The sequence below is a fragment of the Pelecanus crispus genome, chromosome 1 (genome assembly GCF_030463565.1).
Source record: "Pelecanus crispus isolate bPelCri1 chromosome 1, bPelCri1.pri, whole genome shotgun sequence".
Lineage (NCBI taxonomy): Eukaryota > Metazoa > Chordata > Aves > Pelecaniformes > Pelecanidae > Pelecanus > Pelecanus crispus.
The window spans coordinates 74,823,541-74,967,719 of NC_134643.1; the positions used below are offsets into that span (position 1 = coordinate 74,823,541).

General features: G+C 39.1%; 4 protein-coding genes across 4 annotated transcripts; 2 read left to right on the forward strand and 2 right to left on the reverse strand.

Annotated features, from left to right (window-relative positions):
- The first annotated feature begins 14,035 nt into the window (after positions 1–14,035).
- Positions 14,036–32,511, forward strand: LOC104030748 (solute carrier organic anion transporter family member 1C1). Its single transcript, XM_075704797.1, has 14 exons — positions 14,036–14,167; positions 16,468–16,609; positions 16,698–16,830; positions 18,560–18,675; positions 19,513–19,659; positions 19,773–19,871; positions 21,232–21,477; positions 22,348–22,512; positions 23,018–23,213; positions 24,671–24,833; positions 27,175–27,359; positions 29,206–29,270; positions 31,275–31,392; positions 32,295–32,511. Exons 1-14 carry the CDS (start codon positions 14,036–14,038, stop codon positions 32,509–32,511), a joined length of 2,124 nt encoding a protein of 707 aa, XP_075560912.1.
- An 11,578-nt stretch (positions 32,512–44,089) lies between these two features.
- On the reverse strand, positions 44,090–63,797 carry LOC104030747 (solute carrier organic anion transporter family member 1C1). Its single transcript, XM_009482543.2, has 14 exons — positions 63,687–63,797; positions 62,918–63,059; positions 62,677–62,809; positions 61,092–61,222; positions 60,726–60,872; positions 56,072–56,170; positions 55,035–55,271; positions 53,714–53,878; positions 52,155–52,350; positions 49,658–49,823; positions 47,897–48,078; positions 46,372–46,436; positions 45,078–45,195; positions 44,090–44,312 (listed from the first exon to the last, which is right to left on the reverse strand). The coding sequence occupies exons 1-14, from the start codon at positions 63,795–63,797 to the stop codon at positions 44,090–44,092; spliced, it is 2,115 nt and encodes a 704-aa protein (XP_009480818.2).
- Positions 63,798–79,381: 15,584 nt separating this feature from the next.
- SLCO1A2 (solute carrier organic anion transporter family member 1A2) lies at positions 79,382–98,664 on the reverse strand. Its single transcript, XM_075705540.1, has 15 exons — positions 98,569–98,664; positions 97,287–97,428; positions 95,222–95,354; positions 94,052–94,158; positions 89,496–89,642; positions 89,094–89,194; positions 88,377–88,608; positions 85,829–85,993; positions 84,066–84,261; positions 83,118–83,282; position 82,993; positions 81,728–81,912; positions 81,105–81,169; positions 80,427–80,542; positions 79,382–79,558 (listed from the first exon to the last, which is right to left on the reverse strand). Exons 1-15 carry the CDS (start codon positions 98,626–98,628, stop codon positions 79,382–79,384), a joined length of 1,992 nt encoding a protein of 663 aa, XP_075561655.1. The 5' UTR covers positions 98,629–98,664.
- A 19,565-nt stretch (positions 98,665–118,229) lies between these two features.
- On the forward strand, positions 118,230–121,321 carry IAPP (islet amyloid polypeptide). The gene is made up of 3 exons (XM_009486555.2): positions 118,230–118,309; positions 118,457–118,591; positions 121,129–121,321. Exons 1-3 carry the CDS (start codon positions 118,230–118,232, stop codon positions 121,319–121,321), a joined length of 408 nt encoding a protein of 135 aa, XP_009484830.1.
- Positions 121,322–144,179: the final 22,858 nt, after the last annotated feature.

The following is a 144,179-nucleotide window of genomic DNA, read 5'->3' on the forward strand; positions in this document are numbered from 1 at the left end:
TTTGGTATTAAATAAATTTGGGGTGGGGAGTACAATGGAGAGCTGTTTAATATGGAACAAAATCTCAAGAATGCTTGCACTGAAAAAGATAGTGACAGCACCACTACAAATGATGTCCTTTAAAGCAACTAGAATTTTAGAGGGCATGATGAAAGGTAGGCTTCACCCTTCATCATAATATTGGCAAAACAATCTCATATCATATCACTTGCATCTCAGCAGTGACTGTAGGTACCCTGCTGCCCAGTTGAGCTTGCAGGTCAGAGGCAGATGTGGAGCACCTCCTGTGGGATGCATGAGGAGGGGCAGACATATAAGAATGGGATTTACTGAGCTTTATCAATGATAAATGTTTACAGTGTGCCATTAGGGAACTACCTAATCTATTCAATAGGAATACCAAGAAGAAGGATGTTGCTTAAGCACCACATATCTGCAGAAGGTAAGGACTTAAAGCCATCACTTGAGAAAAAGCAGTTGTCAGAGGAAGGACCAGTGCCACCCACCATTTGCCACGTGGGTGAGTGTTTAGACAGTGGCCTGGAATATGGGACACCCAGTCCCCTGTCCCAGCTCTTTGTCCTCCCAGGTGAGTGTCAGAGGCTCCAGGCAATGGGCTACCAGAGAGCTGTGGCTGTTCACTTTGCCTTGTGTAACTGGATATTGAACTAAACAAACAAAATTAAAATAATTAGGTTTGTGAATATGGGACTAACTGAAGCATTATGGCTAGGGTGAATCACAAAGATTTGCATTCCAGTCTCAGGTCTCATTCATACTACATCATCATAAAAAGAGCAAAAAATGCCAAACCGCATCAGCATCCAGGAGCAAGAGAGATGCTTGGGAGCCTCCTTGGGATGGCACTTTTCATAGCAATGAGCTGTCAGATCCAGTGAGAGAAAGGGAAAACCCAACTTAAGTACACACTGGAATAAAAAAGGAGGGATATCTGCATTTCACTCCATGCTTGATGTTGCATGTGTGTCAAATAAATGGGGATGATTCCTAATTAGCGAATCAGTCCCGGCAGGGTTTATGGCAGGAACGCTGCTGCCCAGCAATTCTGATGCTGTCACAGAGGCAGTTCTCCATGTGCCCGGCAGCAAGATGGCCAGGAAAATTCACTGGCTTACAGGACAAAGAAAGAAATTAAGAGAAATAAACATGTCCTACTCTAACTCAGAAAGAAACAGGAAAAAAAAAGATCAACTTACTGGGTTATCACCTAAGCTTATGTATGTAAATCTGTACTTAGTGAATAATTCTTTTAAAGCATGGGCTTTCCTTGCATACCCCATTTTCTTTACACATGGAAGGAAGGGAAATACTACGAAATTATTTGTTTCAGTAAGTCTTATTTTCATTATGGTTTAAAAATGAGCACACTTTTCCACTCACCCTTCAGCAATAATACTGTAAATTACCAAGCAGATATATTCCATTCCCACTTTGAAATATTTTCAAGTCTTCTACTTTATTTTAATACTTCAAGTAGTAACGTGGATGCACGGATGAGTGTCTGACTAGAGATGCATATTCTGGATTTGTTATAATAGATGAACAAGTGGTCTCAGCACTAAAGGATTTGGACCTGTCAGGTTCTTTCTACCAGAATTCTTCATCTCAAACTAAATCTGCAACTGATAATGTCTCACAAAGGTCAACAAATTTGGATTTTTTTCTTTTCTTTTTAGAATTAGAGATATTAAACCACAATTGAGAGACTGTAAAGAAACAAATGCCTTTCATTTTCAAAGGTGAGACTGTTAAAAGAATTGGCTGAGGATATTTCCCAACCATTGATGTCAACCTTTGAGGCCAGAGTGGGACTCTCAACCTTGTTAAGAATAACCCACAGGCTGTATGCCATGTAAAAACGGTATTCATACATTTTCATCTTATAGCAAGGACCCTAACTGGCACATACAGGAGAAGGCAAGGGTACCAGGCCATGTCACAATGGATGTGCAACCAGGCCTAGGGCATGTGAGCCAGCACACATTTTCTCTTCTGCCTCCCAGCAAAAAATGCAACTTTCGAATGACGTAATATGTCTTACTTATAGGCACATCATTTCTAATCATGTCAGGAGGGAAACACTGAGGAATTCTAACAAATAAAGGAAGCAAAAAGATGAGGTCAGTAGACTGTGGGAGCAATGTACTTGATTTATAGCTCATGCCCTCCCAGCATTTGAGAAGAAAGAAGCATCAGTATAGGATGAAGTATCTTCAGGTCACAGATACTATAACAGCTACCCCACCATTGCCACTATTAAATTGCTATATATGATCCTGTACTCTGAGGGAATTGCCAAAAGACAGAGAGCAAATGGTGTGAATGTATCAAAAAGAATACATAGGCTGAATAATGACAGGTTGCCTCTTTGATGTGCTCAAAATAATGAGTAAAAGTGATGTATGAAACAACTATTGTAAAATTTTTAAATAGCAGCATGAATATTATCATCTGAGAGAAAGCATTGGCATTACCACTTGGGCTGGTTTGACTGTTGATGACACTACACAGTTTAACTGCTTAAAACATGAAACTTAATTCTGCATAACACTGAGAGAAAAAAAGTTACTCCTCTCTAGAAGGTATGAAGTGCCTAGTACACAGACTCACAGGTAGCTAAGTCACAAGGGTATTTAAAAAGTATTTTTAAATAGAGAGCCATTATTGATAATTGTGAGAAATATGAAGAAAGTGAGCGCACTTGTTTAACAGAAGAAGAGCACAGGAGAATATTGAAAACTAGAAAGTACAGCATAAATGAACAGAGGTAATGTTTCGTCTCAACAATAGTAGAATTATGGGGATAGAAGTTTACACAGATGTAAATAGTGACTAGATGAAGAGGAAAAATGTCTTGAAGGCTCTTTAAATTGTAAAGACCACCTCAGAAAGTCCCAGGCCAAAAAAAAGAAATAAAAAATCCCTGGAACGTGAAAAAGCATATGAGAAAGCATGGTTATATATAAGACTACAAGAATGGCCGAAAGCAAGAGAGGTTAGGGCTGGTTAGTGTGGAAAAAGATAAAAAGGAGAACTCTAAGTGGCATGGGAAGTGTTGCTAGGGATCAGCTGCTCACCGTCTCTTCCATTACAAGTACTGGGGAGCACCAAACCAAGATAGGAGACATTCAAAGCAAAGGAGTTGGCTTTTCACACAACAGATGTGAGACTTGAGAAATCCTCACAAAGAAATTTTGTATACATAGGTTCAAAGGGAGACAGGGTAGTTATAGAAAAGAAAATGCCATGTGGGTCATTAGGTACCTGCCTTTGCCTCCTAGTTCTGCTCAAGACTTCTCTTGTGGTTTGAAACTAATTGGCTACTGGGAGAGTAGTGGACATATCATACATACTGCTGACTCTCACTTTCCCTAAGCAGCCTCCTTTGGCTACTGCCTGCCAGGGCTTTGAGGGCGCCGATGGCCCTGACCTGCATCCCCTGGGACCCACCTCCTCCTCTGCCCATGGGCCCCAACGCCCCATTTCATCTCCAGCCTGCACAAATAGCCCTGATCTGAGCTATTTTGGAGGTTTGCATGTGCTGAGCCCTCTCCCTCGCTCTTTCTGAATTATTGTCTGTGTTTCTGGGATTGTCCTAAGGCCTGACTTCTTAACTTGCCTTTGGCTGATGGTCACTGGCCTGAGGCTGGGACCAGTGGCTGTTGCTGCTTTGGCTCTGCTGACCCTGATCACCAGCTTACACTGGGCTGGCCCTCAGCTACCACCTTGTCCCCCCTCATAGAGCAGCCCCTGTAAGCAAGAGCGTTTGGGCTAGAAGGATCATAGGTCTGACTCAGGCTGGTTGTCTCTGCTTGTACCCTGGAGCATCACTGAGCAAGTGCTGCATGAGGCAGTTCTTCATCCAGTGCTAATCAATCTCTGGAAGAAAGAAAGTCCATAGTTACCGTAAAAATTATGAGAGCAATTTAAAGGTGGGACCCTTTAATGCTCGTTAAAATGACCTTACTTAAGCAACATGTGGTTATTATCATCAGGAGGCTGGTTAACCAACAGCTCGTCACAGATTAATACAGTTCATTGAATTTTGTAGAGAGAAAATAAGGAAAGGCTTTAGTGGAGGGCAAGCAAAGCACATTCTCACAGCTTGATGGTGACCAGGTCAGGAAATTTTCTCTCATGGCTGTTGAGCAAGGTAACTTCGAAAGGTTGTTGTACACAGTGGTAACCAGAACCCTCTGCTTGATCCTATGATGTTGGCACTTCTAAAAGAAGATGCTGAGAAATGGAGACTGGTTTAGAAAAAAAACCCTGTGAAAGTGAGACGCAGTCAGCAAAAATCTGTTTGTTTAATTCTGCAGACAAAGGTAGACTATGTTCCAGTGCCTGGAAATCAAACAGGACAAAACTGCATTAAAAATAAGATACATTCTTTTCACTAGAACAACTGTCTTGGGGATCTTATAGATTTTTCTGTCACATGTAGTCTTTAAATCAAGACTTGACCATTCTTGTAAAACATCTGCTTTAGTGTAACATGAACAGCTCAGTGAAGTTGTGTTGTATATAATGCCAGCTATTCAATTACTTGAACCATAGTATTTTTTTCAGTCCTTATATGTCAGGTGATACCCCAGACCATGCAAAGATGATGGGGGTTTTGCACTGGGGATTTCACCTGAAGTATGCATTTTTTTCACTCTGTTATCTATGATGCAGCACACATTTTGACTAGCTCCTACAAAGGTCTAAGTACTTGCACCTGCCAATGACTTGCACACCTTCAGTTCTGTATCTATAATTACAACTCCAAACCAAGCTGCGGATTAAGACTGAATGCAAAGAGAAGTTGTACAATCAGCATTAAAGACTACACTTTGTATTTTAAATAGATAATAAATATCATTAAAACAGCACATCCTGGTCTACTGTTCCCCAGATAGACACACAATGGAAATAAATCAAAATTATCAATGAGTTCTTATGAAAGATAAAAGCTCCACTGAGTCCCAGACACTAGCTAAGATGGCAACACCAAATCAGTTTGTCAGCATGCTCTTCTTTCTTGTTAGTTCTACAGCAACAAGCTGAAACTAGATGCACTGAAACAAGGAGCACCAAGGAACCTTTTCTGCTGTTGTAAAGGTTTATCACATTCTCAGGATTCCTGTAGTAGCCTAACATTTGCTTAGTTGTGCACCATCCCTTTTACTTAGTTAACTAAGAGTTAAATTTTAAAATACATTGATTTTCTTTATTTAGGGATTAGTGTCCCAAGAATAAAAAGGGCTCTAATCAAAGCTGCCTACTGCAGTTGGCCTCTGCCTGGCCGTCTGCTCCCTGCTACTGCTGGCTCACCCCTAGCAAATTGGTGCCTTGGCAGCCACTTCTTCTGGTGGGAGTCTGCTGCCACCCTCTGCCTGGAGGAGTCTGCTACCAGCTCCTGCGGTAAAGGTGATTCTTAGTGTGGCTTTTGTAAGGATTGTTTTTATTCTCAGGAGTAATCAGCAATTACTGATATCTCAGCATGCTTATTAAGGGGATTTTCACTACCATAAACCAATTTTTTCCCATAAGCGTAGGTTACAGTCATATGGGAGGGCTTGGATGAAAAAAAGGATGAGATATGTCTTTTTTCAGGTGTGAGACCATAGTCTTTGATTTGAATTCAGTAGTTTCCCATTTCCCATTCTGGTACTTTTGGTCAACAGTTCTTGGTTCAAGAAGTTGACTTTGGATGTGAATGCTTCCACAGACAGTTTGGACAACAGCAGTCTGAATATAGAAAAATTCTTCTCAACCATACAGAAAGCAAAGTATAAAAGTTATTTTAATTCCTGAAAAGTTATGAATTAATGCTGTGTACAGGACTAGAATAAAAGGGGAGAAACTGCTGTGTATTCATATGTTAGAATGAGGAAAAAAAGGAATACTGTTTCTCCTTTTACTATATGAAAAAGGAAGTGGCACTTTTTCTACAGGTTCTACTACTTCCAAATTACAGAGTACATTTAGCTCCATGCCTTTTCATATTTTTAGGATCAAAAGGCAAAAAAACCCTTGGGTATGTCTGCTAATGCACCTGAAGACAACCTGAAAACGAAACCTTGGGAATGCAAGACTCCATCAAAAAACATTGTAAAACAAGAGGGAATACTTATCTTGACATAGTCAGGGCATAATAGTGGAGCTTGTGACATGCCTTTGAAGAAAGAAGAGGACACAGGTGTTTGTGTGTATGTGCCCTTGGTGGAACATCAATAACCACGCAGATTAACAGAAGTACAGTATGTCATCCTGTAATAAAGAGCAATAGGCAAAGGCCAAGATGCCTATCTTGTGACTAGAAAATGTCAATCATGGTGTAAGAAACCTGCTGGAAGTTGATGGTTGGTGCTTTATGCCACAATAGGAAATGAAGAATCCCCACCTCTGAGAGAAAGAGGCCCACATCTGTTGTAGGACCATAAATTTCAACCTCTTGCATGTAGTTAAAGCTAAGTACATGATTGTCTGACTGTGAGGATATGCTTCATTCTTTTAGAGAAATTGCGGGGGGCGACAGTGTTGGGTGTCTTTTTTAATTCAGACCTAAATCTGATGGATGCAGTCATAATGTAACACGATGTTTTTTCTCTGCAACAGTGAAAGAAGTCCCCCTTGACCATGTCATTTACCACTTAGTCATGGAAAACTGAAAGTAGCTCTGCACAAAAAGTTACAAATAAAAGGAATCAATAAAATGCCAAGAAAGGCTTATGGAAAATTATGGAACAAGTTGTCCTTGAAGCCATTATTATGCACACAAATGGACTGGTGACTGGGAACAGTCAGCATGGATTTATCAAGGGCAAATCAAGGCCTTCTACGATGGGACGACTGGTCTGGTGGATAAGGGCAGAGCAGTACATGTTGTTTACTGGGACTTTAGCAAGATTTTTGGCCCAGTCTCCCTTATTATGCTGGTAGCCAAACAGGTCAGATATAGTCTACCCACTACGGTGGGTAGAAAACTAGAAGATCTGAAATTTTGATCAGCAGTTCAAAGCCCAGCAGCTGGTGACCAGTTGCTAGTGATGTTCCTCAGCAGTCAGTACTGGGGCTGATAATGGTCAACAACTTCATTAATGGTTTGGAGAATAGGACTGGAAGTGCTCTCAACAAGTTTACGTATGACACCAAACTGAGGAAAGGAGCAGTTCACGTGCTGGAGGGCAGAATGGCAGAGGAGGTTTGATGAGGATGGAGAAACAGGCTGACAGGAACTCATAAAGTTCAGCAAAGGAAAATGCAAACTGAACCTGTCATAGAAAGAATCTATCCACAGAATATATCAAGGGAGTCAGCTAGACAGAAAACAGCTTTGCACAAAAGGACCTTTGGGTCCTTGGTGGATGGTGACTTAAACATGAGACAGTAGCGCACGTTTGAGCCTACAAGGTTAACTGCATATTAGGCTACAGTTATTAAAGACCAGAAGATCTGGAAAAGTTGTTCTTTCCCTCTGTTCAGTACTTGTCAGGTTGCATTTGGAATGTTGTGTCTGGTATGAGGCTCTGCACAACAAGACAGACATTGGTAAACTGAATCAAGTTGAGCAAATGATGGATCTTACTGCTTTCTTCAGCTATCTAATGGGTGCTTATACAGAAGACAGCACCAGACTCTCCCCTGTGCACAGGTGATGCTCAGCAAAAAGGTGAGGGGCAATAGGCACAGGTTGCAGCAAAGGAGATTCTAATTATGCATACATATACATCTACGTATACAAGTTATTTACTGTCACAGCAGTCAGACACTGGACCAGGTGGCAGGGGAGGCTGTGGAACTTCTTTCCTTGGAGATTTCCATCCAAAACTCAACTTGATGAGACCTAAGCAATGGCAACAAACTTTGAAGTTAGTCCTGCTTTTAGTGCAGAGGATTGGACCAGATGAGCTCCTGAGTTTCCTTCCAGTCTAAATTATGCTGTGATTCTAAGACTTTCTCAAAGTTTTTCTCTAAGATTATTTTCCTTTGGAAGGCATCCCAAACTTTGATGAAGCCAACAGTTAAGACCCATCTATTTTAGGTTTCTCAGCTAGGCACCAGTCTGTATCTTTAGTTTTCATTAAGGTTATTAGATCTCTAAATATATTATGCGTGGCATTCCAGCTTCACTTTTTGAAATAACAGTAAAGGCACAAAGTTGGATGGAATGGTTAAACAGAGGAGAGTCTGGATATCATAGAGGGGAAAAAGAAGAATTAACATGAGAATGGCCAAATAGGAGTGGAATACAAAGTTAAATAGGAAGTTGCACAGCTGATGGCAAATAACAGGAATTTCTGCTCCACGGTAGGAGGTCCCTAGCTGAAAATTTTTGAGAAGACCTAGAGTGTACCTGTTAATTGTAGATAACTAGGAATGACCCTTAAAAAGGTGCTTTTCTGAAAACGCTGTATGTAATCTTAGAACATATAAGACACGGCTAGAGATAAGGAACAGTTAATATTTCAAGATGTGGCACTGGTGAGATTGCTCCTGGAATGTTGTATACATTTTTAGCTATGTGCATTGATGAAATATGGATCCAGATAGAAAGTACTGTTGCCAAGGGCTCCAAGGATGTGCTGCAGAATCAAAAGAACCTGTTTTTCAAGAAATGATTAAGCACGATTAGTTTGTTTACCTAGTAAAACAGGTTGAAAAACTGTGATCTCTCCATTTATGATCAAGGTTGAGTCCTAAGTATCAGATTGAGAGGAAGAGCTTTTAAAACTAAATGACCCTGTCAGTTCAAAATCAGAATATAATTTGATCATGACTGGAAACTAAAAGAAGGTTCCTATGCATCAGAAGCCAATCCCTTGCAGTAGCCTTCGAAGTTGGGGGGAATGCAATTCTTATTGTTCTCAAGGCAGGGCTTGGCCTTTTCACAAAAGGTGCTTTTAAGTTTGCAGACTGGATTTGTGATCTGGATTCCTACTGCATTCTTATGTTATAATTTTACTAATACTTGCAGTTGAATTGCCCTGACATATAGCTTTGGAGTGACTACCATTTTCTTGATGATGATATCTATTGTTCTAGGAAGCTAAAGGGAACTGTCTGGTTGAGAGTCGGAAAAGTCATGAGTAGTGCAAGGTTTTACCAGTAACCATATGGAAGGCAAAATTTAATTAAGATTATCCAAAGGTCAGTGTTATTAAGTAGGCTGTAATTGTTCATAGCAAGTAAAAGAATGGACATGGTGGCAGTGGTGGCAGGGAAGGGCGCACAAATTACAAGGAATGGCACATTTTGGTGTAACGTACAGGCAGACAGTAGTCATAGTTCACATGCTTTAAGAATGACTTCTCTTTTAACTACAATCACTGTCAGGAATCAGACATAAGGCACAACAAGGGCACAATCAAATAAAATACTTCTCAGGAAACCAATTCGGGTTTCCTTGAACTAAGTAGGTAAAGGGCTGCTCCAAAGTACACATAGCCCCAATATACTTCCACATTGGGTTTGCCTGTGCTGTTAATAGCACTGAACTATAAATCTGAAATCTTTTAAGCACGAGTATTTATTGAACACCTAGTTTGTTCAATATATCCAAGGCATTATATTTTTTCTTCCTGCGAGTCCTTGGCTGGCTCTAGCAGGTCTTAGCTGAATGGACTTTAACCATAGACTATGAAAATAAAACTTCTTACCAAAATACATTTTAGCTATCAGTAACCAGGAACACTTCTAAAGTTGGAACACCCTATTTTTAAATGCCAGAAAGGTATGAACTATTATAATCTTGACAAGCTCAGGAGAAAAGGTGTTTCACAAGAGTGTACAAAAGGAATACACTTGCACATTTTCTACCTAATTAATTTTTGACCACTGTAGATAAACATGTATTTTGGGACCTTTAACAGAGGGCAGAACTGGGAGGAGACAAGACTAAAACTGCCTAAACCATAGTTTGTGTTAGAAGTTAATGATTCTTCTACCAAGTACCAGCACAACCTTGCTTAAGGAGAAAATACTCTGACTTTTGAGCATTTGCGTGGTGGTATAACTGCTGTTATTGTGGATACAGAACCTAGGTAGGAACCTTTTTAATACTCTTTTTGTTTGTCTTAACCTTAAAATGTTGTCATTTAGTGTTTGCAGCTAATGAACGTTACCTGTATAGTACTAGTTCAATTTCCTGTGACCAGTAACACCAGTAACATTCCTGTTCTAAATGTCAGTGCTCTCATGATGAGATCATACATTTGTATGTGTGTCTCTGAAAAGTAAGCATCATATGTCTTGAACAATGCAAGCAGCACTGAGGCCTGCACAGCACTGTGCTATTCATTTTTCATATTAGGTTAACTTAAAATGTCTTATTATAATTCCTTACTGTACTTAAAAATCAGTAAGATGATTGGATTAGCACTGCAGTTAGTGTAAATCAATACAGTTCCATAAACTACTGGATGAAATGTGGCTCTTGATTTGTGATTTGTTAGTAGGTAGGTATAGCTCCTGAGAGTGCAACTGCAGTGAGAAACAGCCCAAGGACTTCCAGTGTCTTTGCTGGATTCCGAAAATTCCTTAAACATCACTGTATTTTTCTTTCTTAAGAATCTACAAAACCTGTAGCAAACTGTTGTCTTGACCTTTGTAAACTAATTACCTGTTATTCCTACTAAGGTGTTTAAATTGGTGCTCTTATTCATTATAATTTGCATATAATTAGGGGCTAGAAAACCAAGCTTGATATTTTTTTTTTTAATGTTCACTAAGGAATAGGTCTACCTAACAAGCACCTAGTTAGGCGATGGTCTGTATAACATCATATACCCTGAAGCACTGAAGGAGTCTGCAACTGTCTTTTGCAAGGCTGGCTGTTGTACTCTGGAACGATCTCGCAAGGTGCCACATGCTTTCCATGGCGCTGTGATGGGAAGCTCTCTCAGCTCCCACCAATACAAATGATCCACACTGATTATTAGTTAAGGGCCTTGATCTTCCTCCACCCAAAGTGTTGCTCAGAAGAGACTTTACTGAGCAGAAGCCCAAATGAGTTTGTCAAATGTTCCCTGGAGGGAACTGGAAGAGTGTTAACTTTCTTTCTCACAGTATGGTTTGAGGTTTTCTGGTGTTTTTTTTTTTTTATTTCCTTATGCTTGCTTTTAAGGAGAAGATTGTTTTCTTCCCTTGGGAAGGAAGTCAGGGTGATTTTTGTTTACGTTGATTGACTACCTAAACAATGCCAATATGCTATTTGACTGATCTTGTCTTTCTGCACATGCAACTATCTCAGGTCATTACTACAGCTGAATGGCTTGTGCATTTCCCCAGACTTCATCTCTTCTATCTCCAGCAGATTTCCGTGTAGGTCAGTGTCAGCTGAGGATGGGAGGAGATGCTGCCAGCAGCTCCAAGAGTTGATCCTTGCACATAGCTTGCTCTAACATCTCTCCAGCACAGCTGCATCATCTTTTTTCTTCCTTCCCACCCCGTCCTAGTCTTCCCAAGCAAAAGTAAAGCCATCTCCAGCAGTGTCTTTGCAAAGCAAAGATAAGGCATGTGTCATTCACCACTGATAGGAGCTGGTCACCCCTGTTCTTGCCTGAGACTCCTTCCCCTGGATCACTGGAGGAGCTGAGCACTGACAGTACTGAGCCAACTAACTTCCACCTTCTAGCTGGCTTCACACTTTTCTATGTGCATCAAGCAGGTTTTTTTCCCCACAAAGATGTATTTTACTTTATTTTAATTCTCTTTTTTATCCTTTATTTTGCCAGGTACCCTAACCTCTGCCTCTGGATGCCTTTTTCACTATTCGCCTCTAACTGCTTAACCTGCTCTTTGATATTTACTGCTCGCACTTTCAATCTTACTGTCCTCCCTTCTTGTGCCTTCACAGTCTTTCTCTGAAACATTTACTGGGGTAGCCTGTTAATATCTAAACTTCTTCAGTTACATGTATGGATGCCTGACTGCCTTTCTCTTTTCTCTACTTTGCATCTTATTTTTACTTTTAAGTTTCTCTGCTTTCACTCTTTCTCTCCTTATATTGAGATTCTGAGTCAAGTTGTACCTTAAAACTCTCAAAAAAGCCACTTCTTTAGTCCTGTTGCCTGCAATGACATGCTACCCCAGCATCTTATTGTAGTCCTTAATGTATCATGATAACAGGGAGAAGCTAGTATCTTCAGATTACACAGGGACAAATAAATTTCAGAGGACCAGGTGCTCAAAAGTATTTGTGTACTAACTTTCCCTGAGCACTAAGAATCTCATTTCACAAGCATTTCTGTTGGTAGTTGTGCAGACTTGAGGAAATCCTTTCCTCTACTTCTTGTTCCTATCTGTCTGAGGAGCTAAGAGGAAGGAAAAGCTATTTTTTTGTCCAGATATGTGTTCTGACCCAGACTTACAACACAGCCACAGAAGCAGTGGTACACACATGAGTCAGGAGCAGATAGGAGCAGTGGGAAAGGAAAGTTGTTCTTGCCAGTATTAGTACCCAAGGACATGCTCATGAACTTAAGCCCAAGAGATTCCTAAATCGTTTAAATCTCTATGTGTGTATCTGTCTTGAACATCCTTAGGTAATAACCCTCTTAAACCTGAGTGAAGAAAGATGTTCTTCACCATTGTGCATTAGAGCAAAGCCTACACTTTAAATGCTCTGAAAAGTGTTACTCTGCCATATGGCCTGTAGGAGAGCAATTTGCAATTGCAGATGGACTTTTTCCAGCATTGGAAAAGTTCATTCAACTTTTTTCAGCTCCATTCAAGCATGGAAAACCTCTCTTTGTGTGATTTTTCCTCCCCCTCTCTCTCTTCTTCACCCTTTTCTCAAATGAGGAGACTGCTGTGAAAGGTGAAATAAATCAGTTCCTGTGAACTATGATTTCTGAGTTCTGACTTGGGGTCATTAGTTTCAATACTCCTCTCTCCCCTGTGTGTCAGGATCTGCAGATCTGAAGAGGGTTTGTTTCAAGTGACCCATTTTTTCCGAGGGGCTCTGCAGTGGCATCTGGATCTTCCTTCAGAAATCTGTTTTGTTTGTAGTTGGAGTTGCACAAACGGGCAAGTGTTTTCATTCTTTAAATAAGCTTTGCAGATAGATACATAGACTTCCCTTACAGCTCTTCACTGAAGTATTCTTTTTAATTGCTTACCCATCTCTCAGATATAGAGTTTTAAAAAACTGAGGAAAGAAAAAGGTGAAGTATTGTACTATTCATTGCAATAAAACCAAATTTAGTTTAATCATGAAACAAGGCTTTCAAAAATAATTAAAAAAAAAGTTATATCAAAGGAGGGGAAAGATTTGTCATCTATGGCTACAGGGTATGCTCTTCCCAGGGGAACTGGAGTCATTTTGCTGAATTTCTGAGTTGCAGATGATTTCATGCATCAGAGAATATAGACAGCGCTCTGCAAAGAGAAGGGGATTAGGGATACCCTGTATACCATCGCACAAAGAAAAAACACATAATCTCCTTATAGTAGGTTAGGTAGCTAAAATAATAAATTCTTTTGTCATTAAGAATTGTTTCCAACAGGCCAGTGTGAAGGAGTAAGTCGGATGGCTTGGTGTTACTACAGAGATCTTACCAAAATAATGACTGAGTCCTAAGCTGTGTGGCCTGCAAATTCAGAGCTTCACTAGGATTCCTTGTGCTTCAGCACTGATGCTTTGTTGACCCTTGTAGTTTGTTTTATGACAGAGACTTTGTCTCTTACTCTTTTGTGGAAACTGTCTTTTTAGCATTAAAAGTCATTCTAGACCGAAAAAAGGAGGGGGGGAAGGAGGGGGCAGTGGGGAGAGTGAAGACCATTTCAGTTGAAAAGAAAGATGTCAAAACAAGATACTTCAGCATTTAAACAAATATACACTTTGAAACACCCAAGTCATTGAGCCAAATCCTTTCCAATGAAAAGGTTCTGTTTCAACATCTCAGCATTTTCCTGTAACTCCTGTTTTATCAGAATGGTCCTTAAGCAACTCTAGTTTGGCATATGTGCTTTTGTATTTATTATTGTTTTTCTCTTGGGTTCAGATCACTCAGTAAAGAAATCAACCATGACAGTGGAAACCGAATCCAGCAATGTTGATGACTCAAATCAGGAAGCAGAACCTGCCCAGCTTTTGGATGATGAAGCAAACAAAAATCTAGCAGTCAAAAAGAAAACTTCCTGTTGCACTGGCTTGAAGGTTTGGTGCCTTATCAATATCACCACAAGTTACTGTTGTCATAAGTTAAGAAAAGTTGTTCAAGATATGACATGACAGGTTACTTCATTCCTGTTGCCCCTATCTTTTCTGGAACTGGATACACACTTGGAGGTACAGGGAATGGTTGGATCTTGTCTTTGTCCTAAAGAAAATAAAAATTCCTGATTTAACATATTTACTCTCAAGTTACTCATAGGTAGATTCCCTTTTTGGTCATTGGAGAGAGGTAGCAACCTCCAGTGTAAGACTTGAAGCATCCTAAAATAGGTGGCTACAATACACCATTGTCTGGAGGTTGCTATCACCGCCCATTCTTGTAGGTCCAAAATAGGGTGAGGAAAATCGTATTCCAGGACTTTTGTCTAATCCAGGGCTGCAGGTCAAACAGCCCACTGATTCCCACAAGCATCCAAGCTTTCAGGAATGCACAAGAAGAATTGACGGAATAAAGCAAGTAAACTAATGAGAATTTTGCTTTCATGTTAAAGCCTTAGTGTTTATTGCTTCTGGCTGAGCTGCAAATACTACAAGGGCAAGATTTCTTTTGACAGTGATGTGTTTGGGTTTATGTTTTGACTACTTCAGCCAGCTTCATCTCAGGTGAAATTCCATAGGCCCAGTGGAATTGCAATCAGGGACACATTTCTCTCTATAAAAAGGAAAGATCTGCAAAATGAAAGATTAATGGAAAAAAATAGGTAATTGCAAGCTTCTCAACCATCCAAAATAGTTTGGCTCAAGTATCAGGCAGAGGTTGTTATATCTTTTATTTTATCTGACTCACATTTGCCACCCATATACACCTGCAAAAATAGAATCTGATCTCTGGGAGACTCACAGGACTAACTTTGCTATCATGTATGTGGGCAATGCCGCACAACTGTGGGTCTATGTCTAACTTTATGGTAATTAGAGTTTAATAGGCATGATACCTTGGAGGTAATAAAAGACAAACTGTTATTCTCCCTCACCTTCCCACCAAACGTTTTGTGGTTTACCTGGGCATTGCATTTTCAAACCCAAAATACCCAAGTCATTTTAACTCATGTTTTCATGCTTATCAGCAGTTTGTGATTTCAGCCAAAACCCCTGAGAGCACTGTTGGCATAAGGCAAGAATGGTGCTTCTCACAGACTTTTCTCCAGTCGAGCTCAGGAAAAATAAAACGTCAGGACAAAGCCCACACTTGTGAGATTTTTCTCTTCATTCCTGACAAAAAGAGTGTAAACATACCTATTGTAAAGATTTACGTCCAGGATTGGCTTAATTTCTTACAGTAGATAGTATTGCAAAGTCTAAATCTATATTTACTTTTGTTTACTTACCCAATATTGTGTTGTATTGGAACTTTTACCCAGTGAGCAATAAGTCTATTTGTTTTTTAGACTATGTTGAAATAGTTGGGTAATATTTAAACAAACTTAGTTTAACTTTTTATCAAATACATCTTTATTTGCAAAAGCCACAATGTGTGTTGGTGGAAGCAACTATGAAATTATAAAGAATATTAAGCCTTCCCTTATGAGGTATATGGTATACAGGCGACATAGCCATAATCCACACATTTCAAAATATATCATTTGAGACAGAGATGAACTCAGTCAGTCTGTACCACCTTCCACATACTGGGATATCATAAAAACTTGCATAAAGCCTTTATTTTGATGCCATGGCTATCTGTATGTCTGAGTTAGAACCAGTTATGAACTGGCCTAAAATAAGTGACATGTGGCCCAAGCAGAAGATAATTGGGTGTAAGATTAATTTTAGGTCGAACTAGTGTCAGTAAATCTATCTTGATGAGGTATTTTACCTCTGGCAAATTTTACATTTCTGCAAAATCTAGAAATTTAGAAATCCCTCCATTTTGGCTGCCCAACACTAGGCCTCAGTTTTTGATAAATTTAACCTCAGGATATCAGTAAGGTAAGTCATCCCCAGTGAATTGTTTGCCAAATTTAAGTTCCACAGTCCATAGGATTTCTGCTTTGGAAAACCTCTGGCCAGCAATGCAGGGAAGATCAGGCTTTCTGGTCATTAAGATGGCTATTGCAAACCTGAACCCTAAAGCAAGCAGGAGCACTCATTGCTGAGAGATTGCCCTGGCCCTCCAGAGCATTAGGGTATGTGAAAATTCACACACAACGTTGTGACTGCAATTTGAGTGGCAAACTTATACGGTGATGATGATTGCTCCACACAGTTTTAAACATATTTGATCCCTCTGTGACCAGTTTCCTTGCCTCTACCTGCCATTTTCTGTCTTAATCTTTCCTCAGGCATTTCTTGCTGCTTTATCATTCAGCTACTTGAGTAAAGCGTTGTCTGGTACGATTATGAAAAGCTCCATCACTCAGATTGAACGAAGGTTTGACCTGACATCCTCTACTGTTGGTTTCATCGATGGGAGCTTTGAGATGGGTAATTGATATTCCATAACATGCAGAAAACTCTTCAGAGAAATGTGAGGCACAGCATCTGGCATTAATTTTGGTTCATTACCTTCCAGGTAACTTGTTGGTGATTGCATTTGTAAGCTACTTTGGAGCTAAACTTCACAGGCCCAAAGTAATAGCTGCTGGATGCTTTACTATGGCTTTGGGAAGTCTTTTAACAGCAATGCCTCATTTCTTCATGGGCTAGTAAGTACCAAGATTAATCTGGGTAACCTAACATTGGAATTGGATACTGCTTTCTGGTTTTTGAATGAAACTTGATGTATTTTAAGTCTTAGATTTCCAAAGGCCTGTAGAGCCTCAACTTGATGTGCAATGAATCATGTTTGACACACATACATCATTGTTCATTTTATCTGGTTGAAAAAAATATGGTTCTTCTGAAGTAAAAGTTTAACTTCTCAAAAAAAATAGGAAAAGCAAAATTCTTTAGATTTCAGTCAGACTTGTTCAGAAGAGAGGCAGAGAAGGAAATGACTTTACAAAAACATTAGATTTTTTTTTTAGGAGGAAACACCCATGAAAATCTTATGAAAATTCAAGTTTCAAACAAAATATATTGTTCTTTGAAAATCTTCAACCATGCTATGCTGGTGCTGTTGCTTTAATTATTTATATACTCCTCCTGAATAGCTAACGGTAAGAACACTTTATTGGAAAAATCAGTGTTAACCTAAGAATGTGGCATCATTTGTTGCTAATACATCATCTGCAGACCCTGCAGATGGATCAGTGCTGGTAGAACTGGTACCAGGGTTTTTCCTGTTTCAAATGCCCATGGCTGGTTAAACTGCTTTTCCATGGCTGGATAAGCTAATTTTTATTCATCTTCTCAAGGCTCAGAGATTTACTGCATGTTGCTTATATGCGATAATGTTTCTAGCCATAGCTTTGACGCAGTGATAGCATAGACTAAGACATATTTCTGTTGCTCTCTTAAATGTATTAGAATAATTTTAGGTATACTACTGCAAGAAGAAAACTAAGGAATACTTTTTTTATCATGACAGTGGATCTCGCACTAGCATCAGACTTGTATTTTCCACTGCTTAAGCCAAAATATGTATCTTGCTCGTCGACGCTGGGAAACTCATACAGTTTCTCATGTACCTGTGCCTGAATTTTTATGGTGAAACTGTTCTGCACTGCCTCTTCTGATGAATGTTCTTTGTTTCAACCTGAAAAATAAGCCTGCCTGGTCTGACAGAGCCACCCCAGTTCCTAGAAGCAGAATGTGTGCTTTACCATGTTGTTCTGCTTAAGCTAATTGTACTTTGCACCTCAGCAGGGCTCATATCTAGGAAAAGGATCCTGCTAAAGCAGATGCAGCATTGCTGTGCTCCCTGTAAATACAGCTAAAGAGTGTCTTTTAGGCACTAACTTTATTCACCCGCTGCTATACAACAGCTCTTTCTAAAGCCAATGCCAATTATCAGGCAAAAGGTACCTCCTGAGGCTGACTTCTCCCTTCCTCAGTCCCCTCCTCCCTCCAACCCCAAAATATGTATCTGCAATGAAAAGGGAGACTCACACTCAAGACATTCTTCTTTTTGTCCTTGACTGTGGGGTCAGCATAGGGAGCACGCTTGAACCTGACCCTAAATTTTGATACCAACAGTTCAATCCTACCTGAATTACTTTCACATGCCCTTTTAAATTTTACAGCCTAAAATGTTATGTCTTCTAAACAGACGATTCTAACTTTTATTTGTTCTTCATTTTAGTGTTCTTGTTTTCCAAAATGTGCTTAAATAATCTTCTTTTTTTCTCCTTTAGTAGGATTTGATTTTTTGATTGATATTTAAACAAAGATACCTTTCTCTTTAGGGAAACAGCAGTAAAGTGATTCCTGCCCTACTACGCTAGTATTTCCCTAGTGAACACTGCTTCTAAACCTACTATTGTGTGTTTTCAGTTATAAGTATGAGACAGCATCACGTACAGCTTCTTCAGTCAACTTAACTTCAAGCATAAATCCCTGTTCTATGCATCAAGATGTGAACGAAACCTTGTTGGAAGTCTCCCAATCAGGTAAGGAACCGTAAGTGTAAGTATAAACAGAGGAGCTAGTTTTATCCCTGGTTGCAAGTAGAGTAAATCATTGCCCCATGCAAGATGCTCAGTTAGATTTCGAACTTCAGTCTCTACCTGTCTGGGAATATTACCAACACTTAAATGCACTTTGTGCATTTCATTTGGAGAAGAAACATCCAGCAAACACAAATTATTAGGATCCAGATCCCCAGTTTCCTATGTTCGCACTTCCAAATTACAGTAAAATCACCCTAACACTGAAGGAGATGCTGAGACAGTGTGCAAAGACATTTCTGAAGGGATTCAATTACCCAGGTCCTGGATTGGGAAGGTGCAAGAGACAGCATGAAAGGACATGAAACTGCACAGAGTTAAGTGGAAATAAATGGAGATTTCTATGATTTTGCTTACTGTATGAAATACAGCTTTTACATGTTGCTTTACATGTGACATAGGTAGAGAAAGAGCCAAGCTGTGCTGCAGAAACCATCTCAAACTTCTCAAGTTAACGATATAAGTTGTATGCCAGATAGTTAATGATATATTTATAGCAATATCAATCTGGCAAATTTTTTTACACAGGCATTTTTTCTGATGTGTGATACTTATCTGTATTTCTAGAAACCAAATACAATGGAGGTGGAGGAAAGTGTTTTAAAAGATTATTAAAAAGTATAATGAGGTTGATGGCCTTTCATAATCTTCCATAAGGATAATGCTCTTAATACCTAAAATACTAAACTATAATCATTTCATGTGCTGAATTTCCTGTGATTTGTCACTGTTTCCATTCGCCTGTTCTATTACAAAGATGTAAACTCTCATTATCTGCAGGATGTGAGAAGGAACCATCATCATATATGTGGATATACATCTTCCTGGGAAACATGTTACGTGGAATTGGTGAGACACCAATAACACCATTGGGCATCTCTTATCTTGATGATTTTGCTAAAGAAGAGGATGTTCCTGTGTATGTAGGTAATCTCAACATGAAGTAAACTGAGACATTTGTAGTGTAAGAGGCCCATGTTCTGCAGAAGAAAACATTCAGCCACTAAAATTTACTAGTATCTTCTTCACTATATTTTCAGCATGTTTGCACACAATAGCCATGTTGGGCCCAATGTTTGGTTTCCTGTTGGGATCTTTATGTGCAAAACTGTACGTGGATATTGGATTTGTGGATTTAGGTAAGCAAAATGGAGGTAAAGAGAAAGTAAACTAATACCTGTTGGTAACAGGTTCCTCTACACATTTCCATAAGTTTTTATTATATTAATTATATTTATACAGTTATCTATAACTTTTATTTATTTCATTTATTTTATTAAATACTTAATTACAATTTTATTAAATTACTGGAAGCTTTTAGGGTAAAGGCAGAAGTAGACAGGGAACATATTTTAGAATCGTGTTTTGGGATTAAAGGATTAAAATACATGTTTAGCTTTAAAAATTAGTACCAAGAACCCTTACAGACCCCAGATGTTTTACTGAACTGGGATCTTAATGAAAGGATTCTGCTAGCATAGCACTTTTACAGTTTTGGTGGATTATCTGCCTTTTCAGCTGAGCATTTTATGTTATTTACAATTTGTGTAATGTTTGCAATACATTATACACTTTTGCCAGCCCTTGCTTATTCAGATGAAAACGCATGTATATAATCACATTTGCAAAATGCCAGAGGGAGCAGAGCAATCCCCGTAAGTGGTGGCCATGGCCCTGCATCTTGTTCCCTTTCACTGGAAGAGTCAGGCACCATCTCTCAGGTGTTTTTTCCTGGCCAGCCCACCTCCCCACCCACCGCACCAGCCTGATGGGAAGTCAGGCAGTGCGGACTGGGACAGCTTTCTCAGGAAATGGCCCAGTGCAGCAGCAGCAGTGGGTGATCCTGTTTTACTAGCAGGTCAGAGAAGTTTTCAGACCTTCAGGAACCTGTAGTTAGATAGATGAACTATTTTGTCTTTGCTCTTTGTCAAGCCGATGTTTGATTTTTCTTAAGCATAAGGGCAGTGAGCCAATTCTGGTCTTGCAGTGAAAAGTCTTATAGTGTTGGTCCACCACCAAACATGCCAGCATGTAACAATCATAAAAATACAACTAACTACTCCCGTCCTCCTTGCAATACAAATTTTAAAGTCATAGCTAATCTCACTGATGCCACAGAGAATGCCCATATGTTTAATAGTAACCAACATGATTCAGTTTTGCAGAGGATCGTCTAGGTAAAGTATCAGGTCTCAAAGGACGCCAAGCCTGAGGCCTGTCTACCACCCATTTTGGTTTCCTATGTGTTGGATAAGGACCTCTGTGTTGCCATGTATGCCACAAAATGGCAGTCAGCATATCATGGAGAAAGGCAGATGAACCATAACACCATTCAGGGTATGATTACTGATGCCCTCACTGTGTGAACAGTCTCTCATTAGGTGATTATCGTTACTGCAGAAAGTCAGACATTGTAAAATGTAGCTGGTTTAGCAGGTAAGGGTGGGAAGGTTCAACTTCTTCATTTAGGTAACTTCTATCTGTTTTCCTCAATTCTAGGAAGCATCACTATCACCCCACAGGATTCCCGCTGGGTGGGTGCATGGTGGCTTGGATTTTTAATAAGTGGAGTAACCAGTTTTCTAGCTGCTATTCCATTTTGCTTCCTGCCAAAGAGTCTGAAAAAGCCGGAGGAAGCTAATAATGACAAAGCTTCATATGGCCTCTTGGAAAACATGGGCGCCCCAAGGAAGACAGTTCCTTCTGCAAAACCTAAGCGAAGGAAGTGGTCAGTAATGCTGAAAGGCAAGTGTTTCACAAGTTGTGTAAATGTGAAAAGCAATAGGCACAATGTACAGCGGGAATGTAATAGTTCTGCAGAATATCTTGCCTCCCCTGCACTTCAGTCTAAACCATTTACCTATCCCCAGGAAAGGAGGGGTCTGCTAAAGATTATTAGAAGTTAAAGAGCTTCTTCAAGACTGTGAGGTTCTGCATGCATCACCTGCAATGCATCATTGCCTGAGTGGCACCTACCTCTAAAATTTTGTGCTAGAAGAAATTTGAACAGTGGAAAAACTGTTTCTGTATCAGGACCTAAAGAAAATATTAGAAGGTTCCATTCTCAATATGGAAAGCAAAATTATTTATCTGATGATCACAGAGCTCATGGAGACTCTGAAGCATATTGCTGTCTGCCTGAATATCAGCTCTGGTTGTGCTGTTGTTAGGCTAAGAAAGGAGTGGAAAGGTTGGGAAGAGATGGCTTTGCATCATTAGTCACATTCTCCTGTCTTTGTTCAGATCCCAATAGAAGACATTGGGCATCTCCACAAAGGCACCTCTCACTTAGCCTTGAACCTGTGGTGATAGTCATGTAAGCTGAAAGAAGACTTTGCTGTGTGGAGCCCTTCAGTCTCCATGTGCAGATCTCACTAGAGCACCCAGGCCTTAACCCATACTTCTGTCTTCTTTTAGGATTCTCTTCCTGTATCTCAACCTCTGGTGTTTTTCAAGAACCTGATTTTGCTTTCAGATACTCGCATGCAAATGAAGATCAGTACGACTTGCACTTGGACAGCTGAAAGAAGGATTTTGCCCCAAGTTTCGTAGATTACTCACCAGTAATTATGCCATGCATCTTTCAAAGCCAACTCATATATCCCTTTCTTTCAGATTTCTATACCTCCCTGAAAAAAGTATTGAGTAATCGAATGTACTTTACATTTTTGTGTTGCTCACTGTTACAGTTCAGTAGCTTTATTGGTTTCTTGACTTACAAACCAAAGTACATGGAACAGCAGTATGGACAATCTGCATCTAAATCTAACTTTCTAATAGGTGAGTTACACTGTGCAATGACTGCTTATGCTATAAGCTGTGCATGGGGAGAAGTTCTGGCATGCTTTTTTCTGGGACTGAATTCCTTGCAGAACAGTAAATGGTGATCTCTCCTGAACTTGAATTATATAAAGGCAGCATACAAACTAGAGTTTTGATGCCTATGAGACCAGAATAAATAATTATGTTATGTTATGTTATGTTATGTTATGTTATGTTATGTTATGTTAATTATATTACAGCAAGGGCACCCCAAATATGCAATGAATATGGTGTGGGAGTTTTAAATGCTGCAACATCTGACTAATGCCTTGCAATGGAAGTGGGTTTTGAGGGTCAGGCACTTCAAAAATAGCATATGCAACTCAGGGATTAGGCTGAGCACAAAGTCGCCTAAAGTCATCATAATACAACATAAAGCTGCAAGGGATATTAAGCTGAGGACACTGAGTCTTAAACCAGTGTGACTCTTATTTTAACATTCTCCTTCTATAATCTCTTTCAGGACTAACAACCTTACCTCCTGTAGGTATTGGGATTTTCCTAGGAGGGCTCATAATGAAAAAGTACAAAATGAGCATCATTGGAGCAACCAAGTTTGCATTTACCATGTCATTTTTGGCCTATGTCATCACTCTCTTGCACTTTTTTGTTGGCTGTGAGAACCATGTGGTAGCAGGAATGACAGTGTCCTATGAAGGGTGAGTATGAAATGAAGATGAGTATGGTTTTCTCCATTGCAGCAGTAGTTCAAAAAATGTACCATGACATCAAGTCTAAAAGAGAAACATGCTTTTGCAATGCTTAAGAGAAAGTGAACACTACATACCACTTGTCATTGTGATAGTTTTGTTGGTCAGCAGAGTGTCAGCCTGGCAAAGCACAACACTAGTTAAAGATTAATTAGAAATATATTAGCAAAACTGTATCATTACCTGATGTAGGTTGTTTGGCTGTGTGGGGTGGTATTGCTGTTTCACACAATGCTATCTCTACACCAGAAGCAATTTTCTAGTGAAGTATATTCAGTAAAAGGGTGAAGCATACGTAACAGGGAGCACTGGTAGCATATCCTGCACAGAGATGGAAAGACTGCAACATGCTAGACTCTCAAGACTACTGTAAACCAAAATGAAGCTTTTATGCGTACTGAAGATGCTCTCTCCTCTCAAGAGAGAACCAGGGTTTAAAAGTTACAGGCTATTATTTTTTCTTGGAGTAAGTAAAGCTACCAGTACAGGGGATTTGTGCTAGGATATAGCTGTCCAAGGGGCCCAGTGACACTGGCATATGGGTTGTCGCTGCCTCATGTCCAGCCTGCTCAGTGTACCTCATGGCTAGTGTGAACCTGTTTGCATCTCCCTGAAGGCAGTTCCATAATTTTTCACTACAGTCCATTTATCAAGCCATACTGGTTCACAGCTGAAAAGGTGGAAATGGACAGGCAGGGTGCCAAGGTTTGGAACCTGAGGACTAATGGTATTTTGCTTATCCTGTACCCTGCAACGTTTTCACTAACAATGCAAATGGTGGACCAGGGAATGCACTTAGTAAGCACTGAGATGAAAGAGATGGCAAGCATGTAAGCTTAATTAACCCAGAAAGGAGAACATGAGGGAAGACATCCCTCTTTGTTACAGATCTCAATACCCAAGGGTATATCTGAAAGTAAAAGGCAATACTGCATTCTCCATATCCTCTAGGAAGAGTTAGGCTAGGCTTTAAGAGAGGAGTATTTTTAATTATGGAGACCAGGAAATCCAGTTTCCATAATTAGTGCATTTTTACCAACAGGTAAAGATGTACATGATAAGGCTGTGTTAACTGATGCTAGCTCTATGTAAAATTTGGGGATAGCCTAGCTGACCTCCTTCAGCTTTTCCTTTTTCTTTTCCGTCTACACCTGCCAGGTAAAATCAGTAGCAACATTTTTATTTGTTTTAAAATTCTTTATAATCTAGTAATCACTTTAATATCAGTGCAAGTAAGATGGAATCTCAAGCAAGGAGATCAATACTGTAGAGACTCAGCTATGAAAATGTTTGTTCAGGGCTTATGAGGTGGGTTTCAGGACAGCAACACTGTCACACAGAAGGGACTACATTGCCATCAGCACTGAATTAAAAGTTCTTACACCTGTCTGAACTTAACTTCCAAGCAAACCCATTCCGTACCACGAAAATGCCATATTTTCTGAGTGCAACTCTGACTGCAAATGTGCCTCCAACGTGTGGGATCCTGTGTGTGGAGACAACGGACTCACATATGTTTCGGCATGTCTAGCTGGGTGTACAACTTCGGTGGGACATGGAAAGAACACAGTAAGACCCTGCTTCAGTTTCTAAGGTTTTTTACTAGCTTATTTTCCATGTAACATCAGGGATTTAGTAGTATAATGCATTTAGGGAAATCAAAGTTACTGGGGACCAGTCAATAAAGTATTCATGATTTCTGGCTACAAACAGCACAGAACACATAGAGATTTCTGCACATTAAGCAGAAAGGCCTAGCTCCTTGTTGTAAATCCTAGATTTCATGTTTTGTAGATTGAACAAGAGAGGGAAACAAACAGTTCAAAGTGGTTACATGTTGTCTGAAGGTTGTCCATGGCTTGGCTTCCATAAACCTCATTCCATCTGCCCTGAGGTTTTCAGCCAACAGCTGAAATACACTAAGATAGTGTAGTATCTTTCCTGATATTAATCATTAATGTGTAAGTATGAAGAATGATTTGAGGGGAGGTAGCTTGTTTCCTCTGTGTGAGACTCTGGGGTGGTAGGACACTGCTTGTTTTCCTGGCTGACTGATTTTTGCTCAGCACAGTGTGCTGGGGATAATGCACCAAGTCCCAGAGCGGAAACTCCAGTCCATGGATATAAGCCTTCATTGGACTGTGTCATTCCCCTGTTTTCTGATGCCAGATGATCACTCCAGAAGATACATGATCTGGAGATGTCTCTTGCACTCAGAATTTTCTCTCCAACAGATTTTTCTTTGTGGCTGGTTTCTCTCTGATGTCTACAGTCATCTTCTTCACAACACATTCTTTGCTACAATCTTAAGGTGGGAGGCAGGGGAGAAGGGCTCAACAGCACCCCTGACAGTGGGACTACTACCACCCACACAAGTCTGTCTCTGTAGAGGTTAGGGTTTGTGGCTCACAGTTCCCTTTACCTCAGTACATCCTCAAGACCTGGTTAAAAGCTATTGCTCCTAAGCTATCAGTACACCTACTGCTGATCTCAGGGCTCTGCATGAGCTTTGTCTTGACAGGTAGCTGCTGTTTACAGCTGTGAGGTACATATGGTGGATCAGCATTAGCAGAGAGGGACCTGTGGTCCAGGTGCTTTTCACAGAGACAAGTCAGCTAACAGGTAGTGTCACCTAGCAGCAAAAGGCACAGCTCCTTGAGCCTCGCTTTTCCCCTTCCACTGCCCTCCAGGGACACAAAGCTGAGGCCAGCCTCAGAGATCCTGCAGGTACTCCAAATATCTTCCAAAAAGGTGTACTGTGTCCATTGATAAAAACATGCTGGCATAGAATATCCCTTCCGACTCTGAGCACTGTTTCTAGGAAAGGAAAGAAAAGAAGATGATGCTGCCCATTGCCTCAAGAAAGGCAAATAAGATAGGAACAGGATGCTTAGTAAGGCTTCAGGCTCTGCTGGTGTCTGAAGGCAGGATTCCCCATTGCATGAGCAATGTCCTAGCAAGCATGGCCAACAGGTCAAGGGAGGTGATTCTGCCCCTCTACTCTGCTCTGGTGAGACCCCACCTGGAGTACTGCGTCCAGCTCTGGAGTCCTCAGTACAAGAAAGACATGGACCTGTTGGAGTGGGTCCAGAGGAGGGCCACCAAAAACAAGGCCAAGTGCAAGGTCCTGCACCTGGGACGGGGCAACCCCCGGTATCAGTACAGGCTGGGGGATGAAGGGATTGAGAGCAGCCCTGCAGAGAAGGACTTGGGGGTACTGGTGGATGAAAAGCTGGACATGAGCCGGCAATGTGTGCTTGCAGCCCAGAAAGCCAACCATATCCTGGGCTGCATCAAAAGAAGCATGGCCAGCAGGTCGAGGGAGGTGATTCTGCCCCTCTGCTCTGCTCTGGTGAGACCTCACCTGGAGTATTGCGTCCAGCTCTGGGGCCCTCAGCACAAGAAGGACATGGACCTGCTGGAGCGGGTCCAGAAGAGGGCCACCAAAATGATCCCAGGGCTGGAGCACCTCTCCTATGAGGACAGGCTGAGAGAGTTGGGGTTGTTCAGCCTGGAGAAGAGAAGGCTGCGGGGAGACCTTATTGCAGCCTTTCAGTACTTAAAGGGGGCCTATAGGAAGGATGGGGAGAATCTTTTTAATAAGGCCTGTTGTGACAGGACAAGGAGTAATGGTTTTAAACTAAAGGAGGATAGATTTAGACTGGATATAAGGAAGAAATTTTTTACAATGTGGTTGGTGAAGCAGTGGAACCGGTTGCCCAGAGAGGTAGTGGAGGCCCCATCCCTAGAAACATTGAAGATCAGGTTGGATGGGGCTCTGAGCAACCTGATGTGGTTAAAGCTGTCCCTGCTCACTGCAGGGGGGTTGGGCTAGATGACCTTTAAAGGTCCCTTCCAACCCAAACTATTCTATGATTCTATAATTCTAAAATGGCTTTGTGTCTTCCAGGTCTTCCATAACTGCAGCTGTCTTGAAACCAGCAGTTCATGGACAGGAAATAACTCTGCCACTTTGGGACAATGTCCAAAAAGTGAGGATTGTTCAATGAAGTTTATTTATTATACAGTAATACAAGTCATAGGTGGCTTTTGTTATGCATTGGGAGGCACCCCGTCATACATGATCATGTTCAGGTAAGTAAAACTAACCGTGTACCAATGGTTGAGGCTTTCCAATGAGGGGATCAAAGTTGTGTTTAGGTGTCTCAGTTTCCTTTAGGACAGGCTCTCTTTCAGTATGTCATGGTTTAACCCCAACCAGCAACTAAGCACCACACAGCTCCTTGCGCACTCTCCCTCCAGTGGGATGGGTGAGAGAATCAGAAGAGTAAAAGCGAGAAAACTCGCGGGTTGAGATAAAGACAGTTTAATATGTAAAGCAAAAGCATGCAAGCAAAACAAAATCAGGAATTGATTCACCACTTCCCATTGGCAGGCAGGTGTTCAGCCATCTCCAGGAAAGCAGGGCTCCATCACATGTTACTTGGGAAGACAAATGCCATCACTCTAAACATCCCCCACTTTCTTCTTCCCCCAGCTTTATGTGTTGAGGCTGACATCATATGGTGTGGGATATCCCTTTGGTCAGCTGGGGTCAGCTGTCCTGGGCTGTGTCCCTCCCAACTTCTTGTGCACCCCCAGCCTGCTTGCTGGTGGGGTGGGGTGGTGTGAGAGGCAGAAAAGGCCTTGACTCTGTGTAAGCACTGCTCAGCAATAACAAAAACATCCTTGTATTATCAACACTGCTTTCAGCACAAATCCAAAACATAGCCGCATACTAGCTACTATGAAGAAAATTAACTCTACCCCAGCCAAAACCACCACGCAGTATAACATGCTTCCTTTAATGAGTTTTGTCATTTCCTGTTTGTTTGTAGCTGTCAGCATCAAACCTTACTTTGTTGCTGTCTGAAAGTTGGTTCTAGTGTGTTGCTTCCAACTACTGCATAATGGTTTCTCTTATGCCTGCTATATGCCCAGGTTTTCCAGAACATGACCTCTTTCTCTGCTTGGATATTTTGGCTGTATAGATTTTGAAAATGCCATGCATTTCTCAGGATTTCCGGATGTGGGGTGCCCTAACAGATTGTGCTTATCAGATATCTGGAAATTCAGGACATCTGAGGGCTTAGTTTGAGGCCTCCTATGCTCAAGTCTGTTGAGGTATGCAGGTGCAAGTGTTCCAGGATGTGATTTGGAACCATGTATGCAAACTAGCGTATACTTTTCATTAACCTGAAGAGAAGGCTCAATCTGTAGAAAAACTCATTAGTGACAAATTTAATGGTAGTCCTAAGAGCATTAAGTCATCCTAAATGAGCACGGAAAACAGAATGCAAACTTCCCTCCCTTCATCGTCTCTGTGACACATTTCTCTGAGTGTAGACCATGTTAATATTTTTAAGGAGATGGCAGAGGCTGGATGTATAACAGATTCAAGATGAGAGCCTGTTTCTGATGCTTAGAGTGTGGTTCCCCGTGAAACAGATGGGCATATTGCCAGATGGCTTTGTGTAGTTCAAGATGGGGAGTTGTACAGACAAATATCATCGAGAATAAAAAGATGCCACACTGATGCAGCTACTTGCAACATTTTTGTCTTAGGGGACTGTGATATTTCCTATCAAGAGAGTAAGGTATTTCCCATCGAGTGAGGAAAATGTATGCCAGGGAGTTAAAGCAGTTGGAGAGCCCATTTCAATAAGACTAGGATAGACTGTTATTATGGCTTTAAAATTTCACTTCTTTAATTATGCTTAGTGAATGGACTTCCCAGGAGCTATGTGATGGAAAACAATAGATTAATTCACCTTTTTCATACCACTTAACATATTTTCAGCAGACGTAGGAAGCACTCTCCTTCCAAAGCTTGGCTTTCTGTCATTAAGAACATTAAATGCAGGGTAATTAATGGCAGTGTAATAGGCATGTCTAAGCACTAGATAGACAAATACTTCATACTTATCCCTCTTTCTTTCAGATGTGTTCAGCCAGAGGTGAAATCTCTCGCGGTTGGTCTATACACACTCATTATGAGAACGCTAGGTAAGAGAAATCATTCTGAATAACTAACATGTATGTTCGTATGGCTTTAAATGACCCCAATGCAACCACCATTTGTAAACCAGATGTATCCTTAAAATAGCTCTTAGACCCTGGGCTGCTCCTGAAGATCCTATTTTTTTCCTGAAGACCCAATATTCAGTCAAGAGTTCACTGGGAAACCAGCTAACACAATTTTGAAAATCTTTGACCTGCTGATTAAATGGTGTTGCAGTTTGGGAGCCTAGTGTTCCAAAATGGGAAGAGTTTCTAAGCAAAATCAAAGTGTTATCTTGAATTTCCGAATAACACTATAAGGTTTCAAACTTGTGATTCAGCCAACGTCTCAGTGAGACACAATGCTGCAAGTAAGATGGAAAAGACGTGTTCTAGTAGGACTTCATTCAACACTAACACAACTCTGTTCATAGAGAAAACACTCTGCTGTGAGCAGAGTGTTGTTTTCCATGTTGAAACTTCACTTTCCTGGTAGACGACAGCTTAGATTTCAATTCCCTTTAAGCATGCTGCAATGCTTTTTTTTTTTTCCTTTTTTATTTGAGAGTTGCTAATGAGAAGGTTGATTAAGACGCCTAGGTAGGCAAGAAAACCTGTCTATTTCCTTTTGTTCTCTTTGTCAATGAAATAGGAATACCTGCATTTCAGAAATGTAGAGAAATGTGTGTGAAGAGTCAGGCCACACAGGTTTGCTATGTAGCCTAAAAAATCAACACTAGCTTACAAATGTCTACAGTCAGAGCTAGGTTAGGGCTGTCGTCTCTACTTAGGATTCTGATGGGACACTTTGAGATAGGAAGGTGTATCCACACTTTGTCCTCTTCTACTTTTCTCATCACACAAATGGAGGGGCAGAATTTCTTATCCAGCTCTCAGGACAAGCAATGCCAATGGGATTCTTGGAGTTCTTTCAGCCATGGGAAATAAAAAAAAGCATTAAGAAAGAAGAACTGCCCCCTTTCTATAGGCTTCTGCTTCAGCACATTGAGCCATCATTGTGAGCTCCTTCCATTGCAAGAAAGGGTAAAGCCACTGTCATTGATTCACAAAAGCTGGCATTTCTCTTCAGTGACTCAGAGATCAAATCCGATGTACTCCTGTCCTCCTAAGTAACCTCCAAAATGAGCATGTCCCATCATACCCTGACTATAGCACTGATGATCATAATACACAGGCCTTTATAGATAGATTACTGAGTCCAGACTCTCACAAGAGGCCTAGAGTAGAACAGGCTGAGAGTATACCTGGTTTTACAAAATAAATTATTTCCTATATAAGAATGCAAGATGCTCCTGTAGGAACAAAGCTAATGTGAAACATTGCCCTGTACACGCTGAAACCTGGATTCCTCTGAAGTTAATACTTGCCTTTACTTCAGAAAGGCTAGGATCTTGTCCCACGTCTGCCATGTTTTGCAGTAAAGCATAAGCTCATAAGTCACACTAAGGATGCAACTGAAGTTGCTCTATTCTCATAGACATTTTTGAAAAGCATATTCAGTTTCTCTAACCATGTGTACTTGGTGCTGTGCCTTCAGGCAGAAGGGACTCTCAGTTGCTATCATATAGATATGAAGTCAGGCTATCTATATAGATATGAATTTAGGCTATGCATAGAAGAAGGAACTATGCATCAGTTCAGTGCTCCAAATACACAACCAGTCCAGCTCGCCCTTGCAGAATATTAGCATGCACTGGAAGCCAGCAGTGGCTTTCAGAGCCATGCTCGAGAAACAAACATTTATGACTACAAGCCTGGCCAAACCCATCAGACCACATTTCCTGGGGACTGATGATGCCCACAGCACAGAGAGGGGTGTCCCAGCTTACAGTTACTCTGATAAAGGAAAGGAAAAACTCCCCACAGTCCAACCCACCTATTGCCACTATTGCAGCCATGTAACTTGCCACTAAGAAAAGATAAAGCTGATTTCCAACAAGATGTCTTTTCTTGTGATATCTTGTGACATTTTTGCTTGCTTCTTTGCAGCTGGGATTCCAGCACCAGTTTATTTTGGTGCACTGATCGACAAGACATGCTTGAAATGGGGAAGCACAAGCTGTGGGCAGCGAGGGGCTTGCAGGCTATATGACTCCAATGCATACAGGTAAGGCAAATTAAGGCACAAAAAGCCTCGTGTACTTCCTCTCTACAGATAGATATGCTTTGTTCTGTTATACTGTAGTGTGTGAGGCCACTGATTGAAAATTATTGTCAGATACTAACTCTGGACTCAGATTTACTTCAGTCCAGAAATCCTGAAATTGAGAAATCTTAAGATCGTATCTTAAAATCTTAGTTTTTAAGACAGTTTTTATGTTGTGCAAAAATCATTTAATATCAATGACAGATACTTTCTGGAATGAAATACATATTTGTAATATCCTTTGAGTCAATTTAAAAGACCTAGGATTGTATGATTTACCATCAAGAGGAAAGGTACCCAAATTTACCTTATTGGTGGGTAGTTTGTTCATACTGGCAAGACTGTTAACTTTGTGCATTAGCCACATTTGAAAGAAAAACAAATGAAAGAAAATCATACTGAGCAGCTGGTAAGTTATTAGTTAAACACAAACAATATCAGTTTCCAGGAGGAATATTCCAGAGATTTTTCTGTTTCAGCCAAACCTTGGGCACTTCTGATGTGTTTTTTTATTTTCACATAAAATAGCCTACTCTGGTGATCTCAATATATTTCTAGCCCTAAAAAGTCTAAGGCCTTAAAGTGATCCAAAAATCTTTAGAAACAAAGTGAAGATGATGGAAGTTTCACTTTGGAACTATCTTCATAAGTAAAAAGAATATTATCAATTCTTTAACAGATGTTTTTGCAAGAAAAAATATCTAGTTTGTGATACCATTCACAAAGAATGAGTTTTAATGTTTTCTCCTAAGGTACTATGCAGTTTGGGTATATATGTGATCTTAAAAGCCTTTACAGCGACTTACTTCATTGTCTTTGTAAAAAACAATGTCTGGCACTATCTTCTATGCTCTATCCCACAGGTATGTCTACCTTGGTTTATCAGTGGTGTTAAGAGGTCCTTCCTACTTGATTGCAATCATTCTTTTTATATTAATAAAGAAACACTTTCAAAATAAGAACTCCAGGCCTATAGAGAATGTAGGAAAAGAAGATGCTCCTATGAATACAGAAGATAATTGCAAGATCAAAGAGCATTTGCCAGGTTCTTCTGATGCAGAGAATGAATCAAGTATTTAGAAAGCCATTTAGACCAGTGTCACATGAATCAGGACAGCTTCTTTTAGAAACAACCTTCACAATGTTATGAATAACTAAATAATAAATAATAATACCATTCAGAAATTAAAACTAATAGCAAACCTGTGATCAACAACAAGAAAAACTAACATGCAAGTATGAAAGTGCCTTACGTGTACCTGGTTACCGATAACAGACAGAACAAGTTACAGGAACTGAATCAAATTCTCAACAGATAAAGGAAAACCTCCACTGGCGTTTCTGATAGAGCCAGTCTGCAATTTTTAATGGGGTCAAAGACGACTGTTGACAGAACAGCCATATGCCAAAGGCTCACAAAATGTGACACTGATCCTGTATGCAGATCCATGCGGTAGACTGCCACAGGAATGACAAGCTCAAGGCTAACAGCAGTATTCTGATTTCATCAAATTCAGTCAGAATTCGCAGTAAAAGCAAAGCCTTTAAGCAAAACGTTTCCACTTTATCTAAACAAATGATTGCAAAAATTTTCCATTGCAAAATTGACAAAAGCAGCTTTTTTCCAAGAAGCATTTTATCTTAGCTCAGCTGAAAATTTTATGCCTACTTGAAACTACAAATACATTGCCATAAAGGAAGTAATTGTTTTTAAAAGTCTCAGATTCGTAGCATTTATTAAAACATAAATTTTTTTAGGTAAGTGACTATGAAATGTAAGAAATAACCTGAATTTTGTCACGATGTTGTTTTCTAAGCAAAATCCATCCAACATACGCTGGTGGCTTTATTGCTATGCCATGTGCTGTCCAGCAGAGGACACTCAAACAATAACGTTACCCCTATGACTACTGCAAATACTCCAAGCATTTATCATGTTCAGTCTTTATTGTTCTGGGAGAAGTTCATCATCAGGCAGGCAAAACACTCACCTGTGTTTTCATGCACCTTCAAATTTTCTCAGCTCAAGCCTTTAGCTCATATATGCAAAGTTGCTTTTGTGTATTTGTTGGTTTGTGTTCATCATATTTGCGTCACTCAGAGCTTGACAACTGTTGTTACTTTAAATAAAAATATGTGTACTTGCATACCATTTCACAAGAGTGATTGAATTCTCCCGTTGGTGCTTTCAAATAGATGCTCAAGGCTCAGTGGGATGTGGTTAATAGACATGTTAGATAAAAAAAGTACATGGAACAAAATGCTGAGTTGTTCTGAAATAAGTGTTGTCTGTCATGACGGTCACTTAGTTATTGCAGCAGCTGAAGTAAAAGAATGGGACTTTTTGTTTCAAAAAAAAAAAATTCCAGTGATATCTACTGGAAGCAGAGTTTCTCCATCTAGCAAAACTGATATGACTCTGCTTGGTCTTGTCTTACAACTGCATCTGCAAATGTTTTGATATATCCAGATGTAGCCATAGGAACATGTGGCACCTAAAGAAATGAACCACCTTACCTAACTATTGAACTTGGGAGTGAGTTTTGGCAGGAAAACTAATTACTACTCTCTAGTTCTGCTTGTTTTTCAGCTGCTTTGTCCAGATGATATTTTTCTAACATGTCTCAGTGCAACCATAATTTCCTAAGGTGTCTTTAAAGCCAGGGGTTTGGGGGAGATATTTTTAATCAAAAATCTGTAACCTTTAGAAAACATATTTTATGTGACCAAATATACCAGTTTTAACTGAAAACAAGAGCTAATTCCAGATGCCAGATTATGAGAGTTATGCATGAGGAATCAATGATGTCAAAAGAAATTGTTACAGCCTCCAGCAGATTTAGGAAGCTATTACTCCGGCCTCACGAGGTCAAGGAGGTGTCTAAACTGGCCTGTTTGGATACAGAAAGGAAGGCTGGCACAAGAAGGTCATAACTTGCTTATTGAGGGGTTTTTTTTTCCCGCTTTCTTGTGGAAAAAATGGTTCCAGCCAGAGTCATGGGGCAAAGCCCAGCTGCCTTTGGGTGCCACAGCAGCTCAGCACCAGGGCGGGGGGGCGAGCGCAACATTTTGATTTGTTGCCAGCCTTGAAAAAATTGTGGCTTTCCCTCCATCATTAAAAAGCTGCAACTGTAGGTCATGGATCTATGGTGGAAGCAGAGCAAACAGGACAAATTATTTTATCTTGCAGTGCAATTCTGCAATTAATGTTTGTGCTACTGTTGTGTCCCAAGAGCCCTTGCTGCCTAAGAAGCACTCTGCACACATATGTGCACACACATGCGCATGCACATGCACAAAATGGCAATCTCTGCTGCAAGATGTATGCATTTAAGGTAGGGCAAGGTGTGTATTGCCAAGCAGCAAATCAGCAAGAAACAATGATGACTGCTGCTAAGCATGGTCAGGAGAGATTTGAAGAAAACTAGAGAGCTAAATTTGAGCATCTTTACAGTTCTGGAAGGAAAGCCTAGACACTTTTTTAATTGTTTTTTTTTTTTGAGGGGAGAAAACTACTCAGTGGAAAGATGTACATCAATGTGTTTCAGCAATAATCTCTCACTGCAGCCACAATTTTTACACAGCGAGTTAAGTAAAATTCAACACCTACATCTACTCTTTTATCCACTGCTGTAAATATACCCATAGCTCCCTTTGCTCAGGTCTTTGGAAAGGCAGGCCAGTTTTATTCCAGTGCCTCCCTTTCAGTACTGAGGTTTTGAACATTAGGAGTAATGCCTCTAAACTGACAAAGCTGGAAGTTATTGCAGCAGTTGGGGGCGGCGGGGGGGAAGTTGGTTTCCTTTGTGGGTTGTTTTTTTTTTCCCCCGGGTAGCTGGGGTTTCTTGGTAAACAGTGTGAGAAAAAAGGTTTTATCTTTCACGCCTAAAATGCCTAAGCCTGACCCCTCTTTGTATTGCTGATTTGGCCCAAGCTGAATGTTTACATCTCAAGACAAAGCTGAAACACATAAAAGAAGTGGTTTTCCAAGGCCATGTGTGGTGCTGTGAGCTTTATGTCTGAATCAATGCAAAGCATGAGAAAGGCTCATTGAGCTTTTATGTTGTATATACTACCCCATGGATGTTACCCTAGTTTTATTCTGAAGCAGCATCTCTATGCAATAAAATACATCACAGACATATGGCACAATACAAAGACAACAAATCTGTCAGTTTTATTTTGGTGACAGGTTATCTACTGGTGCAAATCCATCCACTGTGAATAACTTCACCTACCTGCCCAAGCTAGCAAGTGGGCTCATTAATGCCAAGCTGAACCAGTGTTAAAGATTAGCTCTTTTCTTTTATTTTAGAATTTATAATACTGATTTCTTGGCAAAATGGCTATCTGTCATACATTTTATCCATAGTAGCATAACATCAGGTGGTGCCTTTAGTTTTAAACATATGAATTTTCTTTTCTAATAAAATTCTTGGAATTTAGAAAATACTATTAATTTAATGTACCAGTGTGAAATATTCTGGAGTAATGTCAAAACACAAGGGACACTCTACAGGACTGTGCAAACCCACAGTGTGTGCCCTGTTGGATTATGGTCACAGACCTGATCAGGGATGGACCACTGATGTGTTCTACTCATTTCAAGGGTAAATGTTTCATATAGTCAGATCTCTCCAGTCTTTCAAAAAATTAATCTGGAATCTTAGCAGTTACTCATTATTTTTAAAAGATATTGGCCAGTGGTCAGTAATAGAACTAGTTAGCTTTCTTAGTGCACCTTCTCGTGCATGCCTTCTGGAATTCTTTACTTACACACACACTAAGTACCTGCAAGTATTTACTTGCAAAAGCTCCTTAGTTTCCAATTATTCATAATATTCTTTTTTTTCTTCTTCAAAACAGATTTTGAGAGTTCAATAGCTGACTCATTTCTGAATCATCATTAATTTCAGCCCACTAGTCTTTTTTTAATCCTCATTTTAATACATGGGATTTAAAGTTGTTTGTTGCTTTCATTGACTTTAGGAATGCATTGAGTTGGTTGAAAAGAAGCATTATGGAGGGTAAGAAATGCTTTTGCCATCCAGGTCTCATAACTGCCCTTATTCCAGCCCTGTTAGACAAATCCTTCTGAGCTATAAGAGATTCAATAGCTAGTTCTTAAGGTCATCCAAACATTAGCAGATCTAGAAGACCTGCCATTGGGTGAGCTGTCATTATCTCTACATTGATGACACTACTCAACACAGGATGCACTTTGCTAGCCTGGAGTCAACTTTGACTTGCAATAAATGCCAACTTTGGCATTTATAGGCATTCATTGGAAAGCAACAGCAGACAATGCACTGAAAACACAGTTTCCTGTTGTTCCTAAAAAGCTTCAAGAGGACTGAAGTTTTCAAAAAATGTAAAATTGCAGAACAGAACTGCCTTAGCAGCAGGTACTTATGGATGGATGGATGGGCAACCATTAACATTCAGAGTAAAAATATATCAAATCAATGTACTACTTAAATTATTTTATCTCCTAAATAAGCTGATTTGGTGAAATAGTTATCATACATGGGAATAAGACATGGGAATAAATGGAACAGGATTTATTACAGTAACCAGACTACATTTTGTGGTCCAACTTCTGGCATTAACAAAAAAAGTCTGTGAATAATCCAACCCAGTTGATCCAAAAAGGCAACCTCTGGGTTGGGACTGCATGCACGGCTAGGATTGTTTGTGTTGATGCAGGAGTGAATCCCTGCACTGTGCAATTTCAAGCTGAAGAAAGAGAAAATCATGTGTTAAGGAGTTACTCCTCTACTTGAAATCATCTCTTTCCAAGTTGCTGTAACATGTCTTCTACAGTGAGAGCTCAATGACCAGTATTAGCTATTTTTGTTCCTTTCCTGCTCTTCAGTTTTTCTCTCAGATTATGTCTTCTGGGATCTACAGAAACAAATGGAAATCATGGTATTTCTGCTACAGTTTTCATCAGTATTTTCAGATCTTAGATCAGTCTCCATCAACACTTTGTAGTCAGAGAAGAATGGAGGAAAACTGAGCTGGAAATAACTATTATATTACACATAAAGATTTGAATGGTCTGATATGAGAAGGAGTGTTCTTTATCTTCCAAAACTTTAGTAGAGCATCTGTTACCCTCACACATGAACTCAAGGTAGACATTTTTTGACACATTGAAGTTGAACAGACTATCTTGAGGTTTGGGATGTCTGCATTCGGTTCTTTGCTCTGTTACAGTCTTATTTCCTTGGTCAAGAAATGCAAGCTTAGGAATCATAGATAAAATAACATTTTCCAAAGCACTTAGAAGCCAAATCTCCAAGTCAAACTTTTGTCTTTCAGATTACTTTATAATGGCATTCCAGTGGATGCAAGCTCCAAAACACTTAACTCACATTCAGTAGTGAAACTGAGGACGGTATAGGTGCTTTGAAAAATTCCATTTGAATTACTTTTATCACAGTAAACATAAAAGAAAGGCAGTGCTTCAGGAGATATTTCCTATTCTAAAAAGATACAGCCCCAAAAACTAGAATGTTATGGGGTTTGTTAATAGTTATTGAGTTGCTTCCTCATTCTGCATGAGTTTTTGAAGTCTGGAAAATATATTGTAGCTTATAAGTGTTTTGTAAACATGATTTTATCTGAAGTCCCCAACCTTTCCTTTCTTGACCCAAGAGTAATTTTTGTCTGGAGATAACAGCTCCGCCACTGGAAGTTTAACTTTAATTATTTTAAGCTTGAATGACAGTAGTTATGAACACATCTTAGCCTTCTAGCTTTCAGCACAGGTTTTTGGCTTTCAGTCCAAACACTTTCCCAGAAACCGTAGTGCATTTGTAAAGCCCATGCAAAGTTGTCCTCTTCACCACTGTAACAGGTGGCAGCTGGATTCAGCAGGTTAAGTTCATTCAGCTGTGATCATACCTTTGACTGTAGTGTAAATCTACTTCTTTTTTCTATATTGCTTGTTTTTAACTTTATGACCTAGCTATTTTACTTATCAAAATAAGGTCATGTATTTGTGGGCTAAAGACAGTCAGGGATTGGTAAATACCCATTATCTTCAGAGGGGTTTAACCTGTTTGTGTGCTGCCTCTGAAATGACATTTAAAATATTCCTAAAAACTGTAAGTTGAAATGTTTTGGAGATGTCCTGATTTAATTTTTTTAAGAAATGCATTATTCAGCATGCCCAGTACTAGATTTTTGGAGAATGCTGAGTACTAACGCTTTTAAACTCAAAATCGTTACCTAAATTACCTAAAATATGGCACCCAAAAATGGAACTCTTCTTCTAAATTCATTATCATTTTTTGAATACACAGATCGATACTTTTAAGCATTGGTAGGACACTTCTGCACAGTCTCCTAAAACCATATTTAATCAATTCTTCTCTGTAATTGCAATTTTATTCATGTGCTGATGTGTTCCTCTTTCCAAACCAGGTATCGCAATGAGCCATTCTCCAACTGATATAATATCATAATTGGCCATGAGAATCTTGTATGATTCATACCTTCTGCTGGTTATGAAGAATAAAATTCTATATAGAAATCTATGTATCTGTTATGTTTAGGAGATGAGTTTCCCACCCATGCACCTGCAGCTTTAAAAAAGGTTGCAGCAATCAATACATAAAACCCAGCAGGTCCTTTTAGGTATTTCAGGTCACATCATCATTGTTATTACTATAACCTGTTCTTAGTACTAGAGTAATATTTCAGGTTTCCTTGGTCTTGTCAGGTTAATTCAGGACTCAAGCACAAACTCTACAGTTATATATATTGCTAACATATATTGGCCCTTGCTCTAGTCTAAGAAAAGACCAAGAGTGTCTGGCTTTCTGGGGAAGGAAACTCCAGCAGAGATGGAGCCAGGTCACCCTGAAGCTATGCTCTGAAATGCCATGCAGATACAACCAACTCAAGACATGACTCACAGCTGTGGCAAGGAGGCTGCTGTGCTGGCAGGAGCAGCCCATGGGATGCAAAGAAGGCGACCAGCTTGTTCAGGCAGAGCTATGCTCTCCCACTGTTCATTATGAATCAGCACCCCATGTAGGGCCACCTCACAGTGGGATATCAGGCTCCAATAACCCCATGTAAGTGAGCCAGACTAGCAACCCACTTTTGTTATCAGGAAGACACATCCTGAGGGATGCAGTTAGTAGGGCCACCAGCAGCTGCAGGGGACAAGCCACAGCTCTCTCCCACAGGGCTGCATATGGACCCTCTGTAGGGAAGCTAAACAGCCACGGCTGAAGGTATATTGAGCCACCTAAAAGCAGGGTATTCTTGGAGGATGCCTTCTGGCCTCGTCTGAAACTGCATTAATACCTTTACTGTGAAAATGCCATCTGAGCTATGTGAGTGGCAGAACTCAGTAGATGTATAAGAAATCCAAGTCTGAGATCTAGTATAATACTAATTTTAGAGATATGAGCTAATACATGGCATCAGTGTTCCATCAATGAGATGATAATAAACTAAATATATGTTCAAATGAGATTAAGTCATTTATTATTTTTGCAGATAACAGGAAGAGCACTGATTCATTTATACATCTATATGTCTTACTGAGAAACATGAAACTTTTCGGATGATTTCTTACCTGGTGATTTTAGAGGAGAAGAAAGTGCTGCATTTTTATATAAATGCCTCATAGTGTAACATGGTTGAGGAGATTAATTATTTAGGTATGACAGTCACTGACTCAGAATATCTCGTTTAAGATGCAGATCTGTTATAATAATTTTAGAAATACTTCTCAGATTTTTTTTTCCCTGCATCATGTAAGTCTTATTCTGACCAAATGTCGAGGATTCCATAAGAATACTTTGTCTCCACCTGTATTTCCCTTATACCAATTTCTGTATAGCCTCTCTTGTAAGTTTATTTCACTAACCTACCAAAATCTGCTGGCTTGTTGCTTCCTGGTAGTCTTGATCACTCAGGACTTATTACTTTTTTTTTTTTTTCCCCCACTAAATGTGGTAATCACTTTGCAGCACCTCAAAATTCAAGTAGCAGGATTTTTTTTGTTTTTTCTTCTTGGCTGACTTGAACTGTGATTAAGTTATGCTTTAGTAGCTTAGAATAAAAATATGAATTAATTAGAAAGTAAGATATATAAGTAACAGTGGAGAAAATAACATGTGATTCAGACCTGTATTAACAGTTTCAGCTAGAAAGAACTTTGACCATATTCCAAACTAGAGGTAGGCAAAATGGCAGTATATTCCACAGTGAAAAATTGGTAGACTAAATCTAATGTTACCTTTCTGCTATATTGTTAAAATATTTGAAATGCTTTAAATTTAATTTGACAGCCTGAAGCATTTTCTGTTTATTCTGCAACAGTAGTACTCTATTCCCAATTTATTTTTCTGTCAGGATAGACAGGACTTGTTGCTAATGGGGACACAAAACCCACAGGAGGGCTTGGTCTTTGTAGGGTACATGATCCTAATGCATACAGAAAACTGTGGATTTAGGGCTGCTGGTTTTTTTTTTCTCTTTGATAAACAACTAGAAAATATAAAAACAGGTAGTCATAGGTCATTATGTCTGCTTGATTATATATCTAAAAGTAAAGAAATGCCAAATAAGTGCACTGTCTTCTGGGATAAGGCTCCATCTTCCATAGTTATTCTGACAGAAGGACTTTGATAATGCCATTAAAGGGCTTTTTGACAGCCTCAAACAAAAGTTGGGTAAACACAAGGCTCATGCCCTTAGAACACCCACAGTCTGATAAAACTTCACTGGTTTGGCTATCTATTCATTGGTATCAGTGAAATTACCATGATTTATGGCCCACCAAGTTGTCTGTAATGATCCCTGAACTACCTGGTTTGTCATCTTTCTTCAAAAGCATGACTGACTTGGTGTAGTTGCAAATTTGCCTCAAAAATAGCTTTCCTGGTTAACAATTTCTCTCACCACCTTAGAATACAACAGGTTTCTCTTCCTTCCTGGAGGATCTTCCCAGTGATGGAGCTCAGAGGTGTCAGAACTAGCTCCAAGCATACTGACACAGCTATCACACGGGACAAAGATACCAGTTTTGATCCCAGAATTAGTAATGTGGCTTTGCAATCAAACCAGAGTCCCAGGGTCCTCTCTGCCTCTCTGTTTGGTGAAACCTTGCCTTTGAAGTAGCAGGAACTAAAAGGGAGAATGTCCTTATTTCTTCTCTATTGTGAGAGGCAAGGGGATTAAAACACTTACAGAAGATGTCACTCAGTTGACCACCTACATAATTTTTTGTATATTCTGTGCTAGTTGCATGTTGAAGAACAAATTATTCCCATGAAGAAACTTCTACCTGCTGTTCACAGGAGAGTGCTTAGACTTATGCACAAGAAATGGTACATGTTGAAAACGTAGGCCTTGGAGTTGGGAGTATACTGAGCCAGAGGCTCATTTAATACCACCTGTGGCAGCAATTATGCTATTATTGATTTGGGACTATTATGAATAATGATGTTAAGTCTTATTTTTTTGCAAAAGCTTCATAGAATCACAGAATCATAGAATGTTTTGGGTTGAAAGGGACCTTTAGAGGTCATCTAGCCCAACCCCCCTGCAGTGAGCAGGGACAGTTTAACCAGATCAGGTTGCTCAGAGCCCCATCCAACCTGACCTTCAGTGTTTCTAGGGATGGGGCCTCCACTACCTCGCTGGGCAACCTGTTCCAAAAGCTTGCTTTACCAAGTTGCATTTGGGGTAAATATCTGGACATGAATCATCAGATCTGACCAGAATCTCATTTCTAGTCTGACATCAATTATCAATGCACCTTTGATAATACATTACCTCCCGTGAAAAATCAAGCAATAGGTGCAAAAGATGCTCTCATCAAAAAATCTGTAATATATTTTTTTTTATAAAACAATGTACAGAAATAAATACCCAAACAACTGAAGTAAAAGGGAAATGATGTTAGCATGAGTCATCTGACTGAGTCTATATCACTATCACCAATCAGGTGTGTTTCTAGAACTGCCAATATATTTATTCGGTCTTAAAACGTTGTTTGCAAAAGGAGAAAGGCACACCATGATTTTCTCTGTGTAAAATTCCTGGGGTTTCTGGAACTTGGATTTTTCTTTAATTATTTCCAGACCTAGATGCAATATTGATATCATCTGTACTAGAGAAGCTTTCATTCCTGTTCCCTTATAACACACACCACTTCCCCATATCTGCTGGGAGTTTATAATAAAGACAATGTCTAAATGTGCTGGTCATTGTCTTTAAGCAATGAAATGCAAACAACTCCATCCCCAAGGCCAGGATATGAAGAACTTGCTTTCAGTGAGTACCACATCAACCCTTTTCCCATTCCTGTTCTTGCACTTACACAGGGCAGATGGTAGAAGAAAGGTCAGAAGATCATTTAATACGGAGAGTCTCTCTTTTTAGCCCTCTGCTCTGCTGCGTTCTCGGATAAAAGGTTGTAGATTTTCTTTATATTAGTACAGTGCTGTCTTCCATATCCTGAGGAAGTTTAAGATTTGGAAAGAAAGCTTGTTTCTTAGGTTTAGGCTTGTGCACAGGACCACAGGGAGCAGAGATACCCTTCAGAAAAGAAAGCAAAATGGCTGTGATGATGGAGACAAAACCTACAGTGATCTTACTAGGGATGTTTGCTCCCATTGTGAAGGTACATCATGAGAGCTGCCAATGAAATATCACACTTCAACTATTTTTAGAGACTTTTTTTCCCAGTAATGACTGTTGGAAACATCCTTTAATAAAAAGTTTCTCTCTGAACTAGGCTGTCTGTGAAAAGCTGTAAATTTGCAAGTTTTCAGTACTGTATTTCAAGGCTTACCAGAGGTTCCTTAAACAAGGAAGGAAATCTATATACATGTGGTATAAATGCAGTGCTCATTGGGATAAAAATGCCTACTCACACACCAAAAAAACCCAACCAAACAAACAACAAAAAAACACCTGAAGAAACTTCAATACCTATCACTTTATTGCATCAGTTCAGAGTAATTTCACTCAAACTCAATACTGAGATGTGCTGTAAAATTAATACACCACTTTCTTTTGTTTGCAAACCCTTTTGATTGTTTATTGTGTTCAAGCCAAACCCCAAAGTCGTTGTGCAGTTCTTGTTCAGGGAGTGCTCACTGACAGCCCTGGGGCTCTCACCTGAGCATGAGCTGTGGGACCCAGTCTGGAACGAAGAGCTCTGGTCATGAACCACACAGCAAAGGCCGTCAGAGCAACTGGGCAATTGTAAGTCAATTAGTCATTTAGAGCTATAGGACTAAATACAGAGCAAAAGGACTTGAAATATAGTAGGTGAAAAATGGAAAAGCAGCTTATTGTGGATTTCTTCTCTTTCATTTTTCAATCGTAATCAAATGTATGGCACTTGAAAAATTTTGGCTAATCTTACTGTCAGTCTAGAAAGGGACTTAGAGAAAGAGGATGGGAGAGTTCCCCTAAATTTTGAAAACCTTTTCCCCCTATTGTTTCAGATGAGGAGAGAAAGAGGACAAGGTAAAGAAAATTAAAAGTCAATGCTTCAAAGATTTTTTTTTTGAACCCTCAAAATGTAAACTAGTTGTTGGTCAGTAATTAGACCCCTGTTGTGCTTAGAAAAACTGAAGCATAGGCAGAGTTAAGAAAAGGCTGTTTCATTTTTTTTTTTTTACATACAAGTTTCCTCACTCTCCTCTGAGGTTCTTGCACCAGGAAGAATGTCTTTTTTGTTGGCAGTAGCTGGTTCTTTGCTGGTTGATCTTTCTGTATTTTTAATATTTGACATCTCTTTGCCATCCGGTTTAAAGCGTTTCATTATTAAAACAAAGAGCACTATGTATAAGAGACAGCATCCTGCCCGTAGTCCTGCAATGAGGCCAAGATAGACATTTCTAGAAAAAAAGGTGACAAAATATGTTTATATTAATAAAGCTTGTCACTTCTGAGCAGAAGCAGGTAAGATGTCAAACACACTTTGGCAAAACCATCTATTCTCAGCCAGGTATTGCTCCACGTCTCAAAATCACAAACAGAAAGCAAACAATCTCATGGGTTTTAGTCCCAGGCAGGTTCTAATCAGGTCCTATACTCGTAGCAGAAATACCTCCTGTCTGAAGAGTTCTCCCATTCAGCAGATGATATTTTAGGGATGGGACAGGAGGAGCTGCACCAGCTGGGGCTTTGCCTGTTGTCCCAGCCTTCCCTCAGCCCCTCACTGGCTCCTCACCACAGTTCTCCATGCACCAGCAGTTATTTGGGTCCCCTCTCCAAGTGGATTTTGTGAGCTGTCTTATACATTAAGAAGCAGAGAAATGAGGGATGAGGAAGAGTGTCTTCAGTACTACACCTACTCCATGGTTTTTCAGTCTCCCACAAAGACAAAGCATCGCAGAGTTATTCAGTGCACTAAGGCTTCAATAAAGGAACTACTTCTGGTGATGTAAGACAGTGTACTGCAATGTCACATGTCAGATTGAATCAAAATTATTTGGCCTATTTGATCTATTAAGGCCTAGTCAAATTAAGGAGTTTTGGTGGTTTTAGTACCCTAATCAGTCTATTGACAATTGTCATGGGCAAAGCATACCTTGGTCTTTGGTGCCCAAAGCTGCCTCGGAAGCCAAATTCCCAACCCCTTCCCAAAGATTTCCGCTTACCTGAATGCTTTGGTGTCGTATACCCGACAAGATCCAGATCCCCCGCAGTTTTTTGTCCCCCATTTCAAGCAGGTCTCATCTATCAAAGCACCAAAATAAATAGGGGCTGGGAGTCCTCCTGCAAAGAAAATTCTTATTACATGATCTCTCAGACATGAAGATCTCACCGTTTAATGTCATGGTAAATAAATGAGGAAATTAATGTCAGGGTTTCTGAATCATGGCTGCATAAAATGGGACTAAATATCCAGCTCCAGCTTTGAGATTCCAAGATTTGTGAAAATATTTAAGCAAGTACCTAAAGGGGTTGAAAGGATGGAAGATTATAGCATCATTATTATAGTCAGCAAGGGAAATGTTAGTAATTCTACTTTAATGGCATTTTTATTAGAATTATAACTTCTGTTGTTTAAAGAAATAGTACAACTAACATTTCTTTTTCAGTCCCTGGTGTGGAATTACGTGCCATGACATGTTAATATTTATGTATACTAATGGATCTATTCAGGTATCACACAACAGTTTCATTAAAAATGGTTAGCTGAGTGTAAAAGGCTGAAATTAAGCATTTGCTCAAAACCAACCAGGTAATAAGTGTATTACTTATGTAGTACTAAAAGAATTCCTTTTAGACAGTCGTAATGCTTTAATATAATCAGTAAGCTGTTTCAGGGATAATGTGCAGTTTTGTGAAGAAAACTGTTTCATAAAGGCACAAGATTGACTTTCTGCAACATTCAGCTAAAATATGGAGATTAGGAGAGAGATCCAAATGACTACTTGGGCTTGTCTGCATGGAGGAGATCTCAAAAATCAGCAAGAAAGTGAAGATAAGGCAAGGTTTGTCAGAGGCATGGCAGAGTACATGCCTGAAGACTGTAACGATCATTTCCTGCAGATAAACACAAGAAAGAAAATAATAGGCAGGGTACATGGTAGCTCTAAGTGAAAAATGGTCAGCAACAGGGAGCACTGGTGTTAAGGATATCCATCTCAGGTAGTTGTGTCCACAAATAAAAAATAATTAAAAAAAAAGAGTACAATGCAGTTTCCCTCCTTTGCCTGATTCCTTTCCTGCATAGAAAAATTCTGAAGAGATAATCATAATATGTAATTACATACCAGGAAACATGTAGCAAGCTCCTCCGAAACTTTTGAAATGCATAGTCTGCTTACAAATTAAAATTTTGGAAAATTTCTTCTGTTCTCATCTGGAGCAAGGACATTGCACTGGCTACCTTTGGTCTGTCTCTTTGACTACCTACTTGAATCCCACAAAGAAATGAAGTATTACCTAGTACTCTACCACCTAAAGTTTCAATCCCAACAGCAAAGGATTTCAGGTCTGGTGAAACAGATCTAAAAAGGAAACAAAAATAGTACATTGTATTGGGGCACAAAAGATTTATGTACCTATAGCCATTCTGTGAACATCTGCAAGAGTACTGTGGTTTACCGAGCATAGTCCACTCAAACCCTAATTGAAAACATTCACCAAAGTTAAAGTTCAGATGTAGAGCCTCCTTCTGTTGACTTAAGTGGATGAACTCTCGTTGAAATCAATGGGAAAATCTACCAAAATTGATCTTGAACCCAAGGAGAACAGATTGTAAAGACTTTTGGGAGAGCGTGCATGGGAAAATTAAAGTGAACCAACTAAAAGTAGGCACTCCGTGTCCATAAGTTAATCTCCAGGAAGCTTCCTTGCTTTAGAAGGAACTGTACTGTGCAATGGTGAACAGAAGGAACAAGGGTGTGCAGTCCTTGCTAGCTACGTGCAGGTAAAACCCACCTCTGCCTCTCGCATTTTAGAGAGAGACAGCAAACATGAGTTAACTGGCTACAAAAGTACCTCATTCCTACCAGTGGAGAAACAGCCCATGTCCATCAGATGAACTGGAAGAATTCACAAAACCAGAGGGGAGTACTGAGCTGGCACAGGGGCAGGAGGGAGACTTGCTATGGCCAGCCTGTTCCCTGAACTGGAGCTTATACGTCAGTATATTGTCTTTTCAGCATTAACATGAAAGGCTCTTCATTATACACATTATATAGCATTTGGAAAACTTTGCCCAGCAAAGTTACCCTTGTCCATAATCCAGGCATGTGGTAAGAATATAGAAAAACAGAAAAAGAAATGCTTCAGAAGAATCAGCAGCTTAACAAAGTGAGTTATCTAGTCATGCATGCTAACTACTGAGGACTGCAATTCACCCATGAGCACAAGTGGAAAGAAGCTTCCATGCAAAAGGCACAGAACACTGTCTTTTCTTCTGAGTATAAAATAGCAGTACTGCTTTACAGCTGAAGAAATAAAAATAAAAAAACTATTGCTTTTGACACAGTTCTGTTTATAACAGCTTGACAAAAAATGGGAGTATCAGACTTCTCATGACACAGAAAACATTCTGAGGCAAGGCTTAACAAAGGTGAATGTTTTTCTCCTAAGTAATGTGAACAGCATAGTCACCTTGGATCTGGCTTAGCACTGCATCTTATTTCAAGTTCATTGCTCTGTTAAAAACATCCCTGTCATTGGAAGTGAAAACCAAATATTCAGGATCAGGATATGGCCCACCCATTTCATCACCAAAGTATCTACTCAGCCTTAAATTAGAATCCTATTTAGAATTAAATTGGTGGACAGGCATTTTTCTGTGTCTCTGAACAGATTTACTCTGGATTTCAGAGTACAGGCAAAGACTCAGGGCCCCAATGTCATCAGCATGCCATTCCTCACAATAGGAATGAAATAGTAGATACTATATTCTGTTTCTCTTTCCCCAAGCTTTATGGTCAAGTAAGGTAAAGTATTTCACCTAAACATAATCATGTATGTAGGAGTGCCTCCTAAGGCTAAAATAAATGCACATGCAGTCTGTAATGCTAAAAAATAGGGAAATGCTTTGGTACAGCTTTCTCTTTGGCATTGTCCCAGAACTGCAGAGGAATTGCCAAGTCCATGCACTTGTCCTTCCACACAGCTGCAATTGTGAAACACCTGAAAGGAGAAGATGAGAAGGAGAATTTCTTTAATCAGAATTCAGTGGCACAAAAACTATTTCAGTATCTAGATTTTTCACTCCCCATAACAGGCAGGCTGTTGTTTATGCTGAAAGAACCTCCCTAATCACCTTTGCAAACTGATGGCCAAGTTCATTGGTATGCCCACTCTGAGCTGCTCCAGTGACACAAAGCAACTGTGACTCTAGTTTCAGCCATGCCATTGCTAGGACAGAAGGTGCTCTGTGTATGCTTAAAATGGGTCAAAGCTATAAAATTCAGACGTGAACTGTTTTCCAGCAATTCTGCTCAGGAATCCTATCAAGTAGACAAATAAAAGACGAATAAAAATATAGATGTGGACCCAACAATGCAATCATGCATATCTATCGTTATGTATCTAAAAGAGCATTTGGTGCTGGATTGAGAGAGGGCTGTTTCATAGCCTTTGAAGTTAGCACAAAACATGCCTTTGAAAGCTGATTCCCCTGAAGTGAAGCAGGAGAATATTGCTGGGATATATCGATATAAGCCTGAAAATGATGCCTGTCTCTTTCAGTATTGTTACATGAAGACAATTCTGCTTCTGCCAGAAGACATGACCATTTGCACACACTTCTGCAAACCTACTGTTTTTAATGGTCTTGCCCAGGTAGGATTGCTTGAAGTCCTGGAAATGGCTTTGCTGCTGATACACTGGACAAAATGGCCAGCTGTATATTTATGGGACGTCTTGGGTGTACAATTTAGAGTTATGACTTGCTTTCCTGAGCTATGGCAGCTTAGGAAAGCAGGCAATTCCAGTATCATCTGTAACAGCTTGTGAAACCAGCACTCACAATTTTGTACAGGTCTGCTGCACATGAGTTGATACCATGGAATTTTGCTAGTATAACAACCCAACTAGTAAAGGTCTTTCAAAGCAAGCCCCTCTTAACTGCATTGTACCTGTGCAGTAAGAGATCTACTGAGAAACTTAAAGCCAAATTTATGGTCATTTTGCTGGGAAGAAAATAAATTACAAAAAAAAATTGAAATAAAAGCATTCAAAAAATGTAACTCAAGAGTTTGAGGTTTTCATGTCTTTCCTGAATAGCTTACTTACCTCACCCCAACTGCTTTAAAAACCCTCCCTGCAACCTTGCACTAACTCAGTTTCTACTACAAGGTTAAACTGTACAGAATGGACATTTATGTGTACAGGATTTCTTAATAACAAAGCCAAAAAATTAATAGAAGGACAAATCTAGCTATATCTATAATCATAGAATCATAGAATGGTTCGGGTTGGAAGGGACCTTTAAAGGTCATCTAGTCCAACCCCCATGCAGGGAGCAGGGACATCTTCAACTAGATCAGGTTGCTCAGAGCCCTGTCCAACCTGACCTGGAATGTTTCCAGGGATGGGGCATCTACCACCTCTCTGGGCAACCTGTTCCAGTGTTTCACCACCCTCATCATAAAAAAGTCTTCCTTATATCCAGTCTGTATCTACCCTCTTTTAGTTTAAAACCATTACCCCTTGTCTTATTGCAGCAGGCCTTACTAAATAATCATCTATCCACCTATATATTTACCATATTCTTTCCCATGCCGGTTGATGATTTACATCCCGCAAAGCAGGCTGTCATGTAAGTGATCCCATTATCCCCACATACAGGGTCCCACTGATCCAGCTTGCAGCTGCAGTCAGCATTGCAACTGGCCATGAAGCTGTTTTTGGGGGAGGAAAGATGCTTTAATCTGGAGAAAAACAAAGAAATAGAAGAATTATTTAGTCAAATTATATAGTCAAACAAAATATCAGGGATTAGGCAGGAAAAAAGTGGAGAAAGTGAAACAATCAACATGGACAGGTATCTGCTACCATCCAATGGACTGTGAAGTTGTCATATGGAGACTAAGCTAATTTCAGCTAAACCAAAGCTCTCTTGAGATATTTCATCAAGCTTTAACATTTTTATGGATTGTTGCTGAAAAGGCATGCAACTCGAAAACTAGGTATTCTTGGCTGGGAGGGAATATTTGGTATTACTTTTTCATTTGAAGGCTCTACCCAAGAAAAAGAAAATCACACCTAGAATCTCTTATCACCTGTAGATTGGTCATGCTTCTCCTTAGCAGCAGATATCACACCGTATCTGGGTGCTAGAAGTGGCGATATTAAACTGTGTAAAACCACAGCAGCAAGATGTCTTTGACATTTTTATCACTGGATCAGAGGCAGTTAGTGGCAATGAAAGTTGCATGAGTCTGAGTGAGAAGTGCTGCTTCTGTCTCAGCTCTAATCATATTCAGCAGCAGCAGCCCTGCACCTGGGACAGGCTTGAGCCCCATTTCTTATCAGATCTCATTTCTTGTTGTATATTATCATGGACTTTCATAGCTTCCACTTTTACCAACATTTCTGTAAGAAACATCAAAATCAGGCTCCAAGGAGTTAAACTAAGTGGATGACAACTAGAATTGAGAATTTAAAAAGTGGCCAGTGACTCTGAGGACATGGTAGCAGGGCTCAATTTCCAGAAAGTGTTAGGAGTCCACCATCTACAAATCACCCCTGCTTTGAAGTCACTCACAATATAAAGGAAAAAGTGTTCAAAATTTGCCTTTTCTTCCTCCTTACCTCAAGGGGGCTACATTTCTCCTAAGTCTTTCAGGAGGGAAAGTAACTGGGGGGTTTAGCCCTCGTTAGGCTGTTGCTTGTCTTCATACCACAAATTATTAAGTGGGTAAAACAGTATGTGAGTTGCTTAACCAGAACAATCCTAGCGCGTGTCTCTGTTCTCCTGGAGAAACTGTAATTGCTCTTTCTGTATTTGCTGTCTTGATGTTTCTGCTTATTTTTAATTCACTCTACAGTATCAGATGTTGAACTCAACCAGTTATCTCCACTGCATGAACGTCTGACATTTTTTATGTAACTAACCTCAAAGATGAACTGGGTGTCAGGTTTGCCAAGACCACTTCAATATTTCCCTGAACATAGACTCAGTTTCAAATACACAGGACTGAGTTTCTGTCTCAACTGAAAATCTAGCAAGCCCTGCTGGATTCAGTTTAATCCTTTAAAATCCCTTGAAATTTGTTGGACCAGACAGAGCTAAATTTAAACAATAGGCAATTGTGGCAGGCTGCTAGAGTCAGCAAAATGTTCTCAAGAAAGCATGACCATGGTCCTGGTAAGGGAGGGGGAAAACATCTGTTTGGGCAGCACACACTCCTGACATGACCACTTTCTACCTCCCAGCTGAGAAAATGGATGCAAGCAGGTCAGCAGCTCCAAATACCAAGGGAGGCTGGTAACTCCCCATGCAGGTTGGTAACTACTGATCTAGAGGATGGTCCCTTCTAGTGCAAAGCCATTGGGGCACTATGGGGAAGCCACTTCCAACATTTTTTTTACATCCTGCCCCCTACATGGTAGGAGAAGACTGGCTTTAAATTAAAATTGAATTTAAATTGAAATAGAATATAAAATATTTATTTGCCTGTGATAGATTTCATCTTAATTAGGATTTGCCAGACTATAGAGGTATATTGTCAATATCCAGCAATAAACAATTTAGAAAAAGAAATGTCCCATTTAAATGAAGTTTGAAAACCAAAATCGGGATATTCTGCCCATCCTCAACACTAGGTATCATTTCAGCCTGACAAGTCTATCTCAAAATCTAGGATTTTCTCATGTGTATCACCACCAAGAGAGAGGTAAAATGATATAATCATAGTGGCTCCACTCTAGCTGAAACCACACTGATTGACACTAGCAGATGACCTAATACAGGTCAACTTCAACAAAAATTTGTTCTCTTTAATCAGACACATTTTTTTAATGCAAAAAGATATAGCAATATGCTACACTAAATCAACAAAGATACGTTTCAGAACGTTTTCTAGAAATGTTTTTCAGAAATGTTTTCTAGAGTAGGTGGTTTGTAGCCCAGAGGAGATTTCAAACCCAGATTAGTTTGTGCGAGTAGAAGAATACACATGTGTGCATCATGTTCTGCACAGGTCAGGAAGCAACCATGACAAATGACACAATCAACACAAACCCAAGGGGATACAAACCCAGAGTAGGGCGCTGTCAAACCAGCCACCTGGAGCACCTCACAACTGCACGTAAAGTACAAGAGATTTAACAGATATGCTACTATAAAGGTGATGCATGCGAACTTTGTCATTTCAGTTATGTGAAGTTTGAATTTCTTGATCAAAAAGCCTCCTAGAAACATCCCCAGGATTGTGACGGGTAAAAGTATCACACCTGCAAATAGAAGGTAATAAAAATGTTAACTTCTCTCACTTACATTGACCTTTTCAGAATAAATATCTGGTTCTAGTAGTTTCCAAAATATCAGATGCTGACCTATTTTTGGACTGATCCTTCAAGGTTCTAAGACTTTTTATTACCTTAAAGTAATTTTGTTTACTTCCTCATTTTCTTTCAAATCATGTTATGACTTTAAAAAGCTTAGTTCCTCAGTATTCCTTACCTTTTTACGTATGTATACTGATATAATAAAAGCTATACAAGTGCCTGTTAGAAACTGGAGTGAGTGAGATAAATGTCTTAGCTCATGGGCACTTCTTAATCTAAAATAAAACATGAAACTTTCTGAATGTTACCAAAAAAAAAAAAATCTCCAAAACGGAAGATGAAAGGAAGCAGCGTCTGGTTTTGCATTGGATTCCATTTTACTCTGAGAGTGAATCATGGAAAGATTTGCATTTAGATTTAATCTGTTCAGTATTTCACAAACTCCAGCCCTAATATTTACATGCTAAATAAAGAGCTTTTACAAGGTTTTATTGTGAGGGATTTGCCTTTCTCTGTGGTTTTTTTTTTTTGGTTGGTTGTTTTTTATGGTGATGTTTTTGTAAAACTGTCCCTGCATCCAAAAAAAAGATAGGAAAAAGAAAGTTCTTCCCACATTTGTACCTGACCTGCAGCAAAGCAGGGTGCCTTCAGATTAAAGTAATGGAAGATCAATTCTACAATGACCTCAAATACCCCGGTTTTCTGGCCAGGTTATGAGACAATATTATGCACTGTAAGATCAATATAATTTCAGCATTCTTTTTTTGTAGAACACTATAAAGAACTTATTTTTGACAGAACTGGCAAATAGAAAAAGAGTTTTGAGCTGAATGAAATGATTCACAATTTTACATTTTGGTTTCTTATTGCTTATAAAATTTGTATTTGTAATCAAAATGGAAGAACATTTATACCAAGATGTTATTCTGAAAAGGAAAATCACATATTTCATTAGACGTTTTCTAAATTAAATGTTTTTTTCTTTCAGTTGTTACTTAGTTGCAGTTTATGTGTGTTTTTGTTCATGAAAACAGACACATTCATAACCCAAATCTCACTCTGAAAAAAACTTCAGCCAAAAAAGAAATCACCCAGTTCTAATAATCGTCTACCTCACTAAATTAGGAACACTAAGCAAATTAACACTAAAATTAACTTCCATTTTCAAAATACCGTAGGAACATTAATAAACCACTACATACTGGTTTTTAACCAAAAAAGTTCACAGGAGTTCCTCCCAAAAAGGAAGACAAAATAACAAAGAAAAGCTTCCTTTTTGAAACTGGAATTTAAAAGGACAGGCACCTACCAATTAGAAAGATGGCTCTTGACACTGATACATTAAATTGCTGCTCCATAAACTTTGTCTCATAGGTTATCAAACCAACAAGAGAATTGTACTGCAGAATAGTGAGGAAGATGTACACCAGGAAAACTGGATTTCCAAACAGCTTCTTCAGAGCTGGGAAGAAATCTGCAATGGAGAGGTTTATGCTGTACACCCTGCTAAACACAGAGGAGAGTTGTTTTGACATCCTTTAGATAATAAAACTAACTTTGATTTAATTACAGGCTGTATTGCACGTTATAATTCTTTGCCAATCAAAACATATGCTTGAGGAAAACAGAGTTTTCCTCATTACCAACACATGACTTACAGGCGCAGCAAGGCTGAATGGCAGAGTGGGTGCTGAACTGGGGATCAGAAATCCTAGATTATCTTGTGTGTGACATAGGACTATTCATCAAAGGCACTAAGGCTTGCAACGCTGATTCTCAATGCCTGTACAGGAGAGCGTCCCTAGAGGAGCATTAAGACTCATACCAAGTGAAAAGTTTGGTGCCTAAAGCAGGAGCCTTCACAAACCACTCAAGAGCCCCACATGAGGCTGATATTCAGAGAAAGGGAACACCTGACCCAGCAAAAGGCTGGAACCTTTCCCGAGACCTTTGATTAAGAGCATCCAAGTCCCTGAAATTAAAATGAGGACAAAACCCTGCATTTAGCCTGTAGCCTGACTGTTGGCACACGTGCCTAAAAGATGAGAGTTCAAAACACATCTGCCATAGCCACTAAGGGGTGCACGTGCATACGTACATATGAATAAAACACTTGGGGGAGTCCAGCAATGGGTAGTTGGGTCTGATATTGCCTATACAAGGTTAATTTAGCATCACTGAACTCATACACAGGAGCTATGAATCCAGTGAAATCCCTCCAACAGCTAATGTAGTACTTAGCCCCATGTTTCCCTCCCATATGTTGGCCTCAGCGAAACAGTAACTTGCCAGCTGTGGATTGGTCATTAACAAGGGATGGGATGTTTTCCCCCCTCTTCCTTCATAATCACAGTATTATAGCTGTAATACATCATATGATAACTATCATGTTGAACGGAGAATCTCTGGTGCTCAAAGCAACAGCACAAGCTTTTCCCAGCTGTCTGACATAAGGAGAGGACTGAAACACACCATTACCATGTAATTATAACACTACAAATTGAAGAGAGCATTTTTGCAGAAACTGCAGAAATGTGCATTTTGCTGAGGATTGTGCAAATCCATGCTCAGCTCAGAATGAACCCATGAGAGAGAATTCATATGCAAACATTTGGGCAATAATCTTTCACCTTTTACTGCCTCTGAGAACTTTAACTGTGGCTGAGCTGGGGGGTCTATTTTACAGTGATTTCCTTGAACAGGCAAGTGACTAATCTTCATATTTTCATTCTCTCCTTCTTTTGGTAAGGAGTAAGGCAGAAACCAGAAAGGCAATGAAGCAATGAAGTTGACTGCTCCACAGATAAGCAATCCAAGCCACCAGGCACCAACCCAACGGGTATCCTTAGGATTTATGCTGATGACCTCTATAAAATACAGAAAGACAGGAAAATAAATTAAATATGAAGAGCAATTAAACTTACTATAGGTATCCTTATATATATTATTTAAAGACCAGAACAGAGATTATTTATGTTTCATATGAAGAATTCAAATGCAGCTTGTATCAAATCAGCCCCATGCAGTCAAAAATAGATGTCTCCATCTAGACCCATGGTGGCATTTCCTTGCCACAATCTTCCAACACTTCCTGCGGCAATGACAGCAAGAGGGTCCTTCACCACCCAAAAAGAACTTCTCTTTCTCAATTTCCCACTGTCCCCTCCTTCTTCCATCCCCAAACTCAACAGTTTTTCCTTGAAGTTCCTCAGACTTTCCCTGGGATTAGATTTGAAAGCAATTTGTACAATGAAATGAGTTTTCATATGAATCTTTGCTGCACGCTTTTTAAGAGAACGTAAGTTTTGCCAAGTGTTGAAAGTGTCCATGAGCAAAGGCCTTTCACTGTTCCCTCAACGTGGGGATGGCTTTTCATTTGCTCATTTGTTCTCAGCTGCGCAGCAAGGGTGTAATAAGTGCATGCACAAGCATAAAAAGGGGTGCAAAATTTTTCAGCAGTGGGGGTAGGGGTCTTGCATCAAGGGCTATTCCAGTCACACTACAACACTGTGGATATTAAAATGTAAATAACACCAGATTTCGAGTAAGAAGAACTCTATAGAGAGCCCCCCTTTTTGGAGTAGTAAGCTGGGAAGGTGCTTCTTGACATGCATGTTCCTATATACAGCCATCTTCTCAGTTAATGCACCACCACACGGTCTCTTACCGATATCCACAATGCCAATGTCAACCCAGAGGCTGGCACAGAAAGATCCAAGCAGGAAGCCCAGGGTTGGCCCAAACATGCCCGAGGATCTCACCAGGCCTGTAAGAGAAGGGAGGCAGCACAGGAGAGTGAGCAAAATGCTGCTCTGACAAGCACCCCTTCTTCTCTGAGGGCAAGGAAAGGAGAGAGGAAGGAGGAGACAGGAGAGGCCATTACGCTATTAGGGGATGTCTATTGGGAATCTTCTGCACAGCAAGAACATAAGCCATAGGCTGCCAACGTGCTAGCTGCGATGTTGAAAGCGGGCTCCTTCACCTGCACAGGGCTTTGCTGAAATGAGCGCGGTCTCACGTGGACCCCTGCATGCATTTCATTGGCAAGATTGGTGTCATGGAAGGAATAGGAAGAAAGAGAACAACATTGCAATGATTTTTACCCCTCCTCCTCCCTAATTCTCAGATTTTTGTAGTTACATTGTTCAGCTTGTGGTGGTTAACTAATGAACATACAACTCCAGGCCTGTTGGAGGTATCGTAAGTCTACTTGCAACTCTATTTACAGCTTCCACGATGTACTGTGATTGTAGAAGTCAGGACATTTCCCTATACTATGTGTTCAGGTCCCTAGTTTAATTTTAAGTAGCAATAGTTGATCTGATGATGCGCATTTAAGAAGGCACATCTTTGCAGTTTGGAGTCACATTAGGATGACATGGACAATAAAACTGTGTGGACATGGAATTAGGTACAGGACCCTGAGAATATTTTCAGCAGGCTACAGGGAGTATAAGTGTCCCTGTGTGTGATCAAAGTTCATTAGACAGAATCCTTGTTGATTCATTCAGCATCAGAATGAGCAAATCAGCTGTTGTGTTAATACGTACTTATGCAACTGTTAAAAAGAAAAAATCAAGAAATCTGGTGATCAAATAATGACCTCTTTAAAAGAAGCTTTCAGTTTTGCTACTGGCCTCACTGGGGCTTCCATTTCCTGGTCTGTCTCTGCTTACAAAAGAGATAACATGGTATCGGAAGGAGGTGGGCTGCCCCTAGGAGCAAATGAATAAGCTGTGAAGGCTAGCAGAAACCTAGAAAGCTAGGACTGCATTTTACTGACTGTGTATGTAAATACAGCACAATTGGATTTTGGTGACCACTGCTGGTAATCAACATAAAATAAAAATATCTTCAAAATAATTCAAGAATAGGTCCTCATATTCCCTTGCCACTTGTGTTGATCTGTTGATGTTTAGTTGTGAGGGGGTAACAGCTTCAAAAAAAGTTCAGTGATTTGGATTTCTGAATTCTAGCATGGAACTGCCACCTGGGAGCTGTTTGAAGTTGCAGAAGGCTTAATTCTATTAGAAAAAAAGGAATTCTTCACCAAGTGCCTGTCAGTTCTTGCCCCATGGCAAGAACATTTGGCACTATGCTCTGTAAATCCTACTATGTTGTTCTACTGCAGAGATTTTTCTTCTGTTGGTTTTGCAAACTCTCTTCTGAATATACTGATTGCTCAGCTCATGATCAAGGACTTCTGTAACAAATTCTTACAGCATAATTTAACCATACGATTTTTCATCTTTGCTTCATTGCTCCAATTACATATTGCTTTCATTTAGTTCTCTCATTTTACTTCACTGGAAGATCTGGCCTTTTAGACTAAATCCTGATGCTTCTAAAATGACTGACTTCTGCAGAGTCAGGATTTTGACACTAGAAGCCACGAATTAGGTCTTTATGTCTATTTATCAGTGAGTCTAAAGCAGAACTTACTACTCAGAACTATGCAAGCTCATGTCCAAAGTTCAAATACTCTGTGGCAGATTTCTAAAATAAACAGATAAAAACCAGCACACCCATACCAATGGCTTTGTATCTTGTATGCAGTATATTTCTTTAAGATAACACAAGCTATCAGATAAGCTAAGATGCATATGTGCAATAATTTTGCATATGCATAGTTTTTAAATTAAATTTCACACTTGCATACCCTTTAAATTCAAGAATAATATCACTAAGAAAATATGCTTGTATTGTGATAAAACAAAACCAAGTTCACTGTGATATTTTCTTAACATATTTTTCCTTTGTAATATTTATTCTTTGTAATTCATAAACAGACTAAACCACAAACAGTAAGTCATGAAGCCTTATCTGTTGATCAGCTGCTGCATATTCACATAGTTCAGCCAACCCCTTGTATTAATAAGTAATTTAGCATGTAACAGGTATTAAAATTTACAACATAAACTGGCCTCAGATATGTTTCTGTTAAAGCGATGGGTTCAATAGATACAAGATTATGTGCTACTGCTCAACACAGTTATGAAATTTCATTCATTCAAAGCCTCTGCTTTGGTGAGAAATCCATGGAAGTGAAATACTCCTCATTAAATAATTGTATGTTATTCCTCTTACATGATAAGTCTGATGGCTACTGCCATTAATTAACCACGTCACCGTCCAGTTTCAAATAAAATCAGAAATTCATTTTAAAAATTGCTTACTGAAAGCTTATAGTATAGGTGAAATCTTCATGTGTATGTTGGCAACTCTTCTATAGGCACAAAACCAGAAGTGAAACATTGAAGATCATAAAATACCTGAATAAATTAGGCACTTAGTGTGGAGGGGTGTTTTTGAAATAACCTCTCAGTCAGAGCAGTTGGCCTCAAAGGTCATCCCACCAAAGGCCCCTCTCAGAACAAAGCAAACCACTGAGATCCTGATATTCCTGTCTCTTGACAAATGCCAATTGCATGTAGACACAGAGGGTCAGGTCATTATACCTTACAGTCATACTAAGTAGTGACCCTACACAGAAGAGCTTTCAGGACTGTATGTGGTATACAGTGCATTGTATCACCTCAGGAACACGTTGATGGCCTGGTAGAACTACATCAATTAAAAAGGTTCTGTAAAAATCTGTCTGAAAACTATGGAATTTCCCGGAAAAAAAAATCAATTTCCTGTCTCACAGAATTCCACAGGAAAGATACCATCCTCTACTAAATTCTGTAAGACAGATTAACAAAAACACTAATTTTTCCTTTTCTGTTCCTTCCTGTGGCAACTCTGGTTTTATTGCTGTCAATTAGCATTTGCACTACAACTCTGTTAAAAAGATTTTAATGCATGCTATTGACACTTAATGACATATTCTACTGATACTTAATGAAAAGCTGTCTCTGCCTCAAAATAACTTATGTTCTTACTCAACAAAACATCTAAGGGCATGAGAAAAAGGAGACAGAGGAAGGCGAAACTTCTTGCTCAGGGTCAAATAACCAGATCAATGCCCAAAATTCATCAGCAAGGCTTGGCTTACTTTTTTTTTACTATAGGACAATTTTTTTTTTGTATTTTACAAAAATACTGATCATAAATTGATTCAGTCAACTGATAAAAAAATCACATATAGAAAAGAATTAAAGTTGGTCAAGAAAAGGAATTTCAGCTCTATGGAAAAGACTATTTGAACACTCATTTTTTTTGCAAATTGGGTCAATCCATCAAAATTGAATAAGGGACTGAAAATTGCTATTCAGAATGTTAAAATGAAGTATTTTAATACCCTGTAAACTAAATACTTTATTTCACTTGCATGTCCCAAAAAAATTTTCATTTTGGTTGAATCCATACTGTTATCTGTGTTTACTTTATATTTTCAGTCTTACTTCCTCAATAGTCCCCAACCTGTTGCAATCTCTCCCAGATCAGATTCTGGCAAGAAAAAATTTCAGCTGAACTTTTTAAAATACCGTTGATCAGAAGCTCAGAGGCAATTACCAATATTTTGGATAACTGCTGAGTGGAACTTTTGTTTTTGTCAGCTCCCTTCAAAATCCTTCCATTTTCTTCAACCTGCAGATTTCCTCATCCCCAAATGAAGACATTTGCAATGGCCTTACCCTGTGGCATTACACACTGAGCTCTCCCTGGAACTGTGTCTTTATGACCAGTTCAACTTCAGGCAGTAGTTTTGACCTCCCTCAGCCACACAAACACTCCATGCTAATAAGTAAGTTTGGCAATAAATTAATTCACCTGGGTGTAAGTCTTTCTGTCTTGGGCAATAGACTATCTTCCATCAAAACAACAACAATAACAAAAACCCAGTTAGAAGGGATTTGTTACAACACCCTGGCAAGGGTTTGGTTTTTCCTTCAGTAACTAGTGACTTTAAAAAGCTTTAATCAGGAAGTGTGCTGCACGTAAAATTCAAAAAGTCAGGTAAAAGCTTCTGAAACATGTTTGCATTACTGTGATTACATTACTGATCCTTACATTAAGGATCATTCTCTCCTCTGTGAAACAGTGATTACGAAGAATTTTATCCTCTGAAGCTGTGATACTGCAGATGATATGCCAGATAAGACAGATATTTTGGAGAAATTAGTATTTGATTATGCTTCTCTTCATCACAGAGAAAACTGGCACATGTAGCAGAAGCCACTTGGGGAAAGCAAAAGGAACATGTGGTAAATATCCTTAAAAAATGAGAACTCTTTTGCATTGCTTTTTTGTCTCTGTACAACTCAAAAAGTATCCAGAATAGAGCAGATAGAATTTTTTTTGGTGAGTATTTGCTTGGCTACGGAAATGTTAAAGAAAAGAAAGTTTAGCATAAAATTCACTTATTTGCATATTACCTATGTAAAATGCTGAATTTTCTTCTTTAGAAAAATCATCAATATATGAAACCCCCAGTGGCATAACTGGTGCTTCCCCAATTCCACGTAAAAGGTTCCCCATCAACACAAAGAGCCACAGATAGGAATTTGTCGTTTTCTCACATCCTGCAGGCCATAAACATTTACATTTCTGTGAACATAATTCTGACAATACTTTACTGCAACAGAAAAATAACATAAAATGCATTTTTTTTACAACCATTATAGAGTGGGGCTTTATATGTCATAGTTTCTAACAGGGGGTTTACTGCTTTACAGTAAAAGAGGGTGTATAAAATGGGGATAAGCAGAAGAAGGGAACCCAGCATCAGAGCTTTTGCTTACCGAAATCTTTCACTGTGCTGGGTGTTTCTGTAGCATCTGTGACTGGCTGGCCCTCAGACAATGCTGGGGAGCAAGCTGATACACTTGTAGAGGAGTTGTCCACAGTAACAGTGATTCTTTCATAATTATAACTGCAAAACAACCATGTAAAATACAACTGACACATGAAAGACTCTGCTTTGCAGGAAGTGTGTATGAGCCTTGTGTCCATACATATTTATTCCTGTAACATGCAAGCAAAGCAGAGGGGCAACCCAGTTCCAATGCTTTTGCTTAAAAAAAAAAAGAGGCATCTTCATACCTTTTCCAAAATGCTCTGACCATTCTAACTCCAATATTTTCTTAGGCTAAAGAGCAAAAAAAGCTGCTTCCAGGGCTTAAAAGATCATTCTTTAGACTGAAGGACAGAGGCAGAGCCCAGCCACATCTGCCTACATGCAAGAGTGCTGATGTTTTTCCATACTGGCATCAGTTTCTTACCTATGTGACAGATGTGTAACAGATTTCTGTGCTAGCTAAGGATCTAGTAGTAGTGTCTATATATAATAGTCTGTGTCTATAAAGAGATTAACACAGGCTGCAAAACACATGTGCCAGTTTGTCTGTATTTAGGCAGCCAGCTACTACAGCAAAGCTGCTAAGTGAACTGAAGCCAGCTTGGGTACGTTTATGCTACATTGGGATAAATGGAGAGCAGATATTCCCTCTGTGTGTGCAATCAAGTGGTAATCTTTAATATTGTGATGAATGACAGTGAGGTCCCCGCAGCCACTGAGTTTTGCTCAGTGTTGTGGAGAATGGGTAACCTTCAGAACTTGGCTGTGACTTTGGGTTAAATCAGAGATTTCCATAGCTCTGCTTCAGGCCTGTGTTGTCCCCTGCAGTGCAGGTTCCCAGGCAGAATAGCGACTGTGGCTGCTTTCTGTACCATGATCCCCAGATAGAATTTTTTCTTTCCATACCCTCCTTAGCAAAGGTATTGGTCTTGGAACTAAAGAAGATGCACAAATAGATTTTAATTTTTGAGGGACGGGGGGGGGTGTATTTTCAACTACTATTCAGTAAGGACACTGAAGGATTGGTGAGGTATGAACTTCTTCTGACAACTATGTAAGCACTGAAGCTTAGATGCAAAGATGTATTTAGATATTTAACTCTCCTTGAGTTCAGTGGAGATGGATACAAATCTTCATAATTTTAAAGAGCTTAGTACGAATAGCCGCCATGGAGAAAGAAACCTCTTCCATCAAGATCTCATTACAGTTCACTTAAGTATAAAAAAAAGAACAGCTAAAAAAATGCATATCTATATATATCCATCCCAGGTGAAGGATTCAACCCACTTTATCTTTAATCATGTATAAGTTCTATAGAAAACTGAGATTTCTCTCTTACCTGTAGAAAGAAGTAAGCTTTCAGAGAGGAAATCAGAAAGTCAATACTAAAAAATCCACCTATTAAAACCTTCCTGTTATCTGGAGAGTTAAACTACTATTGTCAAGCTTTTAACTCAGGTGTATGATTAAAAAACACTTCATATGGTCAAGTTCAATTAGTGCACAATGTGAAAACTCTCCATATTTACCGTCCCATTAGGAACTGAGGCATCACTGACAAAAATGCTCCTAAGGACATGATGAGACATCCAACAGCAATTATTTTTGGTCGATGAACTCTTGGTCCAAGGTAGCTCACCAACACCATTACCATTAAGTTACCTGCATCAACAGGAAAGAGAACCAGTAAGATTACAAAAAGAGATTTTTCTTAGGAGAAAAATGTATTAAGAAGCAGTATTCATCCACTTTCAAAGAAAGTACACACACCTATCTCAAAGCTGCCATCAATAATGCCAACAATTGATGATGAGATTTCAAATCTCCTTTCAATTTGACTGGACATGCTCTTCATGTAGCTTCCAGACAATCCTTTGGCAAAAAAGGAAAAAGCTAGAGCTCCAAGAAATATCTGAAGAGAGAAAATAATTGAGTTTGCAAAGAAATATTTTTTTCTTCATGGCTGGATGCCTGAGCAACCTACTCAAGAAACACAAAAGTCAAATGCTTTGCTTTCTAATTCTTTGTGAAGAGATTCTTCCTATTGTTTTCATTAAACCAGAAGATTTTTTCTTTCTCTTTCAGGATGGCCTCTAAAGCCTCTTCTACTGCAAAGAAAAAGAAGTTGACATTGACCGTGTACACCTTCTACCTTTCTACCACATACTGTTTTAGCTGTTTCCTTCCTTAGGGAAAACTTGCAGCATTAAGTTTTTCATTATTGGTACTATTATTATGGCATGTATTATTACTCCTACTTCTCCTGTTCTAAAAAACATGAATAAAAAGGAATAGCTGCAACTACCACTATGACTACAGCATACCACTAAATGATTCCTTAGTAAAATATGGCCTCTTTTTTTTAACTGCTGAACACATTTATTGACTTCTATGTGCTTCAAATCACAACATAGAGCATTGTTTCCAACACTTGTAGTGTCAAACAGTGTCATACAGAACTAACTGAATTTTGATAGAACTTCAAATTGTCATTTTCAGTATTCCAGAGAAAATATGTGGTGAGGGCTCCTCTTCATACCTTTAGCTTTGAACAAGTATGGCACATGCTTTTGGCAGGAACTGCGCTGCTGTCGCTGTCCCGGAAGAGTGACTTGTCTTTAAGTTGGCCAGCAGTGATTTGTTTGTCCATGGTTTTCCTCCTCCAGATCTGATATGGAGGTGTTCCTGTTTGGAAAATATCACTATGATTAACTATTATTTGCATAAGAATAAAGGTTCCAATGTTTTTCAGATGTACTAGATGGTGAGACACTACTTGAGACGTCTACACATGGACAACTTTTCTCAGGAAGGAGGTTAAAGAGTGTTCAAAGTGTCATTGTAATGAATTAAGGATTGGTGCACCTGCTTTGTGAAATCTGCTTTCTAAAAGACTTCAGGACCTTCTTGGATAGAAAGAAAATTTAGAGACAACTTGATGACAGTTTTTAGAAATCTTTGTAGAGAAGGGAAGTCCCTAGGCAGCTGGAGGCTAGGAGAGTATGTCAGAGAAAAATCTTCACCATGCTTGAACCAATTCTTATATTCTCTTTTAAGTATCTGGTTTTGATCACTGTTCCTGGATAAATGGACCTTTGGTATGATCCAGTATGGTCCTGATATTATGTTATATTCATGAGGATTTTCTCTAACTGTGTAATCTATGAATTTGCAGAAATACTGAACCATTCTGTCAACATTCCTATGAGTAGAGTTATTTATTGGATAAATGTTTGTAGAATCAGACCACAAATGACAACTGAGGAGAAAATAGGCTAAAAGATATGGTAGGTAAAGATGTATTAGGGAAAAAGAGGGCACTAATTAAAAGAAACTAATAATGACATTCTTTAAGTCCACAAGTCCCCACAAGTTCCTGCAAGACAGATGATAAATGTAGCTATTTTAATGACACTGCCAAAGTTTTCCATTTAAAAATTGTCTCTGATACAAGTAGTCATCTTAGCTATGTTGGTTGATGTACATTAAGCTGATGAGGGGAAACCAGCTAATACAGAGAGATCTGGAATGATAACAAGGCGAAAAGAGCTATTGCCAAGTTCCTCTGTTGGAAAACTGGTGCAGTAGTACTGAAATCAGTTAGTTCCAATATACATTGACACATGTATTAGAGGAATATAGAGGAACGTAGGTCAATAAATTGGCCCCCAAGACAGTAGGATCTTAGAAATCCCACTTCGTTTAATTCCTCTGGGAACTTCTCAAAGTTACCCTATTGCAGGACCCAGAGGCCAGCTGAGCCATGAGTGGAGGCCATATAAGAGTTGTGAGGGATTTTTGGCAGCGGGGGCTGTGGCAGGGTCACAGGCTAATCCGCCAAGGTCGCTCTGTTCGTCTGGAGAGCTCAGTTCTCCCAAGCAAGATGCCCAGGAGCAATCTGGACTCTCTGAGAAATGTCCACTCATGCCCAGAAAGGGCAACACTCTCTTAGCAACCCAACAGCCCCCCGGAAGTTATTCCTAATGATTGTGAATAGGCACTAATGTCTAATAAAGAGATATAAAGCCTCATAAGCACTCTGACTTAAATTTTGTAGTTTTTAGTTCCAAATCCTACTCCAGTAGGACCAACCAAAAGTGACTACGAAAAGCAAACACATGTATATTTCAGTGATTTACATATGAAATTTCTAAAGGTACCTAACCTTCCTTAGACCATCTTCAGCAGCTCACAAATGAAAAAACATTGAATAAAGAAGTTATAGATAATTGAAGTATGGTGAATTCAGATTTACCCCAATCTTTACAGGATGGGAGCTGAAAGACAGAGTTCTCTAAAGCAAATTCTTTATTGGTTTGTATTTTGCTGATGATTAACTTCATGAAACATCTGACTCAGTTAAATAAACAGTATTTGAATCAGTGACATGGTTTTCTTTTCACAATGTTTAATGTTATGCTGCCAGCCTAATAATCTACCTTAAACTTATAGAAAATGTTAACTTGTATAAACACTTCTCTTATGCCTAATGAAACAATAACGTTTTCCATAACCACTCCATAAAAATCTGAACGTTGGCAAACCAGTGAATCATTGACACCGGTGGAATTTAAAATTAAATTAAGCAAGAAAAATAATACAAGATTTAATTTATGACAATTTTTAAAAATTAATTAATGGTCATGAATAGTTTTTATATGGAGGGATAAAACATCCCACTGTCCACAGTGGTTATCCTTTTAAAAAAAAAAAAAATCTAATCTGCAGAATTGTACCTTTGCACTTTACATAATCTCTTTCAAGTTTAGTGCCACTGAGACGTACAAAAAGCCTAGTCTGTCCTGCACTAGCACCTAACAATTAAACAAACAAACAAACAAACAAACAAATGGAAAGAAGCAGGAAGGGAGGGTGGGGGGGAGACAGCGAGCGGCAGAGAGAGAGAACTTACTTTGAGTCACTGCGGCATCAGGCTGTTTCTTTCCCGTGTCCTAGGGCTTTCAGGCTTGAAGCCAGGACAACGTCACAGCAAAAGCGCTGCCTATTCCAAGAAGTGGAGCACTCCACTGCATTTTTTTTAAACCTTGGATTTCCTTCTTACGGTGATTGCAAAACTTTCCCACAATCACTGATACAAAAGCTTTGCAAAAGAAGGCAGGTTTCTCGTGTTGTCATTACTTTGGCAGCCTACCTGCCAGCATGCTAGTGGTGCCAGCCTCTCCTGGGAGGAACAACTTGTTTTCTTCACTCTTTTTTTTTTTTCTTCTTTCCTAAAGTCTACTAAAGCTGCTTTAAACACCTCTCCAGAGGGGACTTCCTACCATCCACCCAACAGCCATGGAGTAGCTCGGCTTATGTACAAGAGCCCTGAGAGAGCAGGCTCAGTTTTTCCAAGAGTCTTACCTGCAACCTCAAGTAATTTGCACTTCTTGGTGCCTTTGATGAGGGTCAGCAGACATTCTAAGGGATGACTTAGCTCCTCAAAGGGCATGAAGTGCATATTGACATCTGCCAGTTTTTGATATGGGCCCTCTGTATCATAATCCTAATGCAGAGGTGCAAGAGGACTACCCTTGTGGAGACCTAAAGAGAAGTGGATGCTCTCAGGAAATCACAGCCTCCCGTCAAATTCCCTGCCTATTATAAATCAGGATTATTAAACACAACCACAAGCAGTTCCTGCAGGTGCCAATAGGAGATGTGGGATGACACAGCTACCCCTCCAATCTGACTACAGGCTGGCTAAACAAAAAGAGCGAGCGTATTACCCACAGCTAGCCCAGCTCTCACATCCTAACCAACCACAAGTAGAAAATCAGCTCTCATGTCCAACAGGGCACATATAGAGTGCAAACCCACCTAATCCATGTCTCCTCTAGAGCAGAACTCGCCAGCACAAGGAAAGATTCTGACCCAGAATTCATTCCAGGCATTTTCAACAGTCTCAAGACACAGGTTTTGGTCTTCTGGTTGCATGTAACAGCACAATGCTCATTTTTGCAGAAACTTGAATTACAAAATCAGATTCACATCTAATTAAAGGAGTATTCTAGTGATTTATAAACATACAAAAAAAAGAGTTTTATTACTCCAATTACTTCAGGAACTCTGGAAGGAAAAAGCATTGTTCCACCATCCCCTTTTTTTCCAGCGAAAGGTAAACTCCTGAAATACAAACTTTGACAATGTTTTTATGAAAAGCCTTGATTAACGTTTTCTGTATAAAAATACATTAAGAGATTTGCTAAAGATTAAATTAACTCAGTGAAATACAGGGAAATGTATTATTTAGTCATGAAAGCTCAAAGAAATAGTAAACTTGCTAAGTCCATAAATATGCAAGTTCTCACTTTCCCCTGAAGCTTGGTAGTTAACTGCAGACATTCATTTTATCCGCCATATTCACACTTGCTGTTGGATTTTGCTTGATAGAATTTTACAAAGTTTACTGTGATGATTATATATTTATTGATTTATTATGGTCTTTATTTAAAGTTTCAATTTTTCTATTTTGCCAGTGGGACTCTATGCTGTCACCAGATACTCAGTGAGCAAATCAAAACGCAGCTCATTTCTAGTTATCTTTGAATGCCTTAAATTTTTTTTAAATCTTTAAAATTCTTAGATTCATTCACCAGAATATCACTGAATAAATCAGAATTTGCTTCATCTGATAATTTCAAATTTACATATACTACAACCTGGATTTGGACTGCTTTTAACTGTGATGATATTGCAAATTTTGGGGAAAAACATACATGAACATCAGCAATGGGTCCCCTATTTACCATTGCAGGCTGTCAGCCTGCAACCAGGTGGCGTAACAGAAGTCTGTTGGAAAGGTAACTGCATTGTCTATTAGGAGAGGAGGCACAGTTCTCAAAATGAGACACCCAGAAAAAACCCATCAGCACTTCGATAAGTGTATTTTAAAGTTGAATACAAAGAATACAATATCTATAGAGGGTATGACACTTCCTGAGATTGTCACACACGGGTGGTAAGATCCACTTACGAGGCAGCACTGCATGGATTCAGTGCAGACACTTCCAGATGAGCCACTCAATCAGTTTAATCTTTATAGTCAGAGGAGGAAAAAACAAGCATTTCCAAAGGTGCGAGTTGTCTGGTCTGTTTTAGATACTTACTTTAGGTATGAGATGAAATGAACTCCCGATATGTCCGTGAAAGAAGGCTAGACAGGTTTTGACAACAGAAAGTCAGGAGAGATGAATCCCACCACAAAAGACCTCAGCGCTCCCATAAAAATAGTCTTCCGTAGCTTTTGCAAACTGAGCTCTGGTGTCTGTGACAGCATTTGCCATCATGCCTGTCCATGCAACTCGGTTGTGATATGGCAGCTGCTAACAGATGAGGAGAAGGGCCCTTGTTATGGAAGGGCAGTCCCAGGGAGGCAAGCCGCGGCTGCCAGGTCCTGGCCAGCCCAGTAGCACATGCTGGCAGAGAGCAGCATCAGCAGCACACATCAGTGCCTCCCCACGAGCCACGGCGTGGGCTGTGGTGGCAGCCACCAGCCTGACAACTGGCTGTACCTTGGCCTTGCCCACGGGGAACCTGTTCTGCAAGGCCTGTGGTAGCACAGAAACTCAAAAACAGGAGAGCAGGTCACCAACAAGGAAAGGTTTATTGTTGCTGGTGAAGTGTTGCTGCTTCCTGTGTGACCCAACACTGTCTGTCTGTGGCAGCCTGAAGGACAGCCGTCATGTCTGGTAGTGGTAGGCACTCAGAGGTGAATGCAAGAGCCCCCCGCAAACAGCCCCAGGAACAGGTCTAGTGGAGGGAGCTGCCTCCCCGAGCCTGGCCGGGTGCTGCGCCGTGTAGCACCAGCAGCCATGTTCCCAAAGCAGGACACGGTGTCCCTGACGTGGTGCGCCTGGCTGGCTGCACATCGACGCCCTCGGTGTGTTATGAACCGTGTCAAACGGGTGCAAGATATTCTGTGGCTGAGGACAAGCAAGGACTTTCAGAGCGAGCAGGTATACATTCCCATGCTCAGCCGGCTCATTTCTCCGGGAGGTTATTTTGCGTGGCAGGCACTTCAGAAACTGCAGAGGTTTTAGGCTTGGCCTCCTGCCATGCAGAGGTAAACCAGATGGCAGCTCCCACCCAGGAGGCTGCCCGTTCGGAGCCGCGACTCATTCACCAGCGGATGAAGCATTGTGCAAGGGGAACCCGCTTGTCATTGCTTTAGTTGCGCTTGGTTGCACTGATTGAGCTTTACTGCCAAACAGAGCCCCAGCCCCAAGCAGCACGATCCCAAGGGCCAAGCCAGCAGCCGAAAGATCATGTGGCGATGCCATGGCAGGGCTGATGTGGCTGCGAGACCACAGCTCGGGGAGCTCAGTCTGCAAGTCACATCGAGGGTTTCCTCAGGAGTGGGTAGTAGCAGAGGGAGAAGGAACGCAAATTCTGATAGACTGTTCCCTAGTACTGGTGAAACATGGAAGGACAAGATGTGAAAGAAGAGGGGGGGAGGAGGGGAAGTTAATCCTCTGCTTCAAAAAGAAAAAAGCTTTTAGAAGCATGGTTTGTACATAAGGTGTTCAGGATTTTTTTCCTGACACCAATTTTTCACTTCCAGAAAGGTGCAGAGAGGATTTGGGATTGCTATGCTAAGCTATCATGTTCTCTTATTTTAGTAATTCCAGCTTCTTTAGGTCCCAGAGAGAATTAATAAAAGACAAAGATATGAGTGGTAAAATCATTTCAGAGTGCTTTTCTATGAGAATTTTCTCCTGTAAAAATCTAAGTCTGCAGTAAGGGAATTTTCTCCCCAAGGATGGGGGCCCACTGAGTACTCATATGTAAAACCTCAAATAATAATAGTAGTAGAGGAGGAGTGTTACTGATCTCTTCAAACTGTAAGACAAATTCTACGTGTGTGCTCATATGGGAAACAATACTATTAACCTTGGAGGAATAGACATAAAAAATCATTTCAAGTGTTACCATTTCTCGGTAAAATGGGCTGCATGTGCCTTTGAATTTAGATATAATTTGTGCTTGAATTAATTACTCTTCTGAAAAAGAAAAGGGTATCTCAAAAAAATCAAGTTTTTGTCAGTGTTAATGCGTGACTTCCCACCTGAATCTCCAGCACGTGCTGGATCAATGCTTTAACCTGAATAAAGGAATTGCTGTTTAGATGCACTCTACGCTTACAAATAAAACATCACGGCATTTGGGTAGCCCAAACAAACATACTGGGGATGCTTTCAAAGCTCCAAAGGAGAGGTCTAACTACCACTGACAGCCTTCAGAAGAGGGGTGCCCACCTTCAATGTGTGCCATTGGAAACCACCTTTTACAAGTATCTTGTGTGCAATTTGTATTAAACGTGAGCCTAATAAACTGGCAGGGAAATTTAACTTCCAAAAATTACAGCTCTTTTTTGCTGCAGAAAGTTTGTATTAAAAGAAAGTAAACAAGCAACTCTACAGTGGAATACAGCCCAAAAGAAGTCATCTTCAAATATGTCAGTACTGATGTATTTCTCAGGCCAAGATCTCTGCCGACCTCTCAAAGCTCCAGCTCAGAGTGGGAGCTACCCACTGCCTGCGCCAGCTCTGTGGGAGCGCAAAACGTGCCTGAGCCAGAGGGCAAGGAGGAGCGAGCCTCCGCACACCAGGGAGCAGGATCCAAAGTGCAGTTGTGCCTTCGCGAGCAGAGTGCCAGTGGAGAGAAACCATCCACTTGTAAATAGTTAACTCTGAGCACTTCCAGTAACATACCTACATATGGAGTGCATTTTCAATTTCATATCCCTGTGGATGATAACGTAAAAGCACAGGAGAAATTCTCTTCTGGCAAAACCAGTGCAAATCCCCTGGATTCCAGTAAATTTGGCCAAAATCATAGGGAGGACTCTCCTGAACATTATGATGAACCTGCACCACTTCTGGCTATCAAAGTGGTTGGTGTTTAAGTGCTAGCTAGCTCTTACATTCAAAAGTAGGATAATAACTTACGGTATTGCTAAGTAATTCTCAAAGAGTTTTCACTCTGTCCTCGGTGGGAAACCTAGGAGGAACATCTCAATACCAATTTGTTTGTATGTTAGGATATTACAAACTTACCTTCACATTTTTTAAATATGAAGAAACCTTAAAGTACTTTTATACGCAAGACTGTTATTACTTAGCAACTTAGGGGGTTTTTTTACTACTAAATGATGTTTTAAAAGTCATTAAAGAAAACTTACACACTTCATGCTTTCACTTAAAAAGTGCTCTATGGGCATCTTCAAGGAAAACATGTCCTAATTTCTCCCCAGATCAGTATTTCTCTTTGCAGTTCCAAGGAAGGCTGCTTTTCTCACAGCTACTTTTTGAAAAAACATTTTATGTAGAGTTTTATTTTTTAATGAAATGATGCATTAAGGATTTATTTAAGCATTAGTTGCAGTAATTGGTTTTGAGGGAGTTGGGGTTTTACAAGAGGAGTATCTACAGCAAACACATTGTGAAATATCACTAAAACTATTGTGCAGCATAATCTCAGGCAAACACCCAATGGGCATTTCTTTCCTGTGCTAAGGAATGCAAAGTTCTCTTCCTCCACAATCTGTAAGAAAAGTCATAGGTAGCATCGGTGATATCATTGTAAACATTAAAAAGGCAGTATACTCACTACTGTGATGTTCCACTCCAGGCAGCAGCACGGTGACACGTGTTTCTTTTTTTGTTGTTGTTGGCTTTGGTGGTTCTGAAAAGCAAAAATAGGAGTCCCTAAAACATGTTTCCGACATTCAATTACACAGGGCCAATGACTACGCAGTTTACAAAAATTGTTTCCTTGCTTTTTGTTTTGTAAATGGCACAAATTATAGAAAAAACTCAAAGGTAAAAAAAATCACACAGTATCAAAATATAGGAAGACCTTGGTTAAAGCAATACTGGAAGACCTTTTTCAAGGCAATAAAGCAACATGCTAGTCAAGAACAAAAGGATATTCATTAGATGAGCATCATAAATTCTGTGCATTCTTGGGACAAATCATAAGGTGCGCAGTACATAGGGAAGGTACAGGCTTCCTTTAGGGAGTGTGACCCAAGTAAATATCTGAAGAATGTAAAAACTTCAAAGAGAAAAAATTTATCTTAAATTAGATGAGAAACTCTATAGTAAAAGAAAAAATAAACACAACAGGGTGTCTGTGACACACTGGGAAAAGTTCCAAGACAGTAAAATTAACAGAGTATGAAACAATCTTCAGAGAAGTAATGGAAGTCGTGCCATCTGTATTTTAAAATTAGACTTGACAAACATTAATAAATATGTGCCAAGAAATAATCTTTTATTGGCACTAGAGAATGTAATTTATTTACTGTGCTAAATTTATAAACTCGGAAGCGCTAAACCATCTCGATTAGGACTAGAATTAGAAGCCTAGGACACTAAATTGTTCCCATCTGTTCATTACTGTCACTGTCTATGTTCTCCAGCATGAGCACTTTATAAGCAGGCAGTAGTTTAAATCCCCTTTGACAGCCCAGGGATTCCCATTTGCAGCTTGCGGTGCGACTGTTACACCCGAGCCAGATGCACCAGACGCTCTTCCCCCTGCCACGGTGCGATGCTGGGACTTCAGCTGCAGCACCCTCTGCTTATTTCCCTCCCTTTCTAGTTACCACAAGGAACACTTTTATCACAGTTACCTGCCAGCCCAGAACTCTTGGGAAGTAGTTTTTCTTCTCAAGCAAAGCCCAGGTCACACTGGAGCTATGGAGGATCTTACTGGTGCTGCAAATCCAAGGGGACAGAGGCCAACTCCTCTTGCTGCAGGACACACTGGCATCTGGCAAAGCCTCTAGCGAGGGACAGAGGTATGTACTTGATTATAAAATCAAAAGCAAATAGATAAAGGTTGCCAAGCACATTAATATAATTTACATGCTAGTCTAAGCTGATGCACCGTTTCTTTCCATAGAGTTGTCTGGATTATTGGATTATTCCAGCACACATTGCACTTGCTGAATGTTATGCGCAGATATTAATCCTTGGCTGGTGCCTGGCCACCTAAGGTCTGATTCCCACAGCAACACCTATCTCCTGCCTGCCATCCTATAGTACATAAATATTCAGTAAGGATCACTGTGCATCCTCGAGTTATCTGCATCCCTTTCCATGCAAAAGCAGGCTAAACAGGCCCTCTTGGTGCCTCTTCTCCTTCCTATTTCATTCTTTAAACTAAAGGCACATGCAGACTAATCTCGGTGCGCTTTCTTCCTGTCACTTTATTTAAAGAAGATATTGTTTAGTGAGTTTGTGATAATAAACATGCAAATGAGCATTGACGGCTCAGCTGTCATTTTGGGGCATTCAGGCCTTTGAATTTCACAGAGTAATTCCCTATTAGTCATCTCCGCATCTGGAAGACTGACTGAACTGCAGCCTGGTATGGACTCCTCTTTACCTGGTATGACATACACTGTGAAAAGACATGTATCGGAAAAGGGGTGGGGGGGGTGGGGGGGGGGGAGGTACCAATCATACCAGCTACACTGAATGATTGCAATAGTTCACCCGTAGTTTTAAAGCCACCTAAATGTACGGCAGGAGGGCTTTCTGTGTGGTATGGATTTCTTTGGGATGTATCAGCCCATAGTACTCAAGCAAAACAGCTCTCCCACACCTACCACACTCTTCATCTCTCCAGACATTTACTGACGTCATAATTCTTTTTGAACAGTATCACTGTCTGCTGCCATGGAGGAGTATAGCAGCTAGTTCACAATGTTCGTACAGAAATAAGATTTGGAGAAATCCAAGCTCTTCTCTACATACCACTGCCTTTGCTAATTAATAGAGGAAAAAACTAAACTGGACCTAAAGGTCTCTGATTATGAGGAAAGTTCATAGCTATATCCAACCTCTATTGCTCAGGCCTTGTCTGACCTGAAAACCTAGCAAGATAAATTAACAAAGAAAGTTGGAAACAATTAATAGTTCTGTGTTTGGTATATTTGAATTTGAAATAACTTCTCTAGCACCCAGGACAGGATTTCAGAACCCAGACTCCTACATAAAAAGAATTAAAATGAACAGAGAAGTCCGTTGGTAGACTCTGTCTGTTAAATTGTAATGCCTGAAAAATAAATGAGTGCTTAAACAACAGAAGTTGTCTACGTGTCTGCGTGCGTGCATATATATACCTTTGATAGGAATATTCCTGCAAGCTCCTGGACATAAGTGGAAGTAAGTCACGAAGTAGCAGCAAGCATGTTACAAATGCTGGTGTCCTATTATTCAGATTCACCAGGAGGAATGTTCAGAGTTAAAACACAGTATGAGGTAGAAAGCAACGGGGGGAAAGAAAAAATAGAAATTTTTTTAAATTCTGGAAATTTCTTCAGAAACTTAAGCTTGTTTTATGTATGATTCTGTCTTTATAACAGAAAGTTTTCTTGAGATTGGTTTACTACCTACAGAAGAAAGAAAAATCGTGTGCCAGAGGCAGGCAGTTGCCTGCACTCTGGCCTTCCAGAGAGCCGCTTTGAAACAATAGTAACAGCAAAGGTACAGCATGAACTGGACCACTTTGTGTTTCATTAACCTAAATGAGAAGTTTGGTTTTTTCAAAGCCTGTTTTTGAACCAGTTAAATGATAACATTATAAAGCTAGGCAGCCTTTACACGAACACAGGGGATCAAAGCCTTTTAAAAAGCAAAACCTTTGTAATGAACTTTTTCTTTCACACCACTGTTTCCCACCTGTAATGGGCTTTCTAGCCTCCAAGTGAGGACCTTCCTCAAACACTGCCCAAGCTATAAGGATCCTCTGGCAAGCCGCCACCTACGATCACATGCATGCCTGCCCTGAACAACCACTGTTGTATTCCCTAAGCACCTCTGTCAGAAATTAACAGGTACATACCATGTTTCTGGCATGGAGCTACCAAATGGTCTCCTCTTGAAGGGACATTAGGCATTGCGATACCTAAGATTTCACTTTCTAAAGGGATCTACTGCTTTTTTTCCTGTGATTTAATTCTCCTGTGATTTAAGTCTCCTGTGATTTAAGAAATCTATACCCTTGACTCCCTGAACAAAGCAAGAGGGGCAATTACCTAGTAATTTTCCACATTCTCAGAGAAAGTCCTAAACAATGAACGTTCAAAATCCCAACCAGCATAACTAGGAACACTTTATGCCTTATTAAGGAAGGAAAAGACTAACAACAATTCTGTAAAAAAAGCAGCAGTAGCCAAGAACTTGTTGCTGGATATATCCAGTTTTTATCGCATGACCAAACTTACATAAACTAAAAAGTGATTTGGCTTTTTTGCATGCCAAATCCCATCCCAGGTATGCTCAGGGTGTTCCTCTCTCCACATCCACAGGTTGAATTAGCTCTTGGTGCTATGAGGCTTGCTTGGATGAGAAGAGTCTGCAGGGAGGAGTTATCTGCTAAAATCCACCTTGAGACAGAAGGGATACAGAAAGAGCTTACCGCTCACCTGAGATGAAATGACTGAAAAAGAAAGTGAACTTGAACTGCCAATAACACTTGTCCAAAACTGTAACGCCCATGTATTCAGAAGCTATACATGTTAACACAGTATGTTTGGTATGTTTGCATCACAAACACAAAGCCAGCATTCATATCATAAATCAGACAGTTGTGCCCTCAGCCAAATTATTGTGTAATGATGCAACTTTGGTCACCACACCTCCCTTATGTCCACTAATTAAAATCAACTTGCCAGGCAACATTTTTTTCCTCCCAAATGAGTAATTTCCTCTCCAAAAAAAAAAAAAAAAAAAAAAAAAAAATCATAGCTTGAACAATATGCATAATCAGAAACTTTTAATTGTGCATCAAGAATAGGTTTCAATTCTTAACAGTTAGAAGTAGCAGGGATACAATGAAGTTTATACAAGACAGAATTTTTTAGGATATATATAAAACTGTTAATAATGACTTTTAAAATACTGAGAGACGACAATAAAGTAGCTGATGAAATTAAAAGTTGACGAAGAGAAAATAATGTAAATAGGAAAAAAACCCCATAGCCTGCACATGCACAGAGATCTGTTTTTTACAAAGCATTGACATTTTTCAGTAAGATACTGAAGACTTTGTTGATATTTCTTTGAAAATGACAGCTCAGCGCCTGATCATAGTCAAAAAAATGCAAAGGAACTTCAGAGATCATTACAAAAGGCATTGAGTACAAAATGCTGGATAAATACATGTGTGCACAGTTTGTGCACCTTTAAAATATCTCCAAGATAGTTGCACTGGTCACATTGCCAGAAAAACATCACATGTTTGTTTCTCAGTGTCTGGCAGCATCCGTATCCAGGCACCAGCACCTAGCCTTCCACTTGGGTAGGTTTAAGGATCAAAATTCAACTCATGGGCACCCTTTACTGAGTTGAAACCAGTATAAGAGAAACGTGGTTGACAGTACTGTGAAAGCCATCTGCTTGGCCCTCAGGTACTCAGAAGATAAACTTACCACCCATTTTTATGAATTTGATATTGGACTTAATCAACTCAAATATTCATACGCTATTGCTTTATAAAAAACTTTATACCTACTGTTACTTCTATTGGCATTATTCCCATTTGTGGCTTGTGCTACCCACAGTGCTGATGAAAGTCTCAGTGCTTGAACCATCAGACCAGGATCAGCCCAAACTTTCAAGCACAGTGAATATCATCTGAGTACCTACTGTAACCCACAGTAAGTAGCTTCTGTTCAAATGAGTGTCACAGCAGTGGCAGTTTGGGGCTCAGTCTTGAAATGTCTGATGTCACCTGCTTAAACAATATAGATGAATAAGGCCACTCATTTTTAAGTTAAGCGCATGCTTAAATGCTTTGCTGAATCAAGGTCAGCATGCTCAAAACTTGGAAGGATCAAGTCTGAAGTTTGGCTTATATATTTGAAGGAATAGGTCCAAGAGTATTTTTCTAACCTCCCAATCTAATCCTAGGAATGTCTGTTGTACCAGACATGGCATATCATAAAGATTTTATGACAATTATTTTGGAATGACCTGCACTCTCCATTCCCTGGTTTTGCTCTGGAGAAGTAATGTTCCCACCACAGGCTCTCTACCGTGCCATCACCCAGCCAGCTCTCAGCCAGCACTGTGCAAGTTGATAAACGGTATCAGGCTAATGACTTCAAAACGTCTGGTGAAGGTGGCCTGTTTCACTGCTGCATTCTCGAGCAGACGAACTGGAACAATTAAAAAGAAAGTTAATGTATCTATTAAAATGCTAAATTTAAAACTTGGAAACTTTCCTATCTGCTTCCTTCCATTTCAAAACACATTGAGTTAACTAGGCCTGACTCCTTGGCAGTGGTCCATTTAAATGGCACAGATCTGCCTACTTAACAAAGCTCTTTTGTTTGCTACAGCTGCGAGACTTCAGTGCGCTGTAACTTTTCATGTTTCCCAGGTTACCTTGGCACCAAACTGTGACTAAATGCCTCCAAAAGATTTTTAACTCTAGCTTTGGAGGAATATAATATCCACAAGGAAGAATGATGGCTTTCAGTAAGTGCCCCATGGTAGCAAGAACAATGCTGAAAATCAGCTGTGCTTCAAATGTTCACGAAGCTTCTGGAAGACCTGTGGCTTAATCAAGAACTGCACTCTGCACTACTCTGTTACAGGCTGCATCATGTTTGTGTTTTTTTCTCTTCCTCTTCCTCACATTATACCTGTTCAGCTCTATCATCTGATGCAAAGGGAGGAAGGGGCTGTGACATATTTTTTCAAAAGAATTAATTTTAAGGACCTCCTGTATTTGAAGAAGCTTTAAATTCTAGAGCTGATTTCCTGCTCTGTGGGAAGAAACAGATCTTTTGTCATTGATTCCATGAGGACAGGAAGCAATTCCAAGCACATACACATACGGTGTTAATAAGACACCTTAAAGTATAACAGAATATAACTTAAGTAACATAATTACTTTGGGGAAATATCCTTCCCATTTTTCTGTGACTGCAGAAGGTCCCAGATGGATAAAATGAGAGTAAGTCGTGTCATACAGATTAAATGGGTAGGAAACACTTGCAAGTGCTGGAGCACTGGTTTATGGTAAAGTTCCAGAAGCTCCCTCTATGCCTTATGCAGTAGGGAATAGTAATCGGGGGGGGGGGGCTGTAACAAAAGGGCTTCAGAAGTTATTGCATGGCCACCTGCAGACAGAGCTAAATATGAGGCAGTTCCAATCTAGAAGGTAAACATGAATGCACTATACTCAACGAAAGATACACCTAGTGTGACATATACCCTTATCAGCAGGGTTTTAAGTATGTTGTTTTCCCGAGACATTCAGGCTCTTTTCCTGAGACATTTAAGACATCCTAGGGCAATAGCTCACTGTCAGCGAACCCCAAATGGATACTACATTCATTGTAGCATTATATCTGAAAGAAATAAAAACTGGACAAAGACCAGGAAGAGCACATGGATGACTACGGTTATGTACCATTCAAAAAATAATTTGACAAGACATGAGAAGGTATAGGATTTAGCAGACAGCAATATGATGGCAAAATACTCACAAGTATCATTCTATCATGGTTAATGTATGAGTTATTCCCCTCTAGAGTGTATGTAATTGAAGTAACAAATCCTGATAACTTTTCCTTGTCCATGCTCTGTGTAAACCTTAAAACATCACCATAACACTGTGTTTTTCAAAAAATTATTTTTTTCTTTTTTTATTTGTTATTATTACCACAGCACCGAGGCCATGTCATAAACCAGGTTCCCAATATATTGACCATCTACACTATGCAGAATAACAAACAGTCCCTGCCTGAAAGGACTAACAGCATAATTCAATAAATTTATGGAAAAGTCAGGCCCAAAGAAGCTACAAATCCTATCTACAGTCATTGAGAGAGGCTGTGGCAGAAGCCATTGGAGAACTCCAGGATGAAATCTGGCATCACTGGAGTCAGTTGCAAAACTCTCACTATCTTCAGTGAAACCAGGACTGAAAACATACATTTCTGCTTCATAGCCCTTTGCTCAGACAATTCAAACCTGGCATTTCATTAAGTTTTCTTATTTCTACTCCTTGTTCTTTTGCACCAAACACATTTTTCCTGTAACTTCTGTTTATTAACTGATACTTTTATAATATGATTAGGATACAACTATGTGTAATTCTACTAATCTCTGTCCAAGTGTTCACTAGTTAAAGTATGAAATCTTTCACAAGGATAAATCCAAAATTTAGACTGCAAGGTTTTTTCACAATATGTCCTGCTTTGAAATGCTATTTCAATGCATCTTGTACTTTATCCTGCATTTCTACTGGTGCATTTAATAAGACTTGGCTTTCAGATTTAAGTTTCTTCTTTAAAATAAGGAGAATTAGTGCACTTGGGATGTATGACACTCCACGTAATATTGCTGGCAGGCCAAGATAGAGCCACCTGAAATAAAGGGTGATCTTCATTAAATATATCATTCATGAAAAAATAGCAAAACTATTCAGCATACATTCTTTTGTGACAATTGTCCAACCACTCTAAAGCTTGTGCCCTGATCTTTTTGGATCTCGCAGAAGAGGAATCAATATAAGAACAGAGAATATGTCAGTGTCAGCGAAATGGCTAGCTATATCACCCAACTTCAGGCAACTAATTTAGCCAGCAAAGTTAGCCACTGGTACCTTTATGGCTTTCTCCACAGGGGAAAGAGAGAGCCCTGAAAAGGGAAGCTCAGACTATCTGGCTAAAACTTCTGGGTATTCATGGGCTAGCATTCTTTTTCCAAATCAACCTCAACACAGTATTAAAAGGAATCAGCCTGAGGCCATTAGTTAGACAAGACTTTTCTTCAAAATTCCCACAGTACGCCTTGAAGGACTACAAAAGAATGAAGTGTAGTCAGTTTCCAACTTGGGTAACTATATCGTCTCTTTAAATTTCTCCTATATTTTAATTCAAGTACTATTTCAACCATTTTCCATTCAAAGATACTGTATAGTCAGCCATTAAGCATTTGACATCTTTCTCCATAAGGGCTTACTGCTTTTAATTTTTTTATCAGAAATCAGTGATTTAAGGTCTCGTCTCATGAAAGGCCATCAGTGAATGTAATTATGGCACCAGAACATTTCTGTTCAAAAGGTGTTCCAACATCTGAGGCAAAGGTTGCACTTGACAAATAAAGCCAATGCCAAAAAAAGTGTTGGGTCAAATCTCTAACACAGGAACAGTTTGTCTACTAGGAAAAGATAGAAGGCATACAATTATATCTCTATGCATGTAATAATATAGTAAGAAGGAGAAATGAAAATAAAGTACAAAATATACCTGTATGTGACAGTCATACATCCTACATGCTCCTTCTCCACCACAAGTCATAGTACCCCACTTCAAGCAAATGGTATCTATCAAAGCTCCAAAATAAATGGGAGATGGAATTCCAGCTAAAAAGGATATTATCAATGTTTTTGTGAATAGCGTATTTTTTCTGATTAGTAGATACACTATAGAACCTATGCTGCTTCGCACTTACTCCATCTGTCCTGTCCTCTTGCAGCATGAACCATGCTCTCTGTATTTCTTATGTTCTCTCTTCTTCCTTACCCACTTACCCTCAACCAAAGATTTTCTTTCCTGTTGCCTGTTTAACAGTATATACATGCTACAATATGGACTGTGATTCCAAAGCAAAATGCAACATTTTCTCTTATCAGTGAGATTGAGTATTGTATTTGATAAACATATAACAAGAGTGATGGAATGTAAAATGGCTTTCAGATGAACAGCAGATGTAGTCAGCCTGATACCTAGTATAAATAAATGCAGACTGAAAGCTGTTCTAATTTTTCATGCTGCCTAGATCTGTAAAAAAACCCAGATTCTTCCTGAGCAAAGGCACTCCATAGAAGGCTGCTCCTGTGACATGTCCATAGCCCCGATGTGATCCTTATCTAACTCTAGATGAGACCTAACTGTGCTTCTGAAGGGTGTTAGAGCTTTTCTTACCAAATACTCTTGAAGCTAGTCCATGGATACCCACTCCAAATGACTTTTCTTCAGGTTTTAGAGACCTGTATGATAATTACATTGTACACCAATTAGTAGAGGTGACATTAATAAGAAATGTTTAGCTCTGGTTTTTTTCAATCAAACTCTTCATCACATTAGGCTCAAACCATTCTAATTAGAGTACTGGTTGAAAGAGTTCATTATCCTCATTAGGTGACATTTGCTGAAGTTCCTTAAGACTGCCAAATCATGAAAGGAAAAGCTATTGCCCCAGTATCATCCACTTGGACTGAGGTCAGCGTGAAGTGCAAGACAGTGATGCCTTAATCAGCCTCATGTTGGTGTGATCAATAAACACATGGGTAACACACAGCTCTGAAGATCTCAGTGCACTGACTCAGCGGTCCTACATTAATTCAGGATACAGCTGATAGCCAGAAGCAACAACAGATTATAAAGCTGACATGACACTAAACCTGAACACAGCACAGAATTGACATCAGATCTTTCTATTCTTCCTCCCTCCATACACAAACTAACACACGTTTAATTCCTGGCAGTGTTTGACCTCAGAATAAAAAGTTCAGTAGGTTTCTTAAGATAAGAGCATTTTACTGTACCTTATTAAGACCATGTACCCAGGCATGGCTGCTAAGGAAAAAATGAAGCTGCAGACTAACGACAATATTAAAAAATAATGAAGCATCATGTCACAGTTTTCTTCTCCATCACACTGGCCCAGAATTGCAGAGACATTTTGAGATGAAAACCCTGAGGCTGCAACACAGGTGCAGTTTTCAAATACCTGTCAAAAGAGTATTTTAATCACGCAGACTTGTCAAAACTCACACATGAAGTGTGAAACTCGCACAGCTGGCACCTAACTGGCTCTCTCCTGCACTTGAGTGTTACACGTGTGCAGCACTGCACTGCAGCCTCTCTCCCCATCTGCCAAGCACAGGTCCAGCTACAGCCTGGTTAGCTCAGTTGGTTAGAGCGTGGTGCTAATAATGCCAGGTTCAATCACAGGTTCAATCCCTGCTCACTGCAGGGAGGTTGGGCTAGATGATCTCTCAAGGTCCCTTCCAACCCAAAGCATTCTATGATTCTATGATTCTACCCTCTGTGGTGTATGGGGTTAGAGAGCGGGAGGGAGCTATGGTCCTCTCACGCAGCTGGGACTATGCTTCCTCAAGGAGACCATGATTGAGAGAGCCCTCATACTTCTCAGCACAGCACTGGTCCTTCCAGTGACAATAGATCTGACCGTCTTTGTCATAACCTAGTGTGTGGTCTTTCATATGCCAGAAGAGAAGAAACCAGAGATGTTTGATTGAGGCTGGGTCGCGATATTCTCACTCAAACATTTGCTTCTACAGAAATCATTGAGATTATTGCCAGAATAAGGGCTCTCAATTGTCAGCCAAGGTGAGCAAGGGCATCAGTGTCTGGCCCTTACTATCATCTAATATTTCTGTAAAATATTTGAAGTACAGATGCTTTCTAAAATATGTATGATTTGGATTTCTATTGAACTCATTATTTTTGTTTGTTTTCAAACTAATTAGCGCCTTTTTTTTTTAACAGAATATGTATTATTAATTAAGATAATAAATGTTCTGTAATACCTGGTTACTTGTTTAAATCTACAGGGTAAAAGAGATTATTAAGTCCAGAATTTCATTTTGGCTGAAGTGTTCTTGTGCACTGAGGTTTCCAACTGGCAATACCTTGAGAATAATTTCTCACTCCATTTTGAGCATTTAAGATTCCTTCAATTATTAGAAGAAATGGAGGCTTCTTCATTATATTCTTTAATTTAAACTTAAATTCATTTTCATAGTTAGTTTGGAATTTCTGTTGCAACTCAATGAATTTGTCCAACTCTATTTATCACCTTATATATCCAATTAAATGTACATGTATGGATATTTCCCATCCTATATTGATATGGGTATTTCTCACCTACTAGATTTCATAGTTACAGCACAATAAAATATATGCTTTAACACATTTTTTCCAGTTCCTCTTGAGGCTTTACACCCAGCAAGACAAGGTGACACATATGTGATTCCATTCTTCCCACAAACAGGGTCCCATATTTTAAGTGAGCAATCACAATCCCTGTTGTAGCCAGCAAGTAGAGTATTTTCTGCGTATGAAATTTGCTCTATTCTGAAATACATTTAGAAGATTAATAAATATTTTGGTAATGAAATACCTACAGTAACAATTACCTTCGTAATTGGTAAGATTCTATTCTAGCTCAAGTGTTGATCCAGGACACAATCCTACATGCTCCTATCCTGGAGTCATGCCTTTGTATCTTTCTAGAGGATGTTATATTATACTGTATTATGTTATATTACATTATATTAATATTATCAATTCATAGATAGGTATGCATACCCTACAGCATTTCTCTCATCTATCACATGTATGTTCTTCATTGTCTATAAGCATTACATATACCTACATCTGCATTTTACAGACGTACAACCCCTCCCAATGATTAATGGCAGGCTTCAAATCAAGAAAGTGCAGATAAAATATCCTCTGACAACTCAATAGTAATCAAATTCCAGTAAACCAGCATAAGATAAAGGGGTTTGTCCCTCTGTAATTCTGAAATTGCATTCATGTATGCCTAATTTGATCAACAACAAATTATTTTTACCTGCAGTTACATGACTTGAATGTATAATTATATTAGCAAAAGAATTAATATGGATATGCAATTGCATGAGTCTTGATGTGGATATCTTTTTTAATACACTTTATTGTTTAAAACAGGGATAACAGAAGATAAACCTATTGTCTCATGCAAGTAAAAAGCCTTGAGAATTTAGATCATGAAATTAAAATGTTGCAAAACTATGGAGTCCCTGGCTGATTCTTGACAAGAAAAATCATTCCAGTGTCTTAAGATTAAGTCCTCTTGTGTCCTAAAGAACATACCCTTCATAGGAAACTGTTAGGCCAGCAACTGGTGAAGTATCACAGACAGTCCAATAGGCAGCAAAGTAGAGAAGGTATTCCAGTAAAGATACCCAAAATGCTATGTTCGCAGCCTGATAGATATTTATCTTGAATTTCTTCATGAATAAGCCTCCAAAAAAATATCCAATGCATATAACTGGCAAGTTGTAAACACCTATTTAAACAAGTGAAACTTCCATGTTAAAGAAAAAGGAGACCATCAAAGCTACTTGTGAGGGAAGACTGTGTTTGGCAAAGACACATATAGTGCCTGTGACTGAATAATTTAACTACAGTCAGAAATGGGTCTCTACTGTTCTCTTGCAGACCCAAAACGTCTGCCAAAGTCATCAGCAGTTGGGAACTGGTTGGAGAGCGAGCTAGAGGGTAAAACTGAAATGGTTCACTGGAAAATTGCAATCTAGAGTTGCAATCTAGTTCCAACACACACACACACACAAAAGAAAACACAGGGTTTCAATACAGTCTCCCTAGCTGAGAGAGAAACTCAGTGGGAAGATAAGCTACTGGAGCACATCTTGGTACACACTGAGCATCACAAAAAGGAGGAACAGACTTTCAGTTTTGATATGAGATTACTGAACATGCTCTCATGCTTCTTTGCTGTTTGATACTTTAATGAAGCAAAGACTGACTGAAAGACATCTAGGAAGTAGCCGTCTGAAAAACAACCCTGCAGTGCAATGTCAATGCAACACAGATAAGATCTGTGATAGTTACATGCCTTTGGATGCACAGCTTCAAAACACTGGTAACGGAGGGCAACAGGAATACTCATAAAAGGTCTGGCAGATTCTGTGTGGCAGGTTTTAAAGCAAATGGTGCAGCTACTGTGAAAGATGAGCACTGAGTTAAGGAACAGAACTATGGCTAGATGTATTTTAAGATGTTTCTTCTATAATGATTAGATAAATTCTAGCCTAATTAAGTCACTGCAGTTAAATAAGGGAACTGAGAATTTAAGACATGATAAAGTGGAACCATAGAAAAGCTCCTACAGTTTCAGGATTTTGCTTTGTGCTACAACTATTTGCCATTACCATTTCCCAATGCATGACACCTTCTTGTCCTCACTCATAAAAAAAAAAAAGCTGATAAAGAGGAGACAAAAAAGACAAGCTGATAAAGAAGAGACAAAAAAAGACAGCTATTGGGGCGGTGCTTTCCTTCCACAGAGTTCTGCATATAAAAGAGGATCTGAGGCTTTCAGAAGGCCCAAGACCAATACCTGAGGAGTGGAGATGATGGAAAATGTTGAAGATCACTGGCAATTTTAGCTGTGCACAGGTTCAACCCATCTATGCCTTAAGAGTTCTAGAGATGTCATTTTCATGAACATGAAATCTACCCTCTACTTTATAGTATACTTTTTAGTCAAGAAAATAGAATCAAGATAATTGGGCCCATGCTCTCTTGATGCAAATTAGCATATGGTCCTTAAGATCAGTGGTGCAAGTTTTACATCAGCTGAACTTTCTGGGACAATTCAAAAGATGGGAAGTAGATTATTAAATTCTGCACACAAAATCAGGAGATGCTTAGCAGAAAATGCATGATTATTTAGAAATGCTTTGTAGTGTGGAATCTCTCATTTGTAGAAGCATTTGACCTTCGTATGTATATGTATACACATACACATGAATATATATATAAAAATAGAGAGAATTTGCATAGAGACATCACTACTTGGTAGAACACAGCAAAGCAAAATGCAGACGTACCAATTAAAAAGATGGCATCCGATGCAGATTTTCCAAACTGCTGTTCCAAATATTTGGGCATGAAGGATACCACGCCATTGAAGGCACTGAACTGTAACACAGTTACGCATATAAATAACATATAAACTGGGTTGTGAAACAGAGCCCTGAGGAACGGGATGAAATCTGGAATGAAATGACGTAACAAGTTTGTGTGATGCTTTATGAAATGAATCACCCATTGCTCAGTGTGGCTGAGGGCAGAAGAGAGAAACAGAAATGGTCCTGAACTGAATGAGACTAATTCTTGTGCTTTGCCAGACACCACAGGCCAAAGATTACGTGCTTAGCCCAGGCTACCCCAACATGTCTCTTCTACGCAAAGATAACCACGCACACACACACACATATGCACACTAATGCGTGCTGCTGCTTATAAAATATCACAGTAATAATCTTGTCGTAAAAGTTTCCTGAAACTTTTTAGCTGTATAGTGACCAAACTTTTCACCTACAGATTTGCAGCAGCAGCTACTACCCCACCATTCCTACTCCTTTCTCTCTCATCCCATGCCCTCAGAGCCTTCACCAAAACCTCCCCTCCACCTGGCATGCAAAGGGAGTACAAGGGGGAAGGGGTGCAAACGAACTAGATAGCTATGACAACCTGTCCCCAGAGACCTGATCACTGATTTTGGTTATTGCTGCTGTCAGTGATGGGGCAGAAGAGGCCTGAAGAAGGAGGTGACCACAGTTATTCCCATTGTACTCTCAAAGTCTGGATCCTCCAGTCTTCAGCCAAGTAAGCATCTGAGAAACTAATTTACACAGGTCTTTTCTCTGCATAATGCCTATTAAATCAGGATCTGAATGATAAAAAAACCCACAATTCCTCTTTGTCTAACATTCTCTATTAATTAATGTGCTGAGCTATTGTCAAGGAACTCTGCAGAAAAACATAAGCATCTGTAAAATAATGACTGTGCTTTATCGAAAGTGGGCACCACTTAGGAAGGATATATATCTTTCAGAGGTAGGCATGTATCTTACTAGGAGAGGATCTGTATGTAAGTCTTGCAAAAATGAGTCAAATATCCAAAACTCTATAAATAGCTTGTATTATTTATATATGCCATGCAGTTTATAATGAGATCTTTATGAAGAAGAGATTAATTTTAGCTATAAATACTTCAATTTTCAACTTGAAATCCTTCGGGATATTAAAAAGCTGTCTGAACATAGAATCATAGAATCATAGAATCATTTAGGTTGGAAAAGACCTTTAAGATCATCCAGTCCAACCATTAACCTGACATTACCAAGTCCACCACTAAACCAATTAAGGGTAGAGTAGCAATTTCACGTTTCCTGGCTTGGCAGCTGGATTATTTATAATGAAAGTAAAAACTAGGAATCATTAAGATTGGAAAGGACCTCTAAGATCATCAGTCCAATCAGTCCTGGTCAACTGGCTCTAAGTGGCCCTGCTTGAGCAGGGGGTTGGACCAGGTGACCTCCAGAGGTCCCTTCCAACCTCAACCATTCTGTGAAATGAAAAGATTCTTAATTCAGTATATTCAGGGACAGTGGACATTCACACTAGCACAAGGAGGGAATGACGATGAAAACATAAGCTCTGAAGGGACTCTGGAGTATCAGGACCCACAATCTGAACTAGGAACCTTTCCTCACCAGAGCAGTACTTCATTCATGGATTCATTTAAGGCTACAATGACAGCAGAGAAAGATGCTGTGTTTATCAAAATGAAGCTGCAACATCAGCCAAGATCTGATACTCACTCTGAGTATGGTGAATTTGCAGGACTCATCTTGAAACACCATGGAGAGGTAGCTGGCACTTGGCACTTACTTTCTCAAAATGAAGATCCTGTCAAGGGGCCCTGAGCTGGGTACACAGAATCATGAGATTACTCTGAAGATCATAACCTTTGACATTTTTTATTCACTTACGTTTCCAACTAGCACAAAAAATGGAAGGAAAAAAATACACAGATATATAGATCTGAAAGACCACAGATGTGAATGTTGCTAACGGTAACATGATTAAATGTAAGTCAGTCAAATAGATCCTTGTTCAACAGCCATTAAAAGTTTATGAGACACTTAAGCACCTGTCAATTCCCTTTTATGGCTTTAAGCTGGACTCCAGAAATATGCAAGACTTGTGCTGGTTTCCTGCTTTTCTGCACAGTAAATGTGGGGTACAATTAACTAATGTCTGCAGCTTGTCCACAGCTCACTGAGGTGTAATATTCTTGATGAGATCTCAGTGCATTAATCCTCTACCAGGAAGAAAAGCTCCAGATCTACATACACCTGAAATGCAGGAGGGGGAAAGGAGTGAATTCAGATCCTGGACCTATGACATTAGCTTTCATCCTCTGCAAGGAGCCGTTCTAAATCCCTGAACAAATCCTTTGTACTACAGAGAGATGAAAAACAGAGTATGCATTTCATACCTTGGACCCATCTTTACTTACAAAAATACACGACATAGTTCACACCTAAGGACTAAATTAAGAAGGAAATAAAATACAATACAACTTGCCTTTAGCAATTTCATACATGGTCTGTTTGGCTTCATTTTTATCATTTTCTTGCAATAGTGCTACACTTTTTTTACTCATCTCCTCAGGTTCTTTGTTTTCTCCTTCCTTCATAAGTGTCTTGGGCAAAAACCAAAAAGGTATTCCTGTGAGAAGATTCAGTGATGCACAAATCAAAATGCCCAGCCACCATGCTCCAACCCAGCGGGCATCAGTAGCTGTTATAGTTATGTCCTCTATTAAAAACAAACAAACAAACAAAAGAAGAAACCACACATCTTACATTAGTTCAGAAACATTCTTCGCTGTCATTGTGTGTTTTCCTAGTCATCTCTGACATGTGATATATTAAAAGCATTTTAAATATTCTTAAAATGAGGCTGATGAAAGAGAATGTCTCCAGTTTTCTTTTCTAATGTTGCTAATTTTCTGGCAAATGTCAGTGTTTTTTATTAAATAAATTCTAGTCCTTTCCCATGTTAAGCCAGATGGCACAATTGTTCATCAAATAATTTATATGCAGATTCATTTGTGTATATGTGAATTCAGGCCTTTTATTGACTTTAATATTATACACAGATTTTTCGTTCTAAAAGAATCATCAGCAAACTCAGATAAAATGAAGACACCTCATATTAGCAAAGAAACATCTTTTAGTGTTGATAAATACACCATCATGCCTACTGATTTATATGTAAGATTCTATATATTCATCCATTATCTGCATCTACTGATCCCAGATCAACAAACAGTTCTGCACAGAATGATGCCAACAAGAAACCAAGGAAGGGGCCGATTACAGTTGCTGTATGTAGACATCCTAAAGTATGAAAAGGAGAAAACATACTAAATTAGAACTGGGACATAGTTATTTTCTTGGAATTGTTATGTATGTTTAGGACAGCTCTACTGAATTTGCACCTAAAAATGGCCTCATTTCAACAAGTTCATCTCTAGTTAAATTACACGTTCTACAGTATTATTATTTTGATAAGGCAGTAATGTCTGTCTTCTCTCTTCCTTTATTGGACTGAAGGGAGTCATAATAACCCTCTCTTTTGCTTTTGTTTATGTGTGTGTGTGTTTGGGGGAAGGGAATTATCACAATAGCATAGATTTACCCAGGTAGAAAGGTGAATTCTCTACTTTGGCAAAATCCTCCAAATACGAAATGCCTAAAGGCATGACAGGAGTTTCACCTATTCCTCGTACTATGTTTCCAACCATCACAAATATCCACAGCAAGGACCCAGGCTCTTTTTCACATTCTGTGAATAAAATAAAAAGCCAGAATTAATGTTTTAATTACATCTATTAATTAAATTCTAGAGATGAATAAAAACAATTGACTATCAGCTTAAACTTTGATGGGTAGCTCTGTCCTGTAAAACAGGTAAATAAGTAGTCACTTCAAGATACTTGAAAGGCTCCAGGACTGGAAGAAGCTGTTGCACTTTCTGGAGTAAAGCTTAAATCCCATCCCTCTCCATGCCATACCTTGTCCAACCACGTGGCAGTCCAACCACTGCATAACCTAGGCCCTGCCCTTTACGCCTTTCCCTCAGCAAAACTCCCATTTTCATGTCAGTGGAGAGAAGACAATGCCTGAACATCAGTGATGAAGAGATGAAAAATCATGCCTGACTAACCTGATCACCTTCTACAACAAAGTAATACTTTCTGTTGACATGGGGAGGGCAGTGGGTGTTGTCTACCTGGACTTCAGCAAAGCATTTGCCACTGTTTCACATAGTCTCCTCCTAGACAAACTGGCAAGATACAGACTAGAGGGACAGCCTGCGAGATGGGTGGGAAATTGACTCATAGGCCACACTCAGAGGGCGGTGATCAATGGCTTTTACTTAGGCTGGCAGCCTGTTACAAGTGGGGTCCCCCAGGGACCAATACTGGTCCCCACACTATTCAACATCTTCATAAATGATCTGGATGATGGGATTGAAAGCACTCTTACCAAGTTTGCTGATGACACCAAACTGGGTGGTGAGGTGGACACATCAGGAGGGAGAGCTGTCTTACAGAGAGACCTGGACAGTCTGGAAAAATGGGCTAGCAAGAACAGTATGACCACCTCTCTGAAATTCAGGAGTCTTTTGCAATGATTCAGGTAATTGTTGCATAAAACCCATACATTGTTATTTGATTATAAGAACTTTATCTGAAATAAACCAGAAGACCTCATGATTTCACAGTGAGGTGCCACCATTTGCTTCCAAAAAAGCCATGCCACTGCAGAAGACATGGTGATGTTCTAACTTTGCATGGAATGAGATTTCTGAGCTTTCCAGACTCTTTGCCTTGATTCAGACTGCTAGCTTCTGGTTTACTAATGTTCATAAGCCCCCATAAAAGCACATGGAGAGTAAATTCGTCTGTGTCTACATCATTGGCTGTTTCCTGGTAACTTCAACCAGCGCTCTGTACAGCAGTCCTCAGCACCTGGAAACCACAGCTTAGACCCTTACCTCAAAGCTTTGTTCTAGCACTACAGATTTTTGCCTTGCACATCAATGACCTCCATATCCAGAAATTTCATCTGTCCTGATGCTATCTGTTCAGGTATTCAATTTCAGATTTGGAACATCTTGAGGACAATGCAAATTCTGATTTGGCAAATAATATACAAATTCTACCATAACTGGTGCATGTCACCAAATGTTACAGAAAGGTTTTCTATCTCCACCATTCCTCTGCAACTCAGAAGGTCAGTGTTTCCATGAGCAGGCACCCACTGGAACACAGCCCACAATCTGCCCATCTGGGCACTGCTCTGAGGAAATTTCTAACTTACTGTGACCTCTATACAGCTCTCGATCAAAATCAAGATCCATTACAATATAGAGAGTTGTGTTAAATGGGGTTAAGTCCAGTTGGCAGCCGGTCACGAGCGGTGTTCCCCAGGGCTCTGTTTTGAGGCCAGCCTTGTTTAATATCTTTATTGATGATCTGGATGAGGGGATTGAGTGCACCCTCAGTAAGTTTGCAGATGACACCAAGTTGGGTGGGAGTGGTGATCTGCTGGAGGGTAGGATGGCCCTGCAGAGGGACCTGGACAGACTGGACCGATGGGCCGAGGCGAACTGTATGAGGTTCAACAAGGCCAAGTGTCGGGTCCTACACTTCGGTCACAACAACCCCAGGCAACACTACAGGCTTGGGGATGAGTGGCTGGAAAGCTGCCTGGCCGAAAAGGACCTGGGGGTGTTGGTAGACAGCTGGCTGAACATGAGCCAGCAGTGTGCCCAGGTGGCCAAGAAGGCCAACAGCATCCTGGCTTGTATCAGGAATAGTGTGGCCAGCAGGAGCAGGGAGGTGATTGTCCCCCTGTACTCGGCGCTGGTGAGGCCGCACCTGGAATACTGTGTCCAGTTTTGGGCCCCTCAATACAAGAAAGACATTGAGGTGCTGGAGTGTGTCCAGAGAAGGGCAACAAGGCTGGTGAAGGGTCTGGAGCACAGGCCTTATGAGGAGCGGCTGAGGGAACTGGGGTTGTTTAGCCTAGAGAAGAGGAGGCTGAGGGGAGACCTTATCGCTCTCTACAACTACCTGAAAGGAGGTTGTAGCGAGGTGGGTGTTGGTCTCTTATCCCAAGTAGTTAGTGATAGGACGAGAGGAAATGGGCTTAAGCTGCACCAGGGCAGGTTTAGGTTGGAAATTAGGAAAAATTTCTTTACAGAAGGGGTGGTCAAGCATTGGAACAGGCTGCCCAGAGAGGTGATGGAGTCCCCATCCCTGGAAGCGTTCAAAAAACAGGTAGATGTGGCACTTCGGGATATGGTTTAGTCTAGTCTACCCTTGATTGGTTTAGGTGGGCTTGGTAGTGTAGGTTAGTGGTTGGACTGGATGATCTTAAAGGTCTTTTCCAACCTAGACGATTCTATGATTCTATGATTCTATCTTAAGGGTCTTTTCTAACCTAAATGATTCTATGATTCTATGATCTGGCCAGCCTGCTGAATCTATCTGAGGGTCTAGCTCTCATTTATTCACATCTGTCCTCCTACATAACTCAACATAATAATACTGTGCTGCAGCACAATCGTGTTTTTCCCACATCAGGACAGTTATCATGAACTATAATGACATTTAGTACTTTCTTTCTCTCCCTGACCTTGGATTTCTTCATCCCCTACAGTCCGCTTCAGATTCCACTGTTCTCTATGGCCCACTTTGTCACACTGAGACTTCTCATTGCCAGTTTGTTAATAAATAAAAACCATCTTTGTTAGCAGCAACTGATGACCTGCTAAATAAAAGGATTACTATTCAGAGATCAAGCCTGGAACTCCTGTATCAATGTCAGACTGCTGTCAGCAAACACGCACATGTGGTCAAATTCAAACCAGTTTTTGCATCACACAAGAAATGGACTCATACATATGAACGTCACAGTTTTGCTTGTCCATAAACTATTAGAGAAACACTTTACCCAAGTATAGTCATAGGCTTGAGGACGTATGGGTTCCAGTGTGTACATTGAATGGCTGTGTAATTTAGAAGAAAACGCTTTACCTATTCATACCTTAATTTGTGCATTTATAAAATGAAGAAAAACAGTATCTGAAATCTTCAAATGAAGGATTAATACCAAGTGCTATTAAGTATACACTTTTCTCAACTTTTCATTGTGAAGATGGAAAAATTAATGACTTAAGTGACATGTAGTCTTGGAAAGCTTGGAAGCCACACCCATTACTAAATGCAGACACAAAAAACTACAGTACAACACTATGGTTTGATGTCACTGTGTACATACAATATTACAGCAGTGTGATTCAGCTTTAGCACACATTGATGGAACGCTATCACAAAATATCACAAATAACTGTGGGATTCATCTCACCTAACTTTTGACATCCACCAATCATCTAAGTTTCCAACACTGAGTAGGTGCATGCAGGAGGTAATCTGACCCACCCTAAAGTAAAAAGCATGGATGTCCTTACAGCAAGGGACACACTTTGCAAGAGCTCTGTAGTCTCCTTTGACCAACTATCAAGGGAGGCTAAAGAGATGGTTCAGACTAAATGCTTCCCTTTGAGGTAGCTGAAGACTCAGGAGATTAATCCCATCCGCAGTGTGAGGATTTTGTGTGTGATCATTTAACAGTTGCCTCTGAGCCTTTTGACTTCATAGTAGTTACTTTATATGTATGTTGCTAGTGCACATACATATTTCAGTCTCCCAGATAAGTTTTAGCCTAGTTCAGACTATTGTCTCTTTTCTCGAAAAGGAAGTGGGATCTGCTTTTTTTTGCTCTGTTTCTCATTCTTTTATTTCCTGTGTGGTACAATGAAAAAGCATCCTGATGCTTTTACCCGTTGTCCAAATACTTTTCCCACCTCCTCACAGTATCATAGTATTTCAAGTCAAAAAGAGGAACATTTGTGAGAACAACCTGGTGTTATATTTCCCTGAAGTGGACTGACAGGGATGTTAACTGAGCTGTTCAGATACTGTAAAAACTGCATGAAAAAAGCTACAGCTCTGGAATCACAGACTAAAGAACCAAGAAGGCTACGAGATTTCCTGACCTCTAGTTTCTATGCCTGATCAAAAGCAGGATCCTGAAATAATTGCTAATAAAAATAAAATCCTATTTACATGAACACTATAAAAAATGAGGAAGAAGTATTAGTGGACATAGGAAGAGTCATACCTGTTGATGGTTCTTCTGTAGGTAAAGAGAACAAGCTTTGATTAACAAGGCACAGAGGCATGACTGAAAAATTCTCCTGTGGTGAAATACTGCTTTCAATATGATACCTGTTTGAATCAAAGGAAAGCATTTATAGGTTAAGAAGAAACACATCAGAACCACCTCATAAATCTGTACTTCAGTAATGAAGCTATCTATAAGAAGAGTGTGTAGCTATATGAAGAAGGAAACCCAGGTCAAAACTTAACTGTGCCTCAGTAAAAATCAGGCTAGGAACAAAGGAACTGTAGCAGGGAATCAACCCAGTATTTTACCCAGACTGTTATCTAGCTTCTAACCTAATCTTGTAACAGATGCTTCAGGAGAAGTTGATGAAACACCCCAATGAAATCCCTCATATCATCTTCTCTCTTACTCTTCTTACATTCTAATCCAATTTACACCCTAAGCAGAGGGTGCCACCAAGGCTGTCAGAGCCATACCACATTGGACATAACATGATAAAAGATCTTTTCTCAAAAGATATCTCACTGATTAAAATATAGACAAGCCTAAATGATTATTTTGTTAAGCTAAGCAAAAATAGTGAAAAAGCAGTTAAAGAACCATTATGGTCTGTAAAGTTATAGAATCATAGAATCGTTTAGGTTGGAAAAGACCTTTAAGATCATCCAGTCCAACCATTAACCTACACTACCAAGTCTACTAAGCCAATCAAGGGTAGACTAGACTAAAAAGGGTAGACTAGACTAAAAGGTCTTGCCAACACAGCAATCAGGTAGGATCTGTCATCCAGGCTCCAGACTAAAGACATCTTTAAAAATTATCTTGTATTGCCCATCCAAGCAGATAAGAGCTAGTAGTGTCATGTGATAGTATCACAGAGGTCACTGTTTCTTCAGAGAGTCCACACAAGAGGTAGCACAAGGATGAAGGCAAGGTAAGGGCAAGGGAAGGTGCTCAGCAGAGCGGTGACTCTCCTCAGGAAGTGATGACTGACTTTTGAAGCCATCTCAGAAGCAAAACAAAACAAGCTGTTTTACAATTATCATATAGTACCCATGCTCAGCAATATCTCTCTCCATAAGCAATACTATTTCAGTGGGAGAAGTTACGGATTAAAACAAGTAAGGATCACAGAAGCTGCAGTAAGCTAAGCAAAATACTCACCTTCCAAATAGGAAATGAGGAAGTGATATCAAAAGACATCCAAATGACAGAATTGTGCAGCCCAAAGCAATTATTCTGGGTCTGTGAAGCTTTGCTCCAAAGTAACTCACAAATGCTATCAGCAGCAAGTTGCCTGCAAAAAGAACATGGTCCTTATTTACAAACCAAGGCATCCTTATATCTTTTAAAGTGCAACAGAAATTTGAGTATGCCTTGTTAGCTCAACATCTCTTACTTCTGTCTTGTAGAAACTGTAACTAGACAGGGAACTGCCTAAATGATGCAGTAATTCCCTCCTATCTGTGATCTTTTTCTGGGAGAGTTACATCACGTGGAAAGAACATGAGAATAGAAGGCAGAGCGGAAAAGAGATGATGGTGAAAGAGATTTTTGGCTGCACCTATGTAAAGAAGAAATTTCCCACTACTTTACATAGAGACCAGGCTCAAAAGCTGCAGAATAATAGCTGGTTTAGGAAGTTATTCTCCTAGGATACTCTATTTTGCAATGTGTGGGAAAATACAGAAGTATATATCCAAGTGGTTTTGTACTGAAAATAATAAACACAAGATGACATGTAGAGAAAAAATGAACAAAAAATTAATATTAATTTCAGTAATAGCTTAAGAGGAATAAAAAAATACAGATTTTTGTACCTAGTACCATTTAAATATACACATGGGCTAAGAATCTTCATTCTTTCCTCCTCCACTTTCACTGCAGAATCAGTTGATTTTCTATACTCTTCATTTATTGCTACATAACTAAGAATCAAGCTTCATGTTATGAATCAGGTCCTATAAAAATAACAATTTAGTAATTGTACACCTACTAATTTTGCGATCTTTTTGTCAGAAGAACAAAACCATGTGTCTGAGACATGAGCATCAAGCTCTGAAAGAAGATAATGTCTTTTTTATGCATGATTGCTGGACAGGTTGTATTGAACTACTGGCTTGAATGACACTTAAAGATGTACACTTACTTGGTCCTAATAAGTTCCTTATGTTTGCCACATACACTGACTCTTAACAATTTCAAATACTAATATGATTATTCACAGTTATTTTACATACTTGGAGATAACAATGCCGCAACTTGTTATAGGAAAGTGCATATGAGAGGATAATTTGTTTAAAATAATAAGTCTTTTACATACTACTTCATTAATCTTGGCCATTTCATATTTCTTAAAGTCTCTTCCTTATCAAAGAATATATTCTGGGTATTTCTTCTCTATCATAACTTTGAGCTGCTCCATCAGACTGCTTTGCAGGCAGCAGCATGGTGCTGCCAACAGCTTCTTCTTCTTGCACATGCAGATATAGGAGACCAGGAAAAAGGGGGGAAGGAGCTTTGTCTCCCCTCCCCACCAGTGTATATGAGCCTGTGCAGATCATTTCCTCAGCTGAGCCAGGGATAATAAAGATCCATATTGTGACTTTAAGGGTATAAAACACATCCTGTAAGGATCTCTATTTAGATGGGTTTGAAGCTATCAAGCCTTTTGTTTGGCTTTTGTGGCAATGACAACACTGTCATTGTCTGTCACTGGGCAGTAAAACTGATAGGCAACGTAAGGGTCACTAACAGGAGAACTGGAAACTTTCTTTACAGTTGTGCAAGTACGAAATCTTGAAATATTATTGAGTTTGAGTAAGGAGACAATCCACTCCAACCAGCTTTGAGGTGACTGATTAAAAGAACTGTAAAACGCTAAATATGACCATAAATTCAAACAAAGTTTATAAAATCTTTCTGGTTTGTTACTTGATTCAGTACAAAGCTCATAAAGCAGTTCTATTTTGTTAGTTGGTCTGTCATATCTTAAGATAGTGCAGAAATTAGCTGAACCAGCTTTTAATCCTAAACTTCCTCGTTAAGTTGTCCTGTTAGTTTCCAAGACAGTAAATATGTATGTACCAGCTGAAACAGTAGGATAGATTTGGTCACTGTTGTCACATACAGCAATCGACAGATTGCTGTGGACATGAGAGTCACTAATACATGCTTAGCCAACATATTATATTTTCAAAGAATAAGAAATATTAAAATGAGTGATTACCAATTTCAAAGCTTCCATTAATGATCCCCACTAACAAAGCAGGAATATTAAATTGTTTCTCTATTTGTGTGTACATGCTGTTCATGTAAGCACCAGACATCGTTTTACCACCAAATGCAAGTGATAGCGCCAGCAGAAATACCTAGGAAGGAAAAAGGAGAATGCATAAAGAATTCAAAGTTATATACGTAGATTCCTATGTATATGGGGTTATTTTCCCCACCAAAGATGTGCTTCCAGATAAAACAAGTGAACAGTGCTGATCCACTGATATGTGTGTAAATACAAGTTCAAATCCTATCATCTATCCTTGTCCGCAGAGTTATGGTTTCACTAAACCAAAAAAATGAAGAAAGATTTCGTTCTTCACCTGCTCCCATTAACGAAGACTGTCGTCATAAACCTTAAGCCCCATTGCCCCAGCCAAGACAGGCGCAGCACAGCCTCTCTCACCGTGTGTCTGCTGCAAGATTGCCATCTGCAGGACTGCATAATGTTTGCAGCCAGACCAGGGTGCAAAGACCTCCGCACCCTTTGCTCATCTGAATGACAAATTACTTGCAGAACTACGATCGTTTTCTTTGATGGAATTACTTGATCGAGTATGTGCTCTCCCACATCAGTAGAGGTCATGAGCCCAGAACAAGGAATTTCAAACAGAAGTAGTAAATAGCGTGTCCTTTTTACAAGAATCTAGTAGCAATTGACAGTAAAAAAATTAATATGAATATATGCAATGGTATTCAAGTCCTTTTAACTTTAAGGTTCTTAATAAACATTATTTATGAAATAAAATCAATAGTATTTTTAAATACATCCACTGCAAATTCTAAAAAGCGTAAGTAGTGTATTTGGACTTTGAATTACTATTAAAAACAAGCTATTTTACAACATTTTATAGAGATTCTTGACAACTTGCATAGTATAGGGTACATCAACAGCCAATTTTTACTGCCATGTCATAGCTGATAGGGCTCATTTCACAGGTTTAAGAAGGAATGGTAAACATGTCAGACTAGGGGGATTACACAAATTCAGAGGTGGAGCTTCAAAGGAGCAATCAACCGCACCTCCAACACATCACAAAATGCCAAGTTCAGGGACATAAAAAGCAACACATGATTGCTTACAAACTTGCTTGACCTTGGTTAAGGTATTAAGGATAAGGAAAGAAGCAGAACTTACTCATTCATTTCATCTAGATAGTAACTTCTACCAAACCACTATAAGTACAAGCAATTACAGTTGTGTGTTCATAAAAAATTACTAAAATATTCTGTACCTTCAGCTTGGAAATGCAGCAGAATTTGTCCACTGCATGTGGCTTCTCAGCTTCTTTCATGTTGCCTTTTTTAATTGATCCCAATGTCTGTTTCTGAGTCTGTCCAATGATCCTCTTACAGTGTTGAAAAAGACAAAAGAAAAAAATATTTTTGTCCCATGTTTGCAAAAAATCAGATTCCTTCTAAGATACTTGATATTTGAGCATCTTCTTTAAATAAATGCAAACTGGATTCCAACAAAACTGGATGCCAACAAAAGCTACAAGCCTATAAACTTTATTCTAATCATGAAAATTTGACATGTGAATGTCAACAACGTAACAGCTAGCTATTTCTCATAAAATACTGAATGCTGTCAGCAGCACACAACCAGTAAGCAAAGAACAAAGACGTTCTGAGGGCAAGCTAGTTTGTCTGTAACACAGCTTTTCAGTCTTCTTCACAAGCATTTGGTACTGACCACTGTGGGAGACAGGAGTATGAAGACCTGTACGTTTGACTGATGTATACCTGTCTCCATGGTCTTTATTTACTATGGCTGTCCTTCCTAGCCATAAAAAGGACATTTAATTCTGCTCTGCATGTTCTATTGAGCCTTCCCCTCTTCCACTGGCATGAATGTAAATTTGTTAATTTTAATAGAAACTGTATCAGAGACTAATATATTGGCATTAAAATTAGAAGGAGAAAAAATAAAACCAAAACCACCAGATCAGCTTGAGTCTAAATGGAAACAAACCAGACTCTGTTCTGCTTCCCCTCCCAAGATTTGCAAAAACATCCCTCTTTATTTTTCTGCCTACTTTCAGTCAACTCCATCTCGACTTGATGATTAGAACTTCTGGTAGGGCTAAGCCACTTGCTTTCTTATACGTCTTACATATTTCCCAAAAATACATTCAAAGAAGGAGCAATATATGCCAGGGACTTGGAATATACTTACCTGTAAAAGCCCCTAAGGGTAAGTCAGAGGCCTACCTTACAGTCAGGATGGATATAAGTTAATTTCCTCTTTTTTGTCTTGGATACACTTTCCAGGTGTGATCTTGTGGCACCTGCTCTTCTCTGTGTTTTCCACTTCATAGACCCATGTCTGCGAAGCAAGTTGTCCTTGACAAGCCCACCAACAGGACTGAATTGCTTTTCACATTCTTCAACCCAGCACCCCCCGAGTCAGTCTCTTCAAACACTAATTTCTACAGCAATGTTAATCCTCTCAAATGTGTTTCTTAACTAACTTGATTACTAGCAAATTCATGGGCATTAACTCCTTCTGCAGCTACCTCCTCATTTTCCATCTCTAAAAGTGTAATGCATTATTATAGCATTCCTGGAAATACTTACTTAACAATTAAGTGTGGGTGGTCAGCAACTCTGACAATTAACTTTAATATATAAATAGTTTGCATTTCTGCTTTCTTTAAAGACATTTACACAAGCTGTGTTCAATTGCCAGTACTAAACTGTGCTCATACAGCTTTGCACTTTGCAATATGGTATAAAAATTTATATCCCAGGGAATCATTTACGCCTTATCTTAATATTGCTTCATTCAGACTGTGGCCCACCTGCAATACCAAAAGGTGAGCAACAGAACAAAGATTGCAGTCACCTATGTCTGTCCTCTTCTGCTCCTACGAGTTGGCAATGGGATTCTGTCCCTTAGTATACCAGTCTCTGCATTTCACTAACATACACAGGAACATAATCTTGGCTAATTACAGGTTTTCTCTTCTGGTGCTAAAAGAAACCAGCCAGCAACCTCTGCCCAAGTTTCTCTTAGGGCATCAGAAACATCACACTGCCCCTTATACAATTACAGGTGACACAATGGCAATGTTTGCCTTTATTTATTATTACCTTCCCTCAAAGCATAAATTATGGTAGAAAAAGTGCATTTCAATCCATTTTTTACTGGAAAGATTATTAAGCTTATTAATTGAATAACAAAATAAAATTCTTATTTCCAGCTATGTTCCTGAGGTTGCTTTCCCCAGCTTCAAAATATTTTTGTGGTCACACTTGGTCAAATGGAACTGAAGTCAACGCAGACTAGCAGCCTAGATTATCAGAGAGATGTAGGTGTGTTACTCACTCTGCTCAGGTGCATTTACACCACACTTTAAATCTAGATTAGAACTCAGACTACCATTTCTGTGCCTGAAGATGAACCAACAGTGTTCCGACTCCCTTCTCCCATGTCCTTGCTCTCTGTTGTGCATTCCTGTTGCTTTACCTTTCTTCCACTCTTAGGCTCTCAAAGATCTTCTGCAAACCTTTTTAACTCACTAAGCAGGCAGAAATTTAATGCAGCAAAAAGATTGCTTTCCAGGTAGTGAATTGATTCGGCCCGCAGAAGTGTTCAACAAGTGTCAGACCCACATAAGCAAAAGAGCAGGAAAGTGGAGCCAAGGGGAGAAGAGAGGAGAAAGTGGGGGTGAAAGCAGAGTAGGAAAGGATGGGGAGTGAAACCTGCCCATCTGAGCACCACTGATGTGTTATGTCACCTCAAATATTTGTAGAGCTACAGTCTCAAGCCCTAACCTAAGCTGCCCAGGCCAGCCCTGAACACAGCTGGCCTCCTAGGATCAGCACAGCTGTAAGGAAATTATCTCCTTCAGTGGACATCAATCAGTATCTCTTTAGCCAAGAGCAAGAAGAGAGGCAGCTTATGCTACTACGATATCCACACTGTGACTAAGTTTTGTAACAAACCAGCTGAGGAATTTGTGCAGGCCAGGTGAGACTGTATTTATGCAAAAGTTTGTCCTTGGGTTCTGATTGGCCTACCAGCTCTCATGTAAACACCTACACTTGAGTCCTACTTGTAAGCCTCCAATATCTACTGAAATTTCAGGGAAGAGGACAATAAAATTCCTCCGTACAGGATCTTACTCCTTCCACTTCTGCACTGAGTTTAGAACATATTTATGGCAGGCTCAGAAGTTACTTAGTGGTAACATCACAATTGCCTCTTCCAGCCATCTCCACTACTGGACTAAATTTCCACAGGCAACCAGAAAGACAGGCAAGTAATCAGAAGGCTTGTTTCTAGAAGACAACCACTTTACAGAGCGCACAAAGAACTAAAGCACACAGTGTGGACAGTTTTAGTACCGGCTACGGCTACAAAGCAGATGCATGACGTACAGCTGATGTAACTTGGGCTGAACAAGGCTGGCTTAAAAACAAAGCAGATACATCCTGTGTGGATCAAAGCAAGCATATTCAGTGTAGTTGGCAACAGCAGGCAGGCTAGCATTGAGAGACATGAGTTTGGACCCATTTGTCCTACACAAACCCATAAATACATTTTATAGTTTTAAACCACATTTCACCTTAGCTAACTGGTAAAAAAAGAGAAGAAAAGCACACAAATATCTGGATTAAAATGTCTAGGAAGCAATATTCTGCAAGTTGCCTTGCCTGAGTCCCAAGGGGACATCCTATTTTCAATGTAAAAAGCATCTTCCATTTGGCTCAGCTTAGTCATATGGATAAACTGATAAGTCCTTGTTTTGTTTACAAACAGGATTAAAAATCACATGAGGTAACCAAGCAGATGGCAATTATAGTGTCAGAATTTTTAACTATTTTTTTTTCAGTTGCAAAAAGCATTTTGAAATCTTGTTTTACTAGGCACAGTTCGAATTGTTACTCAAATGCAACTGCACTAACATTAGACTGAGACAAAGGAAAATATTCTCATGGCAAAACAATTAGGTACTTACAGTTTTGAAAAGGTTTTCAGAAGAAATGGCTGATATTGTACGCTTAAACTTTGAACTTGATTCTAAATTGTGGAAAATTAACCCAAGTATACTTACTGCAGAATTTGTGTTTTTGCCAAATGTTTCAGCTGTGCATTTCAGAGTACGTACTCAGATGTGAAAGATGTGGGCTGAGTTCTTCATTAGAAACTAATTAAGGCCATCTCTTTCTCTTCCCCACCAAGAAGTCAAGAGCTACAGCAGTGCCAGAACCCTGAGGATGAAGTGCTGACACTCCCACCCACTGAAGACATATGGAGAGTGCTCACAAGCAAGAAAGGAACTTCAGGAGTGTACATAACTAGATTTACAGGTTAGGCGGTATCCTAGCAAAGGGTAACACAAGGTCAGACTGGAAGAGGGGAATGAATTTGTGTTTCTCACATCTTGAGGGGGTGTTTAAGCCCTGAGTTAGTGCATGGAAAGCAGCACAGGCATAATCATTGGCCTCTTCTTGCTGTCTTGGAATGATTTGGAAGAATATGTAGCCCTTTCCAGTTGGTATAAATCACTCAGAGGCTCAGCTGTAGGGCAGAACTGGGTCTGAACCAAAGATGGAGAAAATTACTTCAGCCCCTGAAGCACAGAGGCATAATATCACTCTCCTCAGCATCCCCAGCTGCTGGGCTTCAGTGTTTCTTCTCAGTGTAACAGTCTTTCTGGATCTATTTTTGAAGTATCGAAGTTTAACTACCTACTATATAACTGGGGTGCTGTTAATTCTAGAAGGGGGCAAAGATCCTAATAATTAGGCACTGTGACATTCACTAGGAGCACCCTTTCCTTTGGGACTTTTGTTGAATGATGATGGTTCACCATGCAAAAGTGAAAGATAAAAAAGCTGCCTATAGTCACATAGCCGCTGTGGTTGTCCTACAGGCTAGGGTGCTGTTAGTTACTGATTACTGATGTTACAAATTCAGCCAGTAGTTTGACCGAGCATAAATATTTCTGGCTAATGTGACAAGAGGAGATTATGTGACTTTGATCAAATTGGGTAGACATCAGATCTAAGAATTGGTAGATACACCTTCAAGTACTGGTGCTGAAGTAAGTGTCTGTGACCTTAAGTCTCTAGATGACACTTGTCTTTGTCTCCCTCACAGGAATAACTACTAATGTACGTGAGAAGCCTAAATGCATGGTCTAAAAAGTGTGGTGAGGGTGGGACTGGGATTAATGAAAGCCTAGCTTTGAGCACAGCCTCCAGGGCAGTGTTTCTCAGCTTTCTCAGGAAGCACCCAGCCTTCCTGAAAAATGTCCCTGGGCTATCACATACCCTGTATGGTTAGGCTGCTGGGGGGAATAACAGTCTGGCAAGGTACTTCGCATTTTTGTTACACAGTATGTTTTTGTCTCACAAACTTACAACTGTGCTGCTGTACAGAAAAACATCTTGTAGACTCTCTGCTGAAGCCTTACAGACTACTGGTGGCTGAGGATCCTGGCCTGCTCAGTGCTGCACCAGAGCATGATGTAAGGCATTTTTCCCTGTTATTTCTTATAACAAGTTCACAACTGTAAGTTTCTGAGAGCGTATCTTCTCAGTTCTCACACACTAGAAAATTTTTTGAGTAAAAATCTTTTAACATGTTTCAAATATGTGAAAAGCTTCATTCTCCCCCAGAAAATATAGTTTTCATAAGAACTATAGCACTGCTTTCTCTTCTCGCTTCATGATGGTCTCCAAATCACACCTGATGGCTGTCTGTACTGGGATTTCGCTCATACAGTTTAAGTAGAAATAGAAATTCTGTTTCCACCTTTGATTTCCTTTGACTAAAATCTGAGGTAAAGTCTTATTTCCTACTAAGATATTTTGAGAGTTTTCTTGCATTTTGTATTTTCTCCACTTATCCATTGCCACTTTTGGAAAATTAAAAAATCCTCTGACAAAATAAGAAGAAAATGTAAAGACAGTGGTCCGAGTTCTGCCACATACTGCTTTGTGTTCACAGAAGACAGTACAATGAAAAAGCAATAGTGAACAGAGGTAGAAAATGATTAAGTATAAAGCTGCCTTAACTCCATGTGGCCATCCTTGCTCCTCTTAAAAAACTGGCTAAAGGCAATGAGGGAAGAGGATACTGCCTACCAAACCGGCAGCTGTTCAACAGTGTGTGTCAACAGCAAAGTAGTATTCATTCAGGTGTAAAGTGACTTCTCTCCTGTACCCATAGCATGTGCAACAGTCCTCTGTCTATGACTAAGCCTTGTTTTATATAGCAGAGAAGTCTCAGTGTCGTTAGAGCATTACCCTTGCTTTTGCATTAAAAATATCTTAACTTCAGTATTCTAACTGTAATAGTTAGTTCTGGAAATCTGACTAATCAAGAGACTTGGCTAGAATGCACAGGGAATTTGATATATGACATTTATTTTAACTGATTAGAAACTAGAACTGTAGATCTCAGTTTAGTTGGTTTTTATCCTGTGTTTAACTATTACAAGGGCTTATCAGTCCTTTCTTCTTTCTCTCTCACTCCATCCATTCTTTTTAGTATTTCACCTCATAACTATTTGTAGAATATATTCTACATATATTTTTGTCCTGGTTTCGGCTGGGACAATTTTATATTTTAATCCATGCCTATATGGGGGGAGGAGGCAGCATGAGTGAAACAGGTACCCCCATGCAGGGTGTGATCTGGAGGCAGGATGCCAGCAATGGCATGATCAAGGGAGGGAAGCCCCGAAGGAGCCATAGAACATGGCCAACTGGGCTGAACTCACAGGAGCAGCGCATGAGCTGGACCACCAGGTTGCAGCCAGGAGAAGAAAGTTATTAAAGGTGTACATTGTCCCAGAGAAAGTGGAGATCGACATGGCTTCAGGACATGGTTTAGTAGGCATGGTGGTGTTGGATTGATGGTTGGACTGATGATCTTAGAGGTCCTTTCCAACTTTAATGATTCTATTCTAGTTTTACTTTCATTACAAAATAATCCAGCCATCGAAACAGGAAACGTGAAATTAATTATTACTCTACCCTTAACTGGTTTAGTGGTGGACTTGGTAGTGTTAGGCTAACGGTTGGACTTGATGATCTTAAAGGTCTTTTCCAACCTGAACAATTCTATGATTCTATGATTTTGACTACAGAGATCCCTATTTTCAAACCTCCTTATCCATCGTAATTATTTAAAAGTGAGCTTCTGAGATGCGTGCAAGTATTTGCAGTATCTACAGGAAATTAGCAAACCAGTGAAACAAAAGCAATTGTCTGGGGTTTTAATTCATTATTAAACAAATAACCATTAAATAAACTTTGATAAGATAGAAAGTTGTAGGCATATCACACACGGGACTGTAATTCTACAATCTCAGTAGGATTATTTTGTTCAATAATAATTTCTGCTCAGGGTGAGTAAGGTTGAAGACTCAGACTCAGTAAAGGAATTACAAAAAAATGGCAAGCAAAAATTCCAGTCAAATAAATATCTCCTTATATCAGGCACTTAACAATTTGCTTTAAATACTTCTCTCCATATCAGAGAAAAAGAATCCAGGTGGCAGTTTAAGTGATTTATAGTTTGTGCCTACTATCATATGATTTTCTAGCTCCAGTTTAGAGAACCTTGCTTTTAAAATCTCCCCTAGAGTTCATCACCAGTAATGTGTATTTTAGAAACTGAAGACAAGTAAGTGCCCTCTTTCCTCTTAAAAAGAAAAAAATAATAAAGGGGAAGAAGAAGAAAAAAAAATATTATTTTTTTAAAAGTTGAAGTACCTCTTCAGGGTGATCGCTTTAATTACTGCATGCATCAGCTTATCTCATCTTACTTTTGAGGTTTAAACTCCTGTTTACAAAGATACACATTTCCCATTATAAAAGATTTACTCTTATACATGCCACTCAATTTCGGTCAAGTCATATTAGCATATTTGCAAACTGTCTTAAAGTAGGCACCCATATGCTGAACATTCACAGAAGTCAAAAGAATTTCACTTTCTGATGTGCTTAAGTATGAACTGAGTTTATCTTTAAAAGCAAAATGAAGAAAATTATGTTTCAAAGGCATATTCATTCGGACGCATACATGCACACGCAGACACACACACACGAACAAGAGTTTTCCCAAGGATTGCCTACATTCAAACCTCTCTGGTGTTCTGTTTTTCTGTAGCACTATGAGAAAGGAAGTACTATCGGAATTATATCGATCTTTGCTTCATCGAGAAAGGGTCTTAGACACTTCTGCTTACAAATGAATAAAGGCTATTATCCACATATTTGGCTCCACAGTTCTGGAGGAAGGAAAAATGCCTTTTACAGGGATAACAAAATAAAGAATTCCTATGAAAATAGTGTTTTCCAGAAAAAAAAAAAATTAAAAAATGTTTATTTTAATTTTTAGCTGCCTGAGAGTGCTGGAGAGCTTTTCTATTTTTTCAGGCTTTTGGGGAGCTGAAGGATATTGGGAGAACATTTTTAGGGTAAATGTGTGTTCTCAATCTTAAAGTAGGTAATTGTAGCCTACTTGCATGGTCTGTGTGCATAAAAAAAGTGCCTGAAGGAATACACCCATAAGACCCATACCTGGGCACTTTAGTGACTTCCGTGAATTTTCAGTGTTTAGATGTGCTTAGGTAACACTGGGAAGCACTTACTGTGCAGATCTTGACCTTTATAACCTGCTTTTGTTTCAGCACACAGCCTTCAGCAGTGATACTGGGGTACTGAATGAAGGTAAGGAGTCACTCCCAGCCATTTGCCAGTGATCAGCAACATGTACAAATTAAATGACCTCTCAAAAAAAATAGGAGTAGAGATAGGAAAATAACATATGTTCACAAATGGCCAGTTAAATATTCGGTAAATTTATGTAAACTTCAGTGCATATGGAATTCAGTATTTTTCTGTATTGTGATTAATTCACAGATAATACAGCATTATAGAGTCTATGATGTCTTAGCATATTGAATTCCCTTCTTCTTCTTGGGATTTCTCCTAGAGACCATATTTTCACCAAGTTCACTGTTTCCTGCATTATCAGCCCACCACTCAAGAAACTGAGACTACAAGTATTTTTTTCTGTCTGGATAGATTTTGTTTGAGGGACACTCAAATCATTCTAATGCTTCAATATAAGGAAAATGCCTTGAGAGAGTCAAGTATTTGTATAGAATGAGGTATACCCTATTCTTAGCAAGTAGATTTGCTGAAGATCCTCATCTAGAGTCTCAGAATAGGTATTAGAGAGTCAGATATTTCCAGAGAGTAATTTATCCCATCTTAAGACAGCTGTCTAAAATAAGTGGGAGGAAGCGGTCTCTGGAGGTGCTTCTTTCTTCCCTTTGATTTGAAGTCTAGAGAGCTAGCTTAGTCTAGATAACTAACTTTTAGACAGATAAAAATCAGGTCAGATGATACATGTCCTAGTTATCTCTCCTTATGACATTCCAGATCTACCCATCTTGGCCAAGGAACAAAAAAGCTGTCATCCAGCAGCTCCCAGCCTAAGGTCAGGAGCCCCTTACAATTGCTTATGCAAGCTCACAGGAAATTCAAATGGATAAATGGTGTTCTTATCGAAATCAGTAGAAGTTCTCAGTAAAAAATGCAGAGTTGATCTACAATTATTGGTCCTAGTCTAAATGTTGTATGTAATGATGAGTTACCTACCAAAAATACAGAAGTCACTTCTGGCCTCACTGTAAATACAACACGTGATTTTCAAAACACTGAGGACTAAGTAGCTCTTTCCCAGCACTGCAGCTGTAAACAACCACAAATGTAACTAATTCAGGAAAAGCTGAAAATATGAGCTATATCTCCATGGAACTGAGCACTACAGCAATCATGGGTTGCACATCCCATAGGACATAGCATGGCAACCCAGATAAGAATGTCTTGACACAGATTAGGTTCACAGTCATTTCCCCCATCAGTTCAGAGCTGGACCACAATCCAAGCACTGTCTAAAACCACTTTCCCCCCTCCCCCCCCGAGTTGTATCTCCTGAGATCTGCTTCTCTACTGCAGGCTTATCAGGAGACACAAGGGAGCTTAAAATTTTACCCCTCACTACTACTGATTGGGACAGTGGCTGTGCAGAGCTGTGATAGTTGAATAGCCATACAGCTCCCAGTCAAATGGAGGATAACAGAGAGAATTTCTAACAAGAACAACACAGAATCTTCTTCTCAGGGTTGTGCCCTGGTCTGGGTACACACTCCAAAAGCTTCACTGTAAAGTTAAACCTTTGAACAGACCAGCAAAACTGAGTCTGGAAACCTCGTAAGAGGCTCTTTCACAACATTTTCTCTCCTTTCAGCTGCTTGTAGAGGTCACAGCATCTGCACAGAGCAGAAAACCTTTCTCAAGATATTTTGGGAACCTACTCTCTCAGAAGACAGAGGAAGAACGCAAAGTAAAGGAAGATGTAATAATTTAACTCATCCTCCTTTAATCAAAAATGTATTTATTCTGGCAGTGGTTATACTAGACTGAGGTAAATCTTGGGGAGTCACAAGGTCTCATTGTACCAGCCAATGAAGAGACTAATAGGGAAGAGCTTGGTCTACACAAGCCAGGTAGGGAAGCACCCATCTGCATTTAGCAAAGAAAGTGGGGTGGTGTTTATCCCTGTATATGCAGAAACACAGAGAAGCACAAAACCATCTGCCCATTTTGAGCCTGAATTCAGATTTAGTTTGACTATCCAGTAACATTTCATTTCCTCTCACCTCAACAGAGTGCATGTCAGCTACAGACCAGATGAAGATTCAGATTTGTCTTCCATCCTTGACTCTGCCATCGACTCTGTGCATCCCCCTTAACCCATCATCATCTTAATTTTTTCCCCTGTGACACAAGAACAATAAATAGTTATTTATAGCAAGCATTCAGATCCACACATAGGAGATAATATTTTCTATGTGCAAACCATTAATTGTTGTCTGTTTTCATAAGTATTTATTTATTTAAACTAGTAAGACTGTCCTTACAGTTTCTCTCTTAAGAAAACAGTCTAGCACATTGATTTCCATTTGTACGGATTTGGGGGTTTTGCTTTTGTTTTAGCAAGACAGGTTCATTTCTTCCAGCCTTGCGGCAAACTTTATGGAGACATAAAATTCTTTATTCTTCATAAAATTTGCCACAAGGCTGGAAGACACTCCGTTACACAAATTTCTATTTATAAATGTTAGAAAACATAAATGTTCCAATTGTCAAAACAGCTTTTCAGAATAAATTACCTATGTAAAAAAAAAAAAAAAAGTTGAAAATCTAATTATATACTTTTGGGCAGTACCTCCTTTTTCAAGTACAAAGGGATTTGTTGTGTGCTCAGGACGTCAGCATTCCACTAACGAGGCATACTGTCTCATGAACACACTTTAAGAAAAGTTAAAGGAACAAATGTACTGTAGGTTGACTGGCAGTTCAAAGGCTTCAAAGTCTCTCTAGAGTCTTTTCCTCTAAAAAAATGACATTAACTATGATTCATCAATCAGTGGTTTATGTAACCTGATAGCATTTCACTTTCACTATCCATCAAGTCCCCAGGCTTTTTGGTGTGTGATAATACGCTTTGTGTGCAGAGATATCATCACACAACAGGCTAGATACCGGTTACTAGAAAATGTTTAAAGGTGATACCCCTGACCTTTCTAGGTACACTTTGTATAGGGACCTCTTCTAAGACAGCTCAATCCTAAAAGGTGTGAAACATCCAAGTGAAAGCTCCAGGAACACAGATGAATTTTTGGGAATCAGGCATCTAGCTATGCATCTACCTGTAAGCATGGCTTTGTAACTACAAAAACCTCATTTTGAAAACATGGAAAATTTTCATAAGATCCCCCAAAATAGGTATTCATGCTCAGAAAGGTTTAAGTTGCATGAAATATACATTCTCTTTTGACAACAGAAATTAAAGAACTGACTTCAAATAACAGTGTACATTTAAGACTTTCTAATAAAAAATACCTTACCTCTATAGTGACAGTTTTTATGGTTCTTTTAACAGCTGTTTATTCGACTGCTACAGGTTATTATGAGTATTATAAAAGGCAACAGGGTGATATATGACCTAGAGCAGTGGGCTGTAATGAGCCATAACACCAGGGAGAAGATTATGACTGTTTATGATAACTGCTTATAAAATAATTTAAGAATGTGTTAATTCTTCATTGACATGATATTATATTAAATATTATGTTGATGTGAAATTATATATGACATTGTCAACATTCTTCATTTTTTAACACAATACGAGTAAGTATGAAGAGTGTGGCAATGTGATAGTTCTCTGAAATGAAACTAGCCATTTACAGCCCATGCAAATGCATCAGGAGGAGGTACAGGGCCTCTGTGAAGAGTAATGAAATCAAGCCTACAGTCACTAGAATCATAGTCACTAGCCAGAGGTCTACCCCTCTATCTGGAAACATGTAGGAATCCTGTAAATCACAAACAAAAAAACCAAAATGAACAAACAAAAAAAAGATCACCAATCTAGACAACAGTTTATGCAATAGAAAAGACTCAGTTGGTTAGAACATGGTGTTAATAACGCCAAGTTCACAGGTTCAATCCCTGCTTACTGCAGGGGGGTTGGGCTCGATGATCTCTCAAGGTCCCTTCCAACCCAAAGCATTCTATGATTCTATGATTCTATGATTCTATGATGACTCTGAACCCAAAAGCAGAGCTTAAGATACCCATTCAAAATAAATACTTTGTACATACTCGACACCCACAGATTTTAGACACTTGTCCTGAAGTATGTGCTTCTCTGCTGCTCCACACAAGGTTCTTTTCTGAATAAAACGCTATGATAGGATGACTTTTCAGCTTTGCCCCATTGAAACTGTAGCATTCATTGGCAGAATATATGCTAGTGTAAAATTATTTTAATATGTTAATGACTGGAATTTTCCAGAGCCTCAGGTTTTTTTGTCTTGCAATAATAGTGCCTTCAATTTTCCACTGGGTATTTGGTTCAATAACAGTTTATTGCAAAAAACATCACCTTTTGAGTCAGCCGTGTCGCCTGTAGCTCCTAAAGAATTTGTGAGAGCTCATATTTAAATACTGACTTTTCCATGCCATTCATGTTTTCTGTTATCAGGGATGATATCAGCCAAAAGTGGAATGGTTGCTAAATGGATGGAAACAGCAATACTTGGTGTAAAAGACACTACCACAACAGAGCAGAAATCCACTAAATTTTTCCAGATATATATGCTGAAGTCCTAATGAATTTTTAATGACTTCTTACAGTAGAGAGACAATTTCATGTACTGATTCACATTCCCTGTACTTATCAAAATCTCTTCTCATCTCCAAGTAGAATGAAAAGGTCAGGTCTTGCACTCACATGTACAATAATCCAAGCATACAGTAAACACAGCCCTACTGCACTTCTCTCTGAAGAAGGGCTATCTTATTTTGCAGCCACATGTGCTGACATACCATAAATAGTTAATTTATGTTTCATGGTATTGCCAACCTAAATCTCCTACATCAGCTAGTACACTGCATTTGCCCCTAGTGAAAAATCATTACTAACATGACTGATTCTCAGTTCAGCACAACTCTCCTTTTTAAACAGCAGAGAAAATGCCACTATTAATAGCAGAGCTGTCAAGATATCACCTAAACGACTCACTGTTTCAAGACAAAGCCAGATTGTCATTCTCTTGCTGCAGTTTGCAGAGGGCGGGGAGGGGGGAGGAGGGGAAGTCTGATTATTGAAAGTGAGATAGTTTAAAAGAAAACTTAGTTAAAACTTATGCACTGGATTCAGGTAGGAAGGGCTGACATGATTCCGTGTAGATTTATTTTGAAAACCAGCAGTTTCTCTTACTGGTGAATGGTTCAATTTGCTCTGTGCTTACTATCAATTCACCTGCACTGAAATAAGTCTGGGGAGCATGGAGGGTGGTTCCTGGTCTCACTGTATCTTCTACAGATGTCTGTGTTCTTTATAAGATGCTGGGGTGGGGAAGAGGGGGTGGAGAGTTCTCACAGTTACACTTAGTAAATCAGAAACAGCACTTCTACACATACCTAATCCCTTAATCTCTTTTTTGCCTTACAGGAGCATTCAGGGAGACCTCATTCTGCACATTCAGTAGTAATATAGTCACTCTAGACTATTCTGTAAGGACAGACCTATGCAGTGAGCCAGGATGCAAATTTACAAAGAACTGACTCTGTAAGGAGATACTCCAAGTAAGTGCCATAGCCTTCCTTTTAGCAAAATTATTTGTTCCTCTTTGAAGTACATGTACGAGTCCACATGTTATCAGACTCCTTATACTATTGTGGTAGTGCTATATATACATTACAGCAATATATTTGAAAGCTGAATACATTGTTATAGATGAATTCTTACAGGCAGTGACTTTAGAGATTGATCATAGCAAGAAACAATGGGTGGCTTAGGTTACCAGAAAGGAAGAATAATAGTACTATTTCATGTTACTTTTTTACCATTAGTGCTGTCTAGAGCCCTTGTAAGTGACATTGATAACCAAAGAGAGTTCTGCTTTTGCTTATACTTCTGGAAGCAGGTTGCAGAAGAGACAGGGGGAAAGAAAATCAAGAATTTAAACCTCCTGTTGTCTTTTAAGGTAAATTGTTGGATGCAAGCCAGTAGAAGCCATGCAATTAACACTCTATAAACGGTAAGTAGGAGTGGCACTAGGAACCTATAACTCATCAATCACTGTGCTGTCAATTCTGACTTTTCTGATCTAAATATGGGGTTTATTCCTCTTGCTTGGGAGATTCCCAGCTATAGGAACTGATTCAGCACAAACTCTGCTGAGCTCATTCTCAGAGCAATCATCAGCAATAGCCCTTTGAGGTTACATCATTGTTCTGTCAATGGTATGAGCAGAGTAGCATAATACATCATAAAAGTCAGATTTAAGATATTGTTAACTATCCAAATGACTTCTTTCCATTTGCTTTTCCATTTGCTAGTCAATTCCATGGATAGCTACCCTTCATTTCTGAATCATCCATTTTTTCCACTGGGGGAGAAATTAACTCTGCTCCTATTACCTCTTCTGCTGCTTCTTCCACATGCCTTCCACAGGTTTAACATCAGTTTTGGGATCAATAAGAAAAGCTGTTTGAGTTTTTATCAGTGCTGAAATGGCCCACACCAAATAGGAGTAACAAAGAAAGTTGTGCTAGCAAAAGCATATTTGATAAAACAATATTCGAACAAAGTAGCTACACATAGCTTAAGTGCTAACAGGAGCAAATTACAACTCCACACACCAGAAAACATTGTAATATTCATCAACATAGTTCCAAGCGAGAAATACTGGGAAGAGAGTATTATATTCAAAATTTTCAGACTTCGGCATCCAAATGTAACAATTTAGGGAGCAATCCAGGTTCCTAATCATAGGTGTCTAGTGCAATTTTAGACTCCCTCTGATGTTCCACCTAGTCTGCAGTTGCTCCAACAGTGTCCTAGTAGCCAGGTTCATGCATGTCAGTCCTGGATATCCTAGGGCATCTAAAATGATAGCAGAAAACTATATTTAGGCACCTGATTTGCTCCTCTAATTTCAGATTGGGCCATTTGAACATAAGGCACTTAGACTTTTTCAGAGGTGCTGACACTATCAATGAAATCTTTTTTTTTTATACTTTACTTTTGTCTTGAAGCTTGATTCAGACTTATTTAACAGGAATCAAAGGCTAATAAAATTGTTATAAAAATGAAACAATTTTGTCAGATCACATGAAACATTCTGTTCAATTCATATAACAGCTACAAGAAGTGACACATGCACTATTCTGTTTCATTACTGGTAATATTTACACTGATGCATATTAATGCTGCTGATGTTATGATTTCCAGTTTATTCAAAAAATTGAATATGTTCATTTCAGGTTAATGCCTAAAGCTTTTCCTTTTCTGTTTTGATACAACAGGGAAACTAAAACATGAGTTATTCAAATGCTTATAGTTCCTGGTAACTGAGCAACAATGTAATTTACTGGAGACCTTTATCTTACACAGCAGAACAGCATCTGGTAAAGTGCGTGCAACAGGTAATACGGTTTTTTGTCACTCTCACAGATGGGAGACATCCATTACCAAAAGTCTTAATGTGTGTTATTAATGTTATTAAGCAAATGTGGAACTCAGAAATTGAAAAGCAGCCATTAAAAGTGGGAAACAGCTGTCCAGCAGGTGTCAAGAATCGCCTAAGAAAAAGGTAAGCATGAGAAAGAGAGGCAGATAACCTAAAATATTAGGAACTGAGCACAAAAGAGTTAGAGCACCCGTGATGGAATTCATTTCACATACATTTAGACACCTGCAATGTAAACATTTATATCTGAGCAAGTCACCCAAGGCTGTTTTTATAGTCAAAAAAGAGGAACAGGCACAAATCACCTGAGCTATTTTAGATTTCTACATTAGAAACAGGCACTAGAATGCTCTCTCTATTCATCTCACATTTAGTCAGATAAATCCCACTCCCCAGTACATAAAAGCAGCAGACCCTTAGACAGGACTGGTTCCCTGTTCCTCTGCTACCAGTACATTACAGTGCAGTGCATGTTCATCATCTTGCAACTCAAGACATTTATGCAGGTAGTTTCCAGAAGAAACCGGGGCATTGGCATCCCATATCTTCTGGATTCTTTGTAAACCTGAGCTCTGGTGTCCCCTAATCCTCATATAGGCACCATACTTCAGACAAATCTTTTCATACAGACTTAAACTCCAGCATAAATATGTAAAATTACCATGTAACTACTCAGGATAGAATTGATCATGGGTTTCTTTACTGAGAATACTTGATTTCTTCCTTGGGCTGATAACATTTGTTATGCACAATAATTAAGGGTTTTTTTCCCTAAGATCAAGGTTAAGGAACCATGTCAGTGACAAAAATAGTTTTCTAACTGCTTCATTGAATAGTACTAACTGCACAGTACTTAGTGCCATGTTCTTGAAATTTAGGTTATGAATAGTTCTGCTGTCAGAGATTCCACGATTTTCAATTCCACTCTTGTTTGTATGGGAAAACAGTAATTCTGCTAAAGGGAAGTTGTAACAGAAGCCACTATACCTTAATTTTGTTAACATTACATCTGAATAATAGCTGGATAAACGTCTTGCTGACTCTGCCAAAATGTTATGTGGCTCAGGAGGCAGACAATAGCCCTGGGACATCATGAGCCCAGTTTCATTTCTACAGTGCACTCAAGAATCACCTTTTCTCTTCTTCCCTCAAAGCATTAGAGGCTCCCCAAGGCCACTTGAAGGACAGCTGGAGTTAGGATTTTGGACCAATATTTCTTTGAAAAGCCTGTTTCACTTTTCTTATGTCAACCTATAGCTTGATTCAAGCTTGACATAACAACCACTCAATTAGATGCCTTAAAATTTAACTGATTCTGAATATCCAGTCCAACCTTCTAACATCTCAGATGCAAACTGCATCTGATCCATCCACGGCTTTTCAGGAGTTGAAACAACATGAGCTTGCCTTTTCACAAGAGCTGAGCACACACACCACTATTGAATGTCAGCATGACCCGGATCTCTTCCCACCCCAGAAGAAGTGCACCAAGGCATTTGAGTTCAATATTCAAGCTGTGAATATTGGCTGGTGTTAATCACCAGCCAGATTATTTGCATAATTTTTTTTAAGCACAATTCTATCTCTGTAAAATGGATCTAATCATGCCTTCTTTTCAGGGGAGTGGAATTGCTAAAGTGACAATAACACCAGAATGTTATTTCATTGTAGTCAAATGCTACAGTGAAAATAACGTCAGAAGAATCTTTGGAGAGATAAAGTTGTTTCAGATGTTGCGCAGAACTTGTTGTCATGGTGAAGATAAAACGACACTATGCTTACTTCTCTCACACTGGGACTGTCCATCCAGGGGAGGATGACAGGAACCTAGAGGAAAAAAGGTATATGATTGTATCATTAAAAACAGAGCGCAAAATATCCAGAAACAGCATCCATTAAAACAAACAAACAAACAAACCAACCAAAACAAAACAAACCAACCAAACCAAGCCATTTTGTCACTTGCTAGAATCTTACTGGCAGGTTAGTTGTAGTACCAGGTTAAGAGGCTACTATTCCAGCTAAACATTCCTTCTGTATTCAACTCAAGTAGCAGAGATGCCTGAAGAGAGCCAGCACTGGAACTTTAGCCATTTCAGTGAAAATCTGGTGTTACAGACTAAACCAGCAAAGAAGGAAGCTTCCAGTTAAGGCAATGTACCTAGCATTGAAGCAGTTATTAATTAATGTATGTTCTGTAGGGATATGGAAGAGGCATATGATAGCTTCTTATCACAGAAAACTTTGCCTGAGCTTTTGCGTCGGCATCTTAACCTCCATAAATAATTGAAAGACCTGTTTTCCAAAGGCATTTGGGCACCTAAAGGCAACTACTGGGGGGGCGGGGGGGGGGGGGGGGGAGGGGGAACAAAACCCACAAACTAATTTGCCTAATTCCTGCTGAAACTGGAAAAAATGTTTCTAATCTGTATCCTTGGAAATCTGCAATCAGGTAATTTATTAACACTGGATTTGGTATATGAAAAGCTGTATATTTTTCCCTGAAACATACTCTGTGCACACTAGAGAAATAAATTTGCACAGGCTGCCTTTATTCTGGCATTTCCTAGCTTTTTAATCCTAGTCTTTACCTTCTTAAGAATATTAATTGACATGATTTTCATGCATGACAAAGAATCTACCAGTGTTAGTAAAACATAAGATTTCACAATAATATCAGAATTTTCATTCATATTTATACTTTACTGAAAAATGTGCATGATTTCTACCTTGTTACCCTGAATGATCACCCCATCTGTCAATTTAAAGAACTTTCACTCTTTTCTTATTCCTCATACAGCTTTTATCCCTTCAAATATTTTTTCTGTTTTGATTGTTATATACTTCTACAACAAATCTCCACAACTTTGACTATTTTATCTTTTATAAGATATCTGTTTTCTTATATTTCAATTACTGGTGATCTGGTGTTTCATTTACTCTGGCTTTCTTTATAACTTTTGTTACCTTATTGAGCCCTTGAAAACACCCACAGGGAATATTACCTCAGCATCTTATCAGAACTGTAAAATTGAGGCTACTGTTCCGATGTGCAATATGCTATTACAGTATCTTTACAAGGGCATCCTTCATATACCAGGTTAATATTTACTGATGTGCTAATGTAATAATGACCCATCTGCCTCTGCTCCTCTCTGGGGTACTTTCTATCTATAGACATGGGAATTAATGACAGTCTCTCTGTGCTGCCTGATGTCAGAGCCGAGAAAGGTGTGAAGGGTATATAAGAGCTGTATTACTTGTCAGCAAGGAAGGGGAAAAAGGGATACTCCAGAGCTAGATGCCAGCGTGGAATTGTTGCGTGCACCCTTCTTGCTAACACAGGCATTCTTCTTCTGTTAGCTCCCTGACCACTAAAAGGTAAACAAGTTCCCTTTTTTTTTTTTTTTTTTTTACTTAAGATGCAGTCCAACAGATGTGCTTTCAGGAAAGCACATGTTTCTCATTATTAATCAACAGCATTTTTCAGGAAAAGGCTAAGATAACTTCAAGGTAAATTGCACCTGGGACCAGAATTTGAGATTGGGACATGTCTGGAAATGCAAACCGGAGATAAGGGAAAGGATTCAAACTACTAGACAGAAAATGAACATTTACTGTTGAGAGCTATCTGTCTGAAACTGCGTTGTGTCACTAAACTTGGGGGGAATCATTTTTTTACTCTAGCCCGTGAAAAAGACTAGCTGCTGTTGATTTAGGACTGAATGGGCATCAGTAATAGGATATGCTGAAGAGTATTTGGGTTTGCTTTCAGTTTTGAATCATTATTCTTTTCAGAAAGTTTGGAAGCAAAGATGTGCAACCTAAAGCTGTCAGTTTTCTTCATTGCACTTTCTGTCACTCTGGGCTGTTTGGAAGCTACACCTATTGAGAAGTGAGTAATAAATAATCATAGTTATTTCTTTTTAGGGGAAAAAAAAGTTCAGATTATTGCATGAATTGCTTTTGCTTTCATGTCTCAAATAATATGAGCAAAAATAGAGCTATTCAATTTCACAGGGTATTTTATTGTTGTTTAAAGATTATTATCTGTGGCTGACGATTTACCTGATGGTACTTCCAAGAGACAAGGATGGATATTGCCAGTAATGTCACAGAATACACTCTCAGGACTTAGTGAGGAAATGCCAGAACAACCAGCAGCAAAGACAAAAAGGTACTGATTTTCCTTGTTTCTTCTAGTCATATCAGTTAGGATTAAATTATGAAGTCAACTTCGTGCCAGTGATATTCTGCTACTTGAGACTCTTTGTGTCTGTTGTTTATTGTCAAAAAGAGCTTAAAATACCCTTCTTGTAAATAGAGCCATTCTGTAAGCACAAAGATCAAAGCATTCAGGGTAGCAAGTGAAATCCAGAGACAAAAGTTGCAGATCATTTAACCCCTTTACAGTTGTAATGCTTTCATAAAAGAAAAAGGCTACAAATACTACATTACCCTGAGAAGAAAGGTGTATTTTGAAAGGGCTTGCTTATTTAAATTTGTCACATTTCCAAGCCTGAAGGATAAAGAAAGAAAATATACTCTTCTTAATAACACTAATGCTCTCCTAGAATGGAATTATTTTATAACATAACTATTTCCTGTAAGTAAGTAATATTTCATTACAGAGTTAAATACCAATTTAATCATGAGAAGAAGGAAAAGAAGCAATTGACTCTCATAGAATTTAACTAGTCTGAAATGGATTAATGTTTATAAATCCATAAATCTAATTTCAGGTAACTTTTTTATTAATAAAGCAGCATTTCAAAAAGTATTTGCAATTTGTACTGAAAGATAAACAGCTCTGAAGTATTCTGACTGTTCATCAGGCTTTTGAGTGAATTTCTTTCAATAACAATTCTGTTATGGATAGATTCAGTAAATACATGTGTCTGTATAGTTGCCTGTTCCTTTCTATCCAAATTTATATAAAAAAAAAAGTCATTATTATATGACAATTTGGTTATCTTCCAAAATGTTTTTTATAATGGAGACTAAGTTCCCATATTTTTACAGCTATTACTTTTTAAAAAAAAAATAATAATTGTACTACTCAAACACAAATCATCATCTTTATGAGTGTGGTATGCCTCATCTGCTTTTCTGGGGCCTTGGTTTACAATCTCTTACAGGGTGAACTGTCTCATGAAGCATATATTCAATTAAAGGCTACAGATCAGAGAGCTAACAGGTATAATGGGTTCAGTCAGGCTACATATCAGCTAGAAATCTAGTAGCTTCCTATACAGACTGGAGTTTTAAACTTGGAGTGTCAGGGCCTGATTTTGTACCTTTAATGAAAAAGAGAATTCTGCCTTCACAAACAAATCAGGATTTCCATGCGAACCAGTTGCAGTTTGAACCTCATGTGTTAAGGCCTTGATTAAACTCTTTTTAAATCAATAGAAATGCCCATGGAAACCTAAGAGAAACTATGTCAAGACCTATCCAACCATTTCCTTTAAATACAGTTACATATTTAAAATATTAATTGTTTAGAAATTGCTGCCTATTTGCCAATGAAGAACCAGTATAATACAAACATTTCTCTCACAATTGCTATTCCATTTGGATTCTTAGATTAATACAAATAACTCTGAAAGAATAGATGACATTTTGGATAACAGATTCAGTCAATCAATAGGAAAATGTACTCACTGTTAATTGCTCAGAGTTTGAAACTGGGAAATTGTCACTCTTCACATTAAATTTTTGCTGCGAACTGTTTCCTACCTCATACCACATCAGCATGAAGAAACCCAAGAAAATTAACACTAACTCAATAAGCAATCTCAGCAAGCATGTATTTCTGTCTGAAGGAATAACATAGTGGTCTAAGAAACACTTTGAAAACCCATGGTCTCTCAAGCTAACCACTGTATTGTGATTAAAAAAATAATAATAATTCTCATGCTATGTAAGTGCTACACAGAGTTCTCTAAACAGTCTGTTGGTTCAGACCATAAAATGTTCTTTTTAGGTATGGATTCTTCCATGGACACTCTTTAAAGTCTCATGAGGCAAATTATTATGTGCCACAACAGCGCTTTCAAGTTGCTGGTGTTTCAACAAAGGCATGGCAGCTTTTCAGTAGTGAAGAAATCTCTGTTTAGACAGGGCTAAATCTTAAGTGGTAGTGAAGTTGGCAGAAGTTGGCAATGCCTGCCACTTCACATGATACATGGTGCAGTTGGCAGAAAGAGTCTTTGGGTGCAATCCACTTGATGTGGACTGGAAGATTACTGTTCACTTCAGTGAGAGCAGGGTATGATTCTGTGGGAGCAAGAGAACTAAATAAATGTTAGTGATTGTCATTATGTTAGTAATCCTCATGATATCAGCAAGAGCTCTGAATAGATTTAGAAGTTCAGCTTAAAGCTAAACATTTAGTCACTGTTTTCACTTACTGTCTTACCTATACTATCATTACAGGTTTTCTAGATGTCATAAACTGCTATGCAGAATATCAATAAAAATGGCATATGACTGTTAAGGTCTTTGCATTTAAATAACCCTCATCATTAAAACTGATAATAGCATACAGTGCAAGATTTTTTTTTCAGGCACAAGGTAGGTGGTAGGAAGATTGCAATGTTCCTGTATTTGTGCACATATTAAAAGAACTCCCACATTAGCACAGCTCAAATGCCTATTGCACTTGATTGCTCATCATTTGACTTAATCTTGGCTCTTTTTGTTTTACCTTAGCAGTCACCACCTAGAGAAACGGAAATGCAACACCGCTACATGTGTGACACAACGCTTGGCTGACTTTTTAGTTCGTTCCAGCAGCAACATTGGAGCAATTTATTCACCTACAAATGTGGGATCCAATACATATGGAAAGAGGGACACAGTTGGGCTTTTAAGCAGAGAACCCCAAAACAATGCACAGCTTTAGGGTGTTAAAATGACTACTGATACAGTTTTCATTAGGAGCTCAGTTTTTAATGTATCAACAACCTTTTGGTCATTTATTACTTGTACAGTCTTAACAGTGCCTTGTTTTCTGTGCGCGTGTGTGTGTGGGTATGTGATTTATGTTCATCATTTCACTATGCATGTACAATGACATGCATAGGCTATTGTTTCAACTCCATTAAGAACTCCAGAAATCTGCTTGTCAAATTCCTTTGTAAAAAATAAATATATATATCACAATAATAAATGGAAAAGTAATTGCAACAGGGTTTATTATTATTATTATTAAAAGGATGAAAAAGATAACCATGATGTGTATGTCTTTCTAGTCACAGTTTGGTAAGAGAACAAAATCATCTTAATTAAGACCAACAAAGATCAGAATGCTAACAGAAGTTAGGTCCTAATGAAAGTAAAACAGAAGAATCTTCTGGTTTTGAAACATCTACAGCGTCTTGTTTTGCACAATTGAACGAACAGCTAGATGAGCCAAGACTGATGTATTGTGCATGATTATACCAATCAACTGACTGGTCTCTTTCTATGTTAATGTGCATTAGGCAAGTAGAAGTGGTCTTCCAGCACACATTTCTGTACATACGGAGCATGGGATTTTAAGAATTTACAGTTCTTTCTTTAAGATGGTATCAGTAAAATATAAGTATAATGAGCATAACTGCTTTTAAATATGAATAAAAGAAAACTCAGTTAACAAGCTAGCAGAAACACCTGTCCTTGCATATTCCTTTTCTTGAACTAGAGTAACAAAGGGAAGAGACAAAACCAACAAGCAGTTCAGGCATCAAAACTTATCATAGAAACAGGGTAAATTTGCCTGCTGGCATACTTAAGTTGCTACCAAAATCCAAGAAAACTAGTTTAGAGATGGGTGAACCTTAACGGAAATTTGACAGTGTTATTTTCTCCTACCTCAGGCCAGTATCAGTGCAGGCAAAACGTGCTTGTTCCTTTAAATTGTTAAGCAAACTTTCATAGATGTGACATCATATATCACAGCAGTGGTTGGTTTGTCCATCATTTCCTCAATGAAGTGTTCACTATCATCTGAAAAACATGACTGTCCAATTATGAAAAACATTCAGCAGAAGCTTAGTGCTGGAGAAGCAAATGAAATCTTAAAAATTGTCTTTGGTTGATTTGTTTCTGTTATAAAGAATGCCTCAAAATTTAAATATTTTTGCTAAATTTACTGTTAAATGGCATATTCCTTTAATTCCACAAATAATACATGGGAATAAAAATCACTGCAGTGTTACTGATTACTCTCTTTGTTGAGAGAAGTTTCAATCTTTATTGATGTTTTAATGGATATTTATTCTGAAAGTTATTGAGAAAACCATTCAGTTGGCTTTAAACTTGTCTAATATTTCTGCCAGTGTGAAATGCTTTCCATTCAAGCTACTTTTGAGATATATTATGCACTCATTGTGGGCTTAATTTGTTTTTCAGCTAGAATATTTACTTTTCAGAAAAGAAACGAGAAAGTGACAGGATAGCTCTGAAGTGTCACCATGATGTTGCTTGTACAGAGGAGTAACCAAGTGGAGTCTTCACTGTGGGTGGATGCTGATTTCTAGGCTGATCCCAACCTGAAACACACACAATGCGCTTTTGCTCTTTAAGCTACCATTTGACAATCAAAACAAAGCACAGTCTATGCACGGGTTCATCAGAACTGTGTACATTATCTTCTGCCTTATGTACTCCAAACCTGATGGATTTGATACTAACATCTATTTAACGTTTGCCCTATTTGGGAAATACTGAAAAATATTACTTATCTCCCAAATCAGTGAAACAACAGAGAGGGATAAGAGATATATCAATAGCTCAGAGGGAGACCATCTCGCCTATCTTTAGCTGCTTTTTGTCTAACCAGTGAAACATAGATACTTCAAATTCATCCCAGCTTAGATATCTATTTTAGGATGGGATGAATCACACTCTTGAAGTGCCTCTATTTCTTCATTGATATAGAGAGTGTCTAGACAATTAGCTGAAAATGGGCACTTAGCTTTAAGACAACTAGAGTTAGGTGACACAAATCCAACCTGCAGTTGGTATGAACTCTTCAACCTAAGAAAAAAAAAAAAGGTTTGATACCAAAAAAAACCCCCAAACCAACCCAAAAGCCACCAAAACCACAAAACCCCACACCTTCAGGCTCCAAATAATCAGTGTGACCAACTCTCATATTCTCAGCTACATTAGTTAATGCATCAGTCAGAGCATCTTGAGAAACTGCCTACACTGAGATTTCTTTCCTCATATATACTCTTGAGAACACAACTCTACTACCCTTCCTCCTGCTGTGTAGTTACCACTGACTGCACTTAGACCTCTTAGAGAAGAAGGATGTAGTCATGGTAAGCCTGGATACAAGCACCACCCTGAGAGAATAAGCCAGGAAAATAGTAGATTTAAAAAGAAAAAGAAAAAAAAAGAAACAAAAAGAAGCATTTAAACATGAATTCATCAGAACCCCAAACAGTACAACTTTAGACATTTCAGAATATGAAGACTGCTAGGTGAAGCCGAGCTAAATAACTAAAATTAAGTGCCTTTATGCATTTTTTAAAATCCCATTATGTGTTTATTTTCATCTTTAGGGACATAAATATTTTTTGAGAATCAGGTCTTACATAACTTTTGTTCTTTTTCAATTCATCTGGATGCCTACATCTTTCAGAGAATATGCAACAAAACAAAAAGTACAAAAGAGGAAAACCAAGAATGCAGACAATATGATAAACACGGCTATATTACCTTTAAAAATAAAAATACTAAATCTCTGCTTCTTAGTGTCTTATATTAAGTTGTCTTTAAAAGGAACAGAATAGGGACATAATATTGAATGTCACTAAATGAGAGGGGGAAGAATAAAAGTCATCAAACAAGCAAAAGGAATGTTAAAAAAAAGATGACATGAACATGAAGAATGTTTTAAATGGAGTAGTGGGCCCTAGGGTCTAATATTTCTCAGGAACTATGACAGCTTCATAAAAGACAGAATTTATATTTTTTCATGATGAATAGAGTTGAGGTAAGAAATTGATTTCACTTTTAAAAGCTTGGCCCAAAACTAAGAAAGCACACAATATTCATGCAATGTAAAATGCACTTTTATTGAATAGTAAATTTTGAATTAATAGTTTCAATTTCTATTAAGAAAATATAAATATTTTTCAAATAAGTAAGATCCTTGGTGAGAGCTTTAAACACTAGGTTGGCAAAGCTTCCATCCACTTTCAACATGATAACGTTATAAGCAAGTCTGGATTTTACTGAATGGTTTCTAAAACTATTTGAAAGTTAATACATTGATACTATGAATAAAATCCATTTCCTGAAATGCACTGTTGACTATCTTCAGTAGCTGCCATTTTCACTTTCTAGAATTATGCTGGGTTTGAGTCAATTAGCTCACTTACAAATATAGTTTGACAGGTATGGTAGACTCTTTCTGTTCAGAGTTACAAGGTTAAGTAATTTTGTTGTCTAGCTTCATTATCATACAGAAAAGGGACTGCTCTACATTGCTTCTGCAATGCAGCTAGCAAAAAGCTGTGTTTAGGTATGCCACATCTCCTTGCTGTACATAGAGTATAAAAATAATGTTTGAAGTAGCATGAAATAGAATCTTTCTATGGGATATGACAACTTCTGTTTCAATCAGTTATCTCTATTTTTTCACACTCAAAAAAAAAAATCCTACACTGAAAAAGAAAATATTTTTGTGAAGCTGTGTAAGCTGCAATAACCAGACTCAAACTCAGAACTGAAACCCACTATTTAAACTAAGCTTCAATTTAGGAACAAAGCCCCCCAAAATCTGGATTTTCTACTGACCAGCTTTTCTGAAAATTTTAGACAAATTGGTTTCCAGTTTCAATTGCTATGAATACTATCTATCCTTAATTAGATCCTGTTAAGAAGTGTTTCTCTAACTAAAACCTATCTTCATATTGAAATGTTAAAAAAAATTCTCAAGCTAGGAATCATATATGCCATCAAAAGTTGAAAGTCATGACATCAGAAGCTCACTAAAGAATGAGACAATGGTGATAAGACAATGGTTAAAACTGCTGTTCATTATGCAACAAATTTTCTCCTTAAATGCTAAAACATCTGAAGAAAAAGAACACATTCATATGCATTTTAATCCTAACAATAGGGCTGATTTGAGTAACAATCATGACATAAAGCCACTATTCCCTAGAAATGCTTTTAGATATACAAAATCAGTTTAATTATGAATTATCAATTATAAATGAAGAATCTTAGATCTGCCCCTACTTTAATAACATTTTTCCTCTACTTTAAAAGACTGGTTTTGATCAAGCATTAGAGACAGTGAAACTGTTTCTTACAGACTATTTTACAATACCCTTAATATAAACGATTACTGCACAGGTAGCCTGAGATCTGGTGCAGAACAACTGGTGACACCAAGGGTGATAGAAACTGATTTAATTGAATTTGCTTAGTCCCAAATTTTGATTAGTGCATCATCTATGTATTGGGTTGGGGGTTTTGTTTGGTTTGTTTTTCAAAAGGAATTACAATACTGGGATGTATTAAAATAATCGGAGTTGTATTAAATAGATCATTACATGTGTGAATTGATATAGTTGGAATAATTTTGGAATGAAATGCTACTCAATAACGATTAAAACCAGAAGCTGCTTATTATTTACACCGTCAACGGAGGCAGATCACTTTATTCAAACATAATCAGTCCTTATTCATCAAGCACTCCCTTTGGAAGGGGTCCAAGTGGGACTTGCTTCCACTAAGGGAATTGTGTAAAAATTTAATCAGCCTGTGACTGTCTGTCCAGCACTGAAGAAGCTGAGCTACTTAACTCTCAGAATATGGGTCATTTTTAAACAACACTCGTGGATGAGCTCATTACTTGTGTTGCATATGGAACTAGCCACGTAACAGAGGAAAGTTTTTTTTTGAAGAATTTTTTTTTTTAGCAGGGGGAAGGGAGAAAGGGGTCATAAAAACTGGAGGAGGAGACAAACAATGTCAAGTTTGCAAAATACTCCAATCCTTTTTCCACGATCAGTAAGCAACTGGTAGTCATTTTTTGTTTCCAAATTGCCTGCTGTGTTACGACACGCAAAGGAAAGAGGAAAAACTGAGATCATGGGACAGTATATTCTTTCTTTCAGAGAAAATACAGATTTGAAGCAGTCAGAGAGTGGGAGATGGTTGAGTGGATCTTAGGAGGAAAGATTGCCTCATTGCTCAAAGCACCGCTTCAGGTTTCAGGATGACCACATAGTGGTATTAGAGAGATCAGAAGTCGCTACCTGCCCTGTAACAAAGATTTTCTCACCCAGAGCAAGTTAGCAGGACCAGCACTTTCTGGTCCTGTTCTGGATGCAGTGCCTTGAAAGATGCTGCCGGAGCAAGCAGCCGTCTCCTGTACTTCTTGGGAGCTGCTGACATCTTAACCAATCTCGAAAATCAGGCTGGCTCCCCAGCACTTGGTGCTTCAGGCATCTGCATGCAGCACTTCTCCTCAGTCTGTTTTTTTGTTAAACTGACGTCCTGCAAACTTCCAGGAGGCGGCATCGACGCTGCTCACAACTGCAGGAGGCGACGTTAAGCATGCACAACGCGGGTAGCAGAGCCTGTGGTCGGGGAAAGCTGCAGCACAAGTCATCGGTACTTTTTCTCCCTTCTCCTTTGGTTTTCTGAGGTTATCCCTGTATATCCTTCCTTCTTGAGGAAGACTTACTGAGCAAGGACTTTCTAAAAACATTATTCTTGAGTCCACAGTTACTTGCTGTTAACTTTTTTTTTTTTTTTAGGAAACCTTTTCCCAAATCAAAAAGCAAATGTTGTCACTAAATTTTCCTACATTTTTTTCCCTAGTATTACAGTAGATCTTTCCCAAGACCCTTTGCATGCACTCCACCTGCTAACATGCAGCTTACACACTGAGGACAAAGCCAGACCAGATATAAGCATGCTTGGAAAAGACCAAATAAAAGTGTTGTTAGAAGAACCCAGAGAATGTAAACAGTAAAGAAACCTAGTATGGTGCTACAATTTATTTCTGGAAGAGAAAAAGGTTGTGTTTTTCTTATTACTCATTCAGTGTTTTCCCAGCTCAAATCCAGGCAAATGAAGCACAGCACTGACGGCATCAATACCAGTTCTGTAAGCATGAACACACTGAGTAAGCCTAACGTAGTATAAAGCTACCAGGCCATGATATCTGGAATTGAATGACTGTGGGAGAAATCTGCTTCATCCTCATACGCTTCCTCTTCATTCCACACCTTAGCAATGTAATTTCTGTGAATTACCATTCACAGCTGTGAACAAAAGTAGTTAAAAACCCAACTCTTTGCACATTTTTGACATTAAACAATTGGCATTGGAGATGAATGACTCTGCAGAATGATTTCCATCACCCTCAGTATCGCTTTCAGCTTGATCAGCCTTAATGTCTTAAAGGAAGCTATCAACACAACTAGCCATTGCCCAGTTCAAGAGCAATCTGGAGGATAGTTAAGACAGTGTTTTTTCCAGAAGACTATGCTGCAAAACTAATTCCATAAAATCAAAAGAGAAATCACTCTGTCCCTAGAAGGGTATTCATGTGTTCAGGTCTCATTCTAGCAGACACAATGATTTTACTGTATTTTTCCTGTCCCTTATAGGATGCTGAACTAAATGCAAGGGCCCAGCTGTCATCTTCTTGCACTTCCCTGTTTCACCACTTTTTTGCACCCCAGAATCCTCAGCAAAGATACTGCCTCACAGATCATCGTGACTAGGGTTTGTGCTACAGAACTTCCCAACAGTTTTTCCAGCAAGATCACTCCCACCAGAAGGGATGTTTCCCCTCTCACTCCGGAGCCCAACACAGGAGAACCTGAACTGAAAATGTCTTCCTCTGTCCCATTGGAGGTTACAGGCTGAGATTCTAGGAACTGCTGCTTGGACTGGCAGTCCTATCACAGGCAAACCTCCTCATTTTTTAGGCACTGCTACTTCCCAGCTTGGCTTTTTTTTTTTTTTTTTTTTTTCCCTTCTTGTGTTGGGAAAGTTTGAAGGGGGGAAGGAAGGAAAAAAAAAAAAATCAGTGAATAACTAACCATTGCTTTGAAAACAGTACAGCACAGTCATAACAGCCAGAGGAAAAGATACCTGAATGTTTTTCAAGGCTGTAGACAGACACAGCTCCAAACAAACCACAGACTCTCAGTCACAAGGAGAGGCTGACTTGAATGTACAACCCAAGCAGCTATGCAGAAACAATACGGATTCATCTAATGGTCACACAAGGCAACATGGGACAGGAGAATTTTCCAACACTAAGGTAAAAACCCAAAACCTTGAAACAAAATGGTGTATACATTTTTGTTGCTTAAAAAATATTTTTGCCCAAAAGTCACAGAGACTTTCAGAGACCAGTATCAAAGTCTTCAACCTTGACAAATCTGTACTCTCCTTCAAAAACATTCCACCACATATTCAGGTAGTTATTTCATAACACATTTAGCAAACTAGAGGGCACATCTCATTTCTGATGCAATTTTTCAGAAAAGTAACATTTATGTTAAGATCACTATCAAGTCAGGCAGTACAAAACCTGGCTAGAATAAGAAGCACTAATAAACTAGGAAATAACTTCTGAGTCAACTTCAAAACCCCAAAACAGTGGCATTTCAGATTGCTTACACTACTAATAAGAGCAAAACTGATACTTTGTGAAAGTTCTGCAGCAAGGAGCCTTGGCATACAGACCATTTCATTGACACTCTGTATATGTGTGTATGCATGCACATGTGCAAACAAAGCACAGGGCAAAATTCTGCAGCTTTAGGTAAATAGGAACTTCCTCTTTGGTTTTCGTTTGTGGGATAACACACTGAAGTTCCCGGTTTCTGCTGAGCTTCAACTGATTAATCCAACTGTTTATTATTTATAATAGTATTGCCAGAACTAATATCAATATTAATTTTTATCTTTTTGACAAATACTTTTTGTCAAAATTCTTTTTGATGAATGCCAAAAAGTTAAGAATATCAAAAGAGTTTGAAGTCAGCATGTGTTATTACATGGTCTGGGAAATGAAGAAGAATGAGTTAAGAAGCATAATCTATTAATATTGTGTTTGTTGGCCTTGCAGATAAAGTAAGAAAAAAATAAGGATAGCATGATGAAACACAGGAGGCACCTAATCAGCAGCCTGGAAAAAAATCTCAGAGAAGTAAGTGAAAACAGAGAACAGTTAAGGTAAGGTAAAGGGTTAAGGTTAAGGGAACACTATAGGTGGTAGAGCTAACTTTTGCATCTTTTGGGACCAAAATGCATCCCAAGGATTCACACCAGCACAAGATCTTAACATTTTTGTCTGACTCTCCAGACTCAAAGAAGGTCATAAGCTTTGGACAGGTCTTCTGCACAGGAGCTAGTTTCACCCTAGAGGTGAAAATCTCAGTTTCTTCATTTAATCATCATATTAAGTAACGAGTTTGACTGAGTAAAGACTGCAGGATTTAGCCTACTGCTACTACATGTCTGTGGAAAGAATCAAGATTGTGCATGTTTTAAGAAAATCTTTACTGTACCCTCTATTCAGAAACACAAGCAAGAGACTCCAGTGAGATCAATCAATGGTCATAAATTTTACTGCTCATGTATTACACTATATTTATTTATAGATCCTGAAAGGGACTGGAGATTGGGTATGTGACTAATGCTAAGGTTATAAATTGCTCAGAGAAGAAATCTAAACATAACTGTGAACTTCCTCCTCATCCAAACACATCCATCACATTCTAATAATATGAAATGCAGCTCTAATCAAAAGTGATCTGAACCTTTTTTAATCCAGATATCTGCATCCAATGCATGTTCACTGACAAAAATAAGATTCTTGAGTGTGTTGGGTTGTATTACTAGAGAATTAAAGAACTAGAGAACTAGCACAAATCACTAGAATCTGTTTTTTGCCCCTCAAAGTTTGCATAAGATCTTATAACTGAAATCAAAATATCCATCAAATGAGCTGGCAGACTGTGAACTCATTATTTTACTTGCTGGGTGCCACTCTATGCCTCAGAATCTCTCAGACATCTCTTCGAAAAATGCCTGATGTTTTGAACTGCGAAAGATAAGCTGGAGACAAGACCTAAAGAAATTATGTACCTGCCTCATTGTTTTCCATTGTGTTTCACTCTCAAACCTAATAAACACTGCTCATAAATGAACACTGTTAACTATTTCACGGTGGCTGTAAGCAGTCAAGGATGTAGACATAAAAATTACAATGGGGATCTGCCAATCTGTTGATAAAGCCATTTCCTTTGGGCAACATGTTTTGCTATCACTAGCAGCTTCAATTGTCAGAGTACTGTGAAATTCTCCTTTGCAAAACACTAAGTTTGATACTTAAATCCATGTGAGTCTTCAGAGATGCCATTTGGCCGGATCAACTTTTTAAAGCAAAACTGATTAACAAAGTCACGTACATCACACACCAGGTGAAGTTTAAATTCAAAGCAAGTCCAAATAAAGCCCAAGTGCACAAGCATAAGACAAAGCATAAATATTTTTTCTAAGGGTATATCACTCGTTACCACCCAGTACCATTTTCTGTTTAATCTTTTATTGCATCTACTTGTGTCAGTCACTTATATATGCACTCTTTAAGCCTGTTTACTCTCCCCCCACCTTCTATGTAATGCTTTTACTTTTCTTATGTAATGCTTTTACTGTTCAATGCATTAAAGGGTATCATTGCAGTGACAGAACACTCCTACTGCACTTATCTTTCCCCAATATACAACAAATAGTATTAAGACAGCCTTCTCCTGCCTACCTGCACACAGCTCTTCCCCTGAACATTGCTTTCCAGCAGATTTGATTTGATTATCCTGAGTTTGTTGCAATCTGTTTTTCCTGGCTCAATTGCTTTTAACCTGTGCTCTCACTCCTTTCTCTTCTTAGAGAAGACAGCCTAGGAAGAGGTTAGTCTCAGCAACATCCCTGCACATAGACAGGACATCTTATACTATATAACCTGACACATCCTAGTACCAAATGTCTTAAACAGAATAGAAAGAGAAGGACTTCTATGAAGGTAGAAGGAATAACAGCAAGTTGTCTCCCAATTTTTTTGTTCTTTTTTGAGCAGTGTCATTCTGAACAGAAGCATACAGGAGAAAGTTGAGAATAGGGAAGTACACCTTGTGGGTAGGATGCTGGCACACTTGAGATGAGACACTTGGGGAGGTCACAGCAGCAGCTCTACTCCCTCTGAATTCCCTTTTTTTCCCCAAGTGTTATAGAGCAAAGGAAGGTAGTTCTCAATCAACAAGAGGGCCAGTTAGGCTCCGGTGCACATATCATCTCCAGATCTGAGTGCAACCAAAAAGGACATGGCTGTAAGTTGTAAGGCAATGAAGGGGGCAGAAGCCAAAAGGGGCAGCACAAATCATAGTGCAGTTGAGGCTTCCTATCAAGAGGACACCAGCCAGTGGTGTCAGTGTCATGACTTACAGCACAAAGAGGAACTCAGCAAGGGAGAGGAAGAGGCAGTGGCAAATTAAATCCAGCCTGGTCACAAGACCTTTTCGTCAGGTACTCCTTCAGCTCTATTACAAAGACCCCTTCCCCATGTCCTTAGCCCCCCTTCACCTCCTGCCTCTTATCATGTCCATTGCTCACCCTGCCCAGATCTACGCGGTACCCAATCCTTCCAAACCTGTGGTTCACCAGTAGTGGTATGGCCCCTGCTCTCCTGTCCCTCCAGCCTCTTGGCCCCCATGCTGTTCTAGAGGCTGATGGCACCTATCCTGCTATGCTGTATCTCAGCACAGATATGGTACTTGAAAAATATAAATCAGTGCCACCTGGAATAGGATTCTGCTGCAATCAGTTGCTACTGCCCAAAGAATCAAGAGAAAACAGAAGTGGCCAAACTGGCTGGACACTTGAATACGATTACACAGCTGAAGCCATACACAAATAAAACAGTTATATGCCAAAGGTAAAAAAAAAAAAAAAAACAAAAACCCAACAGTTTTCTAGTGAAGCACAAAACAGCATCAATTTCCACAAATGAGACTTAGTCATAATTGGACAGGGAATGATTGCTCTGAGTCTATGCTATGACAAGAACGTTAAAGTCACTTCTGATGGCAAGGCAGAACAGACCCAGTGTCGTCATCATATCCTCACTACCAGAACTGACACCTTCCTCCCTTCTACCTCCACATCATTAGCACACAGCCAGTTCCTCATCGGCAAGCCATGGGGTATTGATTACCATCCACACTCACCCTTGCTCTAGGCTGCACCTGGTAGATGAGCTAGAGCTCAGCCCTGCACTGATTACTGACAGCCCCAGCACTGCCCTGAGAGTACTTCACTCCTCCAACACCCAAGTCCACTCTCCCCAGCAGAGCAGCAACGTCCAAGTTCAGTGTTCAAGCTGCTCTTCTCTCTTTCAAAGAAAACTTAGAGAGAAAAGCAGCTGTGAGCCAGGAAGACAGCCAAGTTTGTTTGCCCTTGAAAGGAGATGGTCACACGCGATGAAAGATAAAATGAACAGAGAACTCCTAGGGAAATGTATTCACCCTTGTATCTTCTCTAGGCATAAGTCAAAAACTCCACAAGCTGGGCAGCAAGATACTGCTTCCACAATCCCAAGGTAAAAGTTCTGTGCTTTTTCAACACAAATAAAGGAAATCCTAACATAAGGGCATACACATTGCCAAGGAGGAAACACGTTATTGATGAGTTGAGGTTCCCTCTCACTAACATAGTGTGTAGAAGAGTCAAGTAGTTCCTTTACTTAGCACCAGAAATGGTCTCAGAATTAATATAGTGGCAACTTCGCTAAACAACAGGGTCAGCAAGGAAAACAAACAACTGTGCTTAAAATAGGTAAGTTTCAGGGGCAGATACTGAGATCATAAATGAGCTAATACATATATACATATATGTATACATTTGGCCCAACTACAATAACACCCATAGGTGACTCTTGCAAGTCAGCAGAAGGGCATTTCTACAGAATTAAACCTTTGGAAAATGGAGAAGACAAGGGCAAAATGCTTGGAGAGCAGGAAAAATGTTTTCTTCCTGAGGTCATCCCTAAAGTGGGGAAAATGGAGTCAGAGAAACCTGGTTACCAACCACCTTCACTTGAAAATTTCAGCTAACGGCATTATTGTAGGCTATAAAGGGAGTGAAAGACAGGGACACCTTCACACTGTGAACCCTCTTCCTCTGGCCAGAAAAAACAACCAGGTAGATGACAAAGCAGAGAGTAAAGCACACTTTAATTCACAGCATGTATGCAGTTCAGCCTCCGGGGTACAAGGATCCCCACTCTCCTTTGCCTCCTTCCTTCTGGCAGGACAGCAGTCTGGAACTGCTTCTGCAGGCACAGGCCATGAGTGTTGGCAACAGGACTGAGGTTCACCCTCTCACTCCAAGTGATGAACCACTCCACTCGGGGTCACCAGTTTCAGTACATGGTTGCCATGTGTCACGCCCAGCACTTTTGTAATGAAAAAGGGAAAGACAACCTCAAGGATCCTGGGCTAATGCTCTGGCTGCCAGCACATCCTGAAGTCCATATCTTGACTACTACTGCAATCCAGGCTGAAAAGAGAAAACAAATACAGACATATGGAAGGCATTTAGTGAACTCATAAATACACATGAGCCTATTCCTTTTTTATATTAGTCCCTGATCTTGCACTGAACTTCTATTTTCTCCATTATCTACTATCTCGACAACCAACCAACCCCGCTCAGACAATCAAGAAACTATGCTACCCAGTACAGAGCTGCTAAGATAGTTATGAATGTGGAGAAGTTCTTCTTTAATACCACTGTGGCTCTGTTCTTCAAAGAGATACTCTTCCAAGCCTTCCATTTTTGTTCAATTGAACTGAATCATTGAGTAAGGTTTTCTCACTGAACTAAGAATATAGTTAATAACAGATTTGCTACAGATTAACAGACTGGCTCCCTAGATGAAATATCAGCAACAAGAATCAACATAACTGATTAATAAGAGTCAACCTATATTAAATACAGGGCAAACTATAACTCTACAGGTGTTCGTATCTGATGGCTACAAGTTTAAGAAGAACACGAACCAGCACAATTAGTGGAAAGGCTGAGCTGAGGGAGAGCGGGTAGGAAATAATATTGCTACTGCTGTAAAGTGCCTTTAGTTACCAAGTAATCTAATCACTGCAGTGATACTCCTTGGTTTTGTAAAATACGTTAAAAAAAGTAGCAAAACACTACCAAAACAAAAATAAAAGCCTAAGTGAGTGGAAAAAAACAGTGGAAAGGGCTGAAGAGTCCTGTAACTCAATACTTTGGTGTGCGTCATTTATGGGGGATGTGAGGAATGAAAATAACTGTTAATATTATTTACGTTCGTAGCTTACATTAGACATAGGAAAAAAGGCAAAATAGGAAAAAAGCTCTAGGCAATGAAATAATAGAAGTTATATATAGCTCTTAATAAAAAGAAAATAATCATATGAAAAGTAGGTGAGCTAGACAAAGGAGAAATTAATGGGGGGAGGGGCAGGGGAAGAAACAAAGAAAATAAGCTGAAATTGAGAATTGTAATATAATTCTTCAGTGCACAGTCTGAAGAACAGAAAGATACCCCAGAGGCTGTTTATATCCTGAATACCCAGGGGAAAGGTAAGAAAAGTTAGACTGGAAGAGACATTCAGAAGATATAGAAAGTGCTAATCAGAAAGCTCACAAGCAATTAACTAAGGCAAAGGAATGCACTCATGTAGACCACTCTAAGCTCTGGAATCCAGAAAAAAAAAGGGACAAGCAGCACTCCAGCCAGCCAGGGTTCTGAAATAATTTCTGCCATGCCACAGAGTATATATTCCTCTGCAAACATAAATAGTAATGATGGGAGCTAAAGAGCTCTATGCTATCAGGAATATAGTTCTGAATATGATGACTCTTGTATTGGGGAAAATAACAAAAGAAACCAGCCAACAGCATAAGTAAAGGCAAACAGTTCTTCTGCAAAAGTGCCCAAAGCAATTGGAAGGGAACACACCTGTTCCTTAAATCTAAAATGCTCACATCCCACATGTTGAGGTATATACTTCTACAAAAAGGGATTTACATGACAAGAATGCCAGCAGAGTTTTATTTCATGACTCAGGCCAATTGAGTGAAAATTTAGTCAATTATTCTTGATAGAAATAGCTTCATACTTTTTTTGTTTCAGGGACTGATTTGGTTCACTATGGAAATTTAATAAGCAACACTAACTTCCAGAGGAAATACAAAATTAAAACTGTGCAGTCTCTTTCCTAGTTCATGATGTTATCTGTTAAATTCATTGTCTTAGGAGAATAATTCTCTTTTTCAAATTGAGGCATTTACAAAGTGATAAAATCTTTGGGGTTTCCTCCCAACCCTAGTGCTTCAGCTCAGGTAAAAAAAAAATAACATCTGTTGCACTCTGAGGTCTTTTGCAGGACTTAAGTTAGCTCAGCAAGTCCTTCAGGAGAAATTCTATCAATTTTATTCCTGCATACCTGTAATTAATGCCATGATTTTTCATTAAAAGGCTATGGTTACCATTTACTTGGGAATGAGTTTACTTAAAAATAGAATCTAAACAGTAAAATTTGAGAATATAGGGGAGTAAGCTGCTGTCATTACATCTTAGTAGGATGGAAATGACACTTCCACAATAATGCCATGCTCTTAGGATGCAGAAGGAAGCAACAACGAGTGGCCATTTTCATCACAAATAAAAGTAAATTGTAAAAGCTAATAGTTAGTGATATTAAGACATTGTAATACCATTCTCTTTTTACTTCAGTCTGAACAACTGGTATTTATTGATATTACTACAACTAGCTCTTTCAAAAAGCAAAGGCCTTTTTGAAAATAGAACTAATTGCAATGGATGCATAATTTGTGAACTAACTTTTGAGATAATTTAAACCATGGCCGAGTAATAAATGTCCTCAAAGCTGATTATTTCAATGCTTAATGCATCTTAGGCTTTCTGGTTGCATATGAACTTCACACATTCGTAGCACATGTTGAATTTCTGTTCTATTCTATCTAAATGGAAAATGTTCTAAATCTTGCCATAAAACACAATAACGGACCACGGTCACTGTGACCAATAATTTTAAATGAGATTTCTCCTGCCCCCAAATATAGACACCAAGACTGCACTTTTAATTACTTGGCAGTAATATTAACTACTCACATGTGAAGCGTCAGTGTTCACGACAGCTTATTGGGGCACCCAATGAAAAAGTGAGCAACGACAAAGCCTAATTGACTTTGCTTCCTGCTAGAAGGACAAACTGAGCTGAAAAATTCTGGATACCACTGAAGTCGGAACTGAAATTGACAGGAGCTGTGGATGCTTAGCACCTCTCAAAAATGGGTCATTTGTTAAAGCTTGCATATCACGTTAGAAATAGTGAATACACCCCCTTTAAAACAGGAAACAAGAACTAGTTTGTCTTTACACACCCCCCCAAAAAAAAAAAATCATTGAATTCAAAGCAATTATAGAGCCCACTACTGAATGCAATTACCCACACACCCAAATCAACATGTGCTTACATACTTTGCTGGTGAGAAGTCTGTATTTCTCCCCTGTTCATTCTGCATTCAGTTCTGCCACAGCTACCACCCTCTTCTCACTGATTCTCCTTGTCCTTTTGCAACCCTAACATTGCTCCATGTTGTGCACACTCTTCCCACACTTGATGAATTCTGTATGTGACCCTGTCTTTTCCTTTTTAGCCAGGTAAGAGATAAAGTGTACAGAACAACTGCTAGTTTTTATCTTTCCCACCCTTCCTAGACTGAAGCCTTTTTAAGGGGAGGTAGGAATAATGGCACAGTCATTCAGCATCATGTTGTAATCCTCTAGTCTCCTCTCTACTCCGGGAGAGAAGAGAGTGGGGCAGTTTACAAATACTGAAGGGATTCCTTTAGACCAGCCTAGAATTTATTAGTGGGCAGGAATTTCCTTCGTGCTCATAGGTTGGCTCCAACCTTGAACAAACTTGTGTGTCACCTGGCAGAAAAGAGGAGGCAAGAGCTACTCATCCCATCAAGAATCTCATGAAGTGCTATTTAGACCAATAATTGCCACTGAACACTTGAAACAGTGTATGTCAGATGAGATACATGATAGCTTGCATTGTAATTTTGATTATATATTAATGATTTTTTTTAAAAAACACAAAATACCTTTAATTCAAGCAACATGTTTGATACCTTTTGATGACTCATATGAATATGCTTTCTCCATACTCACATGTCCATACAGACACATATAGACATGCAAAGACTGAGAACACTTCTAAAGTTATTTCCATAGCTCGTTAACTGGCTGAATTTGCTGGAAAAGACAAGAAAATATTAGTCAGAACAAAATTCTAGAACTGAACAGCCATGCAATGAATGTTAATGCATCCTCTGAACAAAACTAGCAATAATGCCCTCAGCATTAGCTATCCCTAAAACCAGACCAACTAGCAAAAACTGAGTCCCGATTCACTAAAGGGAAAGACTCATTCTCTGTTCGTACACAATCGTTCAGGGGATAAGCTGGATTTCTGAGCTTTCTTCCTATCTGTGCGGGTGCCGATCTTTTTTTGGGTGTTGGTGTCTTCTCCCAAGTAACAAGTGATAGGACAAGAGGAAATGGCCTCAAGTTGTGCCAGGGGAGGTTTAGATTGGATATTAGGAAAAATTTCTTCACCAAAAAGCTTATCAAGCATTGGAACAGGCTGCCCAGAGAAGTGGTTGTGTCAGTGTCCCTGGAGGTGTTTAAAAGAGGTGTAGGTGCTTAGGGACATGGTTTAGTGCTGGACTTGGCAGTGTTAGGTTAACAGTTGGACTCGATGATTTTAAAGGTCTTTTCCAACCTAAATGATTCTATGATTCTATCATTCCTGGGGAATCCTTTCAACAGTCAGGTTTATACTCACATTTCTCCAGTGTTCTCCAATTATAAGTTGAGTAACCAACATGCATAACATTCACATAAATACATACCTGCCATCTTATTAACCACACTTAAACATCAGCAAATCCAGCTGAATTTTGCCCCTGCTGTAGATTTCTCTCTACATGATTGTTATCAGTATGAACTTTATGGGGATTCTTTAAAAATTAGGGCTGAGGGCTTTTTTGGTCCACAAGAACAGAACATGAAGAAAAGCTAAAAGCAACGAAAAATTAAGGACATTTTGCTTTGACCCTGCCGATCACAGCAAATACTGCTTTAGCAGGTGTTCCCTCCTCTTTTTCTCCTGAAAAAGCTGAAAGAGTTACATGATGCATCAGCCCTCCTGCAAACTGCCATTCTGACAGTCGTGTCACTTATGGCTAGAAATACGCTTTCCTGCCTGAGATTTTGAGCAGGATTCATGTGGCCAAACAGGCTGCAGGACAGTAAGAAACATGTTTTCATCACTGAATTTATGATACCATTTGTTTCATCATCAGTTATCTTTAAATAAGGGAGGTGACTTTCCCCTTGTACTCAGTGCTGGTGAGGCTGCACCTGGAATACTGTGTCCAGTTTTGGGCCCCTCAATACAAGAAAGACATTGAGGTGCTGGGGCGTGTTCAGAGAAGGGCAACAAAGCTGGTGAAGGGTCTGGAGCACAGGCCTTATGAGGAGCGGCTGAGGGAACTGGGGTTGTTTAGCCTGGAGAAGAGGAGGCTGAGGGGAGACCTTATCGCTCTCTACAACTACCTGAAAGGAGGTTGTAGTGAGGTGGGTGTTGGTCTCTTCTCCCATGTAGTTAGCGATAGGACGAGAGGAAATGGGCTCAGGCTGCGCCAGGGGAGGTTTAGGCTGGAAATTAGGAAAAATTTCTTTACGGAAAGGGTAGTCAAGCATTGGAACAGGTTGCCCAGAGAGGTGGTGGAGTCACCATCCCTGGAAGCGTTCAAAAAACGGGTAGACGTGGCACTCTGGGACATGGTTTAGTCTAGTCTACTCTTAATTGGTTTAGTGTGGACTTGGTAATGTTAGGTTAATGGTTGGACTGGATGATCTTAAAGGTCTTTTCCAACCTAAACGATTCTATGATTCTATGATAAATAGCCTCTTTTCACCAGATACACCTGGAATTGTAAACCTCAAGTCCATACAGGCAGCAATAAACCATCATTGGATTTATATGATTTTTCTGATACTCTTCAGATGTTCAGAACTAATATCAATATCTTTCATTTATTCATTTATCAGCAGCATTATCTGGCTATATGGCTTATTTCATAAGACAAACTATTTTAAAAATATTTCTATGAATGTATACTGTGGTAAATCACATGTCTATACAAGTATGTTAAATCTAGGTCAATTTAATGTGATGTATCTTTTACAAAATATGATTAATTCCTCCTCAGAAAAATGTGTTTATTAGCAAGAGCCTTAGGGTGCCCAAAGTCAACAAGAGTCTTTCTCTTGATTTAAAGCACACAATTCTCTTACCACTCTCTACACTAAAAAGGACACTGCTTGCTGTGTCAACATAGCAAACATCCAACAGGAAACACCAGAGTATATGAAATAGCTATTTATTTGTAAAAATACCTTTAAGGAGAAAGGTTTGTTCATGGATGAGAAAAGACCAAGGGACAGTTTCCAGTTTCTCATTGCTTTATTTGTGGTAACTTTAAAGGGTACTGTACCTAAATAAGGTAAACACTGTCAGAATCAGGCTGCAAGAGATGTGCTCTTTAGGGTCCTTGCATTTTTTTAAATCATATATTTTAAAAAAAAGGAAAATTACAGGTCATTTTAAACAGAAATCTGCTCCTTGACTTTGTAAATGAAGATGGCTTGCAGCCAAAAGAACTGTGCTGATTTACACTCCTGGCTCATTCCTTATTTTTGTCACCAGTAAACGCGCAAGGATTCTGTATTTACCTAAGAGTATTTTCCAAAACTGTTAAAAACAAATACAGAAAAATCGCTGTAACTTGAAAGATGTTTTCCAAATGTGGATTTTCAAAGGTAATGTCCTTATTTTTCATACTTATGTAAGGCCAGATTTTCTGATCCCAATAAGGTGATTGTTAAGGTCATGGTTATTCTGTCAAACAAGGTTTTGATTTTAAACCTTGACCAACATATTTATAATTTTATGAATTCTGCCCAGAAGATAGGGCCATGCTGACCTTTTCAGAGAAATTATATGACAAGGAGAAACCAATTCTGATAGCTTCCTGCTATTAGAAAAAAATTCATGTTCCAAAAACTTGCGATCAAGTTGAGCCTCTGATGCACCAGCAGAGTTAAATGACAGCTTCTGTGTTAAAATGAATCATCAAAAGGGACTAATGAAAAAAAACATTGCAGAAGAGTTTCTCCCTCTGCAAATGATTCATAAATCTAATCTTAGGGAAGAAAGAAAGAAAAGAAAAAAAAAAAGAATAAAGGTAGAAAACTGTGCAGTTGGAAAGAAAGAGGCCAGAAGACAAGAAGTATGCTTTTCTTTGAGTACCACTATTAACTTTTTGATGGGTAGTGGTATACTGGCTATACCTGCTTGGAAAATGAAATTTTGCCTACTATCGTGGTTATTGCAGAGCTTTATGATAAATTCATTTAACACGCACCAATTTTTCCTCCACTTCAAAACTATTCACAGATCAGTCTAAGCAGAACTCCTCTAAGATGCCAGACCTCTGAAACAGTCTTCCTACAAACAAACACCAAAGAAACACCTGACATTTTCCTTTATATCAGACTGGCCAGAGACTTAAGACAGGCAATATTCAGTCCTCCTCATGTCAGAATTACAATCACCATTCCTCTGCCATTATTCATATCAGAATTAATAAGGTACTCCTACAATAACACAATAACTAGCAAGAGCAAGGGAAGAAGAATCTGGCCATTAAGGTCTAACTTTTAATGAATCTCAGAGTTTAAAGCAGAACTTGCAAACTACTAGAGAGAGGACATATTTGACTTGCTGAGTGAAATATGCACTAGTCTCAGACAACTCGGGTACAAAATTCTAAAACTGCCTCATTTTATTAAATAAATGAAACGTTATTTCTAAAGATTTTTATGAAGTTGCTAAGTGCAATTTTCCTTTCAGGCTCAGTCTTGTGCTGTTGGAATTATGATTTGTCAGACTTAGTAAAACATTTTGGAAAATAATAGCCTTGAAATGTTGTGGGGTTTTGTTGTTTGTTTGTTTTTTCACTTTGTGTGTGATAGTATACAATTTGTCTATTGAGATCTCTATGCTAAAGACAAAGGTGCCACAAGTCATTTACAGTCCATCCAAAACCATGTAAGTAAAGCCACCAGATATTTCCTATAACTGATAGTTAAACCACCAGATTTTCTAAGCCCACTGTTCTGAAGAAGTAAGGGCTGTATCAGAACTTATTTCTAGCTGCAAAGCTCTCTTGATCAGTATGTCTACTGAGTAATCCCTGGGTCTGCATGTGTAAAAAAAACCCCAGTAATTATACACCTTATTCAATTTATTTCCACAAGGGATTACTTCTGGGGTTATTGTATTGATTTGAGCTGCACATGATGCTTGCAGAAGTCTCATATCCTATGTTAAAGTATTTCTCTATTTCTCAGTATTTACACTGTCGTTGCTGTAGGAAATCATAGTCAGAGGAGAAAGATTAACCTTCAGGTAGGAAGAACAAGTGTCATTGAAGCTTTGGATATTAAATATAGTCCTATGTATCTACCTAGGAGTATAACAGCACTTTTCTCTTCCTAGAAACATTCATTCAGTCTGGTTTGAATTCCACATCAGCCAGTGCTGCTTTTTCAGGTGCAAGCTTTGTATTTACCCAGAGATATGTGTCAGCAAACAGGTATGTTTGATAAAGACATGCAGAGCTATCAGACCATGCAAAACTTGATGATATTCCAGTAATAGTTTTGTTTTGTGGAGTTCAAGAGGTGACCCCATAAAGTAAAGAAGAATGTGGTCTATAACGATCCTGCGAGAAAACTACAGTCACTACAGAATATTTCTATGATCTCTGCAAACAGCCAGAAGGATGTTAGTTTTACTTTCATTAAAATATAATCCAGCCACCAAACCAGGAAGCATGGAATTAATTATTACTCTACCCTTAATTGGTTTAGTGGTGGACTTAGCAGTGTTAGGTTAATGGTTGGACTTGATCTTAAAGGTCTTCTCCAACCTAAATGATCCTATGATTCTATGTGGTACCAATTTCATGAAGTCCTCAGTTACAGTAAGTTGAGACAGGCTGACCACTTCTGTACAGATTAAAAGAAAGTCACAGACAAAAATAACAGGATATTGTCTTTGTTCCATTCCTCAGCCTGAATGATCAAGGACGACCAAGCTCCATTTCCAGAACTACAAATCATAGTATGACTTCTTGTCATCACGTGTCTACCTGTGAAACATATGAAGCGTTTTGAGACCCTGAGATGAAAGTGGCTTTAACACACCATAGAAATAACTGACACAGAACACTGTAAAAACCAGAAGAATAAATGGGTTAAGTAAATGTATTTAAGGTAAATCTATTTTATAGTCATAATGCTATTAAATACCCTGGTTTAGACTGCAGCCTCTTACTATGGAAGTTTCTTAAAGAAAGACTGTGAGAGCCTGGAAGAATATTGCAGAGGAAGGTCACTCCATGTCCTTTTTCTAAGTTGATGTAGCCATCAGAGACTAGATGACAGTCTGGAAGAGCCTTTGATCCAACCCTATATGACTGTTCTTATGCACACATGGAAGAAGTATACTGTATTTCATTTCTGTTGCACTGTATTTTTTAAAACTTACAGAAAAACTACAGAGTTTTGTAAGTATCTTTACCTGTATATATCCCACTTTGCCATGTATTACAGATACCATCACAGAGCACGGTGTTCTATGTTGTAGTAAGAAGCCATGTAATGTAACAAACGTAAGATTTTAAGAGTTTTAAAATACTACATAGAAATCATGCACTGAAGGAAGTTCTTAATGGCAAGGCATCTGTGACAACAAAGCAGGAAATAAATCTAATGTATAATATGCACTAAAGTTGTTCATCATAAGTCCCTGGAGAAATGACAGAAATATAAAGCAGTTCAGAAAAGAAGTTTCTGTCTCAGTTCTGATGGTTCCATTTATCAACAAACAAGTTTAGCTCCATGACAAGACTACATTAAGGGAACTATTAGGCTAAATATGACCAAATGTTATTTGTTTTACCTATCAAAACGTATTACTGTCAGAACCACTGCCAACATCACAGGCTTGGAAAGAGAGACTCAAAAGCTGGTTGTTTCAAACTATTCTTTTGAAAACACAGTTAACATACAGCATGGATATAAGTTTTTTCCCTTACCTTGTGCTGCCATGACAAGTCAGGAAATAGAACAAAACCTCAAAAAAATTAAAGGTTAAATCTTTATCATAGATGAAAATCACCCTGGGGAGAATTATATGTACAACTCTAAATCACCAGTGAACTTCTTATATATATCTGTGGATACACTGAGCTGTCTGGCTACACCAACACAGGGGCATTGCCAGGACCAGCTGGTGAGATATTGCTAGGATGGATAGCTGGGGAGATATTGCTAGGATGGATAGCTAAAACTGATCTGCAGACATAAGATGTGTGAAACACCTGGTTTACCATTATCCACAAAATTAATTTACATGTTACTTATCACTTCTTCAAGACTGCAGAGGGTAAAAATCTTGGCCCACAAGCAGAGGGACCAGGGGCATCTCTGACTGCATCTAAACTACCAGTTGCCT

Coding starts and splice junctions, on each gene's coding strand:
- SLCO1A2 (XM_075705540.1), bottom strand. CDS start 98,628: ATGAAAGAAGCTGAGAAGCCACATGCAGTGGACAAATTCTGCTGCATT. Junction 89,195..89,495: donor GAATTCACCTTTCTACCTGG/GTAAATCTATGC, acceptor TTCATACTTTAG/GATGTCTACATACAGCAACT. Junction 88,609..89,093: donor TGGGATCAGTAGATGCAGAT/AATGGATGAATA, acceptor TTTTTAATAGAG/GACATAACTATAACAGCTAC.
- IAPP (XM_009486555.2), top strand. CDS start 118,230: ATGTGCAACCTAAAGCTGTCAGTTTTCTTCATTGCACTTTCTGTCACT. Junction 118,310..118,456: donor GAAGCTACACCTATTGAGAA/GTGAGTAATAAA, acceptor TGTTGTTTAAAG/ATTATTATCTGTGGCTGACG. Junction 118,592..121,128: donor CCAGCAGCAAAGACAAAAAG/GTACTGATTTTC, acceptor GTTTTACCTTAG/CAGTCACCACCTAGAGAAAC.
- LOC104030748 (XM_075704797.1), top strand. CDS start 14,036: ATGACAGTGGAAACCGAATCCAGCAATGTTGATGACTCAAATCAGGAA. Junction 18,676..19,512: donor GTTGGAAGTCTCCCAATCAG/GTAAGGAACCGT, acceptor CATTATCTGCAG/GATGTGAGAAGGAACCATCA. Junction 27,360..29,205: donor TCATACATGATCATGTTCAG/GTAAGTAAAACT, acceptor TCTTTCTTTCAG/ATGTGTTCAGCCAGAGGTGA.
- LOC104030747 (XM_009482543.2), bottom strand. CDS start 63,797: ATGGACAAACAAATCACTGCTGGCCAACTTAAAGACAAGTCACTCTTC. Junction 62,810..62,917: donor TGATGGCAGCTTTGAGATAG/GTGTGTGTACTT, acceptor CTGTTGATGCAG/GTAACTTAATGGTAATGGTG. Junction 48,079..49,657: donor CCGGCATGGGAAAGAATATG/GTAAATATATAG, acceptor TTCTCCTTTCAG/GTGTTTCACAATTGCAGCTG.